The sequence below is a fragment of the Mangifera indica genome, chromosome 20 (assembly GCF_011075055.1).
Source record: "Mangifera indica cultivar Alphonso chromosome 20, CATAS_Mindica_2.1, whole genome shotgun sequence".
Taxonomy (NCBI): domain Eukaryota; kingdom Viridiplantae; phylum Streptophyta; class Magnoliopsida; order Sapindales; family Anacardiaceae; genus Mangifera; species Mangifera indica.
In genome coordinates, this window is record NC_058156.1 from 9,758,994 (window position 1) to 9,900,747 (window position 141,754).

Here is a 141,754-nt window from a genome sequence, read left to right on the forward strand (position 1 = left end):
CACTAAACTAGCTCGAATAAGCTCATGTGTTAAACGTTTTTTTGTGTATTTCTACAAATGTTCAAATCAATCAAGCATAAAGAGTAAATAAGATAATACACATATAAGTAATGTCATGTACAACCTCAAGGGTTAACAAAACTAATAAAGTATTATAACTTTCAAAGTGAAGACCTAGTTTGAACCTCTGTTATGTTTATAAAATCTTGACTTATCTCGTGTAATAGTTATAGATATGATCATTATATCCCGAGTTTACTTATCTAATAAATACAGACAAAGTTCTTGGTTATTAAAAAAAAAATAATGCCATAAATATTTAGTTTTGATTCAAATAATATATTATTGTATGATTAGAAATTATCAATCAACATATTATCTGAGTACTCAATTAAGTATTTAAAACTAAATTCATATAATTTTATGGTACATACATATGTTTCTTATTGTGACACTTATATTCGATAATATGCAAAATTAAGTGGGGTTATTTTCAATATATGGATATTTTGGTTTCATGTGGTAGTCAAAAGATCTAATAAGTGTTTTGAATAAAATCTAATGAATAAATAAATATTAATTTGATTGTTATGGGTAGGTAAAGAGGAATTTCACTTTATTCGTATCGTCTTTTTGAAATTAAACTAACTATGATTACTGAATCAAATAAATAAAAAACTTGCTCTTAATATATCGTAAAAGGAGACTTAAATTTATATTTTTTAATATAAAATCTCTATTTTTGATACTTAAATTATCCTTTAAAGATTTATTGGTAAGTTAAACCTCAATAATATACACTAAACTAGCTCGAATAAGCTCCCGTGATACATACTTTTGTGAATTTCTACATGTGTTTAAAATAATAAATCACATTGAGTCAAATCTTAAAAAAAAAAAGCTAGTGAATTGAACGTGGTAGTTAATATATAAAATCAACTTTTTCATGCTGTCAATTTTTGAATCATGATTACTTTTAACTTAACTTTTCCATTTTTCTATTACAAGTAGCTCATCAAATTCAATTTCCCTAGTAAAAAATTTATAATTACGGTTACTTTATTCCATTTCAACTCTTACATGTGCATGAACTTCTTTTACCCACGTTACTTCTTTCTGTATATTTACTTTTACGAAAGTTGATTACATGTGAACCCCAGGCCCTACATTCACGAATTCATTTTATTCATGTTACAAATGAAATAAAGTAAACGGGATGATCATTTCATTACTGAAAGGGATGTTCATATACTATTATACCAGTGCAATACACAAGGCAAATAAATATACCATTTTAAACTGATAATATGTATAAGGAAAAGATCAAGCTATTGAATCTCATGATTTATCTCAGGCTCGGAGATAATGTTACAATGAAAGAAAGTGAACTAAAGGAAAAAACATATTACATATTATATGAGTGTCATGTACAAAGAAAAAATTAAGCTATTGAATCTGATGATTTGTGCAAGAATCGGATATGATCATGCAGATCATGGAGACTATTGCCTATTAATTCAGTTTCATATTACTGTTAAAAGAGACTGAAGATCATGGAGAATATTGCCCATCAATTCAATTTCATATTACTGTTAAAAGAGATTGAAGATCATGGAGAATATTGCCCATTAATTCAATTTCATATTACTGTTAAAAGAGACTAAAAATCAAACACGTGTGGATTCTTTCTTATACAAGTTAAGGAGATCGATTTGATGCTAAATGGGTTGAAATCATTGATGAAGATCTGTTGAAGTCAAAGTGATTTGATTCGATTGTAAGTTGTGATGTGATGAGAGGGAGGGAGAGAGGAGGCTGAGGAATAAAGGGCAAAGCCAGCTGATCGGGAACAAAATCCACTATGATATGGAAGAGTCATTTTCAAAGAGAAAGGACATTGTTTTGTCGCCCATGGAGATGGAAACATGAAGTTTGGAACTTGCAACCTTGGAAAACAATTTTGGTCTAATTAATCTTGCACTGATTAACTTGTGATTGAACAGCAAGGCCATAAAAAACAAAACTTTGACATATTTAATACAATCCGATACAATATAATATAAAAAAAACAAGATTAAATTTTTTTGACACAAAATTTAACTCAAGATGTTAACATTAATATGAAAATAACTTGAACTAATTCAAACTTATCGAACATATAAATAAATGTTATTTTAGTAGAATTTGTTACGATCAATATGGTTATATCTCCATATAGTTTAATTACTTAGATTATTCTTAATTTTTATTTAAAATTTTTATTTTAATGAGATTTAATTACTAAAATTATTAAAGTATTTTAAAAGTCTGGATATGTAATTAATTTAACCAGTTTTAAATAAAATAAAATATTATGTTATATGTTTTGTTAATAATGAGTTGAAATAATTTGACAAAGAAATTAACACGTTAAAAAAAACTTAAACGAATTGAATACAATAGATAATTTCATATGAAATCAAATTATGTCAAATTAACCCAAATATAGTTTAAACTAAAAAGTGTTTGAAAATTTTAACAAAATTCTAATTCAAATTGGATTACAATTAAAAATCTCTTTGTCAAAATTTAAACTGATACAATACAAATACGATCGAGTAAACAATCGAGTCTAATTTGAAGGCTAGGCTGATTTTAATGCAAAGAAGTAGGAACGTGATTTGGGTGGGGTTTGTGTAGAATTGTCATAATCCTCTTAATGTCGGATGCGAGGCAATATGTCCCACAAATCCACCTTGTTTATCTGCTTTGCTATCACCATCCCTTATAGGTATATATATATATTTATATATTCCAAAATATATATACATAATATTATTTATAAAAAAAAAAATCAAAATATGTAATTTCTTAAAATTTCACTGACTCTTATGAAATTTTATTATTTTTTAATTAACTCTTATATTTTTTTTTTATTAAATTTTTACCTTTTTATATTATATCTCTTTGTCTGCCCTAGTTGATCTATTAGTATAACAATATTGATAATGAACAAAGAACAGAAACACAAAAACACACATGAATAAAGAAGTAATATTGTGGGCAATAAATTGGTGGGAGCATTTGATCATACAATGTAAAAGTAATATTTCTTAATTCATCGCAAGGTTAATAAAATTGGTGAAACATTAAAATTTTCAGAGGAAAAATTTGGGTTCAAGCCTGTGTCTTGAATGTGAGGATTGGGTCACTAATACATGCGGATACCGTGTTACCAAAGAAAAATTTCTTAATTGAGTTCACTCTTACTTTTGGGTGATTCCAAGGTATTATTTTTGATCAAGTACTGCATCCAGTTTCAGCCCCTCTACAAAGCTGAAAGGAAAAAGACCAGAAACGAGAGGGGAAAAGAAAACAAATGCTCTATTTTGTTTTGCCTATCCAGAAATTATTTGTCTTTACCTTGGAATCACTTTGACCAGAAGCTCTCTTAGAAGCAAGCTCTTTTTTCTCTTCATGATTTTTTCCCATTTGAGCCTCTTGTTTTTCCATTTGTCTTTGTCTTTTAGCTTTCTTGCTTGAGCCACCATCCTCCACTTTTTCAACATGCTTGAAATGGGAAGCACTCTCTCCATTTCCATATGGATAACTTGGGCCAGAAGCTGCATCAGAAGCCAGGGAATCATCACTGTCATCATCATCATCATCATCATCATCTGTTTCATCATTATCATCAGTAATATCAAGATAATCTTCAATATCCTCATGATCAGAGCCAATATACATGGTCCAACCAGATTCACAGCTGTTACATTCTTCACCTGATCCTCCAAACACGTTGGAATACTCCATTGGTATAACGGCCAAGAAGAAGAAAGAAAAGTTGAATAGGAGTGAACTAGTTATGAGGGTGAAAATAAAGCTAAGAAGGGACTAAATATAACTACTCACACAAACACAAAATTTATAGTGATTCACTCTCTGTATCGAGCTACATCCATTTTGTTATTTCAATTTTTCACATTGAAGAAGAAGCGAAATTACAAGTCTCTTTCAAGCCTCACAAATTGACTCTCTCTCTCTCTCTCCCCCCTAAGTCTCTTTTTAATGATAAGATGAAGAGTGATACAAATTAATTATGACCACAATATATACATACATATATATATATATATGTGAACACAATTAATTAAAGTATAACTAAAAATAGGCCACACGAAATATTAAAGCAAAAAAATTTCAAAAAATAAAAGGGTATGAAATTTTTACATGGTTCAGCTACAAATATAATCTACATCCATGAAATCTTGTCCAGTCATTTCGAATCCACTAAACTCAAGTAAACATCAAGCACAAATAGGAATTTAGGTTAAATATATGAAGAATGTGTTTTGTATTGAAGTTAACATAGTTTCTAACAATAGCTTACCAAGTTTGAATTGAAGCGAGAAGTCCAACTGAAGTTATATACAAGTTTAATTTCTCAATGGTAACCACTTTTGTAAGCATGTCATCAAGATTTTGACTCGTTTTAATCCTCCATAGAGCAATAACTCCCTCCAAAGCTCAGTGCATGAAATAGTTACAAATTTGTATTGGTTTTGTCCAAATTCTTTAATAGATGAATGACATTTTAATTATCATAATACAAAGTTCTCTTCTCATAATTGAAAAAAAAAAAAAATCTTCCAAGAATTATTGTAACCATATTAACTCTTGTACTTGTTCTTGATAGAGTAAATGAATCAAGAAGTGAAATAACTATTAAGAGATTATTAGTAAAGTCAGAAAAATGCAGGTATTCTATCTCTGCTAGCCTTAGTTATTGCAGTTGTGTATTTCTGTTTTGTATATGAAGTAACACTTGTAATCAATTTCAATTAATGAAAACAATAAAACAAATTTTCAATGTTCTTCTTCGACCTTACTCTTTTTTTCTCTCAAACTTTCTTCATTTTCTCTCGAATTCTCTCAGGTTCCTTTCCTATTCTTAATTATATTTCTTAAAAAAATAATTATACACAAACATATTGGAAAAAAACCTATATTATATTTAAAAGCTAATTTGGCTTCTAACTAAACTGTGCAATACTAATATTAAATGGGTAAGGGATAACTCTCATCAGATCACCTGAAAATAAATCTAAAGACCATTAATTCTCTGACTTCAATCAGCAGAAGACAGCTACAAGTTGTGAAAGAAAGCGAAATCCATCTTAAAAACAAAAGGCATAAATACCAGAGTTCTTTCAATTTGGAAGGACATGGGGTTGTCCACTTGATCATTGATTATTAATAAAAGAAATGCTTATAAATGTGAAGACAGATGGCTCAGTATATAAAAACTAGAGAGAATATAAGACCTATGTGGTTTAAATATAGGCAGGACAGGAAAGATTGTGAAAGACCTCCTTCACTAACCTTCATAATTTCCTTTTCCGTTTCATTTATAAGCGTGAAGTCTTTTTACCTGATAAATCATATAAACAACCCAAATAGAGCTTCAGGTTTCAGACTATCACTAATGGCAGCTATTTTTTTAACAATAAAATTATATATATAAATAATTAATATAAATTTAAATATAAATAATAACATTTCATCATATAATTGAATGAATTCAATTTAATAATGCATTTGTCTTCGTAATTTATCCTCAGAAAAGCATGTCTATGGCTGTTGTGTTATTAAGGAACTGAGCCCACTAAAATACTAAAACCCTAAGTTTGGTGACTGTCTCACAATTATTATATCAATTAGATCAAAAATTTGATTTTGATATAATATGAGTGGATCTCTGAATCATGCTCTCACACGTGGGAATTCCCTTCTTTTGTCAAATGCCCATTTGGGGCCATAGCTAGAAGTAAGTAATAATGGTAGATGGTTGCTGGGTACTGTGGGGACCGAAAGAGAGTGAAATAATAGTGATTAGACAGATTACTTCAGAAATTTACTTCTGTGTATCTTATTTGGATTCTGTATTGACCCTTTTTGTCACATATGATGTGAACTACAATTTGAATCGGAGTTGCTTTTGCTTCTTCTATCACAACTTCAACGTTTATTCCATGCTGAAAATCCAAGTTAGGTACGCCAGTTTGTCCTTGACAATTCACCAGTCCATTTACTGTGCTCCTTTGACTCTTCTTCTTGCTGATCATGCTCTCTAGGTGCTCCAGGCAAGAAACCAAAAAGAGTGTGCTCAGGGCAAACTCATCACTTTGCATTCACCTACTATATTTTTCACCTTCGATTTCACCATGCATTAACTTGTTAATATCCACAGATACTTACCTCATTTATTATGTGAGAGAATAGGATTGAATCCTTGCGTATGAAAAATCTCAGTTTTTAAAACTCGATTTAAAAATCTCAGTTTTTAAATCCAAGTTAGGTACGCCAGTTTGTCCTTGACAATTCACCAGTCCATTAACTGTGCTCCTTTGACTCTTCTTCTTGCTGATCATGCTCTCTAGGTGCTCCAGGCAAGAAACCAAAAAGAGTGTGGTCAGGGCAAACTCATCACTTTGTTTTCACCTACTATATTTTTCACCCTGGATTTCACCATGCATAAACTTATTAATATCCACAGATACTTACCTCATTTATTATGTGAGAGAAAAGGATTGAATCCTTGCCTATGAAAAATCTAAGTCTTTAAAACTGAAAAAACGATAAAAACCCTACTACCACTGAAAATGTCAAAAGGAGTTTTACTACCATAAAAAATTTATGAATTTAATAAATATTATTGATAAAATATTATACAATATATATAATATTAGAGTAATAATATATATAAAAATTATAATATATTATTATATGATTAGATATTATTTTATGTCTAATTCAAAATTACTTAATCATACAATGATATATTATTATTTGTATACAAATTTATTTTTTTTACATAGTTTTGTTGATCGCATTACAATTTAGTCTGAAATAGAATCATAATATTATAAAATAGAAAAAAATAATATACAAACAAATCAAAATTACATCGAAATGCATATTTTATTTAACAATGTAATCATGTCATGGTAACTAACAAGTATTCTAAATCATTCATTATATGATCTTCGGATACTTATTTTATCAATAAAAAGATAATGCATACGTTTTTAAATATATAATCAGATATATAAACGATGTTTCATTATATAAGTATTATATAATAATATTATTTACGTATTCAAAAGTGTATATACATAATATTTATCTTATCTTATTTTCCAAGGTATACATATGGGTGTCCAAACCGATGGATCAAATATTTAACCCTAGAAGTTCCCACACAGATGGTGATAGGATTGACGAGAACAAATTGAAGTCAAGGGGAAATTTTAAACTGAGTGGGTTTGAGGGGTGGTCATCTCCATGCAGGCTTCACTACAAAAAAAAATATACTATCTATAGCAAAATAAGCAATAAATAGAAAATAATATCTAATTATTATAATTTTTTTATAATTTTAACGATTAATTATTTATATTTTTATTAAACTTAAAAAAATTTATGATTTTTATGAAAATCTATTTTTTGTCATTAAAATAATAATAAAAAAATTTATCACCAACTGTTATCATAACTTTTGTTATAATTTCGCTCCCATGGCTTATTATACGGTACAATCAGGCATGTCAGGCCGATTGCAGTATTCTCGATCTGTCTTTTAGGAAGACAGCATTCAGATCTCCACCCACCCTTCTCCAGGGCTCCTCTTGACCATTTCAAGATATGGTTTAGTTCTCCCATGGCACAACGTTTCATAGCTGGAGTTGTAATTCTATTTGGCTTCCAAATTTCTCTGAAAAACTACTGTAATATAAGGTTGATGCACACCCATGACACTTTTAGTATATATTTACACATATTTTTGTATATGTTTAATTTAAAATTTCAGATTATTGGTGTTGAATGGGTCAGGGTTCTATATAACCATTCCAAGATATGATTTCTTTCTCTCATAAGACAACATTTCTGAAGTTGGACTTTCCAATCTTATAATACAATAAGACTATGTGCATTCAGTTCTAAGTATTTTATTTGATAAAAATAAAATAACGTTCAATCATACAACGAAACATTGATTGCTAGAATATTAAAATTTTTAAAGAAAATGTTTGAGTTCGAGTCCCCATCACACTCATAAAACATTGAGTTATGTGATACAATAATTCTGTGTCCAGTCACTGTGACGTAAATTTATTCATCTAATTAATATGATATTTAGAATTAGATACACGTAACATTATTCTAATATAATATTTGTCCATTATACAATACACAACTAATAACAATTTCTTTTTTTTTTTAAATTAATTTACAAATATTCAAAATATTGATATCAAAGATTAGACATTAAATGTTAAATGGAATATATCAATATATATTAGTGATATTATGTATATATATTTTTAATATATAATTAATTAGATATTTATATGATATATATTTATTATTATTATTTTTTTTTTTTAGCTTGGTACAATGCCATTTTTTATGTTGGGTGTGGTACAACTAATCAATTCGCAATTAATTTGTGTAAGTTGTGGTGGTACTTTTTTTACTCTGTCAATGCCCAAGTGAACAAGGCAAGTTCCTTGTCCATTTCATTTGTCTTTTGTCAATGGTGCTTTGTTGCCAACTTGCCATTGTAGTTTGTTGTCGTCATCACATTTTGTCATCATCCAGCGTGTTTTCCAAGTTTTTCAATCAAATTTTAGCAATAAAATGGGGGGCAAAATGTTAGCTTTCATATTCTATAGGAATTCTTTTATATTTTTATCTTATTAGGGTGTTTGTTTGGTTAGACTGATTTAAAAATTATTATGATAATTTACTTTTTATTATTTATACTATTTTATTTAGTTTATAAGTCATAAAAAAATTTGGTAATTTTTTATTATCAATAGTGATATGACACATTATATAAAAAATAATCTGATTATCATATTTACCTTAAGTATTAAAAGATTACTAGGATAATCTTGATTTTATTATAAATATATTCTTATTTATTAATTTTTTAAAATAAAAATAATTTCATTTTTAATTAATAAATAAATAACATAAAAAATATTTTATAATAATTAAACTTAAGGGCATTTAAGTAAAATAAGATACTAATATTTTTTTTATTACCTCTAACTAAACAAAATAATTATTTATATTACCTATTTTTATCAGATTCTATTAAATATAATAATAATTTTTATCAATAATTTTTAAGATAATATTTTAATTTTAATAATAAAATATTTTATACACCAAACGTTTCTTAAAAGTATTTCACGGATCTCTCATACACATCGAAAACATATATATTGTGTTCGGCTATAACAACTCCACAAATTAGCCTAATTGATATGATATTTAATAAGATCTTTATCATGAGCCATAACAACTCCACAATCTCGTCTCTTTTAAATATTCCAATACATAGTTAATTAATCAACTAATCCTCCTCTTATCCTCTTCTCATAACCTTAATTTGTTCATCTTTCTTTCTCATTCATCTTGTTTGTCAATAACTCCATTCACAAACAACGCCATGAGTGACCAAAAGCAAGCTCAAGGTAAGCTTCTCCAAATACGAAAGCATGAATTTTTTTTTTTAAATTTTAACATTTTATATAATCAAATAAATTAATTAATTTTTACGGGGTGGTAGCATATATTGTAGTTGATGCACATGCAGATCCACCACCACTACCACTACCGCCACCTTTTACAGATTATCCGATGAAGCATGATAAGCTTGCTCCTCCGCAACCTCCACCACCTAAAACCAGCCCTAGAGGAGATGGATTTTGGAAAGGATTGTATGTAATTCAATTAATAATCCTTCTTTATGATTTTAAAGGCTTTATTATTAGACATGCATAATTATATCTTCTATTTTTTGGCAGCTGTGCTGGGTGGTGTTGCTACTGTTGCTTGGATGCCTGCTTTTGATTCCAGGACATCTACTCTCGTACGTACATATTTACGTATGTAATAATATTATATATATTTATTTTAAATATATAAATAGATATATATTTATATGTATCATCATATAATTGGGTTTTATTATATTTTTAATTTAAAATCGTTCAATTATATAATGACACTTATAAGTGTATATCTATTTATTTATTTAAGATTGATACGTATAATTTTATTTTATTTTTTTTATGTGTGTATATATATAAATAAAATAAAGTATGTGGATAGATATGCTTATTTTGTAATTTCATATCTACCTGTATTTTTGTATTAAAAAAATAATAGAGCCCATCTTTTAAAGTTTCCACGTATCATTTTATTGTTATGCCGGGCTGGGTTGGACTGTGTCAAAATTAACGTAGGCTTTGGTGGGCTAGCATTCAAGGCCTAGGATATTAATTTCTAAGGGTTGTGTTGTACCAGCCCACGCGTCTCAGCATAAGACCGACCTTGGTACGACCTACTTCATCCGTGAGCCGTGACCAAAATTTGTGAGTTGTGCCAACTCATGCCGCCTCTGGTTGTCACTCTTATTTGCGTATTAACATAAATATAAAAGATGTTAAAGCAATTATTGCTTTGTTTATAATAAATTTGGTGTTTTTGTTAAAAGAAAATGAATCATGATAGACGGTACCAGAGATTCAACTCGTATGACTAAAGACTGTATAGTCGAATCAAGGCTTAAAAGAGCAGATGATGATCTTTTCGACTGTTTTGAGATAAATAAGTTTAAAATTGGCAAATCCAATCACATAGTCATGTTGTCATGTTCATTGTCTATGTGGACGAATAGTTCTTCGATAATATGTTTCTAATATCTTTGCCTCGACATGTCTCGTATCATAAACTATACAGTACAATTATTAAGTTTTCAAACAAGACGTAAATAAAATAAAATGGAACTATTTTCTGATTGTTACATCTTGATATAATAAAATCATGTCAAATCACATTATTTCATTAGTTTTGGACATGAAAGACCCATCAAAACAGAGTAATTTGCTTATTGCAACTTGGTTTCCAGTTCCATGAGACTTGGAGCAAAGTTTAAGCCATGGATTACATTGTCAGAACAGAAGATATTTTCTTCATCTGTAATTTACAGCAAAGGAAGTCGAACAACTCTCCACAGCCTTCAAGCCCCCAAGGGGTAGCTTGATTGGTAATAGAGGGAGTTTGATGTATAAGAATACATGGGTTCAAATCCCTTTCGATGATATTTGAAGAGTAAACTTTTACCTAGTTCTGTGGTTGTGAGTCTGGTGGCTCAGCGCGGGTGGGGTTTGAAATCCTGGAACCTGAAATTTGAAAAGAATTTACAACCATTCAAAAACGATTATTGGCCTCTACATAAAACTATTCTGATCTTTCTGTATCAAAAATGGATGGAGAGATGTCAAAATTCTTGAATACAGCTAGCACGTTGGAGCAGAAGGAGCAGAAGGCTTGGCTAAGTATGTGGGGTGGTCATCTCCAGCCATGATCACAACAATTTTCACCTCCATGGAAGCCGGATTCTCTGCAGTTTCCATAGACTTGTCTTCTTTTTCGCCTGGCGAATCGGCTGAGGACTTGTTGAGACAGCAAGCAAGAAAGATTAAAGCCACTGTCATGAGCCCAAACACAACCACCAAAGCTCCAAATAGGTATGGCAATGGAGAGTTCCATTGAAACAGCCCGGCGCTCGCTGTGGAATTGCCTCCAGGCCTCATTATAATATCTCTCTCTCTTCTTCTTATCAAAGCTTCTTAAATTCTTGCCTTATACATGGAATTCATAGCTTAATTCATACTTATAACTGAACCCTAGTCACATCCTACCAACGTATTATCCACTTTGGACACACAATTTATCATAATTTTGCTTTTGAGATTTACAATTGAAAACATGTCTTAATAGTTTAAGTAGTTCACAAATTATTTAATCAATTTTATTTTAACATTTCAAACGATATGTGATGTATATTTATACCTAACATCTCTTTTATGTTTTAACGATTTAAGATTTATTTAAAAGTATCAGAATCTAGATAATGGATTGTACATGGTATCCGAAAAATGAGCTTAGTTTAATAGTGATTAGGGGAGTTGCTTTTGTATTCATATTCTGCGTTACAGAATATGTATCATTTTCCAGAAGTTTGGGAAGGTTAATTTCCTCACAAGTAAAACAACGTGAAACACAAAAAGGGCACTGTTTCCTTTCATTGCTTTATCAAATGAACGACATTTTCCCGCCCAAGGTTTAGTCCCAAAAGAGTTTTCCACCCCTAATTGAAATAAATAATACTTTTTCACCCAAAATTAAAATTGTTTAATGAAACACTAATATTAAGGGGGTGAAATTACTGTTTTATCTATGCTATTTCATTTTTTCTTTTTCCAAAATTTTTATATAATTCTCAATTAGCAAAAATTAAAAATAATATTTTAAATATCCGAGTTATATAAAAAACTTTTTATTTTTTTTTTCACCCTCACTCCTTGTTTCTCTCTTCCTATAGATAAGAATATCTTTATTATATAATCGTATATTAAGGGACAATTGTAATTTTGTAAAATATTGTGGTTTTTATAAATTTTTAAGGGTTATTAGAAATTAGAAAAAAGTTTGGGGTCATCTGAAAATTTTTTAAAAACCAATTTATTCTCGAATAATTTAAAAAATGATAATTATACTCTCAAAGAATTGAACAGAATGCAATCAAATTTTATCACAAGTAAAATAATGTGAAACACAAAAGGGGCACTGATTCCTTTCATTGCTTTATCAGATGAATAACCTTTTCCCACCCAAGGTTTAGTCTTACAACATGTTCCACCCCTAATTGAAATAAATAATACTTTTTCACCCAAAATTAAAATTGGTTAATGCAACAGTAATATTAAGGGGGTGAAATTACTGTTTTATCCATGCTATTTCATATTTTCTTTTTCCAAAATTATTATATAATACTAAATTCACAAAAATTAAAAATAATATTTTAAATATTCGAGTTATACAAGAAACTTTTTATTCTTTTTTCTTTCACCCTCACTCCTTGTTTCTCTCTTCCTATAGATAAAAATATCTTTATTATATAATAGGATATTAAGGGATAATTGCAATTTTGTAAAATATTGTGGTTTTTGTGAATTTTTAAGGGTTATTAGATATTAGAAAAAGTTTGGGGTCATCTGAAATTTTTGAAAAATCATTTATTTTCTAATAGTTTTAAAAATTGTGGTTATACTCTCAAAGGATTAACCAGAATACAACCGAATTTTTTAAAGATTAAATTATAATATTTAAAACATTTTAATATGAAAAAAAAATTGTAATTTTTAAAATTAAAAATAATAAAATTATTATTTTACCTTTATATCATTAATCTTTCTTCTTAATAGAGGGAAAAGCGTCTGTCATACCAACTCTGGATGACAAGAGGATTCTAGGCCGAACCTTCATAGAAATATGTCATTTAAAGATAAGGTTTATTAGTATAATCCATAATTAATATGGATAGTACAAGTAGCAGAATAAGAATAATGATTTTGCTTAACGGGTCATTGCCAAATTAATATTCCTTTTAGCCGACTAATTATTCTCTTCCCACTAAGTATTTCTGTTCCCACCTTACTTGTTTCCGAGAATCCATTTTTGTTGCAGCGACTCCAACTTCCCAGAGGTTTCAGGAATTTTGCCTTTTTGAGATATTCTTAAAACCTTTTTCACAAGTGCTATGCTACACGGAATCGGAAACGTAGAAATATGAAAACACGGAAATATAAATGTTACAATAAGGTGTGCGCGTAACTAGTTGTATTTCTTTAAAAAAAAGTATAAAATAGTAATTTTTTAATTTTTTAATTATAAAAATATGTACGTTTAATTAACTTGGTCTATCAATCGATAATCAAATGAATTATGTAAATCAAATTTAATGAAATCAATTTTTTGAGCATTCATTAACAATTAAAGAAGCTAGAGATGGAGAAGAGCTGAGTTTTGATAAGCCAAAAGGGGGAGGAGAGGAGAGGAGAATAAATCAGAATTATGGTTTGAAATTGTAGAGGAGAGTGAAATAAGAAATCGATTTTTGATCGATTAATAAATAAAAAGAAACTTGTTTATATTTTTGAAACGTCTTTGAAACATTTTATACCTGTTTCAGAGTGTTTAAAAAATGGAAACGTTTCGGAAACGCAGAAACGCACCGTAGCAAATTTATAAATTTATAAAGAATGAGGAATCGGTTTCATAGAAAATTCCCAGAGGGATTTGGTTCACTGACTCTTAACTAAGCTGCTTACATCACTCAGCTAACATAATCAACCTCACCAACTCCACTAACGCTTTGGAAATTCAATGAATCAGATACTTATCGTGAGTAATAAGTAAGGAATTTTCATGGAGCTTCATGTAAAAGTTTTAATGTATAATTTATAAATAATGTCCTGCATTGAAGTGGACCAAGAACTGCAACATATGTACATCAATTGTTGGCTACAAACAAAAGAATAATCAGCAAAGTCTCTAAGATCAATATATCAAATTCAAGAGATGTCATACTTGTACTGAATTTGGAGTTGAAGGCGCCAGTTTGGCTATATAAGAAGGGCTCTGCTCTCCAGCCATTATCACAACAATTTCAGGCACATCATCTTCTGTCTGCTGGTTGAGCTGCTGAGGGGCTTCAATAGATTCACTTGATGGGGCTGGTGCTTCTGGTTTAGGCTGATAAAGTAAAAGCCTTATAATTAGTAAAGCGAAGAGAAAAAACAGAAGAATGAGGCCCCCAAAGATGAATTCAGTGGAGAAGTTCCATTTCACTCTCAGGCTGCTGTCATCTGAGTCACTGACTTTTGGCAACATCTTTTTCCTTCAGTCAATTTGTTTGAAGATAAAGCAGATGGGGTTGCAGGTATGAGGCTGTCTGTGAAGTTTATCAGCTTCATCAGCCTCTACTTATAGGAAGACAGTGAAAAAACAGTTGACTTGGAAACCATTACAGGCTGATTTATTCATCAATACACTTATTCTTGATTTGGTCTTTTTCTGATGATTTATTGGGTCAAAGCATTTTGTTCAGTTATTTGTTTTAGGTCTAAGTTTAAGGGATCTTACTTAAGTGGTGTTATGTAATCTCTCAAACACAAAAGGACATGCACAATTCCTTCAATAATTAGAATTGTTCAGCATAAAAAAATGGGTTCATATGAAGTTCAAGATTTTTTTGGTTTGAAGGCTAGACTCAAAGAAAGACAAAGCTTAGCATATCCCAAGTGTTAAATTAAAATAAGATCAGCAGCATATCCCAAGTGTTAAATTAAAATAAGATCATCATTTTACCAACTATTGCATAAAAATGAGAAAGAAATCTTATTGGACAGGGAAGAAGCCCATAAAAACTACAAATTTCTGCAATTTCTACGGTTAAATAAATTCTTCATTAGTTTTTCCACAAGGTCTCATGAAAAGGTAAAATGATATTTGTAAACTTTCTTTTGTCTTCAAATCACTCTCTTTTTATTCTTATTCCCTAATCTCCCACCTCTGAACTTGTCAACTGATCCAAATGGGTATTTTAAGTTGTTCTGGTTTGATATGAACCACCACACTCCGCACCTTTGGTGCCCACACAGGCTGGTTGTGGGTTACCTCCTTGTTAACCTTGGGTTAACACTGTAATACTAATACTAAATTATATAAATCTTGAGAGATCTATACTTCAAAAGCTAGCTATTGAAATTGAAGAGTTCATACTTTTCTAATGTGAGATCCAAGTCTTACACCTTGCATTTGGAATCCTAAATATGGTTCAGTCAACTGGGTGTTTGAGTCAGACCCAGCCACCAAAGACTTTCTGGTACTTCCCTTCTCTGCTTTCTTCTTCCCTGCAGTTAGGCTTTTTCTTGACACCGACGTCTTTGAGGTATCATTTACTATAATCACTATTTGAACTGCTATTTCTATTTATAGTGTTTTGAATGTAGAATTTTAGTCATGATCCTTAAATGATAGATGTCTAGTACAACTATAAAATTTAGTAATATTTGAATTTGGGTTAAATTCAAACCGAGTGGAGATTTGCATGGAACCAAGCTCGAGATCACTTCAAAAAAGCTTGAGCTTGACTCATTTTAAATGAGTAAAACCCAAGTTCAAGCTCGTCATAAGCTTTAAGCGCAGTTTATTACTAAAATGACGTCGTTTTGTATCAAATTTTTTCAGCTCGCGAGTTTGATGAGCCAAACAACTCTAAAACTCGAGCTCGAAAATATGAAACTTTCATACTCAAGCTCCAGCTCACTTAAGTTGAGCTCGTTTCGGGCTTCTTTGAGCTTTCGTTTTGTGTTTGTTCAAGTTGAACTGAAGCTTGAACAAGTTTAACTCAAATCCAGCCTTGATTTGAATTACAAAAGATAGTCCTAGTTGTTGATCTGCTGAAACAATGAAATGTTTGACCTATAATATGCAAAATTCTGGAGAAAAGAAGTTTTCTAGCGGTCTAAATCAGATTGAAGTGTTAACCAAATCCATAATACACATTTATATTATTAAAGATGCATATGTATTTGAATTGAATATAGATTTAAGAGAAACTCTATACTCCCTGTTAACTATTATAAGTGGCAGGATTTCTATGATGGCTAAGTTATATTGTCTGAACACACCAAGCTTTGATGGAAACATGACATATTCGAGAAGTTTATTTGTCATATGTTGCATCTAGGGTTGGATTCTAACCGAGTTTGTTCAAGCTTGAAAATGAGCTTGAAAGCAAATTTGACAACAAGCATGATATGAGCTTAGCTTAAGCGAACTCGACCTCAAGCTCGAGCATAGGACTTAAATATATTTCAGTTTGAGATTAAAGGGTATTCGACCCGTTAAGCTCATGAGCCTGAAAGAATTCAATACGAATTGACTAAATATCATTTTGACCATTATGTATCAAAACAACATCATTTTAATTATTTTTTTTTTCTCGGTGATAGTATTAAACCAAACTCAAAATGTAACTTAGCTTGAACTCAAGTTGAACCTGAGCTTAATAGCCAAGCTTGAACAACTTTGTGGAGAGCTTAGTAAGCTCAAGCTTACTTCCCCTCAAACCGAACCAAACTCAAGTTTGCCCAAGCTCGGACTTGGCTTGGTTCAAATTCAAGCTTACTTGCATCGCTTGCCAATAAGAATTTAGCCAAACTTGCAAGTCTTGAGTCCTGTCAATTAATCTTACAACAAAGTGTAATGGATAACTTCATGTAAAAGGCACTATGAAGAACTTTTCCTGAATGTTTAGTTCTGAAGTATAGTCTGTTACTCTTATTTGCACCGTTATGATGATTTCTTCCTGCACCAGGTTCACTCGCATCGGTTCAGTTGCCTTAGGCCTCCGTGATGCCACTGATGTTTTCCTAGAGATTACAAAGATGTCAAAATAAACTGGCTGCGAATGGATCGCTAACACATATTTCATTCTTGCTGTTCCCATAATGTGTCGTCTCAATGTTACTATGTGTTTTTATGAAAGCTATGAAGCTTTTATGACCTTGGACAAGAGACGGAATCACCATCTCCATCTCTCTTCATCGATGTCATCTCTCTCCGTCAACAGACGAAAAGACAAAGATGAAATTGTTTGTCTTTTTGTCAATGAAAACGAAGAAAACGTTTGTCGATGGAAAGAGCTGACAAAGTTTTAAGATGAAAAGAGGAGGTCGCGGAAGATAGAGATGGTAGTTAGAAAAGTGAAGAAAAAAAACCATAGGTTTTTTTTTGTTTGGAGGGGGGGGAATGTCACTTTTTAAAATTGAAAAAGTTAAAGTAAGAGTGAATTTGTCAGTTTTTAAAAGTTGAGGGGTAAAATAAGATAAAATTATATATTTTCTAATATTATTAATAAAATAACAATTTTACCCTTACATCTAACAGAATTTTAATGAAAGTTAATGACAAATGAGTTTTTAGGTTTTTGAAACTTCACACAGGTGGGAGTTTGAAAATATATTGGCCAATGCACTTCTATCCTGCTTGCTTGTTGTGAACATTTATTGGTGGAAGTTAATGGTTGGGATGGTTGCTAAGCAAGTCCAGGAAAGAGGACAGCTTGAAAACGATGTTGGGATGGTCCAAGGCTCAATTGGAGAAAAGAAGGCCCAAAAAAGGAAGATTCGTCATTATTTGTGGCCGAATAGTCTTGAGTTGGTCCCAGGTAAGTAGCAACTAACGGAGAGAAATGAACCCAAAATCATGTCTATGAAGTGAAATTCAAGGTTTTCTGTAGGATTATGTTGTGTAGAAGTTAGGCCCAACAACAGAATTACTCCTTATAATTTATAACTATTTGCCAAGATCAGCCACGAAATTTCAGATACAGAATGGTACCACCAAAAACCCAAATTCCAAGCAATTGATTTTCCTCCACCAAAGTAATGATGGAATCATCTATAGTTAGATTCAAATTTAGCTTATTCAAATTCAAAAATGAGTCTAACTTAAAAAAGCTTGGTTTAAACAAACTTAAAACTCGTGCTTGAACTCGAGCTTTAGGTTTGTTAGACTCACCAAACCCACAAAATTGGTATATTTTATCACGAATCTACTAAAATGATATCATTTTAATCAATACACATCAAAACGATGTCATTTTAGTCATTTTTTATTCAATTACAATACAAAACCCAACTCAAAGCACAACTCAAGCTTGACTCTCCTCAGGTGAGCTGAGCACAAACAACTTTGAAGCGAGCTCAAGCTCACCTGGGTTTGGCTCGAATCTAGCCCTATTTTCATCAATAACTATTTCAGTGGTGATCATCTAGAAATGCATGTGCATGCAAAGATCCAACCCAGATGATTAAATGCATGGTACATATATACTACACTAATGAGTCTGAGCGTGCAACAGGAGATCTGAACTTCAATAAATTACAGACGATGAATAAAATGGTTGCCACAAAAACAATACACTAACAATATTGTAACAATTCACAAGTGCCAAGCTTACTTGAAAATGTAACATATAATGTTGAGTTGGTATTGCTTTCACTTCTGTTTCTGCTTCTAACTACAATATATGTGCTGGATGACCTGCAGTTATAGCCCGATCTGCTGAAGATTACTCGGTCAACCTGCATGTCACTGATCAACCATCTTTTGCCACATTATCTCACTGAGAAAATTTTGCAATCAACTTGTCCACGTGAATTATAATATCATCGATGCAGGGGCGAACTGCAGCCTGAGGCTGAAGCATCCATGTAACAAACTTGTGGAGAGCGTCTGGATATGGAGGATTTGGTCCAGCTGGCCATTTTATTTGTGCATTTACAACAGCCAATTGCAGGCTTCCTCCAGATTCTCCTAGTGCATACTCAAATGGAGACACTCCATACCTGAAAAATCAGCCATAAGCAACAGGAAAATGGAAAATTGAAAGGCATGTTTATAGAAATCAAATAGATTAACTTCAATAAAACAGTCTATTTTCTGAATATCACCAATACCAGCAGGACACCAGAAAAAAAAAGTGACATTCTCTTTACTTTCAGCATATCTTAAATACAGAATCTAATCCTCAACTAGGTGTCAGCACAGTTTTTATAAAGTTAAAAGTAATATTGAGTTAAATGCGAGCTGAAACTACGAATTAATATCTTCTGAATTTGCCTGCTTAAATTGATTCCATATTGCACAAAAACTCATTTTGTCTTTAGACACTACCACAACAGAAAACTCCTAACATAAAAATGTAACATGTCATGACAGTATATTTGAAGTGATCAATTTGCTATTTGCTATATAACCTTTAATCAAAGATGTCTGAAAAATAAATGAATGTAGTAAGCATCTTGAACCAAACAAAAAATGGCAAGATAATCAATGTCTTCAAAAACCAGCATGATGACAAGACCAACAAAACAGTTTCTCTTTATCAAAACGTATGAAAGACAAGAATTAGTCCTCACATTATTGCATATAAAGTGCATCCTAGTGACCAAATATCAGTTCTCTCATCAATATTGGCATGACTTGGGCAGTCCCACAGCTCAGGAGCCCGGTAAGGTGCAGAACAATGTTCAGCTGCCCATTCCTATACAATAACCATCCAAAATCCAACCATTAGCATGGTACAGGATGATGGAACATTATGCTTATTTTCACTAGTTAATAAAGACACAAAAAAAAAAATTGACAGAAGAATTATTAGCGCTGTAACAATGGTTCAGAGTAAGAAACAGAATACTGGAAAGAAAACAACTAGCACCTGCAACTGCAAAGCTTCTGAACGACACTGAATTTGCCTCCTTGCAGGCTGGGCACTCCCAAAATCCATCAATATTGCAAAAGGTGGTTGGCCTTTTCTATTAGTAATAAGAACATTACCAGGTTTGACATCATTATGAGCATATGGAGGTTCAAAACTGTGCATGTGTTTGAGTCCTGCACAAAGCTGTCACAACAATGTTGCTTTATCAAAATACATTATAGCAATGCAAATCAATACTTTGGCACCATACATCGAAACTACTACCTGCCTATATTCAGGGAGAGCAAAGAAGATTCAAAGCTCCACAAGTGATGTGCACTGAATGAGCAATCACCACACAACCATACTCCAAACAAAACATCTACTTTAACAGAAAACTACTGAAGTTCTTAGTGGAAAAAAAAATAACCGATGCAATTCTCCAACTAAAGCAACATATAAATTCCAATGGTTGAAATTTAATATATATACATGTTTATACACAAGACAAGAGGGAAAAAGACATTTCTGATAAAACATATCAAATCAGGGGAGGATTTTTTTTATTCTCTTATCTGGTGGGACTGCAAAAATTCAACAAGAAAAAACTTTCTACTACAAACTTGCATCACAGAAGGAAAACTACTAAGAAATAAATGAGATTGCTATTCACCTGGCGGAAAATTTGGAGAACATCTGAGGTAGAAAAAAATTCCTTCTTAGCTTTCATAGCTTTGGCATTGTCCAGTAGGGTTCCATCCAAATGAACAGGAAATAACAGGTATGCTTCATGATTCCACGATCCTTCTTGATTACTCTAACCAACAAAAGTAAATCTTTCAGTTAACTCAGTCATTGGAAGATGTTAAAGGAAGCACAAGGATAACATATAAGCAGACCATACAACATAATTAATATTAATGTCAATTAGACTCCAAGATCACAAAGCATGCAAGTCTACCATGTAAGATGAGCCTAAACATTCCAAGCTTGTTTATTGAAGTTCCTAAATTAGTTGATTAGATATTTCTTCAATCCCATACACAATATAAGGCATAGGTTCCATAATCACAGTATTATACCAATTGAGAGAACATTTAATCACCTAATTTAGACTGCAATCGGTTTGCAGTTTCAATTGCAACATAACGGAAACATTAAGAAGATACCTTAGCAGCGATTATGGCGTGATCAAGAAGCGGAAGCAGATTTTGGTGACTAAATAAAGACGAAACACGAATCTCCTCTCTCACCAACTCCAGCTGTTCATTGTTTTGAATGAGAACTTTCTTCATTGCATAAGTTCCATCATCTGCATTATAATCAAATTCAAATGAATACCATAACTACCAAGTTTCACTTCAATTTCACTTTCACAATCCAAGATCTTCAATCAATTCGATAACCAGACAACAAATCTATCGTCAATCAATTAAGTTCACACAAATGACTAATCAAATAAAAAACAATCGCTTTGGATCCAATATTCAATAACAGTAACAGTCAATTAAAGAATTCGTATAGACGAACCGGAGAGATGAGATGGATCTTTGACTCTGTTGGCGAGACCGCCGGAAGTAACAGAAGAGGAGTTGGTGATGACTTCTTTGACCAAAAAGACATAGGCGAATCCACCCTCACCGAGCTGCCGCAAAATCCTGAACCTAGTTTCGTTGATCCAGACGTCTCCCCCGCCGTTAACGGCGTCGTACAGAGCGTTTAGACCTGAGAACGTACAACCCATGCCTCCCTCACTCTTAGGCGCTTGCCAAAGAATACGAAATGGTTCTTCAAATTCTCATTAACAGATCTCGATGTTTTTTTTTTCCCCTTATTTATTAGGCCAAACAAAATTTCCCACCCCAGTTTTACTGGGAAGACAAATGTTTACTGATTGATGATGAAAAATTTAAATATTTACATAAGTTTTATGTTAAAGTCATATATTTCAAAATTTTATATTGGAGATTATTATTTTATTAATAATATTAAAATAATTAAAATTATATTTTATTAATTTAAAAAATTAATAATTTTTTATGATTAAATTTTTTTTAAAAAAAATTTTTATGATATCAAACATAAAATTCGTTCATTTTTTTCAACGAACAACAATCATCTCTTGATAAAGATGAACGACAAACAAAATCATCATTATCATTTAACAAAGGACAACAAATGTCGTATAATAAAAGATAACAAATAACGTCTAGCAAAGTTTGTGATGAAGTTATTAGTGATTGTCAATGGCAAAAAAGAGAAAGAAAAAAACTTAAGAATTTAAAAAGTAAAAATCACTTTTTAAAGTTAAGGTTTTAAGTTAAAAATTTAATTCAAAAAACTTGAAAAGAAAATAAGATAATATTATATATTTTTTAATATTATTATTAGATGATAATTCATCTTTATATTAATAATAATTTTAATGAAAAATTAGATATTTATAAATATTTAAGTTTTTTATTTATTATAAATATATTTTTAAAATTAGATTAAAATTTAAATATAAAATGACTATATTCCACCCAAGGTTTGTTGAAAGCACCAGTTCATATCATTAAATTTCAAAAAAAATTATTTTTATCCGTCATCATCCAGGTCCTTTGGCCTTTTAAATTTTATTTTCATAAATATAATATGATAAGGTCAAATAATTGTAATTTTTTGTTCATTAATGTAAATTCAATTTAATATCTTAAAAGTTGCTAAATATTTATTGGCCAAAGGACTATGTCCCACCGAAAGTATGCTTTGTATCCAAATTCTTTCTATTAACTTTGAAAATTCCATTTACCCACTCATGGGTCGTTAAAATTAATTGAATTGGTTAATTATATCATTTTTCTCTCTAAACCCTAAAAATTAATAATTTCCTCCAAACCAAAGTTTTCAAAAATTACATTTTCCCCCTAGGGTTTTCAAACTTTCATATTTAATTTTTTTAACAATGACCAATGATCTTCAAGCACTTACTCTCCCTCTCTGATGGCTCCTCCTTTCAATAGTACATCTTTCGATACCGTGTGGCATCATCATCGACGAAGACGACTCATCTTGATCTCTAACGAAGACTCTTTATCGTCGACGAAGACGGTTCGTCCTCGTCTCAACGAAGAAGACACGTCATCTTCGTTGACGACGACGTTGAGGAGGGGGAGACACAATACGGTCGGAAAGAGGAAACACCGAAGAGGAAGAAACGTCCTCTAGAGATCGTCGATCGTTGTCAAAAAATTTAACCCAAAAGTTTGGAAATCTTAGAGGGAAAAATATTGTTTTTGAAAACTTGAGTTAGGAGAAATTGTTAGTTTTTAGGGTTTAAAGGGAAAAATAAAATTAAATTTAAGTTTATTTTTAATATTATAGATAAAATGATGATTTTATCTTTGAAACCCTTTTTTATAACTGTTTATGAGTGGGTAAATAGAATTTAAAGTTTGGGGGGTGGGGGTTGTTAAAAAAAAAACATACTTTGGGTGGGACACAGTCCTTTGGCCACATTTATTCTTTAAACTGTCTTGTGATATGATCAAATTATCAAAACATTTTTAGCCCTTGAGATTAAACGCTGTCCTCATATTGGCTGTCCACGCATACATTGAAGGCTGACAGAAGTTTCTTCGAAACGACATTACCGTAAGTTGACGTTTGACTAGTTTTATGACCATTGGCTGAAAGAGGTGTGGTCCATCCATCTAGAGCAACTTGTCTCGTGTGGTTTACACACTATTTTTTAAACTACATCAAATCCACCCGTTAAACTAATTTATATATAAATATTAATTAGTTTAAAATTTAATTAAATTCAATAAATTTATCAAATCTAAAAAATTATTTAAAATTAATAATTTATAATTTATTTTTTTACTATTTATTAGAGTATCAATTATTTAATTAACATATTTAAAATTATATTTTATATATATTATATTTTTAAAATATGATAAATATTTAATATTATTTAAAAAATATATAATAATTTATTAATAGATTAAACCGGTTGATTGTCTGGTCAAACTGTGACCCAATGGGATAACCAATATAATTTTAAAAACATTGGTTAAATGTAGTTTCATTTTTTAATTGATTAAATGATAGAGTAGTGTCACGTGTATAAATAATGTGTTATCATATGATTGAATAGTTTAAAATTAAAGATAAAATAACACTCAATTACATAATGATATATTATTATTTATGTAAAAAATTATGTATGTTATTTGTATATATAATTTTATTATGAGTAATATCCTTGCTCAGTGATTCTATATCTACAAATAAATTTTACGATTTACTCATGCAACATAATTTTGATATGTCATCAAGAAAGATTTAAATTCATACTCTTTTATATATGAAATCTCATCTTTTGCGACTTAAGCTACCTCTTGGAAATTAGTTTGAATTTTCTTTACAATAAAATTATATGTATATATTTTTGGATATACAGATAATATATCATTATGTAATTAGATAATTTGAAATAAAAGGTAAAATAATATCTAATCACATGAATATACATCATCTATATACTCAATTATGTACAAAAAAAAAAAAAAAATATGCACGCACAACATTGCTCTTTTCTTTAATCAAAGTTATTATCTCTTTATTCACTGAAGAGGAAGAAGAACAAGTGTGCATGTCCAACTGTCTGAGACATGGTTAAGCTTTTTCATAAAACCATCATTTATAGTTCATCAGCAGCAACTCAGGATTTCAATAGAGTTGGGCTATGGAGCAGCAGAAGGAATGGCCGGTTGTTGCTGAGTAATGCAATGGATGTTTCCCCCTCCCAGAACAATCTCCCTTGCACCTTCAACTGCTACGACCTGAGCCAAAATAACATTTAATAACTTCATCCATCAAGAAAACAGTAAGAGTGCGAGATCAAGATTCAACAAATGTAACATCAGTCTGTTTTCAGATTATGTCAGATGCGATATGCAAAGATTGTAGAAATGACATTTATTTGATTTGCTTACTTCATGATTTGGGAAGACCTGTGACAAAACACAAACAGCTTCATCATCCCATTTTTTGTCCCCAAACTGTGGCGTGATGATCCCTCCATTGGCAATGTAGAAATTTACGTATGATGCAGCAAGTCTTGTACCTGGAAGTCTTGGCTTAGCCTCACCATCCTGAAACCAAAATGTTAAAGAGCTGCTCTCTACTTTATGTTCATAAAATTCTTGAATGAAGTAACAAATAAAAAAGTTACAAATTCTATTTGCAGTGGTAAATTTGGAAATTTTCACCCAATTCAGATATTAAGTGAGCTTTGAGAGTATTTTGGGATAGATGCAGAGGCACGAAACACAAATTTAAGATGCTAGATGCTTGCCTGAATAACTCCAGCTGCTTCTTCATCTGTCATATAAAGTGGCCCGGGTACATGGAGCTTGATTATTTCTAATTTTCGACCTTTTGCATCAGTAGTGTTAGACAGAACAGAAAAGGCTTCCACAGATCGCTCATACTGAGGATCTGTTTCATCGTCAGTCCAAGACAACAAAACTACACCAGGTTTTGCAAAACAGCACATATTGTCAATATGGCCATTGGTATCATCATCACCTGTTAAATCAGCAAAGTAGATGTTTTCAGGTTAAATAAAGATAGAAAAGAAGATAATTTTGGGAAACGATGTATGTATCTCTGCTACACACTCCTCTGTGATATGAACCCAAGAGAAGACAAATTTGAAAATAAAGCCATATGACCAAAATGAGTAGACATCAAGAATTATACAGTATAATCCACGAGGTAACCACATAATCTTCTTCACACCCAGATATGCCTTAAGTTCATCCTCTATTTGTACTTTGCTCAAATGTGGGTTCCTGTTCTTATTCAGAAGACATTCTTCTGTAGTTAGGCATGTACCTGAAGCAGCAACACAAAATAATCAATAACAATGGTATAGCGATTGCATTAACTTTGTATAAACGAAGTCAACTTTCTTTGTGTAGTTGCAGCCTCTGCAACGGAAGAACATTAGGTCATGAATTTCCAGATGTGAAGCATACTGACAAATTGGATCATATGCCACAATCAAACACAGCCTTTAGCAACTTATTCAGAAATGAAGTCTCTCCCTCCAATGGGTGACTTAAAATCTCCAGGTAAAGTATCTACCAAGATCAAATGAAACAGCAAATAAATTACAACTGTTACCTTCGCCATCGACATGGATACTCCCACCTTCAAGAATTAGAGACTGAGGGAACCTGGGAAGCCTCTCAATTGCCAAAATCTAACAAAAAATGATTAAAAAAAAGATTAAATTTACAAGAAAATTTATAAAACGAATGTACTTGGGAAAAAAGAGAAGCATTCAACAGACTAAAATCCGTTTTACACACAAACCTTCTGTGCCACAAGAAGGTCAAGACTCCAATCTTTGTAACAACCGTCATCAACCCCTGAAAATTCCGAGAGTAAGATGACTGGCACCCTAGTGAGCAATATTATTCACATATCAAACAAAGGCCACAAAAACAACCACTATCACTTCAGTTCTATATGCAATCACAGTGGAAATTGCTGTCAATCCAAGAAAGACAGAGATGCAGGACATAAATTCTTAAATAATAAGAATAGTGATGCACCTATTATAGATGCTAAACTCTTCTTATTAGGAGTATAAAGCAACAAAACATCAATAGCTTACCTCCCCAACTGTTGAAATTCCAGTCAATTCCAGCAACCCTTGGTACTGTAGCATTTGAGGTTACTACAATCTAAATGAGGAAAACAAATAACAAAAAAACATCTTTCATTTGTTAAAATCAGAAACAAGGCCAGATTTATCAGAATTGCAATTGCAAACTCAGTAATATTATTATTAGAAAGAGGAAAGCTCACAGTTGGCCCAGTATCTCGAAACCATGAATCATTCATGCTCATCTCAGTAACCCTGATATTATGTGGTAGCTGACTTCGTGCATTTTCCCACTAATAATGCAACAAATTAAAATGATTGAACTTGTTAAGAAAAGTACTAAAGACATTTCCATCATTTTCTATTTTCACCAACCTGAGCAGCATTTGCACAGACAGTCACAGGCTCAAACTTTGAAATTGCTGTTGCTACCTCAGCAAATACTTTTTGAGCATGAACAGCATTGTTTCGCCAATTATCTGGGCGTTCCTGACAAAGTGGATATTAATGTCAAATACACCATGAATATATTAACAACTACATTCTTTTAATATCATATAAGAAAAATCATATGTTTGAACAAAGAAAAACAAAATGTAAACAAAGACTTGTTCAAGAAAGGAAGTCAAAGATTGCATTTTCTCTCCAGGAACCTCTCAGGAACATGAAGATAAAGCAATAAATTATATATATGAGATTCAAGACATGGACACGCCACAGAAAGGCAGGGAAAAAATACGAACATTATAGCATGATATGAACATGCCAGAAATCTTACCCCAAATTAGAACTAAAAACTTATCCTAGACTAATTTGACATGTCTAACACAATATTCATCAATTTAACATGTCATATAGCGCATTGAAGAAGTTCAAAATCATAATTATTGATTCGAGGCTTTTTCACCTCAAAAGGGAGTATATTTCTACGTTGGAAGTGGAAACAAGGTGGATCATTCAAGAACCACAATCCATAGGCTTTATAAAAAGAAGAAAGCGATGAACTGGGAAATGTTTCGGTCCAATTCTCATGACTCTGTGACATCATTGAAAATTGGTGTAGATGATATCAAAAGAGCTCTTGCAATTAAGTCTTGCATGGATTGAATCAATCATCTACCAGGTATCTTATTGATTATTTCCAGTTTGAAATAATCCAATCATCTGCCATGGTGTCTTACTGGTAAAGATACAAGTACAATAAACCAAAATGTTCCTTCTTTAATTCATCTCGTATCAATCGAGACATGAACAAAACAAAATCTAATTTGCACACAGAACCATCATCAAACACATGAAATAGCCAGAGAACTTCCACATGCAAATCAGATATAAGAAAGAATCAAAACCATTAATCATTCATCATTCCCAGATAACAAAAAAGAACTGAAATCCATTATAGATGAAAGAAGATCAGTCACTTACAAAACCCATCAAAACCATCGACATACAGATTCATCAGTAAATAAGCAATCAATAAAGAGGAAAAAAAAAAGAAAAAGAAAAAGAGAGAACTTACAGGCCAACCCATCCAGCACTGTGAATGGGGTTCCCACTCTGCTGGCATGCGGTATCCATGAGCAGCCGGAGTCCCTTTCATCTCCATTCTCAACCTTTCTTCTCTGCTCCTCTTTCACACAGACGGTAGTCTATTCTTTAAGCTTTCTCTCTCTCACGTGACGGCAGAGACTTAAAGCCACTTAAGAGAGACAAACCTTACGTCAAAAGTAGTCGATAGTGGATTTTGAAGTGGAGATAAAATTATATATAATCTTTGTGTAAAAACCATAAACATATAACAAAGGGTGCCTGAATTTTCGGCAGTCTTCAACAAAAGACGCATCACGTGTAATCACCTTGTCCGCTACTGCGTTATTTCTCTGCTTCTTTATCTCTACGGACCCTTTGTTTCCGATGAATTAACATAAATATATCTAACGCCACTAACGCTACCGCTGCCACCCAGTCCAACGGAGTGTTACAGTAAGCGGAAAAAAAAATCTTTTCAGTAAAATATATATAAATCTACTGTAAATTATACACAGAGACAGAGATAACATGGAGGATTGTTTCTTGACTCACTTTAGCCCAGAAAGTTACGGGAATTGCCTGCAAGGGGTGACTTGACTGCGAACAGAAGGGTTAGATATTATTAAAATTAAGGGAGAAGGACTATTTCCCACCCAACTTTTGATGCGTTTTCAAAATGTCACCCACGCCAGATGAAAATCCAGTTTTCCCACCCATGACCAAACTACCATCCATTTTTTCAGTTAGGAACAGGGGTAAAATCGTCATTTACTATTTAAAACATTAAAACTTTAAAATTTTACCGTTTTCCCCTCCAGGTTTTAAAAAGTAATAACTAACCCATCCTCAAAGTTTGAAAAGTTTAATTTCACCCCCTAGGGTTTGCTTCCTTCTCCGGCCACCACCGACGGCAGCTGCAATCGATCGATGGGAGATCTCCGACTACAAAGGACGACGAAGGACGACCCTTCGTCGCCCAGATCTGGACGACGAAGGGTCATCCAGATCTGGAAGAATAGACGAAGGACGACGCTTCGTCGTCGTAGCCTCTAGACGACGTGACGAGCGACGAAAGACGACGAAGAGTCGTCCTTCGTCGTCTGGGTGGAGCAACGAAGAGAGACCTCTTCGTCGCACCGTGCACCAGGAGAAGGAGATCTCCGTCTCTTCCTTTTTCGGCCACCACCGCCGTCGCACCAGGAGAAGGAGGAGGCAGGTGACTACGCCAGAGACGACGTCGAGAGATGAAGTTGAAGAATGGGGGTGAAACTGCTAGTTTTGAAAGTTATGGAGGACAGCTGTTTTTTGAAAAATTTGGAAACACTAGGTTTGGGGGTGAAAATGTTAGTTTTCAAAGTTTAAAAACTTTAGGTAAGATGAAATGTTAGTTTCTAAAACCTAAGGGGGGTGAAGGAAAACCCTCACATCAATTTTGGGATGAATTTTACAGAAGGGTATTTTTGTCATTTCATCTAACAAGGGTAAAATAGATATTTTACCCTTATGCAAACAAAAACCATCCACATTAACGGCTCGTGGGTGGAAAAACTGAATTTTTATCTAACGTGGGCGGCATTTTAAAAACGTATCAAAAGTTAGGTGAGAAATAGTCCTTCTCCCTACAATTAAACTCATAACTTATGTTAAGATATTAATTTTTAATCTCCAGATTTTATTACTTCTAAACTATTAGTTTGGTTTAATTCTGAAATTATGATTTGACTGATATAAAATATAAAAAAATATTTAATATAAATATTTTAATAATATTATTTATCTTACCGATAATATTATTTTTTCAGATCCAACTCAATCCAATCTAACCAACCGTATAAGGTTTTATAGCGAGTTAAATGCTGCAAGGTTAGATGTGGTGGTCGACCCATGTTAGAGCCTGGAAAAAAAGGCTTGTAAACCAATTTTATATGGCATGTACAAATTTTAAATTTATAAAAATTATAATTTAAAAAACAAAGCAATTCGGTCACTCATATTGATTAAACCATCAATTGATATGTAAACCAGTTTAGATTCATCGAAAATCATTTTATAATTAAACTAGACTAAATTGTTAACTGTTTAATTGGATGAATATAAAAATCAGATTTAACTAAATCAATATAAAAAATTAAATTTTTTCAAAAATTTATTATAAAAACTTAAACCCAAAACTTTTTTATCACATTTAAATATATATATATATATATATATATATATATATATATATCAAACTAAAATTATTTTAATATTAAATAAATTAAATTATATAATTAATAATAAATTATATAAAATATTTAAATATTATTTTTAAATAAATAAGAAAATTTTAATTTTTGACGGAACGGTGAGCCAAAAAACTTATAAAAACACGTACAGACTGTCTCTGGGGCCTTCGAATTTCACGAGCCGAAACGGCACAGCCCGTGACAGGACGTGCCTCCTCAATTTCGGCATCTTGATCTCTTGGATGCCAACCTACCACCATTAACGATAATGGGGCTTAAGTCTTAGCAAGTTGGAAACTTGAACCCAATTTGTTGGTTACTTGGTCGATGAAGGTGTTTAATATATTCTTTTTTAACAAATGAAAAAAGGGAAGAAAGAGACAAGACATTAAGTGCTCCATACTGGCCTTATCAATCTTCTGTCTTTTGCAGTGTATCCAAACTACTTTGTTATACCCCTTTTGCCTTTGTTTCCATCCAAAGCATCTCAACGTCTTGCTCTCTCCGTCTACAGAATCTTCAAAAGAATTCCAGACCGAGAATTCTCGCTGTTGATTAATCATACAGTAGCACCTTCAAATTATAAGCTTTGGTAAAACTTGATTTTGCATGTTTTATGGTGATCCTAGCTCTTTCATGTGCCTTTTTTAACTTCTGGGTAGTTTTTGTTCTGAATTTTGCCTTCTGGGTATTGGTTGTTTTCTTTTGTTCTTGATGATAAATTTGGTTGCTTGGGCGGGTAGTTTGGTGCATTCAAGTCCAAATGATTTGTTGATCAATGATTTTTCCTTACTGGTTTTATTAAATTCATATATCTTCTCTGTGCTTGTGCCTTTTTTTTTTTTTTTGTGGTTTTATAGTTATGTCTTCTAGATAATTACTTCTAAAATTGAGCCTTTTCGACATGACTGTGAAAATGCGTCTGTGCCTATGTGATTTTTCGCGTTTACTGGTTTCTCTTTATATGAATGTTGAATTTTGTGTTGTGAAAAATGTAATGAACATGATCTGACTAATTGTTTTATGTAACACGGATTCTTTTATTTTTGGAAATAGGAGCTTTTCTTTCTTAGTTCTGTATAGGGCTTTTTGCTTAATTATTTAGAAATGAATTGACTTTGTAGGAAAACCATCTAAATTTTCTATATGAAGCTAACCTGTAGTCTGTTGCCTTGAACTATTATTTTGTTTTATTTTTTGCTATGTTACTCGTTGATTCATAGCCCGTCTAGTTTTGCTCTGTGTATTCTGCGAAAGCTATGGTGGTTTCTATGTATATGTTGTTAAAAGCTTTCTGATTCAGCTACTTTGTGGGGAGAATAAAGTAAAAGCAATAAAAGAATGTTGGCTCAATGCAAAAGTATTAGGTAGGATGGTCTTTCCACGTTTGTTAAATGACTGGCCAGTATGTGTGCATCACTATGCCCTAGCATCTTACTCTACATGACAATCCAATGTGATAGGTACATGCTGCACATGATGAGGTCATTGTATGTTTTCTGATTGTGGTCGATGTGGTGAGATGGTCCTATCTATTAATTTCTCCTTTCCAATTGTGTAATCTTTTCTTTAATAGCTTGAGTGAGGGCGGGAAGAAAAATCATGGGTTGAATATACTTTATGTGATAAAATTGATTTTATTTGATGTTGCTTCATTTGTGTTTTGCCAAAATCATTTACTCAAAGTTTAAACTATTTTCAGTTTGCACTGCAGCAGGTTATATATTGTGGTTCTAAAATGGCTCAGGACACGTCTTCTGGTGCTAATTCACCTCGGAAACGTCCCGGTCTCTTGCGAGATCAGGTTCAATTGGTTAAGAAAAAGGACTCCAATCGCTATGAAATTGTTCCAATAGAAGAGCAGCTGTCGTTTGAGAAAGGTTTTTTCATAGTCATTCGTGCATGCCAATTGTTGTCTCAAAAGAATGATGGGATAATTTTAGTCGGGGTAGCTGGTCCTTCTGGAGCTGGAAAGACTGTATTTACTGAGAAGGTGCTCAATTTCATGCCCAGTATTGCTGTCATAACAATGGATAATTACAATGATGCTAGTCGTATCATTGATGGCAACTTTGATGGTAACTTTCATATTCTCTCATGTTGGCTGTTATTCATTAAAGTTCTGAATATTCATGTTTAAAATGGTTACTTCAGAAACCTTTTGAACTTTGAAAGTAATCAATCATGTTTAAACCCATATTCTTCAGCTTCTAAATTCATTCAAGATATTGTTTTTAATATTATATTCAGATGATACAATTACGACACTAAACTGGATGTTTGAAGCCCATATGTGTGACTCCTTCCTCCACCTTCTTTGATCCTGTAATACCAAGTAAACAAGGTATTATAGAAATTATAGGATTCATGCCTCCAACACTTTAAAGGGAAGATTTTGAAATCTCAGCTTCTATATTTTTTAATGGACAATTACTCCAACCCACCTTGGATTTGAGATCATCAAGGCTTTTTAAGTGTCAACAACATTATAAAATGAATTTGCTAGTTGTATTTACTCTTCAGATGTCTCAAATATGCTTAGTAATTTAAGGTATACCTAATATTGCAGTACCTCTCATGTACTCTATGTATTTAAGATCATAGGAGTAATGATACATTTCACTTTCTTATCATCTGTTGCTGATCTCATAAACATCTTCTGTTTGTTTTTCTCCTGAAAATTTCATTTAAGTGTGTTTAGCTCTGTATTTTCCAGATAGATTTTTGAGTATGATGATTGAAGATGAGGGAAGGATGCATGGTAGAGCTCTAATTGGTGTAGTGTTTTGAAACAGACCCACGCTTGACAGATTATGAGGCACTGCTTGAAAACATACATGGTTTAAAAGCAGGGAAAGCTGTTCAAGTCCCAATATATGACTTCAAGACTAGTTCTCGCATAGGTTACAGGTTGTTTATCTCTCTCTTTTCTATTGTGTAAGACTTAAAATCTCTTAAGGGTGTTTGTTTCAATCATTTTACAGCCTGATCATGATGGGACAAGGGAGTGAAATAACATAAAGAAGAAAAAACATATAGAATGGTTGATTAGGAAGACCACAAAAGCCACTATTTCACTTCATCTTGTAGTTTATGTGAACTTTAACTTATATGATAGCTCATACATTAATTTTGGTTCATACTTTACTATCGTTGGTTTGCTTCATGTGCTGTGCTTCTTTTCACATTTATTCTCTTTCTTTTACTTGAATAAAAAATTAAGTAGTTATCTACCATTTTACTCAAGATCCATGGTCACATTGATTCTAACAGGACAGTTGAAGTCCCTAGCTCTCGCATTGTGATTATTGAAGGCATATATGCTTTAAGTGAAAAACTGCGGCCTTTCCTAGATCTTCGTGTATCTGTCACTGGTGGAGTTCATTTTGACCTTGTTAAGCGAGTTTTACGTGACATTCAACGTGTTGGCCAGGAGCCAGAAGAAATAATCCATCAGATCTCTGAAACGGTACTTTCACTCATCACATGTTAAGATAATTTTCTCCAAGCCATTTGGATGAGTTTCCTCATTCAATGTGTTTATAATTGTAATTACTGTGGTAGTTCTCATCAGCTTCTTTTTTACAGGTGTATCCAATGTACAAGGCTTTTATTGAGCCAGATCTAAAAACTGCTCACATTAAAATTATCAACAAGTTCAATCCCTTCACGGGATTTCAGAATCCCACTTATATTTTAAAGGTTTCTATTCATAATCTTTTGCAAAGAAAAATTTTGTGGCTTGTAGTTAAAAAGTGGTTGTTGAGACTTTTTCTTCTTCTCATTCTAGTTCTGAGTTCTTTCTATTATTTTAGTCAGCCAAGCAAGTGACCGAGGATGAAATCAAGGCTGTTATCCCTGCAGAACACACAGAAACTACAGAGGAAACTTATGACATATATCTTCTGCCGCCTGGTGAAGATCCTGAAGCATGCCAATCATATCTGAGGATGAGGAACAGGGATGGGAAATACAATCTCATGTTCGAGGTTGGATGGTTGTAAATTTAAGCTGCTTCTTCAATTAATTAATGTGGTAGAAAATAAGTCTAGTCATCTTTTGATGAGAACTTTACGGCTATATAGCAAATCTATTCACATATCTTTTACCAGCAGTTCTGATTGTGGTATCTCAGTACTAGCACATTGAAGCCTTTTTTTATCTATAAAGTTTAGTCATTGATTCTCCAGGATTTTTTTTTATAGTTGGAGACAATTCAGTCTGATCTTTTCTTTAGTGCATTTATTGGATAATACACTTTGTCTCTGCGTCTACATGTGTGTGAAAAAAATATCATCCAATGGCTTGATTATAAATGTGACAAAGTAAACATTTTTGGCCATCGGCCATAGAAGTGCCTCGGCATATGCTTTCTGAAGGAATCTCTGAAAAATTCAAACTATGAACATTTGAAACAGCATTCTTCCGAGTAGCAGTGCGGTCCTTTCTGTGAAAGAATGTGATCTATCTTCATCATTAAGAGTTTATCTAAGTAGTATTTAGAGACTTGGAGTGCAGAATATTTTATGATTCTGACCAGTTTTTCTTTTTATCAGGAATGGGTTACAGATAGTCCATTCATAATATCGCCTAGAATAACATTTGAAGTTAGTGTGCGTCTTCTTGGAGGACTAATGGCTTTGGGATATACAATTGCAACTATACTGAAAAGAACCAGCCATATCTTCTCTAGTGATAGGGTGTGTGTGAAAACCGATTGGTTAGAACAACTTAATCGCAAGTATGTTCAGGTACTATTTTATCTGATGCCTCTATTTGTTGGACTTTCTTCCTATGTTATGGTGTCTGTTTATCATCTCTCATAGTTCATGATCATGCGGTAATCTGTCTTTATCTTAATTTGGGATTGTGTTCTAGTGCTAATATTATTTGATGTCTTTACCGTGCTAACACTAAACTTTTCTTTTAAACTTAGAACATATAGATTTTCCCACCAAATTCTGTAATTGTTATGTAATATGTTCAAAGCTTAAATAATATTCTCTATCAACTTTGTTTTTTTCTAGAGGAAAGTTGCCAAGGTTTGAACTAACTAATCCTTGTTGATCTTTCTATAAAGGTGCAAGGAAAAGATCGTTTATATGTAAAATACATTGCAGAGCAGCTGGGGTTGGAAGGTTCATATGTTCCTCGCACTTACATAGAACAAATTCAGCTGGAAAAACTTGTGAATGATGTTATGGTATGACCCTTACACCTGATTATGCATTTTCCGCAGCATCTGCATTCTGCTAACATGATTAATCTGCAGGCATTGCCAGACGATTTAAAAACGAAGCTCAGCATAGATGATGAAATGACAAGCCCTAAAGAAGCCCTGTCCCGGGCCTCTGCAGATCGGAGAAATAAGTATCTCAGCCGGTATTCTCAGTTTCTTGCAACAATCTGATATATCTGCTATATTGAATGTATAATCTCCCATATTTTGGGGGAAACATTTCCAATTTCTCTGTTACAAACACTTCAGAAGGGAACTAATAGAACAATCTTCAAATATTTTGGAAATTTATGGAACGGATTTGTTCCTTCCAAAATATTTGTGTGTAATGGCAGTGGTATGTCACAATCATTTTCAAGTCAACGAGACAAGAACATATCTAAGCTAGCTAGAGTTGCAGTCAATAATAGAAGGTTTGATGGAAGGACACTAGAATCACCAGCCTTGGTTGCAAACCAGGTCAGTAAAATTTGTATTGTGAAGGTTTCTGTGGCTACTCCATATTCTATCTTCGTAGATTCAAAATTTGACCCTTTCATCCTGACCTTCTACCTTGGTGTGAGTAGAATTAGATCCCACACTCTTGTAGACTACATGACCCTGCCAGCCGAACTAGCTCATATCTTCACCTCTGCCAGATTCCTTTGCGTCTGGCTTCCAAGAAAAAATCAAATGTGGTGAAACAAAATCAGGCAAAAGTATTTGTTAAAAAGTCCTACACATGAGAAGTTCTTTATTTTCCCCCATTGTTCAATTTGTTTTGTGCAAGACAGGTGCTATCAACATCAAGTCTAGGACTGTAAACGAGCTGAGTCAATCGCAAGCTATTCTTTGCTCTGCTCGGTTATTGTTGAGCCAAGTTCACAAACTTAGGTGAATTGTATAGTATCAATAAATCCCTAAAAGCTTGAAATGTTTCACTTAAACCCCTAAAATTTAATATTTACCCCCTAAAACTTACATTTACATCCCCTCTAAACTTTAACATCTTAGTATAAAAAATTTTTATGGCCTCCTTAGCTTTTAAAATTAGTACATACATCTCAACATTGAACTTTGAATATGAAGGGTAATTGATAATTATATAAGCTACGAGGTTTGATTGTAATTTCTTAAGGTGAGCTTGATTCAACAGTTCTTATCTTGAGCTCGAGCCCAATGATACTTGGCTCAGCTCGACTTGATTGCTTCTCTAATCAAATCCACCCAACTAGCTTGATGACAGCAAAATTTGTTGTAATTATTATTTTTATTTCTGTGTTCTGTTTTCCTTGTGGAAAATGGTTTGGTTTTCTTACATATTGGCTTTATACTCTGGCCTTCTTAGCAGAACATTAGTTTTAGTTTTCGTTTATTTCTGGATTGTTCAGGGAGTCATTAATCAACTTTCTGAACAAATTTCCACACTGAATGAGAGGATGGATGATTTTACATCTCGTATTGAAGAGCTGAATTCAAAGTTCGCAATCCAAAAAGCTTCAGCTAGCCAACAAAACTTAGCCCTGCCGGCTGAAACTTGCAATGGCTCTGGACCCACTTCTCTTTTCATGACTGGCTTGGCAAATGGTTCTTTAACTGGGTCTCTACTTCCCCATTCATCTTCTTCTTCCCAACTGGCTAGGGAGTCCCCACTTATGGAAGAGGTACCAGAATGAATCTTATCTGTATTTGCTTATGGTGGATATTTACAGTTCTAATAATTTGGCTAACAATTCCTTAAAAGTAAAAGGGAGAGACAGATTAGGAATATAGTGACTAATGAGAACATTGAAGAAAAATATGTTTCTACTAGGATGGTCTCATTGTATATGGGTTTTTTGCTTAATCTGCTTTGTTTACGATGAACTTGTACTTGTTTTCAGAATTTGAATATGCTATATTACATTAAGAAGGCTATAGGTTATCGGATATGGACATACAATCCTGTTTAAAGTAGCCAAAATAATGAACTTGAACATGTGAGACACAGTTTATTTAGACTTTCATGTTAAGGTAGCCCCTTTTTTGGTACTTCGAATCTCAAAGAATTGAGTAAAACAACTATCATTGCATCACCGTATTTATGTCAAAGAAAGACAGGATAATAGGATATAGAGTAGATATAATCTTCATGATCCTTCAGTTTTTCTTCGGCTACAAAAGTAAGGTAATGTTACTGGTACAATGAGCAATATGTTTTTATTACTATTCATCCTTTTCGCATCAGATTTCTTGATTGCAGATCCACCTGTTATGGCCAATTTATACAACAACAATGTCCAACATATATGAACACTGCTTTTCATTGTAGTATTGTTCTGTTGTACAACTTTGCTGGATAAGTAAAACTCAATCTTGTTGATTTTACAGACGCGGGTTTTCATCCATTGATACCATGATATATATTGTCTGATTACTTCCCTGTTTGCTGAACAGGTTCTACTAATTGCTAGAGGACAACGTCAAATAATGCATCAATTAGACAGTATAAGCAATATGATGCAAGAATACTGGAGAGAAAGAGCAGATTTGGCAAGCCGGACAATTGATATTGGCTCAATCAGTGTCCCTCTTATTCTAACTTTAGCAATCGGTGGTATCGGTATTTTTCTGTTTAAGGGTCTCGCATTTCAGAAATGATCAATTTGCCAATGTTCAACATATTATACCTGCGTAGATATTGTTGTTGTAACTGTTGTGATATTACCCTTTACTCACACAGCACTCAGCTTTCAAGGTTTCTTGATCTTCAACGTATTGGAACTTGGTGACACAGTCAAATCTGCTTATGGAGATTTTAAATAATGGTTGGCTTCCATGCAGCTTTGTTAAAATTATGCCCCACGAAGAACTAGGTCTATCAGTCGGGCCTGGCTTGTTCAAGCCCGGATCTGAAATTTTTTTCGAGCTTGGGCTTTGAACTTGCCTATTTGAGTCTCGGGTTTTTTTAGCTCAAACCCAATTTATTAATATTTCCTGCGCTATTAGCAATTAAGGAGACCATTTGATTGCCTATTTAGGCTTTTTAAGAGTGTTCGATTCGTCAAACTCAAAAATCTAAAAAGCTTTTAATATGAATAGATTAAGAGAACATCGTTTTAATCAATAAACATTAAAATAATATTTTTTTAATTATTTTTGCTCAGTTATAATATCAAAGCAAACTCTAAGCTCAATTTGAATTCAAATTCAAGTAGAACTCAAACTCAACTCCTCTCAAGCGAATTAAGGTCAAACACCTTTTCTATAAGCTTAAGTTTGACTTAGCTTGAATTCAATCTTGATTAACAACTGTAATTCCTTTGGATGGAGTTAAATCACAAGTTGAGAGTATTGGCACATCGAAAACCATCTGATTTCAATCGATTTTGATTTACTTGCATCGATAACAAGCATGCACAGACAGATTGTGCCCATATATAGATTAAGTCTGCTTAACCATCCAGTTTCAACTGATGAATAAACACAACTGAATATTATATTTGCTGAAAAAAAGTACATTGCTCAAGTCCAAAATTAAGCATTTAGTGAAAGAAATACAACATGATCTTGTTCAGAAAAGAGTGGATGTGAGTTCTTTCACATCATCTACAACATGGTTATAATCAGCCTTCAATTTTTCTTGTTCTTCTGATACCAATTCCCCCTTAACAGGCTTTGGTAGCACTAAGATGCAGCATGTTGGCCTCTTGGTGGCACCTGCATTTGCAAGATCCTGGAAGGGCAAATCAACCAGACGCAAGATGAGCCATACAGGCACAGAGTGATACAGATTGCACATATATAGGAGCAATATCTCCCCCAAACCCGCTTAGCAAACTCACTTTCAGAACTTCGGTTCCATTGAACCATGTAAGTTTTTGAGACACAGGAAGATGATGGCTTTTTACGACATAGGAGATCCTGGGTAATCAAACCCCAAGCATTGTGGGAATTAACTACAGGCCTAACCACAAATAAAGTCAAAAATAGGGTAAATTGGAAGAAAAACCTTTCCTACTGAAAGAGCCCACCAAATAACCCAAAACCCCTATTGTCACAAAGATACGGAGAAACAGCAAAAACAAGGCAACCAAATGAGAAGAAAACCTATGCAAACAAAATTAAATCATCCTCACAAGTAGAAACAAGACAGAATGTGACGCCACCACATAGTGAATGCCCCAAAAATGGCTGAAAAAATAAACAAACTAAAGTACCTCTTTTGAAGGAACATAGACGTAGGGAATATCTGATTCTTCACATAAGATTGGAACATGAGTTATAACATCAATTGGAGATATGTTCCCAGCTATAACACATAATCTGCACTCAGCAAAAAGGAGGAAGGATCATTAAAATTTTCGAGTAACTACAACAATAGCAAGGTCTACTTCTGATGCTAATTCTATTATAAGTGAGCTGAACAAGAGGAGTATTAGCAGAGCAACATGTGAAAGGAAACATGGTTTTCAGATAATATATTGGCAATAATGAAATCCTAATTGAAACAATTGGAACCCATATATTTAAGACTCAGTGGAAGCATCTTATTCCATGCAAAAGCAGTACAACTGATATGCTAGAGTAGTAAAGTAGCAAACAGTTGTGAAGTTAAATTGTGAGATCTTAACTTCTACAAAACTTTACTCATACAAAAGCAGTCATAAGATCTTCATAACCTCAGATGGACAATAAATTTACCCTTTATGACCACGACGAATGCTTTTAACCACTTCCTTCACTCCTCTCTTCAAGCATTTGTGTTCAGCAGCTACAACAATACCAGCAACATAAAATCTCAGCAAAAAAGGCCCAACAAAACCATTTGCTGCAATGAAGGCAGCTTGTCCTCATTCAATCAGCAACAAAATAAAATGAAAGACAACATTTTGAAATCAACCCACGTTTCCACGAGTAACAAAGCAAGAAAAAAATAACACAAACACATTTGCAAAATTTTACCTCGACGCACAAGCTTGAGGGTTCTCTTACAGAGCTTCTTGCCGGCAAGAGGTTTAGCGATGGGAGCGAGAGCGAGAATCTTCTTCTTCTCCTCCTTTTGTTGAGTTCTCTCTGCTTCGCTGTCGCTTCCCATCTCTCTGTGTACACTGTTTTAAGAAGTGACAGAGAAGGCGATTAGGGTTTTCCAGTTTTAGCTGTTGGCTTAAAAATATTTCTAGGGTTTAAGAGATGAATCTTAATGATCAGTGGGTGACCCGGCCCATTATCTCTATTTTGATCTGTTTGACCCAAAAATCACCCATTTAAAATGGGCCGATCCGGGCCCTATCAAATCCAATGACCCGGCCCGTTACTCTTTCCCCCTTAAGTTTATAAGGAAAAAAAAAATCCAAATAACTATTTTCCACTTGAATCTATTGTTTCACTTAGAAAAAAAAAAATCAATTTCCTAACCATTTTATTAAAAGGGTAATTTTGTCCATTTGTACAATATCTGATATAGTTTATATCAGGTACAACCTTAATAGTAGAGATAAATTATATTTTCTTTCTATTAATTTATATTTTATTTTTTTCTATCAATTTTTGTTTTCATTTTTTCTCTTTCTCATTCCTTAGTCACTAGAAAACAAAAATATAAATTTGTTTACAAAAGATGACATATTATATTATTAGATGCACAAATTTATGTTTTCTCTTTCACAAAACGTAAATTAATGGCATCAGTGACATCAAATATAGACACGTATCAAAAGTCACAAATAAACCATTAAGAATAGGTTAAAAGACTTATTTTTACCTAAGGTTTGGTCAAATTCCAAACTCTAATCCACGAAGTTTAAAAAATTTAAATATTTATTATTATGTTAAAATTTTCTATTATCGTTAAGGATAAAAATATTATTTAATTAAAAATATTTTCAAAAATTAAAATTTTATCACTTTTTTCCCTTTAGTTTAAAAAACTAACAATTTCTTTTTTCATTCAAAGTTTGAAAAGCGATCATTTCACCCGTAGAATTTAATTTTTTCAATCACCACTTTCTAATGCATCTCCAACCGTATTTTCTCTCTCTCCTTGTTTCCTTCTCTCTCAAGAGTCTCTCATTGGAGATGAAGATTTATTTAGACGAAGACACATTGTCTTTATTTGATTTCATGGATGTCTCCAATAAGAGAGACCAAAGACAAGATGAGAGAGCTCAGTAGGGAGAGAGAATGCAACAGAGACATCATTGGAAAGTGGTGACTAAAAAAATAAAACTCTAGGGGGAAATCATTTTTCAAATTTTGGATAGGGAGAAAATTATTATCTTTTTAAACTAAAGAGGAAGAAATGAGATAAAATTTTAGTTTTTTTAATATTTTTAGTTAAATAACAATTTTACCCTTAACCTTAATAGAGAATTTTAGTAGAAAGTTAGTATTTGAATTTTTGAAACTTCGTGCTAGAAGTTTAGAATTTGACCAAACCTTAGGTGGGAATAAGTCTTTTGGCCTTCAGAAAAAATATTTCACCCTTCAATTTGTTCTCAGTCTTCAAATTACTCGGAAGATGTATGTTTGCATTTGTTCTGGCATGTCCATGTTGTTTTCCATTTCTCTCTTTTTCCTTTTATCATTGCCCTCTGTCACTCTCTCTTTCAAATCTACTTTGCTGCCTCTTCCCTCAAACACATCAGCCCCTGAGGCCCTCGCTTTTGATCCTGCCGGCGCAGGCCCTTACACTGGCGTCTCCGATGGCCGAATTCTCAAATACCTCAATCCCCGTGTCGGTTTCGTAGATTTTGCCGTTTCTAATCCGACTAGGTAAACACCAAACCTTAATAGTATCATAAATTAAATAATACTGGTTCTTAATTTGATTGTTTTGCCCAGGTCGAAGCTGCTCTGTGATGGATCAAATAGCACTAAAGGGCCAGCTTGTGGCCGTCCATTAGGTCTTGAATTTAACGTCAAAACCGGTATTCTTTACGTCGCTGATGCTTATTTCGGCCTTGTATCGGTTGCCACCGGCGGAGGCGTTGCCACACAGCTTGCCACATCTGCAGAAAACGTTCCTTTCCGGTTTCTCAATGCTCTGGACATAGATCAGGACACTGGAATTGTTTACTTCGTTGACACCAGCACTAAATTTCCCCGAGGGTATTTATTTTTCCCCTTTCATTTCCTTAGTTTAAACTTTTATCACCAACTGATAATATACAAAGGAGAAACTGTCCATATATGTATTGAATTAATACGATGTATATAATATGATATATATTTTATAAAATAACATATATTATTTATATGAATAGATATTTTTTTTTAAATAAAAATATAATAGTAAAGTGAGATATGAGCCGAGTATGTTAGAGTTTGAATTCGAACTCTGCTCAAATAAATTTGAAACAAATTCGGTTTAACTAAACTCAAACTTAATGTTAAGAGTTGAATATTTTTGAGTTTGAATTCGAGTTTTAAGAATATTTGACTTATTAAACTTACGAACTTGAAAAATTTAGATACGAATAACTAATACAATGTTGTTTTAGTCATTTTTATTTGATTATAGTATCAAATTGGGTTTAAAATTTTATTTAAGTGTAACTTAAATCTACCCTTATATAATAAAAGTGTATATGGGAAATTTTAAATTTTTAAAAATATTTATAATATTTTTTAAAATTATATGTATTGACTGAAAATTTTTTATTACTTTATTATATTATTTTTTAAAAACATATCTTATATAAAAGACACAATACAGAAAACTTATTTTTCGAATAGAATAGGCGATTCAACTTGCACACTAACAAAAGTTCAATGGCAATTTTTATAGCAAATTCAACGAGGGTCTTCTCAGCAAAGACAAGACCGGAAGATTAATGAAATACGACCCTGAAACCAGAGAGGTGACAGTGTTGCAGAGGAAACTTGGAATGCCGACAGGCGTGGCGGTAAGCAAAGCCGGAAACTTTCTGCTCTACACAGAAGCAGTTTTCGGAAGAGCACAAAAGTTTTGGCTGACGGGCCCTAAAGCTAAGACTTCAGAGATTTTTGCGACGTTCGAAGGACGAGGAGATAACATCAAGAGGAACGGAAAAGGGGAATTCTGGATTCCAGATAATTCAAATACTACGTCGTTGGGGAAGAGATTCGGGGAAGATGGCAAGGTTTTGGAGACAGTGACTTTGAGTGAAGAACCGGCGATACGGCACAGTGAAGTGCAAGAGTTTGAAGGGAAGATATATCTGGTATCTGCAGGATTAAATGTGAACTATGTTAAAATTCTATGTGGATGAATAGTTTGACAAGCAAATAAGTGATTTCTTATTTTAGTAATGTTATCTATATATACTTTTGATATACAATTTAAAAATACAAATGATATAACATCCTATGATTGGATGTTATTTTATCTTTAATTTAAAATCATTTAATCATGTAATAATACATAATCTATATTTCTAAATCATATACTAAAAATGTATATATATAGTCTTATTATTTATTTTTCAGTGCGCTTAGATTGTTGTTTTTAGGAAGATTTCACACTAAAAACTTTTTGACGAAACTATAATTCCCTAAAAACAAAATCTGAAATACATTTTCAAATAAACCAAGAATACAACTATACTTACAGATAAACCATACAAAAACAAAATAAAGTTAAATATTTATTTTTACTGTTATTTTAAAATCATTCAATTAGATATTACAATATCAAATTATATAAATAATTATATTCAATTTATTTATATATATAGTATTATTTAATTAAAAAAAGGTTATGTCTTCCTATGGTGTTGGAGGGTGTAAATGTGGTTCATGTTTGTGTTGACAATATTATTGTTTCATTAATAAAACATGGCCAAAGGACATATTCCCACTCAAAAATTGTTGTTTTTTTAAGTTTTCACCTTTCAACTTTAAAAAACTTTTTTACTTACCTATAAACTATTAAATATGTTAATTTTAAGAGTTAAATCGTTATTTTATCTATAATATTAAAAATAAATTAAAATTTTATCTTATTTTCTTCTCATAAATCTAAAAAATAATAATTTTTCTTCAACTTAAACTTTAAAAAACAATATTTTCCCCCAGAGGGTTTACTCTTCAATCTTTAACGTTGTTGTCAATGGCCTCTCTCTCTTAATACCTTTTCTCCCTTCAACCAATGTCAATTCAAGCCAAAAAGACAGAATTTCATTGGAAAGACTAAGCCCTTTGTCTTTTTGGCTTGAAACGATGTTGGTCGAAGGGACAAAGAACTTCTGCACATTTTAAGATGCCCTTTTATTCGAAGTTTAGGAACATGCATTGACTTATCATGTAGCAACCCCAAAAATCATGACTAGAATTCCCTCCCTACCTTGTGTCATATCCAGAAAAGGATGCATGCATCTGTGGGATCTTTTCATGATTTTGGAACATGGAATTCCAAAGCCAGTAGCAGGCTGCTTTATTTTCAAAGGACCATTGGTGATCGTTTCACAATCAATTTTTTAAAAGAAAATTAAAGCATCATCCTCTAGTAGTAGATGTGGTTTTTTGGCCCTTCACCAAATGCTTCACATAAGAAAATTTCAAGTTTTCAGCTCTCTCACATAAGTTAGATTGATTTTAACTCACCTATTATAAATAAGTCTATTTTTCTTCCTTTTCACATCACACTACAACTTCTTTTTATCTTTTTTTTAATTAGAAAACATAATTATTTAAATTCATTAATTAATTAGTATAAAAGTTACAAAAAAATTATCAAAGCTACAATATTAAGCCAAGTTTGGCTTAAACTCAAGTTTAGCTCTTTTAAAACTTGTCGAGCTCGAATCCACCCCTATACAAAGGCATGACCCAATATACAAATGATTTAAAGCACTCTACTACATTATATATTATGAAAACATCAGTCAATTTTTTCTCTCTTTTAACTGATCTAGTTTAATAGACAATGCATAATGCATCAATAATATTATATCAGACAACATTCCAACCAAGAGAATTTTACATTAAATTATTAACAAGCCAACTCAAGTAAACAACATGATAGAAGACTTACTGGTAATCAGCAAGCACTACAGAACTCGCCAAATGCAAGCCAGATACAATTTACGAATTTCATATATTCTTTAGTTCCTCTACAAATTCTTGAAGATCTTGTAATTCAACATTGTAGAGGCCTGAAAAATAAAAATAAGAACATCATAAAATAGGGAAGTGACTCCACAAAGAATATTCAACTCAGTGGGACACTACAACCGCCTGAAGTTGATGTTAGTGTTACCTTTGCTGTGACTTATTTTACACAATTCTCCTTTTGGATTGAATGCTCTCTGTGTTCTAATGTGTTCTCTATCTTCTATTCTTCTGACCTTCAGTCTATCCATTTTCATACGAAGTTCCGATGCCATTTTCATCATCTCTGCAGGAAGAAATCGTTGAGAAAATATATTAGCACCTCAATAATAGTTATCATTTTGTGCATCAGGAAGCATTTTTAAATTTTATCAAGAGATGATCCATTAAGGCAAACCCAAACTCTGGCATCTCTAGAAGTATAATTCTGCTTAATATTCAGTGACTTTCATAGTTGTTTCAACATAAGAATTACACATTCACCAGCTTAAGGTACCTTTCTTGCGTACCAATTCTGCAACCAAAAGTATTATGATTGTCTCAGAACTAAAATCCCGAAGAAAGCACTGGGACATATTTATTTACCTTGAAGCATGTCCTGCATAGAATTTTCTTCATATAGTTGTAATGCCTCACTAGCAAGCCCAGCACAGCGATCACTTGAAGTAGACTGTCTTTCTAGTGCTTGGAGTTCTCGGTTCAGCTCAACAGACTCCTTCCCAGCCTAAACGGTGAATATGCATATCAGAAGAAATCAATTTGGGATATAAAGACAAAATCTCACTTGCAAATAAAGTTTAAGTTAATACACAAAATTCATATTACCAGATTGAGTTTATCCCTTAAGGAATTCAGCTGTCCATCCAGATCTGGATCACATAATGCATCTTCACTGATTGAACTTTCACCAGGCAATTCATTCTGGCAAGAAAACTTCCAGGTATTGTAAAATAAAACAAGAAAATTTGGTAGTTAGAAATGAACACTTCCTTCGCCATTACAAGCATTTAATTAAATAGGCACACTTAATGCTTGAAAACACCAACATCCCACCCACTGATATATTTGCAAGTAATTAGAGTTAGAAAATCAAATCAGACACAATAGCATGCCCCAGTATTTCACTGCATCTAGTTTCTTTGACATTACAAAACAATGATGATATAAAACATTTAAACTATAAACCACAACAAACATCAATATATCATTTTCAAAAAAATCATTGAAATATGTAGTCAGAGATATTATATAAGCATGACACAAGCTAAGACTTTATAAATGAGCCACTGACTAATCACATCCTATCAACAAAACTTACAGTTTTGGGTAAAGAAAATCCTTCAGGAACAGAAAAACAGTGATGAAGGCAATACTTCTCCCACATAGCCAGCCGCTTATCCAAAGATGATTGAATCATATTGCGAATGTAAGCCACACCCTAAAAGCATAATGAAAGAACCACAAAACACTGCATAGTCAGCAAGCAGAAGAACCCATTTCACCAAATTATGTTCACAAAGTCTATAAAAAATTTCTAGAGGATAATGTGATCCAAGCATTTGTACTTCCCTTTCAGCCAAATCATAAAAGAACAAAAAACCAAGGATTTCAAGTGATCAGGATTCCACCAGTTATACAAGTAAAATTTTGGAAAATATAATAAAAATATCAGTAAATTCACAACTTGAACTTCCAAAGCGAATAGAAAAACCATGTTTTATTAACAGTTACACAAGTAAAAATCTACTATTTTCAATAGTTTCCAGAATGATCCTTTAATATGCTCAATTGGGTAAGCAGAACGCCACCAAGCCAACCAGTTGCTATTAAATCTAAATCATTTTCAAGAAATTCATGAATGGAATAGCATAAAAACAATTCAGGAATTCTTCAACAATTTGAGCTCAGGATCTGACCTTGCTTAGATCTTGAGACCTATCCGTGCCCTCGATTTTCAAAAGAGTTGAAGCTTGCCTGCAAAACCAACAAAATAAAATTCACTAAATCTTTATTTTCATCTAATACATATATATATATATATATATATATATATATATATATATATATATAAAGAGAGAGAAATTACTGCTGGTAGAAATCGAAAGCGTCATCAACCAAATCGTCGACCGTGTTAAGAGCCTCGTTGATAAAAAGTTGCGGGTTCAGATTCAGAGAATTAAACACGGCCTCGCTCTCACTGCCTTTCATTCTCACCACTCAAAACCCTAACTTTTTGATTTCTAATTTACACTGATAAAAGAGAGTTCGATTCAAATGCCCTTTTTAGGGATTCAATTTTGCATACATTATTTCCCGCCAAAAACTGTGAAAGTGAAAAATAAAAGGCTTTAAAATAAAATAAGCTTATTTAGAATTCCTCTTTTATTCCTAACTTCTCTGGTTTTTTTTTTTTGTATTAAATGAATTATATTTTATTATTTTTTAAATGAAGGTGTGAAACTCATATTATTTTTTATTAAATTTATCAAAATATAACCAAATTTGAAACAAACCTAAATAAAAATGACGAGATATATTTTTTTTTATTAATAACATTAATACGATCATTTTATTATGTTAGTGTTAGGGTTAGATTCAAATTAAATTAAAGTTGAATAGGGTAAAGCTTATTTTCGACTTAAGCTCATCAAATATGGAGAAATACTAATTCATGTTCGACTTGTTTCATAATTTAAAAGTTTGTGATTGATTTGCATCTAACTTCGGTTTGTGTAAACAAGTCATATTTGGCTTGAGTTCGTACGAAATGTTTGGCTCAGCTTCCCTAAACGAAGTTGTTTTTTTAAATTTTTTTAATAATGCAAATCGAGCACAATCTCTGTTTGGATTCATTTTTTCTATTATTTCCTTACTCGTATTCAAGTTCGTATTTGTTTATATCATATTTGTATTCATACTCATTTGAACAATTGTTTCAAACTTGCTTAAATCTAACCTTAGTTAGGGTATATAAGTGAAAAAATACCATTAATATTAAATCATACAAAAATAATATTCATTGATAAATGACAATAAAAAACAAATTCAAAATTGTCTGGTAAATAGAAACAAAAATTCATTTTTAACTTAGTTAATAGTAATTAAAGCAAAAAATTATAAAATATTATGTGTATAAATAATAATATATTATTATATAATTGTGTTTTAGAATATATTATTTTTAATAATAATAAATAAAATAAATTATTTTATAATATTATATGTATATAATAATATATTATTTTATTTTTAATTTAAAATTATTTAATTATATAATAATATATTATTATTTATATATAAAATTATACATATCATTTGTATCGTCCAATATATAAAGGGAACGTTTGGTTCCAGTTTTTTAATATTATCTTAGTAATCAATCTTTTATTCTCTTGTTTAGTTTGTCAGTAATAAAATATTACAGTAATCTTCTATTACCAATGCTAACGTGACAGGTAATATAAATGGTAATCTGATTACCACATTCACTTTAGGTATTTAAAGATTACCGAGGTAATATTGATTTTATTATAATTATATTATATTATTATTTATTAATTTTTTGAGACAAAAAAATTATTTTTAATTAATATGACAAATAATATAAAAAATATTTAAAAATAATTATATTCAAACACATTTAAGTAAAATAATTTACTAGTAATCTTTTATTACTTTTAACTAAACACAATAATTATTTATATCTATCAAATTTTATCAAATATAGTAATCATTTATAATCAGTAATCTTCTAAGTAATCCATCTTCAATGTAATCTTTCTATTTTGATAATAAAACATTATCCGAATCAAACGCCTCTAAAGGGTTTTATGGTTTCGTGAAAATTATTACAAAAAAAAATGGATTTAAAAACTTTCCATGAGGGGAATTTATTTATTTATTTTTAAATAATAATAAATAAAATAAACTTTTTTTTTGAGGTAAATATATATAGAGAAATTGCCAGTCAAAGTTTCGTTGACCTCAAGCGAAGGTGCTGTCCCCTGCTGCACGCAACAGAAAGAACTGAAATTTGTGGCTAAATTTTTGTTTTATATTTGGAGTCAGCTCCGAAATGCTTTCAAATTTCCAAAAAGCATCAGGTAAGGCGAGAATATTTCTGCAAAACAAGACTCTTGTTTTCACAACATGTTTGCGGAAGCAATTACATATGGCAAAGAAGACTTCTTCTTCTTCTAAAATTCAGACGCTCTACGATCTTTGTAGGAAGAACTTTACGCCCTCGGGGTCACCTCCTCCCTCCTCTCAAGCCATCCACGGTCTCTGTTCTTTTCTGGGTATTTCTCCATTTCCCTCAATTAAGAAGCTTTCTTGTTGTCATTTGCTTCAAATGTGTATTTTTTTTGGGGTATATGTTATGTTTTAGCTTAATTCTGCATGAGGGTTTGTTTGTTAATGGAAAGTTTGATGTGGGTTTTCATTGTTTGGGTTCAGTGTAGTTTTGGCTTACTGAAATATGGTTGTAAGATGTAAAGATATCTTTTTTATGTTATGAGGTCTGAAAATAAGGGATATGCATTGAATAAACACACGCACCGATTAGAATTCATAAAGTACCTGGAATTTATAATTAATTAATAGAAGTAAAACATGGTTTATTCTTTCATGTTCTTGATCTCAGAATAAAACCTGGGAATGTTCTGGTTCCGAAATGTTAGCAATTACTGGAAATTTGATCACAACTCCTGTTTATCCATATAACAGATGAGATCATTACCAAGCTGAAGGAACTTTACTTGCACTTTAGACGTTATATGGTGTAGTTATTTTCGTACTAATTTTTGCACAACATGCAATTGTCTCGTGATGTGTCTACTGCAAGAAAGAACAAAAAGGACACAGAATTCCCCCTAATAAAAGATATGCCAAGAAAGAAAAGGTGCCTCATAAGCCAGAAGTTTTTAGAGTACTACCATGTGCAATTTGCACTAAACTCAAATTGATTGTCTTTTAACACCTATAATAGATTGTCTGTTAAATTCAATTATACAGAGGTAAAGGAAGAGCTGATTGGAACATAATTTTTGGATAACTAATCTCTGTTAAACTCATAACAGATTAGGCTTAGTGGCTGTAATATCCAATGTGCTAAGAAGCTTATGATGAAGGTTGGAATGCTATATGGACATTTGTGATCTAGTTTTCAGTGTCACTATTAGTTGTGGTGCCACCTCTGAGTAATAATAACATTAATGAATATCACGTGTAACTGTCATTTTATTCTGCATTTTCTTCATGTAGATCAATTTTCTCTTTAAGCATTGTCTTTCTAATTGTTCAGAAGCTTGGAACAAGAAACAATATTTTGCACATTATTATTGAATGTCAATCATTGTGATGCTTCTATAGTTATGATACACGATTAATGCTTAGCATTTTGCAGACACGGTTGGCCCTGTTGATGTGGGGCTTAAAGAGGAAAGTCAAGATGATGATCGAGGACTCGGAATATTTGGACTCACCAGATTGAATGGGGCAGCTCAATGGGCTCAACCAATTACATATTTGGATATATATGAATGTGACAGTTTCACGGTATGAGAAATGCCATCTATGAGGGACAAATTTTACAAAGTATAATACCATGTAGAAAACTTGATAACATTTTAGTGCAAATAATTTTGTCCCTGAACTTTTAGGTTATTGTTTTTTCGATTATGCATATTCACTAAATTGAAAACATTATGTTTTGGTTGGTTCTAATAGTATATTCATCAGTAAATTTATTAATGACCAAATTTAATATGCATGTTAGCAGCTGTACATATGAACAATATAATTGAAAATCAGCAATGCAGTTCAGTTGATTTTGGCCTAAGCTGATTAAATGAAATTGTTCTAGGATTGAGTTATTGATTTTATATGCAGATGTGCATTTTCTGCTTTCCAACTTCCTCAGTTATTCCACTCCATGACCATCCTGGGATGACTGTTTTTAGCAAAGTTCTCTATGGATCCGTGCATGTCAAAGCTTATGACTGGACAGAACCTGCCTGTTTCCCAGAAGTCAACAGACCAGGCTCTCGTCCAGGTTTGACTTTTAAAGTTGATTTTCAACTTGAAAGATAATAGTTACTTGCACTATGATAAAGGAAACTCTAGTGTTGACTCTTATTCATAGATGGTCCGTTAAAAATATTGTGAGATTTTGATGAACCTCTAGGAACTGAAAATAAATATCATTTGATGCACTTTAAAATTGTTGGTTGGTAGCACTACCATCTATGTGACTGTTGGTTGTGCGCTTTAATTTACCTGAGTTATGCAATTTAATTGTTGTTTCTGAATTTTATTTTTCATTGTTGAGTGTCAATAACCTGTGTCTAAAGTTTTTAGTACATCATGTATGAAATTTCTAGCTGAAATTTTGTATGGACCAGATGTTATAGCCTTTAATATGTCACTAGGATTACCACTTAATATTTCCAGCTTTCTTTTACCTATTGAAATCCAAAACTGCCTAAACTGGATCAATAATCTGTTTATTAACCATCTTCATGCTATTGACTGCCTTTGGCCTGCTGGATAACAGTTACACTGGCCACTTTTCTTGTTTTTATGTTTATATTTATGCACTTTCTAATTCTATCTTAAAGTGGGAGTTTAGCACCTCTGACTCCCTATGGTTTTAATCAATTGCCAAATTATTGCCCTTTATCTTGATGTGATCAGTCTGATATTAGGTGGAAATTATAAAGGATCCAAGCTTTGTGTTTAGGATTCACAATTGGTTACTCCTTGGACACGGGAGATATTGGACATTCATTGGCTTGCAAATGTCTCATGCTTGCTTCCAGTTACAAGTACTGAGGGTCAATAGCTATGCAACTTATGATGAAGCTTTCTCTTTTGTAGTGAGATTGGCAAAGTTAGCAGTCGATAGAGTTTTAACAGCAGAATGTGAAACAGCAATTCTGTATCCAAAGAGTGGAGGGAATTTGCATTGTTTCACTGCAGTTACACCGTGTGCTGTCCTTGACATTCTCACACCTCCTTACAAAGAAGATGCTAGCAGAAAGTGTACTTACTACATTGATTACCCTTATTCAAACTTTGGTAATTAACTTTTTCCTTTTTGTTTTTCAGGGAGTTCTACATTATAGATTGAATATCCTTCATTCATTCCTTTTTAACTAACTAAAAAACCTGGATTTTTTTGTATTTTTACGTCTCAGCTGCCGAAAATGGAGCAGTGATAATTGACAGAAAGGAAGACTATGCATGGCTAGCTGAGACAGGTACACCAGATGACCTTTACATGCGCTCTGGAGTATATGCTGGCCCAACTATTCAGGTTTAGCTTGTATGGCAAAGATCAATATTTGAGCCCATGCTTCTCATGGCCTATGAGCTGCCGATACCAGAGAAAATCTTTGCCATGTTTAGCTGGAATGATCAAATGGTAAATGCCTGAGACACTGATGGGTAATTCTGCTGCTTTAACTAATGTAAATTAATTGGCTGTACTTACCGAGAATGTGCCCAAGCTTTTGGTTGCAGTAGTTCAGATATTATACAATCTCCCTTTGTTCTGTTTTAATTATCAGTTAGAATATTCTGGTTTTGAAAGAATATGGTTTATCTTTGAGTAATAGTCTAATACTATATTTATAAACAAATTGTACAAACTTATTTATATAAGTTAATGTGATAGCATTTAATTGAGTGACTTTAAAGTGAGATAAAAAGTAAACAATTATATCATCTACTCACAAGTTGTCACCTTAATTTGTACAAATAAATTGTATAGTTTTAATCTTTATCTTTCTGTACACATACAAAGAACATTTTTGTGTGATATCCTTTCTACCAATATCAAAATTGTCACTGTCTTTTTTTTTTAAACAGGAACCCACTTGAGTTGAACTTTTTTTTCAGAGTTGAATTATTCACACCAAATAGGTAAAACCTCAAGTCTAATGATCGGTTTTACAACTATTGAATTAAGTTAGTTAAGATTATAATTTTGACATGTCGTCAGAAAACTCAAATCTCCACCTTAAAGTCATCTTATTTTATCACTTAAACCACCTTTTGAGGACAAAATTGCCATTGTTGCTCATAAACTTTGGAGTTAAAAAGTTAAGAATGTTACTTTGGGGGCTAGAAAAGCATGACAATGATGCCCTTCTTCCATGACTGATTAGAAATTTAGCCCTGTAGATAGCAACAAATGCATTGTTTTTAAACAGACCAATCTTTCCTCACAAGTACACTGTAAATTACAAAATATTGTGTTCAGGCCTTGAACTAATTGGCATGCAGTATACAATCAAGATCTATATTCACTCTGGATACTGCAAATCAAAACTTATTCAGAAACAATGTTCATTTCAAATAAAACTGGAAACACATTATTCTAACAAATGAACTGGGTATGGTGCTTTTGAATGGCATCTTCGCTTTCTGGATTTGGTAGGTTTAACAGATCCGTAGCTCAACTACTACTATGTATTTTGATGCTGAATTTGACCTGGTACTTATTCCATTAGAAGAAACTGAATTCTGTATGTTTAAAACTAAGGTAATCTGAAAGCTTCACCAGCATAGCGCACATTTCCAAGTTCCTCTTCAATGCGAAGAAGCTGCAACCAAACCAAGACCGGCAAAACATTAGAAGATTCAATGGTCATAGAATTTGCATACAAAGTAGAATAAAATGGATCTGGAATATGCTAACGAAATAGACAATTCAGAACTGTGTTATAAGCAACCAGTAGCATTCTTTTGAGGTCCATATATAAAATTACATTGGTTTCTCTGTGCTTTATATAGATAAACGCCAAAAACTGGACTTCTTGTTTATCTTCTGAAGCAAGATGAACAAACTCCGGATAATAGAATCCGTATCAAACCCAACAGTTTTGACTAAACTCTAAACCTTAAACCCAAATTTTTAAAGTTAAGAGATAGGATTAACTTTTCGGAACATTGATTATACCTGATTATACTTGGCCAAGCGCTCACTTCGGCAAGGAGCTCCTGTCTTGATCTATAAAAGACATGTAACAGTAAATTTTACAAAGCCTTAGAATTTACAGACAAGCAGTACAGATAACATAATTCAGGAAAACAGTTGCTAAACCTGTCCACTTGCCAAACCAACAGAAAGATCGGCAATAAAATTATCCTCCGTTTCGCCACTACGGTGGCTGACCATAATACCCCAACCTGCGGCTTTTGCGTCAAGTGCTGCCTGGATGGATTCAGTCACTGTACCAATCTGGTTAACCTGCAAATATAAATAAATAAATGAGCTAAATGAGACCTAAGCACAGCTAAGCCCTCATCTATCGATTGGGAGGAATTTTTATTAGAGCAAAAGGAACCATCTGAAAGGCTTTCAGTGGTCAGTTAATTACAGAACTAGAGGGGATGAAGAAGAAAAGAAAGAATGCAATTACAAATTCTCTAGTTGATATCGTATAAGTAAACTCAACAAAAGGGTACTCAAGAATTTGGGAAATTCAAACAGGGTAATCTAAGAACAATGGAAGAATTTAGAATTTGACTTAAACAGAAATATACTAAATAAAATACTCTACATTTTTTTTTCTCAAACAAATTGGTAGATTCCGTAAAAGCTGTCAATCTGAACAAGATGCCATATATCTTAAGTTTCATACGAATTGATAGATTATTTGATAAGCTGGCAATATATAATAATATCATCTATGGTACCATCTTACATGAACGCTGACCTATGGGCTACAACCCATATGAACATCAAACTGATTAGAATGTTGGAAATGCAGAGCTAAAAAAGATACCATTTAGACAACAAATGTAAAAGAAAATTAAAAATGAAACAAAATTAGCACCCAACATCAAGTTGATAAAGAAAAGAATTAATGCAGGGCCAAAAAGAAAAAGGCAAAACGCAGTAAGTATATGAAGGCTCAAAAAACCAAAAGTTAAAAAAAAAAACAATGGACTAGATTCATGCCTTTAGAAGTAAACCGTTGCAAGCCTTTTTCTGAATGGCTTCAGCTATTCTCTTTGGATTTGTGACCAACAGGTCATCTCCTACTAGTTGAATATCAACTGATGACTGCAATGAAGTCCATGAACTCCAATCATCTTGGTCAAAGGGGTCTTCAATAGATACGATAGGGAAATCTTTGACAAACTCCTTGTAAAGGTCACCAAGGCTCTGTGCTGACAGCACATGAGCTCCATCATTTGGTTGCTTCTTAAAATTTAGATCATACTTCCCATCTTTAGTGAGAAACTCTGAAGCCGCAACATCCATTCCAATTTTGATCTGCAGAAATGATTTAAGTCCGTGGGCATCATAATTCATAAGCAAAAAACTTTAGTTGAAACAGAGAAGAGTAAAGAAATCAGCGCCTCCTACCTTGCCAGTGTAACCAGCCTTTTCAATTGCATCCATAAGCAAAACAAGTCCCTCCCTGTTATCCTGAACATTGGGAGCAAAACCTCCTTCATCTCCAACATTGCAAGCATCTTGTCCATATTTTGCCTTGATAATCCCCTTTAATGTATGATACACTGTAAGCCCAAGACATGAAACAGTTATTTATCAACAACTTGTATCACTGGAATACATTAGAATTGAAGTACTAAGCTAATGAACATCTACACGGCCATAGAAAAATAAGAATGCAATCAACTATGCCATGGACACACTGCAATCAACAGAAGTTAATAAAATGTTACAAACTTGAAGTTCATAGTCACCTTGAGAAGCTATGGCAGAAATGTCTACAGTCTTTTTATAGGAATGAGAAAAATGAGTGGTCAATAGAAATTCATATGGCAACTGTCACAGTTTCAACAGATAGACAAGGCTTGTGCATGGTCTTCGAATGAGCATGAATCAAAGTAGTTCCCAAAAAAAAAAAAAAACAAAAGAATAGTGAAGATAAGTTACCAACCTTCACTCCCCATTTGAAGAGCTTCAGCAAATGAGTTTGCACCTACTGGCAATATCATAAATTCTTGCATGGCCAAATTATTTCCAGCATGACTACCTCCATTTATTACATTAAAAGCAGGAACTGGCATAACTAGCTCTTTAGTTCCAGACAATTCCTGGATATGTTTGTACAAGGGCAAGCCTTTTGCTCCTGCACCAGCTCTGCAGACACTCAAAGATACTCCTAATATTGCATTTGCCCCAAGTTTCGACTTATGTTGAGTTCCATCAATTTCCACCATTATAGCATCCACTTCAGTTTGATTTCTGGCTCAAACCAATATGAAGAATATCAGAACCATACAACCAACAGCAACAAAATAAACTACTCACTCTCAAAAGCATCGAAGCTTACAATAAAGAACACATACAAAGTAACAAAGACAAATCTCGAAAAGGGTAAAAAAAGGAATATATTGTTCTAATCATATGATCACTCAATTAAATATCATACATTTCAAGGCTACACCAGCAAGGCAATGATTTTGGTACCCACTTCGTTATTTTAGAAGCACACAAAGTCATCCTAGCACATTTAACATATATTTAGCAACGTCCAATTTGTAAGTCATCAGAGTCAATACTATGACTATTTCTGCATTAAAAATTACCTGTAACAATACCGGGCCAGCACCATAGTTCAATTCCTAAATATTTCAACCATTCATAAAAATCCAAACTTTATATCATCAACTTTCTTTAACTAAAAAGACCATGAAAACCCAATTTACCTGACATCAACACCAACAAGCTTAGGACCCAAAACGTCGTTAATATTCTTAACAGCATTGAGGACACCTTTACCGCCGTACACACTCTTGTCTCCGTCTCTGAGCTCCAAGGCCTCGTAGATCCCAGTAGAGGCCCCACTAGGCACAGCCGATCGAAAAATATCATCAGTAATGAGGTCAACCTCGACGGTGGGATTCCCTCTGCTGTCAATGATCTGCCTGGCCTTCAGGGACTTGACCTTGGACGACGCCGTAGCCGCCACCGAGCACTTGACGCTGCAGTTGCGGAACTTACGAGGAGCAGGGGCCGAGCGTTGGAGTTTGGTTGAGAAGAAGGGGTTGGCTTGGGTAGTTAAAGAAGCCATGCGAGATTGCTGTAGGAAAAGAGAAAGCAGATGGGTCTGTTAATGGGATGGGATGGGATGGGAGTGTTCTGAAAGAGGGAAAGTCAGAGAGAAAATATAAGTAGAGGGAAAGTTGGTGTGGGAAAGTCCGCTGTGAGGCGATGAAAGCAGTGAAATGGAAAGGTGAGCTTTCAAATATAAAATTTGTTATTTCGGATGTTGGTGGTTGTTGGAAAGACGCTATGCAGAGAGGCTGGTTAGGTGTGTTTGTTTCCCTTTGACTCCCTGTCTTTCGCCATCATGAGCGCGCCTTGTCAACTAGTGTTACAAATATAATTTTTATATGAAATTTTATATATAAATAATAATATTTTACTCAAATGAAAAAATAATTAAAAATAAAATATTATTTATTTATTTAATAATATATAATTATTTGTGTATATAATATTATTGATATTTACCTACGAAACTCTTCTCTTTAACAGTTTTAAATTGAATTTGTGCGATTCATCATGCTAAAAAACGGTGTCATGTTATGACTTGTTAATTAACGATTCTTACAGGATGTGCTGCTCGCGAGACTTAATTCTTATCATACAACAGCAAAAAAATATTAGGTTAGCTCACAAACCGAATCTTAAGACCTCCAACACAACCCATAAACTTAAAGTCGGATCTTAAGATCTCTGACATAACTCACAAACCCAACCCCTTTGACATGTCCAAATACGTGTATATAACTAGGGTTGCAATGAGAATTACTTGGCTCAAACACAACCCAATTATATTTAAATAAAAGTTGAGTTTGAGTATGAAGTTGTCAAATTCGAAAATTCTTGACTCAAGCTTGAGCTAAAGATAGCAATGACTGAATTGAACTTAGTTTGATACATTACAGTTAAATGTTATAACTTATTCATCTATCAAATACCCCAATATCGAAAGTTGGAGAATAAGATTTTAAACTTTTAAGAGTTTATCATGATTATACTTGAGTTGAGTCATAAACTCACGAACTCAACAAGCCAAACAATAGCAAGTTTAAACTCGATTCGATTCGTTTACAATTCTAATGGACAAGTAACATATTTGCACCACAAGAAACCTATACATATTTCTTTGAGGTTAATTTTTTCCAGGAATAAAATTATAACAAACTGATATGATAATTTATGATCAGGTGATAAGATTTTTTAATTTTTTATTATTTTAAAATCATATAATCAAATACTAATACGTTGTGTTGTATAAATAAATTTTAACCATTTACTCAATTAATTGTTCAAACATATTTTTTCCCTTTAATTCTTATCATACCAAAGAACAAAATAAAAATCAACATAAAGAAATTTATTGGTCATAAGAAATTGACATTTTAGATTCTTTAATATTAGGAAAACTAATAAAGTATTAGAATTTTAAAAAAAATATTTGAATTCAGGTATATGTCATGCATATAAAATCTTAACTTACTGATACAGTGATTACAGTTATTATAAATTTAATTATTCAATCTCCACTATCCAACAGATTCGAATGAGATTCCCATTAAAAAAAAAAATTGACATTTTAAACAAATATTTTTGACATCTGTAATTGGATCTTAATTTATCAAATATTGACATATAAAACTGAAATATTATTTAGAAAAATTGACAAGAAATCTCATAGAATGTAATCTCTTAACCAAATATATCCCCAAAAGCGGTAAAAAAATCCAGAAGAAAAATGGAAGGTTAAATACTTTCTTGGTTTATTTTAATTTAATTTAAACAGAAAAAACAAATATTCTTCATTTTTTAACCTTTAATTCACTTCCAGAAAAACAACAATGGCTTGCTTAATAAGCTTTGTGTTCATAGCCTTAAACTGCCTTTCTCTTCTATCAGGCTTCATCGCCATCTCTTGTGCAGCTTATGTTCAATTCAATGGCGGCACAATTTGCCAGAAAGCCCTAGAGGCCCCGCTACTGGTCACCGGTCTCATCTTACTGCTTGTCTCGTTGCTGGGGTTGATTGGTTCATGTTGCAGGGCCAATGGTGTGTTGTTTTTGTATTTGTTCTTGATGTTCTTCTTAATCATAGGGCTTCTCGTCTTCACCATTTTTATACTGGCTGTTACAAACAAGGCCGTGGGCAAGAGAATATCCGTAAACCCACTTCAGGATTACTCCCAATGGCTGCAAAATCACGCTCATGGAAGAAAATGGCAACAGATAAAGGGCTGTTTGATCGATGCAAAAGTGTGCAGTGATCTCAATGATGTAAATATTAAGGATTGGTCTTTAATACAGGTACTTTTTTTTTAATCGTGGGGACTTTGTTTAAACAGTTTAAGCTCGAGACACAATGATTAAACTTACAATCAATATATGCAATAATTCAGAGTTTTACTCATCTATATCCTTACGGAGGCTCGAATCTAAACCCTCACCTGGGAGTTCTAATTCTCCACCATTCTCGCTAATTTTTTTTCTTATCTTCTTCTTTGTTTATAGGATCTTTTGATAAATAATTTCTTCTATCCGATAATTTCAGTCCGGCTGCTGCAAGCCACCGATGTATTGTGGGTTAAAACTTAAAAACTCGACGATCTGGGTGGTGCCAGAAGGAGGTCCAGCAGTGGCGGACAGCGACTGCACCACCTTCAGCAACCACCGGCAGACGCTTTGCTACGACTGCAAGTCATGCAAGGGAGGAGTTCTTGACGAAGTTAGGCAAGAGTGGAGGCTTTTGGGTGCATTCATTGCCTGTATGATGGCCATTTTGATGATGATGTTCTCTCTTGGTTGTTGCATTTGGACGAAGTATAAGGATGATGATAAGTGGGTTAGATATAGTCCCTACTATTAAATTTAAGTTATATGTATACATTTTAAATATACAATAAAATTATATGTACATATTTTGAATGCGTAATTTGAATATATAGATTATTTGTCATCACATGATCAATTGTTACTTTATCTTTAATTCAATATCATCTAATCATATGATAACAAATTATTTATATATTTAAATTAGGTAAAAAAATTAAAAGGATAAATATTCTCTTGTAACTCTCAGTTTAAATATTAATTAATTCACTTCTGAAACTAAGGTTTCTCCTTGCAGTCATCTCCTTACACCTTATAAACTTTACAGTTTCATCCCCATGAGAAAGCAACACTCACTTCCGAATGCTCACTCCCATTTGGATGTTCTCCTCTCTCTTCTTCGAGCATGAACGCGTGAGAGAGTGTTTACTCCTATAGTTATTTCTTTGTTAGTGACTTTCTCCTAGTCAATTGTTGCCCCTCATCAAGTCATTTTCTTTTGTGACTAGTCATTTTCCACTGTCTTTGTTACCCTCAACAATGAACATTGAAAGGTATTTTTCTTCTCTCATGGTACATGATACATATCATGTGTGGAAATCTCAATTTCTTGATGTTCTCACCTTTCATGATCTATAACATTTAATTATCAATGATGTCTGACCTCCAGTGTCATCCTTTTCTAATGTTACTCCCTAATCTAGCTCACTTTCATTGGTTATTGAATTGGATCAAATCTATAGTTTCACCTACCATTATTCAGTCTTTATTGTTACTTTGTGCCATTGTTATTTAAGTATGGTCCATCCTTGACTAATGTTTGAATCTGATATTCAAGATTCATGATAAGTTATGCAATATCGAAAAAATCTTCGATTAAACGATAGTTGATTATCTTATCAATGTCAAATATGTATTTGACTCTATTGATGTAGTTGTAGAGTATGTTGTGAATGGTTTAGGCCTAAAATGTTAGATATTCATCACCTTCTACATCTTCGAGCCTTTACCACCTTTGATGGGCTTTTTAATCTCCTCCTTCAAGGGGAACACCTCCAACACAAGCATTCTCATTTGTCCATTTAGGTTGTTGCCATGGTTGCCACTCACTCCTAACCACAATTGTCTTGTTCATCAGGCTAATTTGGCAAACATAATTCACATTCTTATGGTCAAAATAACCAGAGGCAGATTTGTGGTCGTCAGCTCTTCGAGCCCGATACGAGCCGAGCTCTGCTCCTCATCAAGCTCCTGTGCTTGGCAGCTATATTTTATCTTCCTCTTTTGATCTACACAATCGATGATTGTTTAATTATAAATTATTTATGATTTGATCACTACAAATATGATAGAGATGTGACAAGTTATACACAATAGTAGGTTAATTGTTCAAAATAACCAGAGGCATGATTGTGGTAGTCAACCTACATCTAGAATGAATCATACAAGGTTTTATCCATTTATAATAATTCTTATCTCTATTAATGAGTTATTTGAGATCAATCTATATCGATTGGACTCAAAACTTATTACTTATATATCAATGTTATATATATATATATATATATATATATATATATATATATATATATATATATATAGAGAATTAAATACTTCAACTCCACCTTCATAAGTTTTATGTGAGAAGATGCAAGGTTAGGATTTAGATTTCAAAATGTGGGCTATAATTGATCTCTATGTTGTTATTTAATTTATTATTATAATTGTACCATTTTGTAAATACAAATAAATTATATTTATCGTTAATTTAAAATTGTTTAATTATATATAATATATTATTAATATATATACATAATTTTATTATTTAAAATTTTTTAAATGAATTTAACAACCATCATAAATAATAATAAAGAGGTTTTGGTTCACAACATATAAAGAGTACCCTGGTTATCTACTTTTTAATTATTAAGATTGTTTTGTCTGATTTGTTAATAATAAAATATTTTAGTAATCTTTTATTATTAATGGTGATGTGATAGGTAATCTTATTATTACACCCACTTTTTACCATTGATTTTATTATTATTATGTTTTTACTTTTTAGAATATATAAATAAAATAATATATTAATATTCTTTTATTATCTATAATCAAACACAATAATTATTTATACTCAATTATTTTTATCAAATTTACTAATAATTTATACTTAATAATCTTTTAGGTAAAAACAATATTACACATATCCATTTTTTAGTGCACAAATATATACACATATAATATATCATCATATAATTACGTGTTATTTTATTTTTAATTCAAAATCACTCAATCATTTAATGATAATCTATCTTCCAAATAGATTTCGAATAGATTTCAAATTTTAGTAATAAAATATTACTCAAACATTAAGTAAATTTACAAAATTAAAAAGAAATAGATTACCTCCCTTATATTTCTAGATTCTTTTCTTACTCCCGTCTCTTTCTCTCGTAACAAATCCAAAAGTTGTCTCTTCAACAAAATCCGTCTCATCCACACTTCAGTAAACCCTAATATTCTCCTCTTCCATTTTCAACACAAGATTTTGAAATTATGTTTCGTGTAAGCAACTTCATTGTGGGGTTCTTGAACTGCCTATCTCTTCTCTTAGGCCTCGGGGCCATCGCCATGTCGCTTTATTTCTACGTGCATGGCCATTCACAATGCGAGAAAGCCCTGCAGAATCCGTTGCTCATAACGGGCACCATTCTACTCGTCGTTTCATTGCTGGGGCTGAATCGGCTCTTGCTGCAGGCTTAACACTTTGCTGTTTGTTTACCTGATGATTATGTTCTGTTTGATTATTGGGCTTCTGGGATTCACTGTTTTCACGTTCTTGGTGACGAATGATGGTGTGGGGAAGACGGTTTCGAATAAAGGAGTCAGCAAAATAAGGACTTGGGACTTTGCTAATTGGCTGGAACTTCATTTTGTTAATGGGAAGAACTGGGATAATATAAAGAGCTGTTTGAGAAAATCTGAGATTTGTCGAACTTCCGATTTTTATCAGAAGAATTTTTCTCCCATTCAGGTAATTTAACTTCTTTCTTTCTTTTTCGTTTTCTCTTTTCATATTTGAAATTAGGGAATGAAATAGTAATCTGAGATTTATGAATCTTATTATAAAATGGATCATAGATTGCACTAGCTGATTGAATCTATACAATTGATATTCATGTCTTAGTGTAGACTTGAATGACAGAAGTCGTGTGTAACACCCTTAAGCGAATTTCATATCAGTTTTTACGGACATCCCACATCGATAAGATTAGTTTAATAGCACTGGTTTTAAGAATGAGTGATTGTTCTCTGTTCTCTGCTAGTTTAAATACTTAATTGTCCTCATTGGATCCTCAATTGCCCAACCTGTCTGCTTACTGAGCAGGGTCCTATGGTCAATCCGTGGCTCTTTGAATCAAAGGCCTCCTTGGGTGATCCCATGGTTCTCTACAGGACAGAGACAATAGAGTTGGTCTATGGATTTTCCTTCGTTTTGTCGCATTTTGCTCAAAGGGTTAAAGGAAGATAATGCATCAACGTGTTCGCAAGGGCTAACTTGAACCTCTTCCCCAAGAATCCTTGTAAAGCCCAAATGCAATTCAAAATCACGATGAATTGTTAACCATGATGTTACACTTTCGTGACAAAATTATGACCTATTTCAATATATAAAAAGCATTATAAAAGGTGATCATTGTGTACCTAAAGATTAAAAAAAAGGCTAAAATAGCGCAATCAATTGATCATTTAAGACTCATCATTGAATAGGTTTTCAGAGAAAATCAGGCATTAGAATATGATTTATATACTTAGAACACTGGAAACCTGATTTCGGATTAATACAATAAAATAGGTCTAATGTTTCTGTTTGTGTCAAGTAACTGATATGAATTTGGTGTATCTTCATGAAACTAAAATCAATAATATTTTAATCTGCATTGTTTTGTATCAGACTGGTTGCTGCAAGCCACCTTCCGAATGTGGGTTCGAGCAGAAAGGTGCGGAAACGTGGGCAGCTCCCAAAGGAGGCCAAGCCATGAATAACAGCGACTGCAATACTTGGAACAATGAACAAAATAAATTATGTTTCGACTGCAATGCCTGCAAAGAGGGATTTCTTATGAACATCAAGAAGAAGTGGAAATTTTTTACTATATTCAACCTTTGTGCTCTTGTTCTTGTCATTCTCAGCTACATGGTCGGTTGCTGCGCCAAGAAGAACAATTGGAAAGATAACAAGATGATCTGAAAATACAGTCCTGAACATATAGTGTCATTCGGGTGTAGTGTTTTCTCTGGCTAGTTATTTAGAAGTCAGTTAAAATGTGAAGTTCTTAGGAGTTCTTAATTTCTTGTCCCAATTCTAAATATTCGAATTATATATCATTATATGATTAAATATTATTTTATTTTTAATTTTAACATCAACGTACAGTGGGGAAAATGTTTGTTGTGACAAATAATTTCAATGTAAATTAATTTTTCTTCTTTAGTTAATTTTTCCCATCTTTCATTTCCTCTCTTACTCTTGAGGTATGGTAAGTAAAATATCCGCACCAAAAAGTAATATTACATATACAAATAAATTGTATAAACTTATTTGTATAAAAATATCTGATTAGATGATTTTGAATTGAGAGAAAAAATAAATAATCACAAACCCTAATCACAAGCTGCCAGCTCAGTTTGTTCAATTTATTTATACAGAAGATGTACAAGCTTGGATGTGCTTAATAGTATGTTATCAAGTTTAAATAAGAAGAGTTGTGAAATTTAGATAGGGAGACAGATACAAAAGGATATATGTGACAGAAATGGAGTATCTCAACTTTATATATCAACCCAATACAAAAGGATATAAGAAAATGAAATATCGAGGATTAACCAGGAACATGAAATAGGCTTTAATCATTCCAGCTAATAAAGTTTACAAAAAAAGAACCCAAAACTATCAAATGGTGAATAATGATTGTAACTTAAAAATCTTCATAAAAATGCAGACACAATTGTTCAGCCACAAGAAATTTCCAATATACAAATGCTTGTTTAGCAAAACTGTTCATTAGGGTAAAAGCTGTGGTATGCGTTGCCAAAATTCACTATACTCTCAAGGGGAAAAGCCAAAAATATGGGATGATTTATAGTTGAGTGACAATGGGATCTCATAGGTTGGGTTCAGTTCTTTAGAGTAAACATTACAGTTGCAACTTCTTTATTTGAGAAAAGTACAACCAAGAAATAAGAAAACATACGCTACTAGTGATGTTAGAAGCTCCAGTGTCCAAGTAGGATGAATGAGAACTGTGGGAATCATTGGGACAAAGATGGAACCACAAATCCACCCACTTGCAAGAGCTCCAAATCTGTGCATTAAAAATGTTTGAAGTTACTCAAAATACCTAGATAATAGTTCAAACATAGTGTAGAGTTTCCAGTTCTTTTCACTACAAATCTTACCCAATAATTGATGCTCGGGCCAAGCTCTTTGTCTTCTCATTAAGGAAGTATATGCAAGCAGCCAAAGAGACAGCTACCTGCACAGAAAATTAATAGACTTCATGTTTTACGTATAAGCTATAGGTTATATACTAATATGTTTGAGAATGACATAGTGAAGGACATTCTAAATTATGCAAGACAGGAATGAATATACAACAAATTCAATCAAAGGAGCAATTCACATGAAGGGCTACTGGAAATTCTTACACAAAATCAAGGACAAATGAGAGCAATCAGCAAGGTAGAAACCAACACCAATTTGATAATATTCATACCAACTGAGCAATAGACAAACATTTCGAAGTTCAAGAAAATGAAATCCCCTATTTGCTCAATGTTTGAGTATCAGAACAACATAAACTAACCAATCCCAGCAAGATATGATAATAATCAACAAACGAATTTGAGTACATAGTATTGCATGATATGATAAAATCCAACTTAAAATTAGATTATGTAACTTGCAAGATAAAGCAAACTCTAGATAACATAGATGCAATCAGAATATATACGACCATAATGCTTGTTCTAATCCAAACAAAAATCTGTCAAGAGAGGAAAAAAAACAACACTTGCGTATAAGACATTAACCAGCAAACCTGAAACAAATTTAACAAGGCACAACATATTTGGGCAAATCATGATAAAGAGATTGTTGAGAAACCATAAGATCTCCCTAATGCATTAAACTAACACAACTTATGAATAATATTATTGGCTCTGATATGAGTGGGAACAAGAACAAATACTTCTAGTCATAATCTAATTACAACAAGAACAAACCTGGAAAGCAGGTCCACCTTCAGCAGAATTCATGATACTCCAGCCACCCATAAATGCAAAGAGGAATAATCTTCTGAAAATAACCTCCATAGGAGGAAGCTCCACAAAATTGAGTAAGTTCTTAACCCAGGGTGGAGACTCCTCAACTTGCTTCTTTAGCTTGCTCTTCAAATTAATTTTGCTTTTCTTCCTTTTCCTGAAGCTGGTCATCAGTAATTTCTCAAAAGCAGCTTCTATTGATTCTTCACTTCTCTCATGTCCAGCATATTGTTGCAATAGAAAATTCCGCGATCCCCAAATTTCTTCCTCAGATGCATAAGGGCTTATACCAAGGCGTTTATAAGGATCCCAAACATTCTTTCGAGGAAAAGTTGGGACATTACCTAAAGAAAAATGGAACCATATCTTTTATACAGTTCATAAACTGTATAACAGAAGAACCAGAAAACCACAAGAACATATGGAATTCACCAAGAAAAAAATGACACAGTGAATTATCACAACCTCAATCAATTTGATCAATCTGAAATTGTAAAAAATTTCAACTTTCCATGCACCAAATGACATATTTACTTGGTTCATCACAAATATCCAGCTATTATAAGACATCATATGTTTCTCACCCACAAGAAAGAAAAAAAATACTTGTATAAACAACTGACAACGGACAAATCCAATTTAAATTAAGATTTAAATAGTTAATGCAGGGCCAAACATCCTGAAGATAACTCATTGCATTGGTATTACTCCAAAATACCAAGGCGAGGGGAAAAAAGAAGCAAAACTAATGCTCAACATGAAAAAGTGACTCCATTAACAAAAGCGAGCAGAGAACAAAAACAACAATAAACAGAGCACTCATACAGGAACCGCCGGAAAAAAAAAAGAAAGAAAAAAAACCTTGCATATACATAAGACTTGAAGTAGAATAGTCTCTATGGCTCCAGTAAAGCACAAACTAAACAGAATAAATTAATCAAGAGGCGTGAAAGCTTATAAGCTTCTATAAAAACTAGGCAGTCCCAGTTTTCCTCATTGTGAGTCGCTAAATTCTTCAACAACTAGAGTGCCGATAATATGTATACTTTCAACACAGATTGGCTCACATAACAAGCTTCTCTACGAATACACCGCACTCCAATCACACAGACGAAAATATTCACTAAGAAACATTAACAAAAAAAAAAAAAAATACCTCCATAGGGAGTATCTACAGAGCAACGAGGGGCTTTAGGGCTTCTAGAAATGGTGCAGAACCGGGTCGTTTTAATATCACGTTGATGACCAGAACTGCACAAAACCCACAAACCAAAACCCTTAAGAACAGACAAATTCCATAAATTCGCAACAAAAAATTAAAAAAAAAAAACAATAACTGAATTGGGTTAGTTCGTAAAAACTTACAGTTTAGAAGGGAGGAAGGGAGTGGATAAATTAGGGTTTTGGAACAAAAGAGAAGACATAATTGGTTTGCTGGATTGGGAAGAATTCGGAAACTTAAAATCCGCCAACAAACAAAGGTGCAAGGTAGCTGGCGGTCAGAGAGGCCATTATTCTCAAGGATTTTGGGTTTATATAGAGAAGATGAAGATTATATTTGGCAGGCTGGGCCGGATATAAGAGCTGAAGGCCCAGCCCGAATTCTTTTTTATATAAATAAATGTGAAAGCGTTTCGTTTATAATATCTTTTGAAACGTTTGTTTAATGATATTACAAAATTGTCTTGTATGGGTATTTGACTAGGAATAGATTCAAACCGATCTGGTTTGAGTACATTTGTCAGTTTAACTAAAACAAACTAAATTTAGGTAAATTTGTACTTGCACTAGATCTTAAGAGTTTTATATTGTCATACTTAAGCTCAAATTTAAAAAAGAGTAATGTTATGTGTACCCATTTTGTATATATAATTCATGTATATAATGACGTGTCATCACATAATTAGTTGATTTTAAGATATGTGTCATCATATGATAAAAAAACATCTAATTATATGATAACACCTCATCTGTGTATATAAATTGTGTATCAAAAATGGGTATACATAGTTTTATTGTTTAAAAAATGTTTGATTCATCCAATTTGGAATCTATAAAAATTTGATTTAAATATGCTAAATTTTGTCATTTAATACCGTAACTAAATTCAAACTCAACTACTCTCAAGGGTGGATACAAACCAGGGCAAGTTCAAACACCTCTTTAATAGCTCACATTTAGTTTGAATAGAAAATGGTCTAATGTGAGCTTGTAGAACCAAAATTAAGTCAAACTTAGACGAAAAATGACTCAGTTCAATTCAATTCGAGTTTGGCTTGATTTAGTAACTCAAATTAATGATTCGAACTCATAATTCAAGTCTATTCAAATTAATAATTCGAATTGATTATTCAAATGTATGACTTGGATTCATGATTCGAATTCGTGATTTATTGATAAGACGACATCATTTTATCCAAATAATATTCAAAATTTATTATTTGAACCAAATTGAACCACAAATTTGAACTATGAATTTAAACTAATTCAAATTGAATCAAACCAAGAATTCAACTACTTATTCAAGCTAGGAATTCCAACCGAGCACCACTTAACTCGAATTCGATTCTATTTAAAAAATAAATCAAATCTTTTATTCGAATTTAAACCAAACAAATTTAAATCGAGTTAAATTAAACTAAATTGGCTTGAATCATATCAGGCCTACTTTTAAGTCAAATCAATCTTAAACACTTTCTAGCGTAGCCAAACACACGTTAATCTAGGTTTAAGCTCAATTCGATTTGAATTCACATCTTAACCCATATGATGCATTTTTTGGTCAATTCATTGCTGTCCAAAAGTGGAATTGTATTTAAATAACGAGGATTTAGCGTTTTAAAGCATTGTATCTTTCCTTCAACACAACAATGGCTGACACAAAAATTACTGCACCTTATGGATCAAAACATCAATTTCTCAAACATACCAAAGCATCTGCAAACTGATACATGAATGTGTGTATGGGAGTGGACAAAACTATGGTTTCGATTTTGACATGTCGATCAGTGGAGAGCTTCAAATTTTCAGCTCATGCTTGCTGCTGCTTCTTTTTGCAAGGATCCATTCATCACAGTAGAATTTTTGTCGGCAAGTTGCTTCCTCAGGACCCTTCTCATAACCTTATTTGTCGCGGTCCTCGGAAGAGACGGAAAGGGAACTACATCAGAGACCTGTGCATGTAAAATTTAGCAGCCAGTTAAACGTTTGATTCTGCAACACTTAATCCTTAGCAGATGAGAATGGCAGTAGAGCTGAACTCGTTACCTTGAACAACGGATTTAGTTTCTTCTGCACTGCCGCATTGAAAGACGCCCTCAATTGATTCAAGTCCGATGGTGCGTTACTTGAATCTTTGAAAACAACGGCAATTATGAGTTGCTCAGGACCTCCGGTTGGTGGTGGTACCCCAATGGCAGCTGTTTCAAGGATGTCACCATCAGCTGTATTACAGATCCGCTCGATCTCAACTGAGCTAACCTGTCAAATGGAACAATACATGTTTGAGCAGACGTACGCATACTTCTACTAACCTTGATCATAAAAGTATTTCTATAAAGTCAACTCTGATAAACCAGAGTTCGAGAACTAATTGCTGAGATTTGAGAGTCCAAACCATATAAACCTCACACCATAAGCTCATCCGATATGAGATCCAAATCTCATATCTTGTACTTAAAATTCTAATATATTACTATACTCCATAGCCCCAACGCCCAAACGAATTGGCTCCCTAGGCAATGCCGATATCACCACACACCATAAAGCCATCCAATGTGAGATCTAAATGTTATATCTTGCACTTATAATCCTAACATATCACCATGTTTTGCAAGTCCCGTGCCCAAGTAAGTTGACTCCCTAGGCAATGCCGTTATCACCACTCGATGACTTTAATATCAAATGATATGAGCTTTAAGAGAATCACACCTCGAAAACTACTATTAAGATTGGAATACCCAATGTCATATAAATCCTACATTGAAAAATTTTACTTTCTGATGTGGGATCAAAGTCATATAACTTGTATTTGGGACCCTAACACATAGCATGGTTTTAGCATATCACAAAATTAGTCACGCAGAATTAGAACACATTCACACCCTCAAAGAGATTTAAAGGTGGTTCAAGCTCAAGTACTTGTTTACATATTTCTTTTCCTTTTAGTTATCCACTGTTATACTGGAGAGTAGTTGATAGGGTATGACATGGAGTAACTATGTTGGCTTCCTGGGCACAAATTACACTCTTATATTTGTGAGCTATAATTTCAATGTCATTACCTTTATGCCCCCAAGATTCATGGTATCATCTGCACGGCCATGAGCACGATAATATCCTCTAGGAGTGCGCTCAAAAACATCCCCGTGCCTTCTGAGAATCTATACAATTCAAATCAAGTATAGAAATTTGGGTTGACAACCCCAACAATACACAAGAATGAAGGTGGAAAGGAAGTTTTGTAATAACCTGTCCATTCCAAGAAGGCATTCCATTAAAGTACACATCATAGTGATCAGAGTTCAGCAGTTTACTTGAAGCACCAAACATGAGCGGACCAAGCGCCAACTCACCCATCCCTGGTAAATTTTGAGGCTGGATTTGAAAAATTAAGAAATTAATCTGAATGCTGTATATATTTAAAGAAACGGAAAATATTTACCAGAGGAGAAAAAAAACTGATATCCAATAAAAAGATTTTTGCTCACTTATAGATAATGATTAGATAAATCTATCAATAATAGAAAGATTCGGTCGATAAAGAAGGGGTTTGAATTACAACTCTTGCTTCAATGCAATGATCATCAATTTTGTCTAGTATGTTAAAATAAAGTTCACTGGTGCTTACAATAGGAAAACCGTCATCCCCAAGAATAAACAACTTGCAGCCCATAGCCGGAGTACTAAAAGCAGCCAGTGATTGAGCCTGCAGAAATGATCCAGAAACAAATCCACCACCAATCTCTGTACCACCACAATACTCAATGACAGGTTTGTAATAAGCTCTCCCCATCAGCCATAAGTACTCATCTACATTTGAAGCTTCTCCGGTGGAGGCAAAGCACCTACCAGTTTCCAAATAATCAATAGAGCAAGAAAAAATCAATTACAGAAGCATCAACAACGGTACCTACACAACTGACTTTTAATAAACAAATCACATGCATGATAAATACATACAGCAAGGATAATATATATATATATATATATATATATATATATATATATATATATATATATATATATATATATATATTGAATAATAAACAAGATCATAAGTATGATCCAGGACTTACCTAATGGCAGACCAATCATAGCCAGCTACAGAATCTGCACTTTTCCATGCCCGAACAATACTTGGGATAACACCAAGCATTGTTACTTTAGCATCCTAGAGAAATTGCAGAAATTAAACTTTAATTTATAAAATTGCAAATGTCTACATATAAAATATTGAGTAATGTTATATGTACACATTTTTGGTACATAACTTGGGTACACAAATGATGTATCATCATGTAATTGAATGTTATTTTATCTTTAATTCAAAATTATCCAATCACACGATGACACATCATCTGTGTACTCAAATTATGTACTAATGCATAGTTTTATTGTAAAATATTTGACACAATATAGAAAGGTTACTGTGGTAGCCATTTCATTTCTAAAAGGTTCACTTCAAAATAATTATTCAAAGAAACTCAAAAACAGGACAGAAACAGCATTCTAATGTGAACACGGTACCCTACCTGTACAAACTTAGCAAAGCCAGACCCAAGTGGGGATCCATTATATAAAGCTATTGAAGCTCCATTTAACAATGCCGCATATACCAACCAAGGACCCATCATCCAACCCAAGTTAGTTGGCCAAGCCACAATATCCCCTTTACGGATATCCATGTGGCACCATGCATCTGCTGCAGCTTTCAAAGGAGTTGCATTGGTCCATGGAATTGCTTTTGGTTCCCCTATAACAGAAAACAAGCTCAGACTCAGTCAGACCTTAACTAGTTTTAAATGCAACTTCAGTTAATAAGATTTAAAATTAATCCAATACAATTCTCAAACTTGTGAAGTTAATTGTACAGTTATCCAAGCAATAGTATTCAATTGTATAGCATTCATTCTTATAGGCATTTAGTCACTTATGGTTACAACAGTAATGTATTTACCACTTTTTTTTTTTTCATTTACAAAGCCTCTAGATTTTCGTGACATGTCCAAAGTATTAATTATTATAATGTTACAGCACAACAAAAACTAGTAGTTTTGGGAGGGAAAAAACTACAGGAATCCAGTACACTTTAAGCAGGATGATGTCGGAAACCATATATATAACTAAAAATTGACTAGTTTGTACTCCAGAAGGAAGTACCACTTTTCTACGTGATGAAATCATTCAAGAAAGCTCTATGATGTTTATTTTTTTAGATACCTGTGGTTCCAGATGAGAACAGGATGTTTGTGAATGCGTCTACCGGTAATTCAACAGCTGCAAATTCACATTCTCTGCAGGTTTGATGTAAAAGATGGACAGATAAAACACCAGCTTCAGAGTTTCACCAATATTTATTATTTTTCGGACATGAAAAGATATTTAATCAAGTAACTTTGAGAACAACAAATGGGTCAATGAAGAAATTTCAAGCATAAGGTGTTAGGATGTAATATTTTAACAATAATCAATTCATCCATGAATCAGAATGGGGACAGGAACTACGCATGGTTGCCTCGTATATTATATTTCTATGTGTGATTTTCCTGCATGACTTATTCCATTTTACCCTTTTTTTTTAATTTTCCTATCAATCTCCAGATCCCATAAATCCTAAGGTTTCAAACTAGATTGTTCTCTTTATTCCTGTAGTTTACATCTCAGTAAATTTAGCTGAAATAGATCTGTAAGATGTTAAGCAAGGATGGTAAAAGCTATCAACAGTAGAATGCAAAGCTTCAAAACATGGTAAAATCATTCCCATGTAGCCTTTATGAAAATAAGCAGAAATGGCAAGAAAAGACCATAGATAAACAGGCACAGAAATAAAAAAGGTAGCGTAGATAAATGAAAAGGAAGCTCCATACTTAAAATTTCTGACTTTTCCCAGAAAATCAGGCCAAGAAATGTCACCATCACGCAATTTCACGCTGAGATCAAGGCCTCTGGCAGGAATAACAATAGCCATTGGTGCTTGGGCATCCACAATTCTACTGCAGAACCAAAGCTAAACTATGAGAGCAAGTAGAATAAGAAACATAAGGGGGAAAAAGACAATTCAATAATATGGGCTAGAGAGTTCAAAAACTTTACCTAAACAATGGTATACTTTTGTCACCGCGAAGGATTACATCCTGGCAAGAAAAGATAATATAAAACAAATGATTTCAGATAAATGAAGATCAGATTTGCCTGTAAAAACTCGATGTGTGCCCTCTATCCCATAAAAATAAATGTCAAACTATATTTGATGACCTACATGTTAAACCACAAAAAGATGCTTTTTTTTTACATTTAAAACCTTCTTGGTCTATATTAAAAAAAAAAAAAATTCCTACGTCCCTCACTATCTCTTACAGGCCTCTGTTCCCTGATAGAAGAACAAGAAAACAATTACTCTATAAGTTAAAGCCTCAGTAATTGGTCCCCTTACCCAATTCAGTATAACAGATTACTTCAGCATTCAAAACTACTCACTTCAACATTGAGGTACAAGTTTTGAGCGTAGTTCCAATGTTTCAGTTTAACTCTTCTTTTATTTTAATTTTTGAAAAAAAATACATAATCATGATAATCACTGCACTAAAAGAAATGCTGACTTTATGTCAAAGAGAGTTTTAACTTATAAGTGACAGATGGTAAAATTATGATTTATTCCCTGTGTATCTATCAGACCATTATACACTAAAGCATAAATAAATAAAATTTATAGCTTAGAGATCATTAAAATAAGAAAACCAGGTGAAAGTGGAAAGCAAGCATTAAAACTTTATAAGATACAGCCTTCACCAAAAGAAAGATATAAATACCAACAAGCTCAGAGACATCTATGAAACAATCCAAGGTAGAGATTCTATGGCCCTTCAACAGGAAAAGCATTATAACCTGAGTAAATATGGCTTTTGCCTCAGATATTTTAAGTCTTGTTGATATTTCAAGTGCGGCAAAACTATCAGCAATGGATACAACAATGTATCCTGCCAGAACAATAGCTAGGTAGATAACCACAGCATTGACATTCATTGGCATATCAATTGCAATTCCAGATCCCCTCTTCAAGCCCAGGGCACTAAGTGCATATGCAACTAACCTACAACATAGAGTGGCAACAAATTTGGGGTTATATAAGAGGTGTTAAAACTTTGATTGTAAAAAATATTTAAAACATCATGTAACCTCATCTTGCTACTTAAATTCAATAGTTTCCATTAGAACACAATACACTATGCTTATGCAGCTTTTATAAAGCACAATCACTGCAAGAAATGGAAAAAAACTACATTATCTTCTTTGGCCAACCGAAATTCAAATTGTAACCTAATATAGGCAACTCTGGGAGGTACCAAGTCCTCTGTGGACCAACTATTTATTTGACAAAAGTGACCAATAGCTTGCTACTTGAAGGGCAGCAGCAAAGATAACTACTGTTCAACCTGCTGATTGCACCAAAAATCATTTATTCATGTATGTATCATGACAGCCAGGAAAAAAACCCTCAGATACATTTTCTTTAAATTTCCACAATCTACCCAGCAATTAATAATTTTATCATGAAATATATATAAATTTAATACACAGACAAAACTTCTTACTGAGGTTATAGAGGAAAAGTAGCATACCAAACTTCTGCACGTAATTCCTTGAGTGACATGCTCTTTACAGGCAAATTGTCATCTCCTTCATCACGCCATCTTATCACAATGTCATCCAAACTTCTATCATTTTTTAAACTAAGGCAATTTTCTGCAGGATTCAAATATGCTCCAGGAAGCCATTGCCCACCTGGGTTTGACACCCCATTTGCATTCTCACATAAAATACACTGTGGAGGTACTGAAAATGAAATATTCATTTCATCCAGAACAGTTTTCCAATACACCTAAAAAGTAAAGAGACAAGAAACCATAGTTGCATGAAAAAAATCACAGTACAAACAAAGCACAAGGCATAAAAACAATAAAAATGCCGCCTATAAAGTTATAGCAATATACCTCCGGGTTTGAGACTGAAAATTCCAGAAAATCAGAAAAACTCGATATGGGATCCTTGTATCTTGACCCCAAAAATTCTTTTCCACGCCTCTCTAATAACTGCCCAACATTTGTTAAATTTGCAGCTTCCCTACCCATACAACAAGCAATAAATTGAATACTTATATCCAACCATGTCTTTACATTACATTTCAGAGAAGATTCTACCCTCCAAGATTCTCAAAAACACAAGAATGACGCTACATTAATGCAATTGTTTATACATTATAGATTGTATAAGTCTATCAAAAAAGTTATATTGATGCATCGAATTTTGCAATGGCATGTAGAAAAAATGCATCAAGACATCTTTTGTAAGTACTACAGCAAAAGACTTCAAAAAGAAAATGGCCTTTAATTGAAAGTAGAAAGGAAAAAAAAAACACTAAATAGCATTTAGTAAATTTACCGGTACACAGTTAGTAAAAAGAGCAACGACTGACAGAAATTAAACCGAAAATAAAAATCATCGCAATATTTTATCAGCGTACAACTAAAGTTAAAGCTAAGAGAATGGAGTATAATTACGGATGGGGCAGCCAAGCAGGTGGGTCAGGTCCGAAGTCCTTGAAGCAACCATAGTAGAGCATCTGATGAAAAGCGAAAGGAAGGTCAGGATTAAGGACGTCCGTGCATATGTTCCGCCACGTGTCGGGCGTAGCAGCGCCGTGATTAACGACGATCTGGGTGAGCTTCTGGTAGAGTTGGTCAGCAAGTTCAGAAGGAATTCCCAGGGCTTCGATATCGCTGGTGTAGATGCCGTCAAGTGACTTGTAAGTGTGAGCCATTGCTGAAACTTGCTGTGTTCCTTTGTGTTTATCGTAAATTATGGAGAAGCTTTTATATCATCATCTGAGATTGAGCTGGAAAACTCAATCCTTCAATCAAGCAACTTTTTCACTGCCCTTGGCTTCCCCAATTTTGTATAGACTTTGATTCAATATTTTATTAATTTACTAGTTCTATTTTCCATAAATTCGGTCCTCCGTCTTAGTCTGTAAAACAGTAAAAGCCATGATGTTCCACAACATCCCCGTCAAGCTGATAAAGGCCAAAAGCAAAGGCCTTACTCCCTTACACCCTCCCAAAGTTTACATTTCTTATCCCAGATACCTTAGGTTTTTTAAAATTTAAATACTTGATTTAATATTATTTTTAAATTTGATTTTTAAAAAAAAAATATTATTATATTTTTTCCATTAATTAAAAATTAATAATTTTTTCTCTAACTTATTTTTAAAAAAATTTTATATTTTATCGTTAATAATAATTCATTTAAAGTTTAAAATATTGTACTTATATTTTCAAAAATTTATTCCTCTTTTTTTAATGACTCCCTTTAATACGTCATCAACTCAACCACTAATAAACTCTCTCCCTCTCCGGTGATTTTTGTCAAAACACGGAAATATGAAATTAGAAATATTTAAATGTCTTTTCTTAAAAATATACAAAACGGAAACGTGAAAAAATGTATAAATATCTAAGGGGCTCAAAAAGTAAGAAAGGAAAAGAACAATACTTTTGTTGACTGCACGACAACTGGCCAACTAATAAGCATATAATCACCATTGAAACATCTCCATCTTCAATTTTATTGATTCTGAAGCATGGCACTTGACTTGATTCTAAAGCTTCTTTGACAGGGAACCTGTACCTTGAAGATAAAAGTGAGACCATAAAAGAGGCTGAAAAATAAACCTTGTTATGAGCCCATTGTGTTATCTTTAGATGCAAATTTTAGTGTCTTTTAGGCCCACTGAAAGGGGCCCATTTGCATCTAATATCCTAAGTATATAAATAATGTTATGTGTATCTATTTTTGATATATAATTTTTATATATATATGATATATTATTATATGATTTAGTATTATTTTATTTCTAATTTAAAATCACTCAATTATATAATGATATATTATCTGTATATATAAACTGTGTATCAAAAGTGAGTACACATATTATCAATAAAACTATATATACGCATTTTTAAATATACAATTAATGTGTCATGATATAATTAGATGATTTTAAATTAAAAATAAAATAATATTTAATCACATGATTTTACGTCATCTATGTATCCAATTGTATACTAAAAATATATACACATAGCATTGTTCATATATTAGTGGATAGATGTTAAGTTCTAAACAAAAATTTTGATTATTTTTTAGATTATATAGCTCTTAGGAGAAGGATATTTACTATTAGAGTTAGGGCTGGATCCGAGCCGAGCCAGCTCGGCTCGGTCGAGCCCAAAACGAGCTTGGCTTAGCCGAGCTCGAGTTGGTTCGATAGAATTTTTTTAAAAATTTTTTATATAAAACGGCGTCGTTTTGATTAATATATATTAAAAACGACGTCATTTTGATAAGGGAAAACGAGCCGAGTCAAACGCGAACCCTAAACGAGTCGAGCTCAAGCAAAATTCGAGCCGCTCATATGTGAACCGAGCCGAGCTCGAGCTGGCTGCGAGCTCAGCTCGGCTCGAATCTAACCCTAGTTAGAGTGGATTTGATCTACGTTTAGTCAAACCTAAGGCCCGTTTTTACTCAAATAATGTTTAACTCAAACTCATTCGAACTGGTAAATAGTGTTAGGTTGTCAATAGAGGGTCGTTGATAGTATAAAGAATGTTATTGAAAAATGAACAATATCACCAATGAAATGAATATCGCTATTGAATGAATAAATAAATAAATCTTACGCTAAAGCTCTAACTTTGAACCACATTCTAAATTTGATTCGAGCCAACTTGAATTGGGATTAATAATTCTATTTTTGGTAAATTTAATCTCTCATTTTATATCCACCAGATTTTTTTTGTATTTATTTCATGAAACAAATCCTAAAAGAAGATGATCTTAAGAAGAATACTGTGAATGGTTTATGCATTTTTGTATTATCTCTTTTGAAAACAACGTAAAGTAATCCAAAACGTGCTTTTGTCTTTCTCCCACACACTAATCTTGGATTAAGTTAATTAATCACAACTTCTAATCACCAAAAGGCAAAGGCATTAATCCATAAATAGACAACAAAGACAGTGTTTAATTATTAAAACTTATCACAAATCGTCATCATCTCTATCTTGATAAAGAGATAAGATGACTTCATCTCGTCTTCATCAATGAAGACGAAATTATTTGTCTCTGTTGATATCATTTGTTGAAGAGGGAAACGGTTAGACTAAGGTAGAAATAATAACCATTGTTATCATCGTCATCAGAAATAAAAGAAAATCTCAAGGATTTAATTAGAAAAATTTACTTTTCAAAGTTGAGGGTATGAGTTGAAATGTGAGTTTTCAAAACCACAAGAAAAAATGAGATAAAATTATATATCTTTTAATATCATTGATAAAATAATGATTTTATCTTCAACCCTAATAGAAAATTTTAACAGCAGTTGATTTATAGATTGGTGTTTGAATTTTTGAAATATTATAAATATGTATTTATCTTTATACTAAAATTTGGACAGGAAATAATCCTTTAGCCTTTTTGAAAACTATATAAAGTAATCCAAAACGTGGTTTTGTCTTACTCCCATACACTAATCTTGGATTAAGTTAATTAATCATAACTTCGAATCATTAAAAGGCAAAGGCATTAACCCATAAACAGACAACAAAGACAAAAGAATTCCATTAAACAATAATTTCGAAAAGGATGTGATTTAGAAATGTTCTAAAAGTCCTAACAAAGACATCCATTAAGTGACAAATTCTTCTTAACATTAGGCAGAGAAGCAAAGCAATTGCGCCCAGTTGAAAAGAATAGTGGGGACCTGCTGTGTTCGCCATTATTATCAACCTTGAGCTGTGTTTTTTGTTCTTAGGCTCTCGGATTTATGCCAATCTCTGAGTATTAATTAGAAAAATAACACATGATTAAAGATGCTAATCGTCATCAGATGGTTGAAAAATTGTGCAATTGAATTTAAATGCTTTGTGATCTTCTAAAGATTCTCTGATTTGTGCAAGTGATTTAAGTATCAGCAATGGCTAGAACAAAACAAAACCAAAATTATATTGAAGAGTAATATTATTTGTTTTGATTTTGGATATATATATATATATATATATATATATATATATATATATATATATATATATATATATATATATATATATGAGAATTATTTTATTTTTAATTTAAAATTATTTAATTATATAATAATATATATAAATATTTATATATTTACATTTTTAAAATAAATACATATAATTTTATTAAATATTTATATGATAATGCTTTAATATTCATTTACAACCGATTTTGGATATTCATTTAGGCAAGTTACATCAATAATAAGACAAAACAAAAGCTAAATGTAATATTATGTGTATTTATTTTAAATACATAAATACATATACAATCATATATCTAAAATAGGAATATATAGTATTATTCTATTTAATATTACTAGTCACTTGATGAGATACATCAAATATGTATGTAAATTCAAAGTGAGTACGTATAATTTTATTGATAATAATAATATGACACTCAATAAAAGATAATAATATGTGTACACATTATCAAGTATATAATTCGATATCATCATGTGATTGAGTATTATTTTATCTTTAATTCAAAATTATTCGATCATATTATAACACATCATCAGTATTTTCAATTGTAAATTCAAAAATATATACACATTATTTTATTAATTTAATAAAATTATGTACACCCAATATTAGATATCTAATTAAATTTTTAATAATTTTATATTATATGATTTGAGAATCTTAAATTAAAGTTAAAATAATTTTCAATTATATAATAACGTTTCATTTATATATCTATCAACTCCTTTATCACTCAAATAGCTCTACCCTCTCCTGGTATTTATTTGCTCATAATTATTCAATATTGACTCAAGTACTGTGCTTCTCTCATCTTCTCTCTACACCGAAACCTTAACATTTCAGTCTCTCATGGACGCCTTAAAACTCTCATCTCAGTCTCAAAACCCTACTGAAAATGGAGAAAATAGAACCAGTACTACAAACAAAAGAAACACTAACAATGGAAGAAGATTCCTGGGGGTGAGACAAAGGCCCTCGGGGAGATGGGTTGCAGAAATCACGGACTCTTCACAGAAGCTGCGGCTATGGCTGGGGACTTTCGACAGGGCGGAAGACGCCGCCGTGGCCTACGACAGCGCCGCCAGAATCTTAAGAGGAAGAAACGCCAAAACTAATTTCGCATATCATCAAGGATTTTTTAATCATAATCATGAAGAAAATTGCAGAGTTTTGGGTAAAAATCCCAGGCTTTTTCAACTTCTTCAACATTCAGTCACAAAGAAGAATCATGCAAATTTGAAAAGCATATGTATAGATCAAAATATCTGCAACAAAGCTGAATCCTCCATGAATATCAACTTTGATGCCCTTGTTGAAGAAACCATATTTTGTTCTTCAACTCCATCAGATTATCATCATCATCATCATCATCAGGATGATAGAAATAAGATTTGTGGGTTGTCGTTTGGAAGCTCTAAAGTTCATTCTTCTGTAATCGTTGCTCCTTCGTTTAGTTCTAAATCTGCGTGTCAATCAAGAGAGGAAGAAAACTAAGATTAGTTGTTTCTCTACCTGTGATCTTCAATCAAATCCAGCAACATTTGATTGAAATAAAACTATATGTATAAATAAATTTTATTAATTTTTTTCGTATGAACTTATCATATAGTAGTTTTTGATTCAATAAAATTATATACATAAATTTATATACAAACAATAATATATTTTTATATAATTAGATATTATTTTATCTATTATTTAAACTCGATAAAATTATACACATAATTTTTGTATACAAACAACTATATATCCTCATATAATTGAATGATATTTTATTTTTAATTTTTAACTATCCAATTATATGATAACACATTATTATTTATATATAAAATTATGTACATAATACTACTCATTTAAATCTCTCTAATTACAATGATATATCATTATTTATACACAAAATTATGCATATAACACTACTTTTTATGATTAGATGATGTAATTATTTATTTTTTTCTTATTTTAAAATTACCCAATCAGATAATGTCACATCAAATAATATGAATAAATTTATATTTCTACACGTAGAATCACTCTAAATTTGGATTTGCCTTTAATTCAAAATTATTATGGTATAACCTTGTTAGCGACATATAATGTGAAGTTAATTGTCCTTATAATTAATTTTTTAATAAAATTATATATACATATCTTTAATATATAATTTAGGTTTATAAATAATATATTATTATATAAATAAATAATTTTAAATTAAAAATAGAATAGTATTTAATTATATAATAATATATTATAAATTATATAACAAAAATATATATAGCCATTATTTTTTATATATGCTAGCTATAATATACAATACATTGATTTTCAAGGAAAGAAAAATGGTAATTATAAGAGATATATTCAGCCCCCATCATATCTAGTTCAATTTTTGACACAATTCATGAATCTGACACGACAAACAAAATAAAGATATGATTAAGGGCTTTTTTTTTTTTATCAAATAATAGTAGGAGGGAAAATAATAATTTTATTATTTATTTATTTTGAAAAAAAAATTTACTTTTTAACATATTAGATTTAAATATTTTTTTAACCCATAAAGAATCTAAAACTTCAATGAACCCCCAAAATTTTTTGAAAACTCCATTTTACCGTTACCTTGCTCTTACTGTTGTTACGAGCTGTTGACCTCACCACCCTCTTTTTTTTATTGGAATTTTGTGTTGTCATTGCGACAGAGAGATGGTGGGAAGGGCTAACAAATCGTGTGACAAAATGGAGTGAAGATAGTTGTACAAGGGATAAGATGGATTGAATGATTGGTTGTGTGAAAAGGGTTTTTGTTCGTAATATTGTTATTTAATTTTTTAATTTTTAAAAATATTAATTTATTTAATAATTTTAAAAAATAAAATAGTGATTTTACTTTATAAGACTATGAGAGTAATTTTTTTATTAACAAAGTTTAATTTTAAATAGAAATTTTGTCATTTAAAGATAAAAAAAGTATTTTAGGTGGAATTTTTGTCATCTAAAAATAAAAATATATATTATCATTTTTTTTGTAAATATCGATCTATATCAGAATATATATCATATTATAAAATATATATTATATTATATAATACATTTATAATATCGTATTAATTTGATATATCTTTTTTATAAGTACCCAAATTTTTATAAGATATGTATATGTAGATTTTAATCATTAACAATTTTATATGTACCCAATTTTATTTTCAAATTGGATATCTAATAATTTTATTTAGGGTTAGATTCGAACCGAGCCAAACTCAAGCTCACTTGAGCTCGAGCTCAGCTCGGTTTACATATAGAGCTCAACTCAAGCTCGTGAAAATCAAACTCGAATTCGGTTTGATTCATTTTTCGTTATTAAAAGGACGTCATTTTAATACATATTAGTTAAAATAACATCTTTTTGTATCAAAATTTTTAATTAAAAAATTTGACGAGTAGCTCAAACTCGAACTCGTATAAGATTAACTCGTTTCGAGCTTATTCGAATCAAACTCAAATTCGAACAGACTCGATTCGAATCTACCCTTACTTTTATTGTTAACATTCTCTCTCTACACACTTGTTTTTATCATTAAATCAATCAGCCATTGCCACATGTGGCCTATTCCATCATATTATTATATTAATGAAGATTTTTATCAAAATTATCATATCTCTTTGGGGTCATCAAATGAGCTACCAGACAATTAATTGCTTATATTATTTCTTATTATTTGCTGCATTATTGAATCCATCCGAAAATGCCTCCACAATTTCAAGATAAAGCCAACCCAAGGATAAGCTCAAGATCAACAACCAATCAAATTATCTAATATGAAACGCATTTTTTATTATCCTTTTCGAATAGAATAATATTATATATATAATTTTATATATAAATAATATTATATAATCATCTAATTAAATAATTAAAAATTAAAAATAAATTAATATTCAACACAAAAAGACATATCATAGTTTATATATAAAATTATACACATAATTTTATTGTTTCGAAAATATTATAATTCCAAAGTACACCCTTTATTATATAAGATCTTAACCAAAAAATTAAAAGAATAATATTATACATATAAACAAATTATATAAATTTATTTATATAAATTGAGATAAAAACTTCTGTTTACATGATATGAGTATTTATATTTTTCTCGTTTCAAAATCACTTAACTAAATTTACCATATTTATATATATAAATTTATACAATTTGTTTATACATATAATATTACTTAAATTAAAAAAAATACAATACTACTTGAAACTATCAAACTAGCCCCTTTTTTATATGAAAAAATCGAATTTTGTTTTTTTGATTGTGCACCCTCTCAATTTTCTAGTAAAATACCCAAACTCTTAAATTTTCTTATTATAAAAATTAAACTTCCACCTCTTAAAGGGAGTAAACTTTTTGTGTTTTCTATAAAGATATCGAAGAAAAACAATTAAAATTATTTATTTTATTTTAAAAGTAATTTGATAAATTCGATAAAAAATAATAAAAATTTAATCAATTCAATTAGAAAATTTTGAAAGTTTAACTCCTACGATAACAAAAATTAAAAATTTACACTCTTCAATAAAAAGACAAAATTATGGTACAAATTTTAACCCAAACAAAACTATTTACACAAGTTTTGAGGCCCCAATTGAGAAGTGTTAATTTATTTTTAATTAAAAATCATTCATTTACATACTCACATATCATCTAAATACCAAACTGCGTACTCAAAAATTACACCCCAAAAAAAATGAAAGACTAAAATGAACAATTTACAAACAAAAACAAAAGAAAGAATATCCTCGAGATTATTAGCTCAGCAAAGGATTCTTTCTTTCCTTTTCCTTTGGAACAAACACTTTATTTGATTTGGTTTCTTTCTAAAATATTGGTACAAGGAATTTGATACCAGATTCCCACTACTACCACAAATCCAAATCAACCCATTGCAGCCCAGATTCTCAATACCAAAACAACTTACTCTGTAACTGTTATTTTCACCGTTATTTTGATGAAGTAATGACATGGACATGTTTCCCACTTGGAAACTATTTTCCCAGCTTTTTTTTTTTTTCTACTCCCATACAAAATTACAGCACTTTTGACCGGCTTCTTCTTCAAAGAAAATGACTTGTTAACGGCAGAGAATTTATTCCCCCATCATCCAAGCCTATGTGTAAATATGTCAGCAGCACAAAAAACTCTTTTCCAGTACAAAATGGGAAAATTCCCTTCTCCCCATTTTGTTTTTCTGCTTTAAAATACTAAAACCAGAGTTTATGTGATTGCAGGCATACACATATTGATGCAATCAATCATCTGTGTTTTGCTTGTGACAAAATGTGATTGGATATAAAAAGCACTAGAGTGCTTTTTTTCTCGAGAAGCATTTAATACCTACTGTTTCAGAATATGCTTTTTACAGCATAAAAGGTGCTTTTTTGGGAAAGCAATTAATAGGTAGAAAAACACAAATAAAAGCATTTTCATAGACTGTAAAACAACTAGTTAAAATGAAAAACATATAATTTGCAGTCAAATAGGAGGATAACATTGAAAATCAGATGGAAACTCCGGCAAGAATCAAGTATTAAAAGGATCGGTAAGCAATGGAGGAAAAACAGTGCAATAAGGTCTCATAAAAATTGAATTATCCAAACTTTAGTGCACAAAATTTAGGCCAATAAAAGAAGAGTCAAAAGTTACAGACTTGACTGAAAAGCAGAAACTTTGGCTGCAGCATAAAGCAAATCAATTCAAAACTTGAAACATTAAGGTTTTTTCTGTCAAAATATGACTGATGAAAAGTTTCATCACCATCTCTCTTTGTTCCTTTTGCAATTAACAAGAAAAATTGTGTCACATCAAATTTACATGACGAAATAACAAAATCTCTAATCACAACATTGATCAATAAATTTTGCAATAACATAAGCATTCATATATTTGTCATCAAAACTCATCAACATATACAAAATCACCACACAAGCTTAAACAAACCCCATCATTCATCTCTCATATTAGGTCCAGATTTCAACAAATCCTCAATAAAACATACAAATCTTGCTCCAACACGCAAAAGGATGTGAAGTTAAGAACTATTTCCAAATGCCAAGCCTCCTTTATTATAATTAGGTAAGAGGTAGTAGCTACAAAGTGTAAAAACATAAAAAAGGAAATCCTTAGACTTAGGGGATTTTAAAATAATATCGTGGATCTAAAGTGCACATTTAATGGAAAATGATGATAAGATAAAGATCAATGAACAGAAACAGTCCAAAAATTAGCTGCTGGTCCCCTACCACTGGTCAATAATAAGAGGCGCATTAGCCTCTAAGGTCTGCCCAACCACCATCAGCTCAATAATTAGCCTTAAAAAAGAATAAAGAAATCAAACAAATATCGTTCTTATTTACTTAGCCCTTGTCAATCAAACCCAAATCAAACAATATTTGTCTTTTTGCATAACATATCCTTCAAACGAATCAAACCCTCTTCCTACACTCAATTTCAGAACTAAATTTCATGCCAAACCCTTCAATCTATCATATTAATAAGATGAAATAACCCTCAATTAAACATCAAAATGAACAAGATATTCAGAACATGCAGTTTCTTGTACATAGTTTCTCAGCAAAAATTTACTCAAAATAGAACATGAAAGAAAACCAGATTAAAAAGAGAGAGAGAGAGAGAAGTAAATATGAAACAAAACAAGAACTTGAAAAGAGAAAACAAAAAACCAAGAAGAGTAAGCGCTGGATGCAGAGGTTTATCGATCGATTCATGAGTTATTTTCACAAGAAAATAACCAGGAAGAGATCGATGAACCGCTGCCTCCAGTGACTTCACCCTTGATAATCCGAATCTAAAAACACCAAATATGATACAAATAACTCAGATCTAAAGCCTCCAAACATTAACAAAAAAGAGATTAATACAACGGTTAGAAACAAATATAAAATGAAAAAAGAACATGCAAAAGTGAAGGGTATATCGAGAAATTTATATGGTTAGAAAGAGAAAGAAATGGTGAAAAAGAAATGGGTTTGAACCAGGCAAGGAGATGAGTCACCATTGCCATGCGTCCCTCTCTCTACCTCCACTTGACGGAGATAACTGATGATGAAGGAGAGAGAGAGAGTGCGACTTTTTTTTGGCTACAAAATAATTTTAACATTTACAAATTGATTCTGTGCATCATCACGTGATTTTTGAGTTTACAGTTTTAACCCCAATTGTAAACTTTAAGAAGTCCAATATTTTTAAAAAATTACAGAGTAATCCAAACGGTTTTTTCGAGTACGTGAAATATAGTTTTATAATTAATTTTTTTAATATTATTTGCTGTTTCGAAACACCAAAACTAGACATGTCAACCGAGTCTGGGATGATCGAGGTCCCCTTTTTTATTGGCATGGCCCTCGGGGCACAACTCACAAAATTGTCGATTGTGTCAAGAATCTTTAGATACAACTCATGGATCAACCTAATAAAAATTTATAATAATTAAAATAAAAATTTATGAGTAATATTGTGTATATATAGATGATATATTATTATGTGATTGAGTATTATTGTATCTTTAATTCAAAATCGTTCAATCATATAATTATACATAATTTATATATTCAAGTTATATATAAAAAAATATGTATATATAATTTTATTATTATCTTTTTCTTTTGATTTTTTGAAGAAAGAAAAATATTAAACACTAATTAAAGAAAATTAAACAACTAAAAGAAATTAAGGTGTTAGGTATCTGATTTGATGAAATTGATATATAGTTATTTTATAAGAGTTTATTAATTATTTATCCTTAGTTTCAAATTAAGTTAAATATTAATATATTTAATTATAATTATAATTTAATATACGAATTAGATTTCCCGATTAAGATTTTTTAAAATAAGAATTTTTATTATAAATACACGTAATTTTATTATATCATGTCTAAAGATGTCAATAGTCATATTGATTCGGTTTTGATGTGGCCCATTAGGCCTAAGGCCTGCACAGAACGGACTTTTAGACCAATCCCACCCACAAAATTATATAAGGCCACGATCCGACTCAATATATATATAGGACTAACCTATCAATTTTAATAAAAAATAATTTTTTATATTATAATTATTAATTAATTATGTAAACAGTAGCGGTTTGACCCATCCCGTAGGCTTTGTGTCTATGCCTAAGACCCGATTCGAAAAGTCTATGAGACATACTATAGTTTTGCATAAGACTTTATCATGTAAGACATTTTTACTAGACTTTGAGTCAATTCAACCTATTTGACACCTCCCATGTCATAAAAGGCACACTTATTAAGAGTTCCTTGATTCTCTTCAAGAAATGCCAAGATTTATTGCATTCCTATTTAGAAACCCTAACATTTTTTTACATAGGGTTGTATTTACATTTTTCAAAACGTTTAGGGAAACATGTAATTATCCACTTTTTAAGAAAAGGACAAAATTTTGGCTCAAAAACTGGTGGGCTTAAATAAAACAAAACTTGGCATCAAGCCAAAATAAATAATAATGTTTAGTCTAATCTAGATTAAGGTTTAAACCTAATGCAAATGATTAACTTTTAAATATATTAAATTTAATAAATAATAATTAAATTTTAATTTATAAAATAAATAATATTATATGTATTTATTTTGAGTATATAAATATATATATATTTTTTTATTCATATCATCGTATGATTAGATATTAGTTTATCTTTAATTCAAAACTATTTAATCATATAATGATATATATGAATGTATATATATTTATATACCCAAAATAGATATTCATAATTTTATTGTTATAAAATATATATAACCAATGTTTAAAAAAATTAATAAAATAAACATGAAAAACAAACTATACACATAAATGCTTATTCATGAAAATTTTTATCAAATATGGTTTTATATATATATATTCTAAAAAAATATAATTTAGGATTAAGTTTGATTTAAAATTTTTCTAAAAAATCCTCAAACATAAATCAATTTTTTAAAATTTATCGATTCAAACAAAATTGTAGGGGTGTTAAAAAATATCGAGGACTCAAACGAATCGAAAAAAAAAAAGATTTTTAAAAGGGGTTTGGATACTACAAAAATATAGAAAATTTGATTTAAGGTTTAGTTATCGGTTTTTCAATTTTTTAAAATCAATTAACTAAATCGAACTGATTTTATGAAAATTAAATAAGAAATTAATAAAATATTAAACTTATTTTTAAAAAAATTGAAAAATAAAATAAGATAATTCTTTGAAATTTGGTTTAACACAATTAACTGAAAATTTAGTTGGGTAAATTGATACTTTTAATTTGGTTTAAAATCAGTTAATCTTTAAATTAATTCGATTTTAGTTTATAATTTTCTCCTAATTGAAAATTTGGTTTAATTTAAAAAATTATCAAACTAATTCGGTTAACTAATTTTAAATACTTATACCAAATTATCTTAAAAACTAAATTAAATTATAATTTTTAAATTATTTAATTTAATTTTAAAATTTAACTGAATTATATATACCCATATTCAAGCCGTCATGATTTTTTTAACTTATTTTAAATTTAAGAATTATCTTTTTTTTTAAATATGACAAATTTTTTTTGAAATTAACCTAAAGACAAAAATACAAGTTTATGAAAAAGGGTTTTCATATAAAAGGTTTTTGGCTTTTTATATGATTGTTTGAATTTCTTGTCAATTAATTAATTAGCCTTTTCCTTTTTCCAATTTTTGTGAAAAAATTTAAACAAGCTTACAAGGATACGATGGACAAAATAAATTGTACACGTGTACGGTTAGTTTGGTATCATAATGATAGGCCAAAAGACTTGTTTCCACCCAAGTTTTCATACCCACCCTTGTATAAAAATTTTCTATTATAATTCAGAATAAAAATATTAAAAAAACTAAAAATTTATCATATTTTCTCTTCTTAGTTTAAAAATATAATAATTTTTACTTGACTTTTAGAATGAAAATAGAATAAATCAAATTAAAAAGAAAACACATACAAATCAATTTTTACTTGACTTTTCGAACGAAAATAGATGCAAAACCGTAAACTCGGAAAGCTAAATTACATCCTTTTAATAGTCGTTGTGTCACTATGATAGCCAAACTTAATATATCGCAATATATTTCTAAGGAAAACTCTTACAAATTTATAATTAAACGATGTGGGAAAAAAAAAAGTAAATTGAGACAAGAATCACAATAAAATCACACTATTAATAGTATTCGAGACAAAGATAACACCTTTATTACTATTAATTTTATGAGTAATATTATGTGTATACATATGATATATTATTATATGATATAGTGTTATTTTATTTTTTATTTAAAATCGTTTAATCATATAATTATATATTATCTATGTATTCAAACTATGTATCAAAAATATATATGCATAGTTTTATTGTTTTCTTTTCCTTTTGATTTTCGAAGAAAGAAAAATATTAAACACTAATCAAAGTAAATTAAACAACTAAAAGCAAATTAAAGTCTTACTTATCTGATTTGATGATCAGTGATTGGAAAAATTGATATATAGTTCTTTTATAAGAGTTTATTAATTATTTATCCAATTAGATATTAGTATATTTAATTACAATTATAATTCAATATATGAATAAGATTTCTCGATTAAAATTTTTTGAAATAAGAAATTTTATTATAAATACATGTAATTTTATTATATCATGTCTAGAGGTGTTGATAGTTACGTTGGTTCGGTTTCGATGTAGCCATCGAGTCTAAGGCCTACACAGAGTAAGCTTTCGAATCAGGTAGACCCACAAAATTTTATAAGGCTTACAACCTGACCCTATATATATATATATATATATATATATATATATATATATATGGGCCAACATATTAATTTTAATAAAAAATAATTTTTTATATTATAATTATTAATTAATTATTTTTTATTAATTATATAAACAGTAATAGGTCGAGTCATTTCACAGGTTTTGTGTCTAGGCCTAAAACCCAATTTGAAAAGTCTATGAGCTAGATTTGACATATTATAGTATTAGACCAAACTTTATCATGTTAAACTTTTTTATTAAGCTTTGAGTTAATCCAACTCATTTGACGCCTCTAATCATGTCATAAAGGGCGCACATATTAAGAGTTCCTTGATTCTCTTAAAGAAATGCCGAGGTTTATTGCATTCCTATTTAGAAACCCTAACATTTTTAGATAGGGGTGTATTTACATTTTTCAAAACGTTTTGGGGAACATGAAATTAACCACATAATCTTAAGTCCTGATTTTCTAACACAAGGGCTAAATTTAAGCTCAAACACTGGTGGGCCCAAATAAAAACAAAACTTGGCATCAACCCAAATTAAATAATAATGTTTAGTTTAATTTAGATTAAGGTTTTAACCTAATGCAAATAACTAACTTCTAAATCTATTGGATTTAATAAATAATAATTAAATTTTAATTTATAAAATGAGTAATATTATACATATTTATTTTAAATACATAAATATATATATTTATATATATATATGATTGAGTATTGTTTTATCTTTAATTCAAAATTATCTAATTATATAATGATATATATAAATATGTATACATTTATATACCTAAAATAGGTACTCATAGTTTTGTTATTATAAAATATATATAACCAATAATTAGAAAAATTAATAAAATAAATATAAAAAACAAAATGTACACATAAATGCTTATTCATGAAAATTTCTATCAAATATGGTTATATATATATATATATATATATATATATATATATATATATATATATATATATATATATATATATATATATATATATATATATGTACTCTAAAGAAATATAGTTTACGATTGAGTTCAATTTAGAAATTGTCTAAAAAAACAATCCATTACATAAATAATTTTTCTAAAATTTATCGATGCAAACTAAATTGCAGGGGTGTTAAAAAATCTCTAATAATCAAATCGAACTGAAAAAACTATTATTTAAAAGACTAGTTAGGATATCGCTTCAAAAATATAAAAAATTGGATTTTTTGGTTTAGTTACTGGTTTATCAATTTTTTAAAATTGGTACCAAACCCAACCGGTTTTAAGAAAATTAAATAAGAAATTAATTAAATATTAAACCTATTTTGAAAAAAATTGAAAAAAAATACAATAAGATAATTTTTTGAAATTTGGTTTAAAACTGATTAATTAAAAATTTGGTTCAGTTAATTAATATTTTTAATTCTATTCAAAATCAGTTAATATTTAAATTAATTCAATTTTAATTTATGATTTTCTCTTAATAAAAAATTTAGTTCAATTTAAAAAATTATCAAATTAGTTCATTTTAATTTTAGGATTTAATCGAATAATACACACTCTCATTCAAGCTGTCATTATATTTTTTAACTTTTATTTTAAATTTAAGAATTATCTTTTTTGAAAAAATAAGACAAATTTTTTTTTAAAATTAACCTAGAAAGACAAAAAAAAAAAAAGTTTACGAGAAAGGGCTGATGTTTGGTAAAAGGTTTTTGGCTTTTTATATGACATGGCTTTCTATGATTGTTTGAATTTCTGGTCAATTAATTAATTAATTAGTCTTTTTCTTTTTTCCAATTTTTGTAAAAAAATATATATATTTAAACAAGCTTACAGGGACACGATGGTCAAAATAAATTGTACGGTTAGTTTGGTATCATAATAATAGGTCAAATGACTTTTTTCACCCAAGGTTTAGAGTATTCTTATTTGCTACCGGTAAAGTTTTAAAAAATTAAATATCTATCGTTTTATAAAAATATTATATTATGATTAATAATAAAAATATTATTTAGTTAAAAATATTAAAAAAACTAAAAATTTAATATATTTTTCTTGTTTAGTTTAAAAATATAATAATTTTTTAATCTAAAATTTAAAAAGTGAGTATTTTTCCCTCATAGTATCTTCTCCTTCTCTTTGACAACTATCTCATTTCCAACCATCAGCTAACCTTCCCAAATCTCTTCTCCTTTCACCAATGGTCTCTTTTTCATCATCTTCGTTCCTTTGCTATTGCTAAGTCTTTGTATGAGACAAATACCATTCTTTTTCATCTAACACAAAGATGAACATTTTTGTCTTAGACGAAAATGGTAAGAAAGGGAGAAGAGAGAAACTGAAAGGGAGAGAAAACACGACTGGAGATGACAAGATTCGTCAGAAAGTGGTGATAGAAAAATTCAAACCCTAGGGGAGGAATATAATTTTTTAAAACTATTAGTGGAGAGAGAATTGTTAGATTTTTAAATTAAAAGAGAAAAATGTGATAACTTTTTTTAAAAAATATTTGTAACTAAATAATATTTTTACTCTTAACCCTAACAAAAAATTTTAACTGATTAATAGATATTTAAATTTTTAAACTTTTACAAATAAAAATTTAAAATACATTAAATTTTGGGCCAGAATAAATCTTTTGGCCCATAATAATATTCCAAATTAGATTATATATATAATATGCACAAAATTGGCATAGCATTGAAACATAATAAAATCTCAATAATAATAACCATAAAATAGAATATTTCTACTAAATAAATTTAATTTAATATATTTTTTTCTTTGATCAGTTTCAACTATTAATTTATTCAAACTTAATATTAATTTATATATATTAACTTTTTATAGTATTTTTTCAGTTTTGATAATAAAAATTTTTTCAAATCAAACATATTTTATAGGGTATATTTGACTGAAACATATTTATATCAATAAAATTATATGTATTAATTATGAGTTTTCATTTGTATATTAAGAATAATGTGTTATTATATAATTAAAAATTAAAAATTAAAAATAAAATAATATATAATCATATAACATATTATTGTTATTATAAAAATTAATATTTATTATTAGTATATATAATTTTGCTCAGTAAAAAAAAATCTTACATGTACAAATAATGATTATTAATCAATATAAATAGTATTTGGTTGATAGTTTTTATTTATTTTTAATTAAAAATATTTAATTACAATTTATTAGTATTTAATTAAAATATAATTGTTATATTGTATATTTTACCATATATTATATATTGTATATCGTATCATAATATATATATTCTTTATAAATAGGGTTGAATACAAATTGAGTTGAGCTCGAGCTCGAGTTTTAACTAACTTGTTGTTAAAACGATGTCGTTTTATCACATATTGATTAAAACGACGTTGTTTTAACAACAAGTTAGTTAAAGCTCGAGCTCGAGCTCAAGCTCAACTCAATTTAAATCCAACCCTATTTATAAAGAATATATATATGGTTGGATTCAAATTGAGTTGAACTCGAGCTTGAGCTTTAACTAACTTGTTATTAAAACAATGTCGTTTTATTACATATTGATTAAAACGACATTATTTTGTATCAAAATTTTTAATTTGTAAGTCTGACAAGCAGCTTGAGCTCAAGCTCAAAGTTGCAAGTTGGAGCTCAAGCTTGTTTGGGGTTAGCTCATTTCAGACTTGTTTGAACCAAGCTTGAGCTCGATTCGAATCTAACCATATTTACAAATAATAATAAAAATTAATTAAAACATCATAATTCTATAAAATATTACAAACCTCTTAAAATTTTATAATTTCTTGAATATACTCTTGTCACATAATCACTTTGTAAAAAATTATTAATTTACATTGATAATATACGTCGTATCATACTAATTTTAATATACCTTAAGTTATATAGTATTTTTCACTTATATCATAAGATAGTATAATTTATTATAAGATACTAATAATTATGTTCTACAATGTTTCATACCAAGGTATATGTTATGACAACCATAATGCTGAATTCTTGGTTGCTCTATAGTATTTTAGCGATGAATTTTGATATTATACTCTAAACCTTTTAAAAAAAAAAAAAACTCTTATATCAGCAATACCATTATCTCAAGATGGAATTGACTATTTTAGTGAAATTTCAGATTCAATGATCAGACCTATAACTGTTACCTAAAACTATTATAGCAAATTAATCAAAAATTTATTTTGATATATCATTAATAAGTTTTAAACTCATATTCTCTTATACATCTTATTTTTGTATACCGAGCTACCCTTAAAGGCTAGTCTAAGCTTATTTTAAATAACGTCTACACTAGATTTTAGGTTTATAAATCTTAAAAAGCAGAAAAAAAAGATGAACCAGAGGCTCTGGATCACATGGAGAGTTACTTTACACAGGAATCTCTTCCTTCTTTATAATAGAAAGCCATTCTTTTTATGTATCGTATTGTATATTAAAAATTTAATTTTATATATTGTATCATATGATATAATTTTTAAGAAATAAAATAATAAAAGATATAATTGACATATTATTATTTTAAAAAATATCATGAATACTCGTAAAAATTTAAAAATTTTTATATATACTCTTATTATATCATATTTAAAAAAAATAAATTAATTTGTATCAGTTATATATATTATATTATATAATATATATTGTATTGTACGATATATATATTATATTATATTAATTACGATATATTTCATAATATGTATTATTTTTTATTTATATATTATATAATATATTATAAAGTATTGATAATTATATTATATATTTTGTCCTTATACTAAAATTTTATTTATTTGGGGTGCTCGGTTACCCTAACATAAATGGGCTCCTCAGGTTAAAAAAAAATCCAATCCAAATTTAAGAACGCAGGCATGCAAAACATACATTTTTTTTTTAAATTAAAGCTCAAAATCAACCCCCCACTCATCTTGGTCGGATCCTTTCTAGCTAGCTATATCTTCACCAAACACATTGATAATCTTCATCAGATCAATGCCTTCAGTACTGTTGCCCCAGCAGCAGCCGTAGCCGGTTGTGGCTAATTCCGGGGCTTCTTCTTCGAGCAATGTTGCCGGTAATTCTTCCGGGTATATCGGGCCGTTCTTTGCAGTAATTTCTGTGATTACCCTTCGTGCGATTATTTCACGCGTGTTAGGGAGGCTTTGCACGCGTGAGCGCGATGCAGTGGGGAGTAGTTGGACGTCAAGTAGTAGTCCGTTGGAGATATTCAAGAATAGAGAGTGCTTTGGGTGGCTGAAGAGAAGGAGTGCTCGGCGGCGGCGCCGGAGTATTCTAACCTCCGGCAAGTTGAGGTGGGAGATAAGGTTATGTATTTAGGCGAAGATAAAACGATGTTAAAAAGGCTAAAGATGAACATCCTGGCAAGGTTGAAGATCCTCCCCGGCTGGTTTGGTGGAGCATTTAGGCTGTTAATTTAAGGCCAAACGACTATTTCCCACCCAAGGTTTGATGTTTTCTCAAAAGTCCCCCCTTTAACTATGGAAACACCAAACACCCACCCATGGCCGGTTAGATTTAACAAAACTCTAACGGTGGTAAGGGTAAAATCGTCATTTTTTCTATAATATTAAAAATAAACTAAAATAGAATCTGATTTTGCCACCCTAAACTTTAAAAACTAAAATTTTTCCCCGGCCTAAGTTTTAAAAAATGGCAGTTTCACCCTAGGGTTTGGTTTTGAAATCTCCGACGACCGTTCCAGCTCTATTACCGACGGCCTCTCCCTCCTGAAGCAGCCTCTCCTTCCGACGAATGCTTTCCTCCCATTTGCAGGCTCGATCGGCGTCGAAAATACCTTGGGAGACGAAGTCTTGTTAAATTTTTAGGCGTTAGAGTTTTGTTAAATCTAACCGGCTATGGGTGGGTATTTGGTGTTTTCATAGTTAAAGAGGGGACTTTTGAGAAAACATCAAACCTTAGGTGGGAAATAGTCGTTTGGCCTTAATTTAATTAAAAGTAGTGTCATGTGTATAATTTTATGTACAAATAATGATGTATCACTATATGATTAAATATTATTTTATCCATAATTTTTTATTATTTAATTACATGATAATACGATATTATTTATGTACAAAAGTTATGACCATTATATTTGCAAGGGCCAAAGGACTATTTCCTACCCAAGTTTCAGTGCATTCTCAAAGTCACATCCTTAAGGTTTAAAAAGTTAAAAGCCCACATATCTATTTAAAATCTCAGTTAGAGTTAAAAGTAAAATCAACATTTAATAAAAAATTTCAAAAACTAAAGTTTTATTAACTTTACCCCCTCAGTTTGAAAACTGAAAATCCCCCCTACCCCAAGTTTGAAAAATCAATGTTTCCTCCCTAGGGTTTGTAAATCGTCTTCAGCAGCGTTGGCTCTCCCTCATGACTTAACTTTACTTGTTAATCACATCCCAATCACTGACAAAACCTATTTCCTCCCATGAAAATGAAACATCAAAGTGTCTTTGTCTTAAACGAAGACGACCATCAGAGATCTTAGACGACCACATACATCGTCTTAGTCTGAGACCTCTAACGGTCATCTTTATAAGAAATAGGTTTCATCAGTAGTTAGAATGTGATTGATAAAGAGAGTTAAGCAAAGAGAAAGAGCCAATGAGGCTAGAGACGACCGTCTCCGTCGTCGATTTGTAAATCCTATAAAGGAAATATTGATTTTTCAAACTTTGGATGGAGGAATTATAAGATTTTCAAATTGAGGGGTGAAAATGTAATAAAATTTTAGTTTTTAAAATTTTTTATTAAATGATAATTTTACCTCTAATTTTAACTGAGATGTTAAACAGATAAATAAGATTTTCAATTTTTTAAATCTTATGAATATGACTTTGAGAATGTAATTAAACTTGAGCGGAAAGTGGTGCTTTGACCCATTTGAAAGTTATGCCCAAAAGAGTTGATGTGTTAGCCATGCTCGGGCACGATCTGTAAGCCCAACAGGCCGTGGCAAATAAGGCGAGGCACAGCTCGCCCACTGACACCTGGAGGTACATTACAGCAGCTGAATTTGCTCATTTACAAACAGCTTGCAGAAATGATCAAATGGTGATGGTGTCATCTGCTTCAACGAATATGCCGCTGTTATGGCAAAATCTACTTCAAGCTTTGTTCAACAATTTCAAGACGAAGTGTCTCTAGTTGTAGCCACTATGAAGTAGTCTTTCATCTGTCTCAATTTTGCGGCAGAAAAAATGAAAATAATAAAAGTGAAGGTGTTGCCAATAAAAAAACATTCGGCAAAAATTCCAAGTAAGATTCTTTGTTTAACCCAAAAAACTATCATGTTATATCCATTCACTTGAGAGCATCGTCTACAAAATGTTCTTCGATGTTTAGCATCGAAAGATGAACTCTGCATCAATTATGTACAAGAAGAAGGAAAGTCTTGTTAAATACCAACGATTCTTGACAGAATCTATAAAGTTTGTCCTCCAGTCATCTTTTCAAGGTCTGCTCTCAAGTTTCTTGAACTTGCTTCAAACCGAGCAGTGAAACCGACTGTTGTTGGTCGCAACGATCTTTGTCGCACCATATAAACATACTCAGGGTCATCTGTCTGCCCATCAAATCGAATCCATTGTATCATCTGATGATACAAGGGGAAGAATCTCATCTGAATGGAAGAGTATGTGAAATACGGAAGAAGGGAGGAGATCAGAATCAAGACTGTAATGAGCCAGAAAAAAGGTGCCGGGGCACAGGCTTCGATGAAGACCTTATAGGCAGTTGTCGATATGTTGGGATCCATGGCCCCATATGCTAATAGGAATATATACCAGAATATAATCCCACCCCAGATGAAGATATGCTGTATATATGTAAAATAGCTTATTGACAGCGCCATTTGACAGTTTACTACCCAAACGACGCATGTATACATGGTGGCGCCTAGGATTTCCAAACCGGCAACTTCCCCACCTTTACGGAAGGCTTGTTGCTCCATCCCCTGGATGCAAAAGAAGAAGATGATGATAGCACTCAAAACCCCATTGAATGCCCATCCAAGTATTCGAGTCCAGCTAAAGAGGACATTTTGTATACCTTCTTGGTATAATAGAGGGAACTGTAAACACAGAAGAGAAAAACCATCACATTTTCATAAACTCTTTCTGGGGCAACAAAAAACTGACAACTTATTTGAGAATATTTAGTAATTCAACTTCTACCAAGCTTTTCATGTCAGAAAAAAAAAATTATTTACTGTGGCACATACCCTGAGACAGAAACGGGCAGCAACGTCTTGGTCAAAAACTCCTAGAGCAATCACAGGGAGTGACGTGAAGAAGACATTATAAAGTGATAGGAACCAATCATTGTATACTGTTTGCCCGGAAAATGATGCATACATCTGAAAGAAGAAGAGAGTGAAGCCAAATGCAATGTTCTTGTAGAAGAAATAGCATATCTGCCAAAAAAATAAAAGAAATATGTCAGTTTTTGAATTCAATCAATCTCACAAGGCGTTGGCCACAGTGTTAGTCAGTTTCAAGAAAAAGGGAAAAAAAAATGCTGCCGAATTCCTACCATCGATGAAATCCTCCGATAACACCAATGTCCATGCACAAGTAGCAAGCGCTCCAAGAATCTGAACTGTGCAATCGCAATGTCACTTGACATGACTGCCTGATATTTTAGAAGAAGCACCATGGAGAAAAGACAAGAATCCCATCAGATCAATATATGTAATGGATTCGTGATACGATGAAAAACTAACCATCAATCTGTTTGGCATTTTTACCTGCATTCCTTCTGCACCACTGATACCAACTCCAATGTCTGCTTCTTGAAGCATTCCAACATCATTTGCCCCATCACCAATTGCTAAAGTTGTGCTACCAGTTTTAACTTTGACCAGCCTCGTAACCTTAAAAAATTAAAACAAATTAAACAATAATAAATGACCCAGTAATAAGTAAATAGCTGATGAGACATACAAGTGCTTTCTGTTTAGGAGATGATCGACAGCAAATTACTGAAGCACAGCCAATGGCGAGCTCTAGAAATACGTCCTTAACGTCATCTTCTAGAGCGTAAGTGAGTGACTTCCCATCGATTATCAGTGCCAATGCCTCTGAGGTTTCATTTGAAGCTCTAAGCAACGCCCTTCCATCAAGTATCTGACGGATAACACTTTCCTTCAATGCCTGAAGAATCAACAAGATCTCATCAAGCTCAAAAGTCATAGCCAAATGAACATTGGCCAAAATGTGCTATTATTTACTGGTATTCAAGAATTACCAAGTATGCTACCAGAACCATCCTACTTTTCGACAGTTTGGATATTTAAAAACAAGTTTTTCAAATGCCAGACACCAGTTCCTGACAACAAAAGCTTTTATATCCTTTTATTTTTGGTTAAAATAGCTCCTTGGATGTCTACCATACACTATTATAGTCATGTTTAAAGTTATCTAACAAGCAAAAATAATGATTTCAAGTTCGAATAGCTTGGAATGGGAATCAATCTGTTTTAACACATGGCAAGTGGAACAATCTATGTTTCGATATGTCTATATAATCAATTCCACTAGAATTTCAACATAAAAGATATCTAGTTCTACTTAACGGTATAAGGAATTAAATTGATGCTTTAATGTGCATCCTCCACAAATCATTTAGAACATAAACTGCAAGTTTGTACTTGTATTACATCATCTGTTGATACCTAATAATGGAACCCCATTGACAATACAAGTTTCACAACAAGAATGAAGAGACAATGTGGAAACCAGAAGAATAAACAATCAAGAAAACATAGTGCCGAGGGAACATCTTGGGTGCACTTGCAAATCCTAGCAACAGATAAGGAGAAGGAAGCTCATGAAGTGAACAAATTTATACTGTTATTAAAGGTTTTTCTATTTCCTTCCATATTTTATCAGCCATCAAGAGTCAGGCTGTAAAAAATTAAACCCTAATTTTCAAACTGTAGAGAAATTATATCCCAGTTGTTCCTAAAGATTACAAGAAACAATCATATCTGAGGTTCAAACATATAGAGAATTCTTTGGTTGAATCAGATCTCTCAAATTCCTGGAAAAATTTTGGATGCCATGTTTAAAACAACTGACCCATCTAGAAAAGCGAAACATAGTTCACGCCCTCTCTTTTAAACAAAAAAAATATAACATTATGTTGTAAACTCTAAATATGATCCTAAATTATGTGGTTAAGCCATGCTTCTTCAAATCCCACCCAATGAAGAAATTGAAACAATGAAGTCAGGATTACCGCAGCAACAGCAGATTTATCTTCTGATTTCTCAAGAGCTTTAGTTTCTGGTGTGTCTGAGTTGATTATTATCTGTTGCATTCCTTGTCTAAGCAAACTACAGGCAAAGCTGAGAAGTTTAACACAAAAAACAAGAAAGGTTAGAAAATCAGACTTTATAATGTTCATTGGGAAAAAACAAAAAAGAACACATTAACTAATCATACCCAATATTGATTGCAGTCTCCATCTTATCTCCAGTCAAAACCCATAGTTTAATTCCTGCTTGTGCAAGTTTGTCAATGCATTCAGGAACCTGTCCCACACAACAGAAATAGGAGTCTCAATTTTCATGCCCCGTCTCTGAGAAACTCACTCTATTCACTGGCACTTGGACTGGACATAAATTAACAATTCTAGTAAAAGAAATTTAATTATTCCATGATTTCTTTTTTCAAAATGAATGCTATTATAAGCTCCTAGTATTCATTTTGATGATATATGATGCTATTATAAGCTCACTCTATTTTTGTTCAAGTCTGAAACCTACCCCATTTTGAAGTTTGTCTTCAACAGCTGTAGCACCAAGAAGAATCAAATCCTTTTCAATTTTTTCTGCCACTTCCTCAACAAATTCGTCCCGATCTGCACTCACTGTATTCTTGGCCACAGTAAATTCCTCATTAAACCTGTTGTATTCCTCCTCATCCAGTTCACGGTAGGCAAGTATTAAAGTCCTCAAACCAGCATCAGCATACTCATTGATGTGTGCTTTGGTCTGCTCTTCAAACTCTCTTCCGTTTTCTGCAAGTCTTTCAAACATGACACTGCTTGAAGGTAAAGAAGATTAAATTAACATCAAGAAATCTGTAGTTAACAACATAAAACCAAAACTAATTACCGTTCCTGCAATAATGATGAAACAAGCTCCCCTACTTCAGAGAACAAATAGTGTGAGGCCTCAGTTTTCACTCATTGGCTGTTGGTTGTTATTGGTCATAAGAGGAACATTAACAGCTATTTCGTTTACCAATAATTTATGGAGTAAAGGATTCACCATATCCTTGTGATGTTAATAAATTGAACCAATGTTATAAGAGCCAAATCCTAAAACTATATCCAATCTACTACCATGTTTCAAATCACAAACCTGTCTGCACCTTTGGAAAGTAGCAGCAAAGTACCCTCCTCATTTCTTACAACCACAGACATCCGCTTTCTAGAGCTACTGAACTCCAGGACATTCAAAAGTTTGTAAGACCTGAAAGAATGTAAATGAAAATAAAATGTTTGCCCTCTATTTGAGAATGGAATAAAATGATCCCATATTTTGTGATTAACCACTAATAAGCAATAGGTAGAAACAAATGCATGCAAGAAATGACCTTTCAACCCTCCTGCATGAGCTTGGATCTAACTCATGCAGTGAGATGCTTGTTTGAGTCCTTTCGTAGAATTCAAATCCAAGTTCTCTTGCTGCAATGACAAAAGCTGCTTCATCTGGTGATTCAGCTTCATATGTAACCCTTCCACTTTCTTCATCAATTTCAGGTAGTGCAGTGTGGCAGATGGCCAGCAGTCGCAAGAACTTCTGGATTACATCAGCCCGAGGCTCTTTAACCCAATTACCATTTATGATTCTTTCATCCACAAAATTATAACCTTTAACAAACACCTTTTCTTCAGCAGACTCCACAACAATAGCCTCTTCCTCAGTTTCCTCTTGGGGTAAAGGTGACCCCTTTCTCCTGGCCATAGCTCTCTCAACTTCAGTTACTCCACGGCCATAGGAGGTCCCAGCAATTGAACATTTGATAAATTCCATGGAGTTGCAAGTTAAAGTCCCTGTTTTATCAGAAAGTATAGTATCAACTTGACCAAGTTCTTCATTTAAATTTGAGGTACGAGCCAGTGCCGGCTTGTCAGCTTCCTCATAGTACATGTGAATATCTTGGTTGATAAACCTGCTCTGAAGGATTTTGACAATTTCTATTGACACATACAAGGAAATGGGTATCAAATATCCATAGAGCAAAATAGCAGTCCAAAACTGCAGAATTGCAGCGGCAGCTGCTCTCTTAGGGTCATAGTAAATAGTAGTATCATCTGGTCTAAGGTACCATCTCTTCATCCTTCCATCTTCTATGTCATCGCTAGTTGTAATCCCAAAGATTATCGATCCAATGATAGACATTAAAACTAAAATGCCAAACAAGAAGTAAATTATCTTATCCATCCTTCTCTCAATTTTGCTTCTCTTAGAAGGAGGTGGTGTTGAATTTTGAATAACCTTCGTATCATGACCTGTAAAGATAGCGACCCCATAGATATAATCAGTATTCCGGAGCTTTGAGTCCCTAAGCAGAAGCTGCTGAGGGCTGAGAGGGTACTGTTGCTCTTCAAGATGCATGCTGCCAACAAAGGAGTACAAACTTGCATTGGGATCTTCACATCTAATGATAGCCTTGAAATTTTGGAAGCTAGAGTCCTCAATCAGATTTGAAGTGGCATCAAGTGCTTGTTTCAGTTTCAAATTGGTTTCTCCATCCAAGTTTGTGGTTTCAACATAGCAAATTGCTTCCTCATAACTTGAGGAAAGTAAGATGAGATCAGCAGGAAAAAACTCATCCTTTTCTACCCTCACAATGTCCCCCACTTTCAGATCCTTCCATTTACTAGAATTAAAAACCCCATCACCAGAATGCACTTTCACCTTTCTGTTATTCACCTCAATATCCTGTAGCCACATAAAAGATAAATTATACCACAGTAAAATAAATATACGAATTTATAACAGCATAAAAAAATGACACAGAAAATTTCTGCACCTAATAAACTAATAGTACTGAGGTAAATTTTAATTCCAGAGGAACCAGTTTTGCTGTAAATGCAATAACTTGACCAAACAAAAGAACCCGTATGAAACTATTTTCCAAAGAATCCGGCCTTCATTGTTCCCGAATTTTTGGAACCGGAACTTCACTAATCTTTTATACTTTATAATATCTCTCGAATATAGTTCAGGGAAGTCAGTTGTAAATAGGCCTATTCCACAAGTGAAAGCAGAACTCTAATAAAGTAAACAATAAATTTCATAAAGCTGCATTAGAATTCACACCAATATAGCAAAGTTACCTGCTTTTTCCGCCGCCAATCTTCAAGAATCTCTTTTCCCATGGTAGCTCCAATCACAACAACAAGAGGAACAACATTGCTTTCAGGAGAGTAAGGAGAGAGAGACGTGAAGGAAAGTATTGCACAGAGAAGAAAATAAAGATTGGCAACTCTCCTAAACTGCTCAAACAATGATCTGGGAATAAATGTTGCAAGCGTATACTTTGTGGTTCTAACATAATTGTCACTGTAATTGAGGACACTGGCCTCTACGCATTCAGGGTCATTGCAATACACTACTCTTGAGAATCCAGGTCCCCCAATCAGAGAATGATCACCTTTAAAAGAATTTTTACCACAAGCATGAATTTGGCTGCCGAAATGATGCCTCTTTCTTCTATTACCCGCCATCTATTGCAACAAAAATTGTTCTTTTGAATGGTTTAAAGCATAAAAACCCCAGTCAGTAGAACAAATTCTTCTTCAGAGAAATTCTTGCTTCTTAGAACAATCTTCAACCAATGATTTCCAAGTAACAGAAAACCATCCCATCTGGAAATCGGTTGCCTCTAATACTTTTAGATCTAAAGATAAACTCAACTAGATTAACACAGAACTTTTAACTCCAAAAGAAAAAGAACTTTAAAGAAGTATGAGAAAATTTTGAGCCTAGTTTAATCCAAACGATCCCAACTTCCAAGTCCTTTACAACACTGAAAAAAGTTCATCAAAAGCACAAAGCTAAAAAGGTAGAAGGAGCCAAAAAACCAACCAAACACACTGTGGGTAGATTGAAAGAGTGTAGCCTATGGGCTTGAGCTGAGTTTCCACCGCCTATTTGACTAGCAGATACAAACTTTAAAGTAGCAGACACATGATGACATAAACGTGGAGACGAGATGAGCTTGTTTTTCAAGACTACAATTTGACACACATTCAACGACTTAACAATGACTCATTTAAAACCAAAACAGTAGAAAAAATAAAATAAAATAAAAATGAAAATCTGAAACCAACCCAGTAACTCAAACTCAAACTCAAACCCCTAAACGAAATATGATTTAAAACTTTAATAGCCATTTCCAACTATAAGCAAAAGGGTTACAATTTACAAAATAATATAAAAACCAAAAAAGGAAAGAAAAAAAATCTAGAAATGGGAATTATTTGGAGTGGCGAGCAAGACTTATAGAATGTCAAACAAAGAGCTAGCTGTACAAGAAGCAATGGGAAAACATTTAATGGCGATTAGCTCATTGATTACATAGAGTTAAACTTCAAGGAAGAATAACAAGTGAGAATTTTTTGAGAGCGAAACTATTGGGAAAGATTTTACACATGTGCTAGGATTTAGGGGATTAAAATCTATAAGGTTGTCAGGTAAAGACAGTGAAAGGGAAGAGTTTTGACAGACAGTTAAAAAGACAGAAAGACAGTGACACTCTATTTTTTATTTTTTTTGTAATAAAAAAATAAAAATACAATATTCTTAAAAAAAATATTTGATTTGAAATTAGATTACGTAACTATGAGATCAGTCATTAAATTTAAAATTTATTTATAATTACAATTGATTTAATTTTAAAATAATAATTCGATTTGAATAAGATTTATTATCAACAAAAAGAAAAAAATATTATATTATATATTTTACATTCAAAATTTCAATTATCACCCTAAATTAACAAAATTTGAAAATGGTTCTCGACATATCAAATTTGTCATCAACATCTTATCCTATTGCTTCATCTTTTTCGTCCTCGCAATTTATTATTTATTTTAACGATGTTTTTGGATTTTAAAGATTGTTAGATGAATATTGTATGTGAATTTAAGGAGTTAGGTATGAAAATTTCACATTTCTTATACATTTTTGAGTCATGGAATCAATGTGTTGTGTCATTTATATCGCATATGAAATATGTAAGTCATGTTAACTATAGAATAATTTGTAAATTAATAACATAAAATTATTTTAAGTATATAAATATATATATATATTTTCTTTTATAACTTTATAACCTAAAACGTATAAATTATTTTATTAATTTTATCTTAATATTTATAAACGATATAAAATATTTATACATATTCAATATTTCTTATGTTTTGTCAATGAGAGATTTTTCTAAGATATGACATTTACCCCTTATGAGATTCATTGTTTTCGCTAAGGTTTATCCTATTAATATTCAATAGGATATGTAGAATAACTCTGATATTATTTGTAGCATCTTAATACACATAGTTCGATCAACTGTCAATATATTACTTACTTTGAATATACAAAATAATCCTAAACCCTATCAAAGGTAGAAAAACCCTTAATACACTATTATTGTTCATCCAATTATAACTATGATGTATATTGAATTATCCTTATTAATCACATTAATCTCATTCATAAACTTTTTATTAAATTATTCAATTACCGAGTTTTTCTAAAAAAAATAATATTATATATACTTATTTTAAATATACAAATTAATACATACTTATATATATATTATCACGTAATTAAATATTATTTTATTTTTAATATAAAATCACTAAATCTATAATAATATATATAAATATATATATATTTATATACTTAAAATAAATATATATAATTTTATTACCCACATAATAAAATCTGATGATGAAATCGATTTTTATTTTTTGATTTAAATTTTGATTTTTTATATGGGCTTTGAGGGAATTGTGTACAAATTGTATGAAATCTTAATCATTCCAAATGTTTAAATTTACAAAATTAAAATTAATTTAAAAATTTTGAGTTCTAGGGTTGGTAATTACTATGCAGTAAACTTCGAATTCATGAAACATCTTCTATGAAAATAACTAATTAAGGGGTGTTGGATTTGGATAATGTTTTATTACCAAAATAGAAAAATTACCTTGAAGATAAGTTACTTAAAAGATTACTGGGTATAAATGATTACTATGTTTGATAAAATTTAGTAGGTATAAATAATTATTGTGTTTGGTTAAAGATAATAAAATATTATTAGTAAATTATTTTACTTAAATACCCTTGAATATAATTATTTTTAAATATTTTTTATATTATTTGTCATATTAATTAAAAATAAATTTATTTTTGTCTCAAAAAATTAATAAATAATAATATAATTATAGTAAAATCAAGATTACCTTGATAATCTTTAAATACCTAAGGTGAATGTAATAATCAGATTATCACCTATATTACCTGTCACGTCAGTATTGGTAATAGAAAATTACTATAATTTTTTATTATTGGCAAACTAAACAAAAGAATAAAAAATATATTACCAAGGTAATCTTAAAAAACTAGAACCAAACAACCCCTTTTAGTAACAACAATTAAATACATTTTATATTCGTCAATCATTCATAATAAATTTTCTACTTGAAGATTGAACGAAGAACTTTATCATATTATTTTTCTATTCTCTTTTGTGTGTACAAAAGAAAGTTATCATTCTTTTAAGATTATGATTAAACCATTAATATAATTACAATAAGACTATTCGTACATATTTTTAGTATACAATTTAGGTATTTGAATTATATATCATCATATGATTAGATAATTTTGAATTAAAAATAAAGTTGTATCAAATCATATAATGACATATCATCTGTATATTTAAATTGTATATAAAAAATGTATACACATAATATTATTCATTTGCGTATTTATGCATAACTTCATATCCAGGTACTATAGATACGAAGATTCAATGCAAGATGAAGGACAAGTCACAAATGACAAATTATAAACACACAACACAAGTCATGAGAAAACAACAAATAAGTTGTAAGCCATATCCTTACGATATACAATCCTCTTATTAGTTTCTCACTCTCATTAAAACCCTTGTCGAAAATTGAATCTTTCTTAAGATATATTTTATTGTATCGATATTAATTAATAACATTTTATAAAAATAGGTTTTCGATTATTTGAACAAACCATATTAAAAATCTTCTGTATCGTGTTTTCTTTATATTTTATTTAATTTTAATTGATCTTTGCTCTTGCGTGTCAACACATACACACATTATATATATATATATATATATATATATATATATATATATATATAAGAAAAAAAAACAAATTCTTTTTCTATTATAAAATTGACAATCAACACTTTCTTCATTCACATGGCTTAATTTTTAATTGAACATCCATTTAATTTTAAATGAATTTTAATGATTAATAAAAAGGAACAATAAATTATTTTATATGAATTTTAAATTATTGAATCATTCCATATGACTTTTTGGTCAAAACAATTTCTAGTAATTAAAAAAATTAAAATTATTAATAAAATTTTAATGATAATAATAATTATAATTATCAAACCGATAAGAAAAAAATGAAGACTACGCTGTTTTATCCAAAAAAAAAAAATTATTATCTTCAAAACTTTGGAAGAAAAATCATCAAATTGGTAAAATGTTAAAAACATTTTCTGTTTTTCTAGATAAAATGAAAAAAATAACATTATTTCTTTTTAATTCTTAAAATCATTTTTCAAAAATTTTAACATGAATTCAATACCCCTTTCAAGTATTCCATAAAATGTATTTCTTACTATTCTCGTTTTCAAAAAATCATTGTTAGCAAAATATTCTTCGATCATATTCGTATAGTATCAAAATTTCTTATTTCTTGAGGAAATCTTTTTTCGAAGAAGTAAATGTGAAAAACACCACCAAACGTTCTTCCCTTAATTATCATGTAGAAAGTAGCAAAGGATAGAATTGTAATAGCCTAGCCTGGTTGGACTAATTATTTTTTTTGAAGAAAGTTTAGGATTAAGTTTCCATTTACTTCCTGAGCTACTATTACGGGTGAACTTCCCCCATTAAGTATTTGAAATAACAAATTCACCCCTTTTGATTATTGACTTGTTATTATTATTATTATTATTTACAATTGAAGACCTCATCAGTATTTATTAGAAGGATAAACCAATGGTACAGTGATCAGACTTATAATCACTATATTAGGTTAGTCAAAATTTCACAAATGTGACAAAAATTTAAACTTAAATTTTTATTTTATGAGGCATTTGGTTTCAATTTTTGAAGATTACTTTAGTAATCTATCTTTTATTTTTTTGTTTGGTTTGTCAATAATAAAATATTACAGTAATATTTTATTACTAATACTGACGTGACAGGTAATATAGGTGGTAATCTAATTACCACATTCACCTTAGATATTTAAAAATTTCCAAGGTAATATTGATTTTATTATAATTATATTATTATTTATTAATTTTTTAAGATAAAAATAAATTTATTTTTAATTAATAAGAAAAATAATATAAAAAATATTTAAAAATAATTATATCAAAAGACATTTAAGTAAAATAATTTACTAGTAATCTTTTATTACTTTTAACCAAACACAATAATTATTTACATCTACTAAATTTTATCAAACATAGTAATCATTTATACTTAGTAATCTTCTAGGTAATTTATCTTCTAGGTAATTTATCTTCAAGGTAATTTTTCTATTTTAGTAATACAATATTACTCAAACCAAACGTCTTCTAGAAGTTTTAATGTTCTACTAATTTTGATAACTCCTAAGGTAGTCTTGTTAGTATTTTTATAATCCGACTAGAGAAAGATTATGTGCACTAATAATAAATACTAATATATATACAAATAATAATATGTTATTAAATAATTGTATATTATTTTATTTTTAATTTAAAATTATAATTATACAATGTACACTACCAATGACAATTCACACTTATTGCTAAAACACATAATTTTACTCTACCTAACAAATACGTCATATGTTTTATCTCTAAAATTAAGGAGTAAAATTCTAAGGAATATTAATAATTTTTGGTAAATTTTTTTGTTAAGATAAAATAGTTATTCACTAATACCTCGGGAAAAAAAAAACTCTATAACAATAAAACTATATGCACTTATAATGAATATCAACCTAAGTATCAATAATGAATTGTCATTATATGATTATATAATTTTGAATTAATAGTAAAATAACATTCAATTATATAGTGACACATTATCATTGTACCTTTTTTTTTTGTTTTTTTAAATTGGAGACTTTACTCATATTTGTTAAACGGATAAACCTATGATACAATGATTATACTGACAATCATGGTTGTCAGTGTTTTACAAATATGATAGTGGTTTGAATTTAAATTTTTACCTTGAAAGTTTTAATATTTTATCAATTTTGCTAACCGTTGAGTCTATTATACCCATTACAAGTGCACATAACATTACTCTTTTTATTTGAATTCACCAATTTGTTTACCCTTGAGTTCTCACAATAGAACAATTTACCCCTCAAAGTATCTTAAATAATATTTAACTTCTATTATCACTAGTCCCTTAATTTTCCGATAACTACCACATTTTACACTTGTTCCATTAAATTAAACACCAAACCCTAATGAAATATAACAATAGGGGGTAAATTGATAATTCAAGGGTGTAAGATCATGTAGAGATATTTGGGGGGGCCCTTGTAATTTTGTATTCAATCTAATCAATGTGGCAAAGTTGCCAACTAACTAAAGGTGGAAAGTTGGTTTGAAAAGATAAGGCAGGATTTGAAAATGTGTTAGTAATGTGGAAATGTGTGTTGGCTCATGAAAGGAAAAGAATGCCTCTTTCAACTTTTATACTTGCTCAATTGTCATGTTCTAGAAAATTGATAAATTATATATGATAATAAATACAATAAAATTATATATATAAATAATATGTATAATTTTATACATAAATAATAATATATCATTATATAATTGAGTATTAATTTATCTTTAATTTAAAACTATTTAATCATACAGTAACATATTATTATTTATGTATAAAGTTATATATATTATTTACATATATAATACTACTATGGTAAATAATAATATCGACCTAAAAAATTAACAAAACTGATAAAGTATTAGAATTTTCAAAAAAAAAAATTTGAATTTGACCTTTTCTCACATTTATAAAATTTTAATTTATTTAGTATAAAAATTATAAATTTAATTATTATATTTTAAATTTATCTATTCAATTATTATAGTTAGAATAGTTAATTAAAAAAATAAATAAATAAATAATGATGTGACACCCACTTTCTTTATTGCATTTTAAATTACTATTGTTTGTTTGCAATTATTTTCAGAATCAGACAAGAAAATCTTGTCGTGTTTATTGTTTTATAGATTAAGATTTGAAATTTCTAGACTTTATTTTTCCAATTTTAAGAGAAAAATCTCACACCGATTGGATTTCCTTTTTAATGCAAAAAATAATTGTCAGTTTTCAGGAAATATTGCTTTGAAATAAAAAATCAGTTTGGGTTATCGTTTTCATATAATATAATATAAATATAAAGTAATTAATATTTATATAATATAACATGTATTATAAGGTATAATATATATTATCAATATATTTTTATAAAAAATAATAATATATTAAATTTTTTAAAATTTCATAAAATGTTTGTAATTTTTTTTAAAGATTATGATGTAATAATTATAATTTTTATTATTTTTTAAAAAAATTATATATTTTTACTTGATTTTAAATACATAAAATTATATTTTTAATTAAAAATATGATATACGATACCATCAATATAGAATATACTAACTCCAAATTCAACTTTTCGACTACAAGCCATTGAATCCACGCCCAAAGATCCACGAAAAGGCCCTCAGGCAGAAGCAATTGAGATTAGAATAAGCACCAAAGATTAAAAAGACTAGAAAATATAAGAGATCTTGAGATTTCGGTACTATTAAAGCTATTTGAAAACGATCTCAATTTTTCTTAATATAGGGCCAAAAGACTTGTTCCCGCGTAAGGTTTACTGCAAACCCAAATTTAAATTCATTAATTTTTAAAAATTTAAAAATTTATCTATTTATTAATTTTGATTATTATTATTAGAGGTAAAATTATTATTTAAATATTTTATTTAAAGAATATGAAAATTATCTCGTTTTTCTTATTTTAATTTTGAAAACCTAACAATTTTTTTTCTTTCCTAGTTTAGTTTCAAAAGTTATTTTTTGTAGGTTTATAAAATTCACATTTACTCTCGGTCTTTTAGGTTTTATATTTATAATTTTGAAACGTTTCAACTAAACCACCCATATCTTTTTCTCTTATAGTCATCATCCATACTTTGAAACCTTCACTTCCCATTCTTTTCTCTGGTTGCCCTTCACTTTTTGGCACTGTTCTTCATTTTGTCAGCTCTCTTTCATTCCTGAATCAATGGATGGACGACAAAGGCCAAACACAGAGTTGTCATTAACTGAATCGACACAAAAGAGATGACTTAGGGTTTCATTCATCTTGGATTTGTTGGTAAATTTGGTGCCATTGTCAACCTCTCCTTCAGTGATCGATGATGGTGCGACATCTTCTTCCCCTGATTCATCGAATTGAAGTGAGATAGAGCATTGATTTGACCTTGAAGCATAAGTGGTCAAAATTGAGCAAGTCGGATTTTATGTCAAATAGGAGATAAATGAGAAAAAGGTGAAAGGGATGCCACGACAACTGGGTCTCAAATGTCGAAGAAGGAGGAAGAAGGATGTTGATGGTGCTCTGGAAGTTGAAGCTGAAAAGAGCACGAAAATGGAATTTTTTAGAAGGTTGGAGGGTGATTTAAATAGGAAAAATATTAAAGACTGAAACCCTAATTTGAGGGAAAAAATTACTTTTAAACCTAAAAAAAAATTAGAAGATAATTATTAGTTTTCAAAATTATAAAAAGAAAAAATAATAATTTTTATATTATTTAAATAAATTTTTTAAATAATAATTTTATCTTTAGTATAAATAATTAAAATTAATAAATAAATAAGCATTTAAATTTTTAAAAATTAAGAAACTCTTTTGGCGGTTAATATATTTATGAAAGCTTTAATGAGAATCATGCGTGCGTGTGCCTGAGCGTTATTCCGTCAATTCCGCAAATCCCCTTTTCAGCTGAATACCAACACCCCCACCGACACAATATCGAAAGAAATTCAAACAAAATTTTATTACTGAGAAATGAGTAAAATTACATTTTCAACCAATGTTTTAATAACTGGACTGGGACAAGGGCCCGGCCCAGATTAGACTCACAATATTTGAAAAAAAAATTAAATCAATTAAACCATCAACTACTAATCAAATCAATTTTAATTTATTCTAAAATCGTTTTTTTAATTAAACCAGATTGAATCAGACTAAATCATTCAAACCGTTTGATTAGATCGAGTATAAAATTAAGTTTCACTTTGTCAAAATAAAAAAATATTTTAATGTGTCAAATTATATAAATAATGGTAAATTATATAAAAAAATTTTAAATATTATTTTCGAATAATTAACTAGTTTAACCACTGGTCAACAAATCTAACTACCGATAGAATTAAACCATCATCTTCATTGGATTGATATCTTGTCCGATTTTAAAAACATTAGTCAAAATCACTTTGAATCATGATTCAAGACGATCCAATAACTAAGACAGTCAGATTGTGCACTCATATTGGACTAGGTACTAAGTTTAAGTTGGTTCACTTGAGTAAAACTCGCTCAAATTGGTATATTATATTATTAGAGTATCGACAAAATAAATAGTATTATTAAAAAGATACAAAATTATCGATAAAGTAAAAAATTAATCGAAGATCCTGTTTATATTAATTAAACAGATTAACTAATAATATAATAACCAAACTCACAACTATTATATCAAATAAGTCAGGATTTCATAAGTATAATAAAATTTTAAATTTACTTTTTTTTTAATTCTAATATACTATCAATTTTATTAATTCGTCAGATTTCTTGTTGATAAATTTTTATTCATCGATACTGATTAAATTATGTTATATATATATATATATGTATGTATGTATGTATGTATATAGATTTATTTGTTTATTTTATAGCATGGCAGTGTACAAGAAATTTTACATGTATTTAGTACTATTCTTGCGTTTTTGGTTCAAAGTTTTGGGCGCATAAACCGATCCAAATATGGTCAGATCCATCTATCCATCATGGGTCCAATAAGATCCGAATGAATATGATGTTCTCGGTCAACTTGAAGCCCATTAAACTTTTTAAAGCCCAATTAAACGTGGTATCAATAACAACAGTAGATTTGCTTTTAAGGGATAGCTTGGGTGCCTAAGAGGTGGAAATTTTGGGTTTAAATCCCTCAGATAATAAACTAAAATAAGACTCTTGACTTGATTTAATATAATCTATTTGATTATAATTTTTTTTTACCCTTTTTAGTAACCTCCTTTCCATCTAGAAATAACCTTTCTTTATGGAGCTTTTCGATTATTTTTTCACTAATTTTATTATTAATTAAACGAGTTAATCTTGATTTTAAATTAATTATTTAGATTCAAATTAAATTAAAACTAACACTTTGTATTAGATTCGATTCGAACTACTTATAAAGTTAACAATGCAAATTTGAATACAACATTTGGAAAGGGATACTTTCTTCCTCTCTCTTTCCAATATTAATAAAATAAAAAAATAATTAAATAATTAAAAAAATAAAATAATGCTCATTCAAAAACAACCTAAGCCCGGCCATCGCAATGCGCCCTTTCCCCCACACGTTTGACACGCTCCAACAACCTTATCCTCTCACACGGGTCCCAGATATAATCCGTCCATGTCGACGCGCGAAAACGAGCGCGTGGCAAGCAGATGAATCACTGGTTGTTTGTTTTCGTTTTGCCCTAATCGCATGCGAGCAAGAACTCTCTCTCTTATCGTGAAGAACAACAGTAACCATCACAAGTCATGGCTTCTGTTCGATAAATAAAATATATATTATGTATCAACCATGTCCTTCCCTTCGATTTCTCCCTCAACTTGGATGCCCACTCGTCGCTTGACTCGTTTTTTGCAAACGTAGAATAGAAGCTTTTTTTTTTTTTTTACCTTTTTCTTCCTTCTGGCTCACTCACTCGGCTCGCTGACTCGGTAATTTCAAGTTTCAATCTCTCCGTCGGTGTTTATCTCCTCAGATCTGTTTTTAGCTTGTTTGATGATCAGGCTTGTTTCGTTTTTGATCGATTCGATTTTGTTTGTATTTAGATGTTAATAATTTGTTTATTAACTGTTTATTTTTGAAATGATTGAAGATTAGGTATGGAGCCGATGGATATTGTTGGCAAGTCAAAAGAAGATGCGTCGCTTCCAAAAGGTTAGTTTTTTTAATTGTATTTTTTTATTTTATATTGGTTAATTTCGATACTTTTCTGTTTTTTCTTATTTTTTTTGTTTGAATGTATTTTGTGGTTAATTTTAGGTCCTTTATGTGCAAAACAAGGGGAAATCTAAGTTACTTAATTGATTTCAGAGAATACAGTTGATTTGTTTGTGAGCTTACAATCCTATACTTAGTGTAGAATGAATATTAATCATTAGTTTAATCGAACCATGTTTGATGGTGTTTGCCTAGCGATTATGTTGCAGGACATGTTTGTTTGTTGTGAGCCTTGTGTTTTGATCTATGGGTACAAGTAAAATATGAAGAGCAGGTTCTAATCATACAGTACTTTGCAAGCAGAGAGGGAGATGGGGCTATGACTAGAAGAGGTTTTAGTAGCTACTTCAAGGAAGTTTGATTTTTTTCAATGAGGAATTATGTTTTTATTTGGTTGCTTTTAATGGAAAAGGGAGAAAAAAGGTTTGAGGTGCAAAGGTACTATCAGGGGTTGTGGGCTGGAAAATCTAAATTATTGAATAAATTATTTATAAAGCTCATGGGAGGGAGAGAGTGTTGGGAGTAGTCATTTTGACTGGAAGATTTTAGCTGGATTGTTATGTAGGATTGGTGGCAGTAACAAAGAAATGGCATATAAATGAAGTTCTGAGGAAACTGAGCTTGAATCTTTGTGATTTAGGAGAGTAAGATGGAGATCGTTGAAACGAGGGTATTGGCTGCTGACAGTATCCAAGATTCTAAGTTAGTAGGGAATTTTACCCTTGCTAAGTGTAAATCATGATGTTTCATAGTGTCTTTGAATGTTAAGACTGTATAAGTTTTTGAATTTGTGCCCTGAGATTTAACTCAATGTCCTTGAAACTATGCTGTTCTGAGCTTATGTCCATAAACAGACTAAAATTATTGGTACTTTCTTTAAGATGTTAAAATAATGTTGATGTCCTTGCTAGTGAAGTTGCATGTATTTGAACACTTCTAACAATACTTATGCCCACCACTCTAACGGGACCTCATGTTCCCGCCAGATGCATGCACCAAAAGAATAGCCATGCACACCCTGACTAAATGAAGTGGGACCTCTCAGGACCCGTCTAGCTCGAATACATGATGATATATGCTAAAGAACTCAATCGTGGATGGCATTTATTTTTTCGTACTAATATATATATGATCCTGAGAATTTTTTTTTTTTCAACATTAATAGTTTACTACTTGACATAATCTACTTAATTGCAACTAAAATATGAATTTTGAATAAAAACTATTCATGGATCATATAGAGTTTTTGTATAGAAATGATAATTTTTGTCCAAAAATATCTGTTTTGTGATACTTCTTATGGTTCCTTACGGACATGGAAGTCCATCATGTACTGCCCATCCCTTCCCCTTATTGTCTCAAGCTCCTAACTACATTTTCTATCCTTTAATAGCCACTTTGCTTGTGGTTTTTACACCTACAAAGAATTTCTTACACCGCCTTTAGTTTCATATTAATTAATCTTGAAAGTTTCTTAGTTGTGGACTTACTCTTGTACTGGAGTGGATTTCAATTGGGAGAAGCAATCTCTCTTTTATTTGAGGATTGGCTGCTACTTATAGAAGCTTTGGAGGCAAAAACAGAAGAATTATTTTGAACTTTGACTTGGGAATTTTATTGTACCTTATCAAATCAATACTGCACTTGGCTATGAGTTGTTTATTTACTTTTTCCACCAAGCTTATCTTAATGATTTCCAGATGTGAATAGTTCTTAGAATGGTAATTTACGATGAAACAAGGAGAAGGGCTGTATTGATTTCTTTTTTGGATTTTAAAGACCAGCATTATAGCTGAACATAAAACTTGTATGTAGTGTTTAAATTTATTGTAAAGATTGTAAATATGTTGAAATGGCTACAAAATCTGTTTTCCATGGTTTCATTTTCAATTATACCTTGTATTGTACATTTATCAGTCGTTTGCAGAATAATCTATCTTGCAAGTTGGTTATGGTATTTGTGATCTATAACTTTTAGTCGTGCACAATTAGTAGACTGTAATAGGACTTTTCTTTTTTCATAATTTGGAAACTTTTTGTATGCTCATATCTGAATGGCTACAGTTTATATACACTTCATAGCTGTGGTGGAACTGGAAACATTTTGGGGAAGTGTTCTATGAGTTTGGCATGCTGTTTAGTTGGTGCATAATTGTTGGTTGTATGCTGGGTATGTGTCAGCATCAGGCTTTTTTTGTGGTTGTGAGATGGTTTGTTTCTTCTTGACAGTAAGGTGTAGTTGTTGTTAGGACTGTACCCTAGCCACTTATCCATTTACTTATGTAGGTATTGGTTCAATCACCTGTCTGAGAAACAACTTATGTAATGTCCAGTTCTAGTGGTCCTAAACTAATACCCTAGCTATCTAATAGACAGAGACGACCCCTTTGATTTCTTTGTTTAAATCTATTGCAATTTAAGTTGCTTCTGCACCATTCATAATCAATGAATTCAATAGATGCTGGCATTTGTAAGGTCTTGCTTGTATTTTTCAATCTCTAAGTTCATTATATCAATCATCTGTGAGAAACAAGACATACATATACAGTCACACAGATCAAAGAAAAAGATACACCTTTTATCTTATGTTGCAAGTCTGTACAAGCACTTGATTATTGTCAGAGTCTTACCCATTGGCGTGGCGTCTACTGGATATTTTTCTTAATGTTGCTAACTATAATTTTTCTTTTCAGCGACAATGACCAAAATTATAAAGGAGATGTTACCCCCAGATGTTCGTGTAGCAAGAGATGCTCAAGATCTTTTGATTGAGTGCTGTGTAGGTGAGATAACCACAGGACCTTTCAGTTTTATATATTTCAGTTTTTTATATATATATATATTTTTTGTGCTCCCCTAACATATCTAGTTGCTGTAGCACTTTGTACTGTAGCTTTGAACAGATTAGCTTGAAAGTTTTTGGTTCTTTATGATATCTCTATATACATGCATTTTTGCTTTTGCAATTTTTTAAATATAGTTCTTTGCAAAATATTTTTGCATTCACCTTTTACTGTTCTCTATCACTGAACTTTTCTGCTCTTGATTACTAAATGGTAAGCATTACCATGAATGTTCAAACGTGTTTTTTAAGAACGAGGAGCTTCATTTCTTTTCTTTTTGCAGAGTTTATTAATCTTGTTTCCTCCGAGTCCAATGAAGTTTGTAGCAAAGAGGATAGGCGAACAATTGCACCTGAGCATGTATTGAAGGCTTTAGAGGTTTTTATTTATTTATTTTTCCCCCAACATACTATTTCATGTCCAAATTTGGTTTAGCTATGCTTGTCATTTTTTATATTTGCTTTTCTTTATTTTATCAGTCTTCCATCATTAATGTTTTCTGCATAACATGGAGTTATATCTTAAGTCTTAATGATCTATTTGTTTGGATTTAACTGTCTGGCTCATGCTTATTACCTCTGATGCTGTTGTGCAGAAAATAAATGATAACTTATGATGGTCCATGTTATTATTATCGGTTTATTTATTGTATGAAGAATAATGTATCTTTTAGACTGCTATTGTCCTGGCTAGTTTAATCAGCGGATCCTGGGTCAGTAATTTTCTGTATCAGAGCAATAAAATAGTGATTCGGTGATCTTCAAATATTGTTTGATCTCAATGGTGTTAAGAACTAAAAAAAAAAAAGTTAATGCTGCTATCTTTCTTTCATTCAGTTCTCATATTAAGGTTAAATCTGGAAAGAGCACAGCCAGAGTTCAAATCATGATGAAATTATAACTTTCCTTTCAGCCTATTAGATTGTTGCTGTAGTGCCTGCTTTAACTCTTAAGCAAATGCAGACTGATATTTCAAGCTATTAGTCAAAATTGAGGGAGTTTTTCAAAGACAGCTAATTGCACCATAGCAGACACAAAATTTACTTGATTCTTTCCTGCTCATTATTTACATGATGCTTTCAAACCCATCTTGCTGGAGATTTTTAATCCAAACAAGCCAAGCTCACATGATATATTATTATTTAGCAATGTGTAATTTACTGCCTTTGCTTACGACCATGCAGCTGATTTGCACTCTGAATTGTGATAATGTATAAATATTATGGTTTGCATGATTTATATGTGGAAAATAATCTTATTTGTTCATGTGGTATATTAGGTTCTCGGATTTGGTGAGTATATTGAAGAGGTCTACGCAGCTTATGAACAACACAAGCTTGAGACTATGGTAATTGTCTACCTTTTTTGGTGCTCCTTGTGTGCCTCTGAATTTACCAAGATTTGCTTTGAAACTGGGTCATAGCTTTCAAATACTTGAAACCTTGTCAGGCAAGCCACTTGTTTAACCTCAGTTTTATTTTCCTCCCAGTGCTATAAATACTGAAAAAACACATTTTCTTCTTTTATTCTGACACAAAAAGAAGAAAAGAAAGATGCAATAATTAAAAAAACCTCTGTTAAATTATATTTTGACACTGCTAGATCATCACATTTTTCTTAAAGCCTTTTCCTTGTGTTTTTATTTCCATGCATTCTGTGGTACCACTTAATTACTTCAATTGGGCAACTGCAGCATTGAGTCAGAAATAAGCGGAATTATGTTGGTTCACTTTATTGAACACAGTGCAAAGTATGTACCCTAATGTTTTTAGAACTGCCTTCCAGCAGGACTCTTTGAAAAGTGGCAAGTGGAGCAACGGGGCAGAGATGACGGAGGAAGAAGCCGTGGTTGAGCAGCAGAGAATGTTTGCCGAGGCACGTGCAAGAATGAATGGTGGTACCACCGCCCCTCCCAAACAACCAGACCTTAACCCAAGTTTAGAGAGCTAACCATAGGACTAATTTTCTTTAACCATAGGCAAGCAATCCTTAACTCTTCCTTTGTGCTTTTAGTCCCTTATATTATGTAGAAAGGAAAAAAAAAATGCCTTTGTGAGTGCAGTGGCCTACGTGGATATGCACTTCAATTTGTACCTTATCTATGGATTGTGTCTATAAGTTAATGTAATTAGCAAGAGTTTGTCCAAGTTCTGCCCCTTTGAACTACATATTAAACTTAATTAATAGCTACATTCTGTTTCTGGGATGACAACATTCAAACCATTCATATGAAAGCAAAATGTTTTTTTCTTTAACAAGGAAACTTTATTTGATCGGATTATTTCTTCGAGACTAAATAAATTACATCAAATAAAGGAATCTCTAGATCGAATAATTGATTTTACAATTTTATATAAAGTAAATCATAATCCAAATTTATTATTGGTAGAATTTAAATTCATACTCTCATGTTTGACCCTCTTCTTTTTTTTCTTCTTTTTCATTTAAACTAACCTTACTAGAAAGAATAATGTTTTTCTTGCTAATGGAAATGATATTTGCTAAATAAATCTACTCAGTGGTGTGGCAACCGCACTTTGAAAGGTTGATTGAGCAACATAGGATGGAAGTCTCTTGGCATGAGTGGGACCACTGTGATGGTACATATTGAAATTGATTCAAAAGAGAGAATTTGAAAGGTCCCACAGACAATGAGGTGTCAGCTCGCAGGTAGCTGAAATGTAGATGAATCAGGTAACATTATTGAATGAGATAGATGAATGGTTTTTTTTTTTTTTTTTGTAATTGTGTTGATTTAAGAGCCTCCTTTGGACAAAACAACATTGGTACAGTCAAGGATTTATGAACATTGTGACTGATTGTGGGCATGCTGAATGTGAATAGAGATGGGTTTTGGTTTTGGTTTTTGTGTGGTTTGTTTGCAGTAGAAATGCTTTTAACTCTTTTGGGCTTTAGGTCAAAAGAGTCAGTCAAGCCAAATACAAAGAAAGTGAAATAGCACACACATTGTCCCCTTAGATTCCTTTCTTTTCCAATTGAAAGACACTCTCTTTCTCTGTCTTTGTCTCTCCCTCTCTACTCTTACTTCCTAAATCAGCTGGTGGGTCAGTCTATGTTTCTTTTGTCAGGATTCTCTGCCACTATATCAAAGAACTACATACAAAGAATTTAATGGTAATAGCCCCACAAGCAATAAAAGAGAAAGATACATTGGTCTCTTTTTTTTCTCTCTTTCTCTCAGTCCCACTCTTACTCTTCTTGCCTTCTAAGTTCTTCCCAATTTTCATCTCCTCATAGATCAATGAAACCCAATATGGCTAGACCCTCTCAAGATTTCTCCTCCAAGAGACACTTTCATTGGACAAAAAAGGTTGGAAGTGATCATGAAGATGATGAAGCTCCAACCTTTAAGTCCTCTGAAGAAGAGAAAAAAGAAAATACAAAGAATTATCCTTCTGCAGGTGCCATCCCTTCTCCAAAGAGGAAACTTCCGGCAGTTGCAGTTGCCAGGCTTAGAACTGTCCTTAGTGCATTCGGCAAGAGCCGACCAGGCTTGCCACTCGGCCTTGGCTCCCGAGTTGTGGGAACCCTTTTCGGCTCCCGGCGAGGCCATGTACATTTTTCATTCCAGAAGGATCCCAATTCCCCACCTGCCTTTCTTGTTGAACTTGCCACACCGATTAGTGGGTTGGTCAGGGAGATGGCTTCAGGGCTAGTTAGAATTGCACTAGAGTGTGATAAAGAGAAGGAAGAAGAAAAGAAAGCTGTGAGATTGCTGGAAGAGCCCATGTGGAGGACTTATTGTAACGGGAAAAAATGTGGCTTTGCAACAAAGAAGGAATATGGGGATAAGGAGCAGAAGATATTGAAGGCTGTGGAGCCAATTTCAACGGGTGCAGGAGTGTTGCCTGGGATTAATGGAGATGAAAATGGAAGTGGAGGTGATGGTGAACTCATGTACATGAGGGCTAAATTTGAGAGAATCGTGGGTTCAAGAGACTCTGAGGCTTTCTATATGATGAATCCTGATAGCCATGGAACTCCTGAACTTAGTATCTATTTACTTAGAATCTAATTTCACAGAAGTTCAAGGTTGAAGGTCCAAAAAACTCAATTTTCATGTTAAGCTAAGAGAGCTCTTCATCCATGGAAATGGAGGTCTAGCATCCTGCAAATTTCTGGTTTTTTTTTTTTTAATCTTTTTTTTTTCTTATTTTTCTTTTTGAGAAAATGGGAAGTGAGTTTATTGTACTATGTTAGATTTAGCTGGAGGGGGGGCAATACGTTATAACCTTATGGTAGATGGGGGGTTCATGAAGGTGTGCATATGTATAGCTTTGTATTTATTATTATTATCATTAATGGTTTAATCAAGTTTAAGAGCCATTGAGTCTTGTGCAAATCATGATTAGTCTCTTCATTTGGGTTTCAATTTTCCATTATTTGCGGCTAGTGCCCAAGTTATTATTAAGACTAACCCACTATTACATCGTAAAGTACTTGCAAAATGTCAGTATATTTTTTGCCCAAATGATAGATTTGGTAGCAAAAGTTGGATTTCCAAACAAGAGAGTATGAATTCGAAACCCATTAATGACATTCAAATTAAACTTTTGATTTATCTGATATTATGGTTGTGAGACTGATCATTGGACTCGAGATTAAATCAATCCCGAAAAGAGAGTGGTTCAACTTAAGTAAAAATTTTCGTTAATAGAAAAAATCATTTTCTCTTAGAAGTCAAACACAATATTAAATCATATCAATATTAAATAATATAACATGAGTTTGAAACCCACTAGCGATATAATAAAATTAAATTCTTGGTTTACTTGATATAGTGATTATGAAATCAATCATTGAACTCAAGATTAAATTGACTCTAAAAAGAGAGAATAATCTGACTTAAATAAGAATTCTTTATTAAGAAAAAAAAAGTCATTTTCTCTCGGGTATTGAACACAATACTAAATCCCATCAATATTAAACATTATATTGTAATTTAGAAGCATCATTACAAATGAATTGGTATGAATGAACAATAATAATGTGCTTATGTAGCTAAAAAATTCAAAAGTTTCATACATGAAAACGTATTTGGATTTACTTTAATATATGAAATGAAGTAATTTTTTTGTGGGATAAAAAATGATTGAAGCAAATGATGTGTGGTTTTTGTGGGTTCTTCAAATGATTGTTCATGATTTTTAGCATAGGAGTCTCTCATGTTAAGTCCAAAATTCTTTAGGGTCTTACAAATTGTTGGTTCCCTTGATGAGTTTGGATACCGGGTTAGTTTGGATTTTTATTTTTTTCATATAAAGTTTCAACATTTGGTCTTAAAGAGCCAGATGTCCTATCATTGCTTTTGGTGCATAATTCTGTGTGGACTGATCCCAAGAAATTTTTATTAAAGCCTAATCATAGAAGCCATATGATGTATGTATGTGTATATATATAAAATTTAGATATTAAAATAATATATTATTATATGAGTAAATATTATTTTATTTTTAATTTAAAATTAATTATTAATATGATGATATGTCACCTGAATATTTAATAAAACTAAGAATATATATATATATATAAAATCGAAACAAAATTACATGTATCTATATACTAGAAATGTTATACGGACACATAAATTATATTAAACTTATGGCCAAATGACTATTTCCCACCTAAACTATACTGAAATCTCAAAGTTTCCTCCATTAACTATGAAAATATCATTTACCCACCTATGAGCAGTTAAAATTAATGGTGGTAAAGGTAAAATCGTTATTTTTTCTATAATATTAAAAATAAACTAAAATATAATCTATTTTGCCCCCCTAAACTTTAACAACTAAAATTTTCCCCCAGCTTAAGTTTTAAAAAATGACAGTTTCACCCTAGGATTTAGTTTTGAAATCTCCGGTGACATTGCCGACGACCTCTCTCTCCGAAACATCCTCTCCTTTCGATGATCTCTTTTCTCCCATTTAGATACCCGATCGACATCAGAGAAGCCTTGAGAGACGAAGATGAAGCTGTCGTCTTCATCTGGGAAGACGACCAGATTCTTAAGAATTCAACATAGTTTGGGTGGGAAATAATCCTTTGCCTTAAACTTATTCATATAAATTAATATAATATTATATGATCGAGTCATTTTTATAGTGAAAAAAATAAATAATTATATCAATTAATCAAATGTTGTCATGACAGTTTGTATATATAAATTCATGTGATTTGTTTATACATATAGTTTTATTGTAATATGTCCAAATCATGAGAAAGATTTGGACTGTGTCCAATTTTTCGATTAACTTTTTTCAATTTTGACATTTGATTCTCTCATAGATTTTAAAACGAAATGATATTATATATAATTATAATAAATACTAATTTAGATATAAAAATAATGTGTCATTATGTGATTGAATATTATTTTATCTTTTATTAAAAATTATTTAATCATATGATGATATATATAAATATATATATATTTATATACTTAAAATAGATATATATAGTTTTATTGATCCGGTAACTCCCACCGAGTGCAAAAGTTAATGAGTTTATCCCTAAATGACATTTCTAACCTTTGGAAAAGTTTACAGTCATACTCTTACAAGGGTATTTTTGTCATCTTACTAAAAGTTTATTGTTGTTCCCTGTAGGAGGCTGCATATATATATTTATATATATGTTTTTTTTTTTTTTTTTGCCCTTTTCCAGACCCAAAATTGAACTAAAATATTAGCAATCTTGAACTCTGAATAACAAGGAAGCTCCTTTATAGAAAATTGAACCCTAAACCTCTATGTTGGAATCTAAACCATTAAATTAAGCTTAAAGCTTGAAATTCTAAATTTGTAACAATATACTAAATTACTATTGCCCACCTAAGGTTTGACGAAACTACAAGATAACCCATTGAATTTTTTAAATTTAAATGCCCATTAAAAAAAACTAATGATATTAAAAAAATTGAAAACAATTATCCATGTCTAAGTAAATTAAAAGTTTAATATTAAAATATTTTGAAAAGAGACTCAAATATATGTGTTTTTATACATAAAATTTACTCTTTTATCACTTAAACTATTATTTAAGACTAATCAAACGAAATTGTGGTCTAATAATATCTAATGTGTATTTCTTATCCAAATTATATTTAATCAAAATTGAAATAATCGGTTATCATGCATAACCGTTGATATAAACAAGTTCATATTTCAACAAATATAATATTTTATAAAAAAATATTTTAATTTACGTTAATATAAAATTTGACTAGATTGATTTGATAGTAGACCATCAGCAGGTCTTAGTCAAATTCGACCCGCCCATCCGGGTTTTAAAATCCTGTCTATAAGAAAAGAGGAAACAAAAGAAATTCATGAAAAGGAGAAGGGGGAAGTGGTTAAGTAGCTAAAATGATATGGATTACAGGTGGGATGAAACCAAATCCGTTAAGATTACCATGCACAGAACTCGAGGCAGTGTTTTGATCATCTAGTAGTCATCCTCCTTCAAAAGATTCAAAAGTTGGATGCCATTGCCATACAGCCGTGTAAGTAGCAATATGCTTTATTTATTATATTCTCTACACAAATCCCTTAATGGGTGGATTCGGATCGAATTAAACTTTGAATATCTTTTGATTTGAGTTTGGTTTAAGTTAATATGCCAAAATTAAACGTAGTTCAAATTTGACTTAACTAAAAAATGATTCAACTCAAGTTTTAATTCAAGTTCATGACTCAAATTTATAATTCGAATTCATTTATTAAATTCAAGACTCATTTATTAATAATTATCAAAATAATATCGTTTTGATAATTGTTTGATATAATTTAAATTAAATCACAAACCAAATTTGAATCGAATTAGATCATTTCTCAATTTACGGGCTAGATAGATTCAGATTATCTCTAGTTTGAAAATTTGTTAAATACTCTAGGACCTCCTAAACTTTCCAGACATATTTTAAGAATCAATAAAACTTTGTATTTACTTTTGGTGTATAATTTATGTACTCGTATGATGTATCATCATATGATTGAATAATTTTAAATTAAAATTGAAATAATATCTAATTATATAATGATATATTATCTGTATATATAATTATATATAAAATAAATAAATACACATAATATTACTCTTTTAATTATTATAAAATTTCCATTTATAATAATTTTGATTTGTTTTTGGAAAACATATCATTGTGTCGCAGGAGCCTGAGTTCCAAAACCGGTTGATGGGGTGTACTTCAAGCCTAATTCTGCCCCATCCCACATGCTTAGAAACAGTACGTAATTGTTTAGACTAATTGAGATCATTATTATAATAATCCCAACACTTGATCAAATGATTCACTTGCAAGATTAAAGTTAGAGCATAATATGCAAAACAAACAAACTATATCTATCAGGTTTTCGTATCTGATTAATTACTCAAATAATATATCATTATATAAATTAGATAATTTTAAATTGAATATATCATCTGAAGGTATTCTAATTCCATAGAATCTACGTATATGTTATATAATCCACAAGATGTATGCAAAGATTATAAGAATATATGAAACATCATGCGCTCTGAATCCGTAAAATTCCCAAAATTACTTGCTCTTGAAACCTTTCTTAATAACATTTTTCAATGGATAAAGTTATACTATATGTGTTTTGAAAAGAGACTTAGACAATATTTAGTAGGTTATTAAACCCACATCGAAGGTTTAATAAGCCTTAAAAGTCACACTAATATTATCTATCCAGATCATAACTTTTATGTGTATTGAACTTATCTTTATTGATTACTTAAATTTATATATTGATTGTTATTCGATTATCCGATTTTATTAAACTAAAATTATAATTATTGTTAACCCATATGAGAAAATATTTTAACATTTAATATTCAATCAAATACTCAAAACTGAATATACGTAATATTGTTCCATACTAAAAGAATAATGATGCAACCATACACTCACGGACTTGCAAGTTTGCATTTCTTGAATTTCATCATCAAACATTAATCATTCATCCCAATTAAGATGGAATTTTATAAATTATCCCAACTTCATCTTTTGTTTTTTAATATATATATATATATATATATATATATATATATAGATGGATTGCTTTAGATAGCTTAATTAAACAAAATCACGACACAACTAAAAGCCCAAATGCAGGCCTAATATTGAGACTTGGAGCCCATATTGAGAGTGCTTTTAGCAATTTATTTTTGCATTTCCTAATATTCATCCCGAGCAATACTTCCATGAGTCTTACTTAGGGGTGGCAAAGAGTCAGAACAGAACAGTTCGAGACCCAACTCGAACCCTCTCTTTCTAGCCTTGTAAAGGTATGACCCAAATTGTAATGGGTTAATTTAGACTCACAGGATGCCCAAATCATGTCACAGGCTTGGACTTCAAGCTTGTGGATCAATCTGACATATTTAAAAAATAAATAAATAAATAAATAAATAAAATAATGATAAAAATATAAATTTTTATTAGAAAAAGAACATTTTATATTTATAAAAACGAGTTATATCCTTTGGATTAATCTTGCACATGTGAGACAACTAAAATTTAAATTTGGTTGGAATTTGATACTTGAATTTTTATCTATAATAAACGAAAAAAGCTATTAGAATGTATTTTTTAAACGTGGGACATTTTTATAAAAGTACAAAGTGCAAAAGTGTTCTACAAATAAATAATATAATTCACTAACTTCCTTCACCCTCTATATATAACAATTATGCAAAATATAAGTTTTAACCAAATTCAATTATTGGTTGTCTCACATAAGGGAGATTAATTATGGGAACTTAACTCACCTACTATAAATAAATTTGTTTTCTTTATAATCGTAATTTAATTTTTCAACATCTTTAATCTGATCATTTTATTCAAGGATAAATTTGAATCGAATTGAGTCTAAATAAGAATCAATTAAAGTTTAATTCAAACTTAGAACTTTGAATTTGAATTAATTAAAATATGAATAATGATGTCAGATAAGGTGACAGAGTTATCAAATTGGTAATCTTCGATCTTGGATTCATAAAGCTCTTGAAATTTATTTGGATTCATCTTCTTAAACCTTTTTTAAATGAAGACCTTCAATGAATAAAACCATTGTATTGGATTGGAAAGGGGTCTATAGCCAATATATAGAGGATTATTAAAACCTTTTATCAATAACCTTACTATACTGGTGTATAAAGTATACTGGACAATTATGAATGATCCCATAAAACTTATCGATAAACTTTTATTAGAGTATTTAATTACTTAATTTTATTAATTAGAATAGTGTTATATACAATTTTGTATATGATTTTATACACAAACAATGATATGTCTTTATATAATCGGATAGTTAAAAAATTAAAGATAACACCCACTCACATGATGATATATTATTATTTATATATAAAAATTGTACATATAATTTTATTGTATTAATTACTGCTAGTGATTTCTAACATTAATAATCAGAAATTTTTCTATCATTTCAATCAATTTATCAAATCAAATCCCAGGAGAAAATGTGCCTTATTCACATAATATTTAATAATACTATATATGCTTATTTTAAATACAAAAATAGATATATTTATGTGTGTTATTATATAATTGAATATTATTTTATTTTTAATATAAAATGATCTAATCACATGGCAACGAACGAAATTAAATTCTAAAATCAGAAAAATAAATACAAACATATACAATGATCTGTTAAAAAAATCAGAAACTAAGCTAATATAGAAAAGAATAACAGAGACAGTTCTTTTTCCTGGTTTCCAGTTAAACAGATAACAAGAAGTCAATCTTCTTTCTTCTGTCTTGAACTGCCATCTCAAGCTGAAAGAATATCTCGGGAAGAATATATATGGATGGCCAGCATTGTCTTCTCAGCTTTTACTCAACTGCAGCCTGCTACTTCTTTCCTCTTAGTAAGGTTTTTGACGAGCAAAACCCAGCTGAATGATGAATTGACAAAGACCGGAAACATGAGGAGGCAAACTTTATCAGTCACAGAATAAAGATTATATATGTACAAAAAATAAAGATGCCTTTTCATTTTTGATTTCTTACCTATTAAAGAGGGAAAGAAAAGGGATGTCAATGAATCAGTGTACCTGAAGCAGCATTGAGGGGGCTGCAGCAGGTTTGGAAGTAATATGACTCCTTGTTTTTCTGCCATTCAATGTAGCAACTGATGGGCTGTTTGCTGTTGTTATGTCCCAAAAGCTTCGTTTTTTAGCTGTTGGCACTGGTGAACAAAATCGATGACTAGGGCTCTTTAAGTCCCCTGTCCTTGTTTCCTTAGGCTGCAAGCTAGCCTTTGTTACTGCCACTGTCCTCTTTGCCACTTCTGTTTTTCTTTGTTCTGATGGTTTTTCGTTCTTCCGTAAAAGCACACAGATAAGATCATCCTTATGCTTTATCTGCAAAGCATGATCTTTCTTCATCCTCTCAATTTCTGCTTCTGTGCCTTAACATTCAGCTGAAGCTCTCTAACTGCTGCTGTGCTCCTTTCCTCTTAAATTCTAGTGTAAAGCAACTCCCATTTAAGAAAGATGATCTGGGTTTTCTTTTTTCATTTTGTTGGGCTGTAGATGGAGTTAAGAGAGAGGAGACGGATTAAGGGGCTGGAGAAGTATTTGCAGCTAAGGATTGTGCTTGAAGGGTTAGCAACTTTTGCTGCTGGCGTGCTGTTTGAACTCGCAATTCTCGATTCTCCTTCTGCAGTTCAAGCAGTAGCTTGGCTTGATCAATTTCGGATTCAGGTACTTGAAGTAGTTCTTCATTTGCCTCAGCTGCCTGAAATTGTGGTTGATAGGTTAAGACTGAAGTAAATTTTGAGGAAGATGGCATGCCAAGGTTGTTGAATGAAAAGTTCAAGATGAGCATTTGGCATTAATAAGAAGTAACAAGATGAAATTTGTCACAGTGATTACAATAAAATTGAACAATGAAAGTTTTAGAGATGAACCTTGTTTCGGATTTCCTTGGCTCGATCAGCCCAATTCAGGGTGTTTTGAGTTTCACCGAATGAAAGATTGCATGGACTAATGTTAGCAATCATTACAGTGTTACAAGCTCCCCCTAATGAATCCTTGAGTAGTTGAGTAAGCTTCGAATTCCGATATGGTATGTGTTTCTTACCCTCAACAAGAGCATTGAAGCAGCTGGTCAGTGCAAGGAGTGATCGATTTATGTTGGCACCCTCAATTGATCTGACTGTTCTCGGATCAGTTGCAAGCGCTCTTTCTGACCCAGCAAGATCAATTAGTGAAAGCTTTCCAACTCTTTTGACAATGTTCATAGAAGCATCTTTAACTCTGTATTCAACTACAACCTAATGGAAAACAGCACAAAATCTTAAAATAAAAGATGAAATAGGAAAATGAATAATTAATTACAGTTTACAAGTTTATATACCAAATAGGGAGACAAGATCCATCAGCACCTGCAGAATGGCGTGCGAGCGCGAAGAGGTCTCATCGGCACGAGTTGGTTCAGTTGTTCGGTTTTGGTTTCCATGCTGAAGCAATTGCATAACCTGCCACAGCCATGATAAATATGAAATTGTTCTATCTTCCCCATTCAAGCATCTCCTTAACCTGTGACTTAAAATAGGAATATAAAACACAAAAATATTAGCTCATCTGTAGAGTAAGCTCTGTATTGTGTAAGGCCCGCTGCTACAATCCTCTAAAATGCATTAGAAGACCAATTTTCAATCAGATATTACTCATACAATTTAAACTCTACAAGGAAGGATGAAAGCAAGCATAACTGACTTGTTCATCTTCTCTAAGGACCAGAGGTCTTCCAGGGGAGAGCAAATCCCTGACAGTTTCATTGTAGGCCTCCAGATACAAGAGGCGAACTACATAATTTCCATCGCAGCTCTGCTGTCTAATCTTTGCAAACAGATCCTTAATTGCCAAAGCCATCACTCCTGGATTCTCCACAGTACCTAGCATTGCCTACAGAGGGAGTTCGAGCTCTCAATAGTTAACGGATACCGATTTAGGAATGCAACAATCTTTGGGCGGGAATAAGTCCTTTGGCCTTGATAATAAGCCAAGTTCAAAACTGTGATTCATTTGTACCCTGTATAACCATGCAAATAATGAGCAACACTTTGTCTCTAAGGGTAATTTGAGTGACAAATTATGTATTATTCTTGATATAAACAGTATCATTATGCCGTATCAAGATTGGAAAGTTCATCCCTGCACGGAAAGTTCATCCCGGGATACATGCAGTACCCTACATAATCATGCAAATAATTAACCTTCCATGCAGAATTCAACAATGTCTGCAGATTCTGATGACTCAAGATTTTGCGAGGCCCATATACACACTTTCTTAGTTTGTATTTTTGAGAATGGAGTTTTTTTTCATAAATAGCACAGGCAAAGACAAAAGTGTCAAGGGATTTTCTCTTATATACTGTCTGTCGTCTTAGCCAGCTGGCTGCAATATCTTATTTTGGCCTTGTTACAGACTGAAGTCTGGAATACTTTGAAGACAGGCTTTCAATCTATCTTATTTGGGCCAGAGTCGAGCTTGTTTCAGGTTTATTCAAGTTAAACTTGTTTTTAAGTTTGAATAAGTTCTGTTTGAATTCCGTTCAACCTTAAAAGTCTTGTACCTCATGCATGTTAAACGTTGCAAAATTTTCTGGAGGTGGTAAAACCTGAACGAAAATTCAGTTGTTTTGATAGAGAAGATAAGGTGATGCAAGTGCGTGATTTGTCTTCGGGTTTTATAGTGCCTTCTAGCCATATTGAGCAATTAAACTCATGGCTTGGCCTTCCATTGATGTCTTGGATGGAAGTGTTGAAGAGGGTATAAGAGCAAAGTGATTCGGAGAGTTCAATTTCACATATAATGCATAGGTTCAAGATACCTTAACTTCATTTTTTAACGCTACTAATTCTATAGATAGCAACAGGTCAGTAATACCCTGATCCCCATTTTCATCCCTAATGGGAAAATCTTGCCCTTCCATGCAGGAAAAATCTTTCCAACCCCGTAGAAAACCCCCAAATATTAGGGAATTTAAAGCTTTTAAGAGTATTTCAATATTTAATTAAATGTTTAAAAGATATGTAAGAAACAAACTTAAAAGATATATAGGAATAAAGTTACGAAAGGGATGAGTTAAAGTTATATTTAATTATAAAGATTTTATTTATTCTTATTCTTATTTCTATCTAAAAATTTTCTTTTTGTTCGAAAAAGGAGAAATTAGAGATCTGGCTCCAATGACCAAATTGATATCTCAATGTGATCTTTATTGGGATGTAGTTAACAAATGTCATTTTAATGTAATCTATATTACTATTGGATTTACAAGAATGAATGGTTCTCATTCAGTAAATCGGTCAAAAATTTAAGCCGCAATTATAACAAAGACTCAACATCAAAACCGATCTTATTTTTGTTGATTTACTTATTTTACATGTAATCAATCCATACATATAAATAATTTATTCTGAGAATTGTCATTAAAATTCTATCTGTAATCACACTGATCTAATAGAACCCCAAATTATGAAAACACCAAAGTTGAAAACAGGAACCCTAAATAGGATTTAATTAAATAACCCTAGTAAAAAAGCAACCCTAAAAAAGAGCAACATAATATTTATTGGAGAAGCAATGGAAGAAGGCCTTTGAACTGAGCCATTGTTCTTTCCAATGGTGCTGTTTTGGTTCTGGGTTTGATCAGGAGGGCTTGCAGGAGGCTCCAAAACTTTGATGATCATCTTCATCCCTCGTTCACAATGCCCAGAAACTCCACTGATGAAGTAGAACAAGCCTGGATTCTCCAGCTTGAAGTCGGTGTCGCCATTGTTGGAGTAGAAAAGTGGATGAGATGATCGACACTTCTGGTACTCCTCCTCCGTCACAACCATCACCGAGTCTTTCTCGTACTTGAAATCTGAATTCATCATCAACGAAACATGTAAAACAAAGAAAATTTTTCTAGACTTGTTAACTATGTAACACAAAAATGGAAACGTGAAAAGTTAATTTTTTGAAAACATAGGAAACGAAAAGTGGGTAAGTGTTTCTTTAAAAAAAAATACAACTTTTTAGCAACAACAAGATGTAAACTCAATCTACTGGGTCTATTATATTTAGTGTATATCAAATTTGACAAAATCAATTTTTCAAGTGTTTAGTGATATTTGGAGAAGCCGAGATAGAGAGGAGATGGTTGAGAGAAAATGTTAGAGAGAAGAGGAGATAAAATTAAAATTAGAATTAATTGAAATTGTGAAAAAGAGTGAAACATAAAATTAATATTTAATCGACTGAAAAAATGCATTTCGTTTCCATGTTTTGAATTTTTTTTATATTTCAGAAACACTTTAAACGTTTCGTGTTTGTTTCAAAGAGTTTCAGAAATAGAAATGTTTCGAAAACACAGAAACGCACTGTGCTTCCTAGCTTGTTAGCAAACTGTCCAGCAGAATTTACTACTTACGAACAGTATCTCCAGGCTTAAACCTGTTTCCGGAAGCCCACTGGTTGTACATTTCGTCAGTGTTGTTTCCCTTAGGAAGAACCCAACCATGGTCGCCGCCCACTTCGTATTGAGCAGAGGTTACAGTGTGGACTTGGAGGAACGAGAAGAGAACCAGAAAGAGAGAAACTTTGAAGGAGATGATAAGGAGAGAAGCCATAGTTTTTGGACTCAAGGGAGCTCTAGTTTATTTTGGTTTACTTCAATGGAGTAATAAAAGGAGATTATCTGTAATTAGTGCTTGAAGAAATATGGAGTTGAAATTGAAGTCTGTTAATGGGAGAATAATTAGGAGAGAGATCTGGAGATAGTGGATTGTTGGAGGTAACCGTTGAGAGAGAGGCCTATCTTTGACTTGGTACAAAATTTTCTTTCACAAGAGATCAGACTGTTGAGCGAAATGAGGTAAAAAGGGCTAAAGCACTACTTCCCAACCAAGGTTTGATAAAATAACGATTCCCATTCTATAAGTTTGAAAAAGTTATTTTCAGCTATATGTCAAAGTCAATTGTTAGTTCAAGTTTGGGTTAGATTTGAATCGAGTTCATTTCAACTTAGTTGGAACAAACCCGAAACTAGCTTAGCTTAAGCAAGCTTGAGTTTAAATGTTATATATTTTTTAGTTTGAGTTTTATGAGTGTTTGACTCATCAAGCTTACGAACATAAAAAATTTGATACAAAACAATATCTTTTTAACTAATATATATTAAAACAATGTGGTTTTAGTAACAAGTTAAACTCAAAGCTCAATTCGAGTTTAACTCTTTTTAAACGAGTCAAGTTTAAGTTCCTTTGAAACAAGCTCGAGCTTGATTTCATGCAAATTGAGTCGAACTCGAGCTTAGACGAGTTTAAGTTTAGCTCAATTTAAATCCAACTTTAGTTCTAGTCAACTAGAGTAAAACATGCCCAAAATGAGTTTAGCTTTAATGAGTCCAAACCTAAAAGTTTATATTATCAAGTTTAAACTTAAGGGTGTTTGACTAGTCAAATTTGTGAGTCTAATAAAGTTGAATTTGAATCAACTAAAATGATATTACTTTGACTGATACACATTAAAATAATATTATTTTACTAAATTTTCGTTCAATTATAGTATTAAATCGAGTTCAACTTGATATTATGATCAAACTCAAATCGAATATGAATTTGATTTTCTGAAACCAAACCAAACCAAAATCAAATATTTAATTAATGTCATTATGACATTTAAGAAGGTGTTGAAATGGCTGACAATTAATGGAGATTAACGAGCTAATTAATATGATTTTCTGCTCTTTTTAGAGTGGTTGTATAGTTTAAACACTTAGGGCTAGATTCAAACCGAACTGAGCTTAAGCTTGGCTCAATCTATATGAAACTGAGTTGGAGCTGGAGTTTGGCTAGTTTCAAAAAAGTTGAGCTCGAGCTTGAATTAAACTTTTAATTAGTTTGTTATTAAAACAACGTCGTTCTAATGTATATTGATCAAAATAATGTTGTTTTATATCAAAATTTTAAAGTTTGTGAGCTTGACCAGTTGAATACCTTAAAACTCGAGCTAAAAAATGTTAAACTTTTAAGCTCAAGCTCAAACTCAAGCTCAAGCTCAAGCTCAAACCCGAACAAACTTGATTCGAATCCTACTCTACTAACCACTTTATTTCAACTTACAAGGCTTTGAAATATATTAATGTCATATTATTTTTTCAAGTCAAATCTGTAATCTTTTGAGTCGAATTTACAAATGAGTTTAATTTAATTTGATTCAAATCTAACTTTGTACCGAGACAAATTTTATATTAATTTGAAAAAAGTCAAACTAGTTAATTTGCTTTCTTCCCAGGTAAATATAATATATATTACAATATAAAACCCTAAATTACATCTCTTGGGCTACAAGATTTCTCTAGTCCGAGCTGAGACCATTCAAATTAATTAAACAAATCTTGAAAATCTCGAAGAATTTCTGCATGCCCTCGATCGTCTTGTCGATTTTTGTCTGCATGAAAATGAAATAATCTCTCCTCCCAAGTATTTAACAAGGCTTCACCCCATAAGGAACATGAACTGTGGAAGCCATTTCCGCTTTGAAGCACAGATTTGGATTGTTCCAGGCTCCGAAACGCCGACCCATTTTCTTGTAAAACCAGACTGAGGCTTCAACTTTCCCTGTCAAATTGTTCCCATTAAGATACAGACCATTGATGCTCGCCATTGTTACAAGCCTTGAAGGAAAATTCCCAGAGAGTTTATTATCGTTAAGCCCCAAAAATCTGAGTCTTTTCAATTTCGCCATCGATGAATCTGGTATTTCGCCTGTCAAGTTCGTATTTGAGAGGTCCAAAACCTCCAAGTTTTGGAGATTTTCCCACTGGATTTCGCTGAGTTCACCGCCGAGTGGATTGCCAGCCATTGCCATCTCTTTCAGAGAAGCCAGTTCTGAAAGTGATTGAACAAGCCCACCTGAAAATCTGTTACTTCTTATGTCGAATAAAGTTACATTCTTTAAACTCCCAATTTCTTCTGGCAATTTTCCTTCGAGCTTGTTGTTGCTCAAGTCGAGTTTCAACAGTGAAATCAAACCACTGAAAGTCAACGGCATTGACCCTGAGAGATTATTTCTGCTTAAGTCAATTATCAATGCATCAGTCAACCCCCCGAGACTCGCCGGGATCTTGCCATTGAACCGGTTTCCGGCGAGAACAAGACGCTTCAAACTGACCAAATTTCCCAACTCCGGTGGTATCTTTCCGGTCAAACCATTTTCTAGCAGGACTAAAGATTGAAGCTTTTTGAGACTGCCAAAAGTTGCCGGAATAGTTCCAGTGAGAGCAGGGTTTGATCGGAATTCTAAAGATTCCAATGAATTAGCGAGATTTTCCCAGTTTGATGAGGGTAGTTGAGTAGGGGTTTGAGCTGGTGAGGCGAAGCAACTGAAGAACGAGAGAGACCTGAGGTGAGTGAGTTGGAAGAGATGATGTGGGAACTTTGCGTTGTGGGTGCACCGGAGAGAGTTGTCGTAAATCGGACCGATGTTTAATCCGGTGACATACCAGAAGTCGTTTAATAAATCGCAGGAAACTCCCTGAAAATGTTTTACAAAACCAAATATTTTAACATATTATAAGTTATAGGTGTGTATGATTTAATTTGATTCAGTTTAGAAACTTTTTGAAATTAAATTGAAAAAAAAAAGGTTTAAAAAAATTCCAAAACAAATAAAATAATTTTAGATTTCAAATTAAACAAAATTAAATTAAAAAAATACTGTTTAATTTAGTTTAAATTATAATTAAACATATTAAATTATTCATTTTTAAATATGTTATATTTCATAAATAAAAATTGAATTATAATTTTTTAAACATGAAATATATATATATATATATAATAAACATGTAAAAAAAATAATATAATATAGATGGAAAAAAAGTGATATACAATATTGTTTATTAAAAAACTTTAGCAAATATGGTTGTATATATACATATTTTAAAAAAATACGATTTATAATTTGATTCGATTTAGAAACTATCCAAACCACAACCCAAATCATAAAGAGTTTTTTTTTTTAAATTTATTAATCCAAATTAAATCGTAATTTTTGAACTATTTAGTCTCATTTCGTAGTTTGAATTGAATTATGTTCAACTCTAAATTATATGTACTTTTTTGGGTTTCCAAATTTCACTTTGTTTGGGTTACATAAAATAATTTCATTAAATTTCGAAACAAAAGCATTGTTTTTAATAGAATTATGAGATAATTGAATAATTTTAAATTGTAGATAGAGTAATTTTGATAACCATATATAAATTAATGTAACATAAATATTCAAGGTAAAACTACTAACTAAATACTAGCTTGAATTTATTAGATTTCAATAGTGCAAGAAAGATGATAGTTCGAGGAAAACAACTGAAAATATATTATAAAATAATATTTTTGATTATTTAATTAAATATATAAATAATATGTTATTATATGATTGAATGATTTTAAATTAAAAATAAAAATATTAATATATTTAATAATAGTTTTAAATTAAATATACATATGATATGTCATCATATTTGATATGATATATCATTTATATAGTCAATGCTATACTAAAAAAATTAAATTCAATTTGATACTTTACACGAAGAACTAGGGTAAATTAACCTAAGTGGTGATCGATTTGAACCTGAATTGGCGTCCATCCACAGGGATCTGGATAGAGATCAGAGCCATTCCACTGAGTCCCCATGAATCCTTGGATTGCCAAATAAAGAGCTTCTCGCTCATTTTTCTCCATTGCTGCTACATCTTGAGCATCTTGCCCTCCACATAAATTTACAGGCCACCCAACAAAAAGGAACACAAGAAATATTGCTAGAAATGAGTTCTTCATAATGGTTTTTCTCAACTGACAAACTGAAAATCTCCTAGAGGAAGAAAAGAAGATCTTGTTCAGAATCTCCAGCCAATGGAAACACAGAAGAGAGAGAGAAAATGAACTAGATAGTCTTTAGAGAATCGGATTCTTAATAAGAGCAGCCATATATAAAGAGAAGAAAGATACACAAGCACAGTTAAATTTTCTGCTGAATCAACTACCAGAAAAGTGAAACTGTAAAAGTTTCTGAGCATGCTAACACCGAAAGAGGGCAACAAAATCTAAGAAGCGCTTAAAGAGAAGCACTGACACTTATCGAGGCGAAAAAGGCAAGCAATAATTGCAGCGACAACAACAATAATAATATGGATATAAATATTCAGAGATCCTGCTGCATGGAAGTGAAAAGCAGCCGATCGAAGAACAGAAGCTTTTAAATTAACGGCGTCTCTATCGCCCTTATCTATTTGCAGTAGCTCTGCGTGGAGCAGATGCCTTGAAAGCTATAACTAGGTGCATGTGCTCCGGTTGTTTGTGAAGGATTTGTTAAGTGTCATAGTTAAGATTTAATCCAGTAGCCTAGAGCTCCAATTTAAGTGGCAAAAGTCGCAAAATATGTGAAATTCCAAAAGAAATGGTTTGAGTTCGAAATTCAGTGGTGTTATATATCAAAATGAAACATTTGATTTATCTTATGCAGTGGTTGTCAGATTAGTCACATGACATGACTCAAGGTTTGTTTGCCTAACATGGTTAGCTCAACTTTGAAGAGATGGTTTGGTTCGAATAGGATTCTTTGTCAAAAAAAAAACAAAATTAAATCAGTATATTGAGTGACAAAAATGGGGCTGTCCAAACAATTAAAACTCATTGATGATATATTAAGATCATTTTTAAACTTATCTAATACAATAATTTTAGGACTGATTAGACTCGATGATTCATCTGTTTGATATGATCAGTTCAATTTGAAGAAACAGTCTAACCTAAATAAGAGTTCTTCATAAAAAAACAAAAAGAAGATTTTGTCTACCAATATTATTCAACCTAGGGTTCAATTTTGGTTGGGGTTAGGGTTTTGAAAGATTATATTTACTGAAATTACTACAAGACTTTTTAATTATATGACAGAATTCTAATTATAAATTTCTCGCTTCAAGACTTTTTCCCTATCAGAAAAATTTTATATGAGATAATCTTATGATTTCACTTAATTAATGTTGTGGGATCATCTAGTAAAAAAGATATATATTATTTTTCAGAACTACTTATGGTGGTGGTTATTAAGGGATGATTATTATAGATAAATTATTCAGAAATCATAATAATGATTAAATGAAAGAGAAATTTTGACATACATAGAGTAACACATGTCACTATATCATGAATACAGTCTCACTTTTTCAATAAAGATGTAGAGATTGTCATAGAAATAGGTAACCATCTAATTTTAAATATTTAGTTGCTTATTCAGATAATACGTCATTATATGATCAAATATTATTTTATTTTAATTTAAAATTATTTTATTATATAATATTATATTATTTGGGTATTCTATTGGGAGTGGACAGTATACTTAGGTGGTCCTAGGAACGCATCAGATATTAAGAGATTCTTTTAACTATTAGCTTTAATGGTACTATATACACTTAGATACTCAAACGATATGTCATCAAATAATTAAGTATTATTTTATTATTAATTTAAGATCACTCAATTATATGATAATATATCATTTGAAAATCTAACTAAGTATTGAAACTGAATGTACATAGTTTTATCGATTAATTAAATATTCATAGTTAGGGATGGTGTTGGGGACCAATATTTACTTTAGCACCCATATGCATTTCCTTTTCCTCTTCCTTTGTGGATGCTGCATTGCCGGGACATGTATAGAAGTTTATGTACACTGTGCAAGCTTCTGTTTCTGTTGTCTTTCTTCTTGTATTTTCATAAATCCATATCTGGTCCCTATAAAAAATGAGTTTGGTTTCAAATCATCCAAATTTTCTTGAAGATTTGGTTAAATTGGTTAGCCATAAATGTGGCAAATACTTTGGTGCATTTATATCGAAACAGCAAGCGGCCGGCCAGCCAGCCAGCAGTAACCCATCATCCTATAGAGCATTGCAGCAGCTTCAGTAAGTACAGGCTACTACTGAATTAAGAAGCAGCAGAAGCAAAAAGCAGAAAGCCATTTAAAACTCACATGCAAATCTTTGTGCCATGCAGTAATAATTAGAAATTAATTAATTATACTGAATAAAGGCTTAATCACGTGGATAAAGAAGCTTAGAGAAAACGACTTGCCAAGCTATTATGGCTTAGCTTGGGCCATGCATTGATTGATTACTGCTTCTTCTTTTAGTCTCGACAAGTTCACCTTTCAAGGTTTAAATTGCTTCCAATATTTCTATGCTATGTGTATTATTCAATGGCCAAACGACTATTTCCCACCCAAGGTTTAGCGTTTTCTCAAAAGTCACCCCTTTAACTATGGAAACATCAAACACCCACCCATGGCCGGTTAGATTTAACCAAACCCTAACGCCTGAAAATTTTATCTCCTTTTGCCCCCCTAAACTTTAAAAACTAAAATTTTCCCTCACCCTAAGTTTTAAAAAATGGCAGTTTCACCCTAGGGTTTGGTTTTGAAATCTCCGGCGACCTCTCCGGCTCCGTTGCCGACGGCCGCTCCCTCCCGAAGCAACCTCTCGTTCCGGCGATCTCTTTCCTCCCGTTTGGAGGTCCGATCGACGCCCGGAGATGTCGTGGGAGACGAAGACGACGGCGTCGTCTTCCCACTCTGGGAAGACGAAGAACTTCGTCTTCCTGACGAAGTTCTTCGTCTCCCACGGCGTCTCCGAACGTCGATCGGACCTCCAAACGGGAGGAAAGAGATTGCCAGAACGAGAGGTTGCTTCGGGAGGGAGCGGCCGTCGACAACGGAGTCGGAGAGGTCGCCGGAGATTTCAAAACCAAACCCTAGGGTGAAACTGCCATTTTTTAAAACTTAGGGTGGGGGAAAATTTTAGTTTTTAAAGTTTAGGGGGGCAAAATTAGATTCTAT

General features: G+C 31.5%; 18 protein-coding genes, 1 long non-coding RNA gene and 2 pseudogenes across 28 annotated transcripts; 9 read left to right on the forward strand and 12 right to left on the reverse strand.

Annotated features, from left to right (window-relative positions):
- Window positions 1-3,249: 3,249 nt before the first annotated feature.
- Window positions 3,250-4,039, reverse strand: LOC123204833 (protein SUPPRESSOR OF PHYTOCHROME B 5-like). The gene has a single exon (XM_044621636.1). It carries the CDS (start codon window positions 3,790-3,792, stop codon window positions 3,364-3,366), a length of 429 nt encoding a protein of 142 aa, XP_044477571.1. The 5' UTR covers window positions 3,793-4,039; the 3' UTR covers window positions 3,250-3,363.
- Window positions 4,040-11,354: 7,315 nt separating this feature from the next.
- On the reverse strand, window positions 11,355-11,651 carry LOC123204313 (protein GLUTAMINE DUMPER 4-like). The gene has a single exon (XM_044620922.1). The coding sequence runs from the start codon at window positions 11,649-11,651 to the stop codon at window positions 11,355-11,357; it is 297 nt and encodes a 98-aa protein (XP_044476857.1).
- A 7,127-nt stretch (window positions 11,652-18,778) lies between these two features.
- LOC123203830 (serine/threonine-protein kinase 16-like) lies at window positions 18,779-22,002 on the reverse strand. The gene is made up of 6 exons (XM_044620275.1): window positions 21,704-22,002; window positions 21,343-21,485; window positions 20,847-20,990; window positions 20,192-20,377; window positions 19,893-20,017; window positions 18,779-19,319 (listed from the first exon to the last, which is right to left on the reverse strand). The coding sequence occupies exons 1-6, from the start codon at window positions 21,915-21,917 to the stop codon at window positions 19,094-19,096; spliced, it is 1,038 nt and encodes a 345-aa protein (XP_044476210.1). The 5' UTR covers window positions 21,918-22,002; the 3' UTR covers window positions 18,779-19,093.
- A 2,753-nt stretch (window positions 22,003-24,755) lies between these two features.
- LOC123203889 (agmatine deiminase) lies at window positions 24,756-28,894 on the reverse strand. Its single transcript, XM_044620358.1, has 11 exons — window positions 28,697-28,894; window positions 28,360-28,539; window positions 27,216-27,329; window positions 27,044-27,133; window positions 26,850-26,919; window positions 26,546-26,601; window positions 26,354-26,432; window positions 25,928-26,062; window positions 25,521-25,753; window positions 25,159-25,317; window positions 24,756-25,005 (listed from the first exon to the last, which is right to left on the reverse strand). The coding sequence occupies exons 2-11, from the start codon at window positions 28,444-28,446 to the stop codon at window positions 24,907-24,909; spliced, it is 1,122 nt and encodes a 373-aa protein (XP_044476293.1). The 5' UTR covers window positions 28,447-28,539; window positions 28,697-28,894; the 3' UTR covers window positions 24,756-24,906.
- A 1,883-nt stretch (window positions 28,895-30,777) lies between these two features.
- Window positions 30,778-38,647, forward strand: LOC123204592 (inorganic pyrophosphatase TTM1-like). 4 transcript variants are annotated; one of them, XM_044621336.1, is made up of 13 exons: window positions 30,781-30,928; window positions 31,028-31,187; window positions 32,310-32,673; window positions 33,391-33,505; window positions 33,869-34,064; window positions 34,184-34,297; window positions 34,411-34,584; window positions 35,152-35,346; window positions 35,676-35,798; window positions 35,868-35,977; window positions 36,170-36,293; window positions 37,205-37,477; window positions 38,250-38,647. In XM_044621336.1, exons 3-13 carry the CDS (start codon window positions 32,334-32,336, stop codon window positions 38,451-38,453), a joined length of 1,968 nt encoding a protein of 655 aa, XP_044477271.1. In that variant the 5' UTR covers window positions 30,781-30,928; window positions 31,028-31,187; window positions 32,310-32,333; the 3' UTR covers window positions 38,454-38,647. The 4 variants fall into 4 exon arrangements, with proteins under 4 accessions (XP_044477272.1, XP_044477270.1, XP_044477269.1 ...); XM_044621337.1 differs by having other exon boundaries at window positions 30,778-31,187; window positions 32,298-32,673; XM_044621335.1 differs by having other exon boundaries at window positions 30,778-31,187; window positions 32,313-32,673.
- Window positions 38,648-39,266: 619 nt separating this feature from the next.
- On the reverse strand, window positions 39,267-40,971 carry LOC123204106 (H/ACA ribonucleoprotein complex subunit 2-like protein). Its single transcript, XM_044620664.1, has 4 exons — window positions 40,758-40,971; window positions 40,497-40,566; window positions 40,013-40,118; window positions 39,267-39,528 (listed from the first exon to the last, which is right to left on the reverse strand). Exons 1-4 carry the CDS (start codon window positions 40,888-40,890, stop codon window positions 39,367-39,369), a joined length of 471 nt encoding a protein of 156 aa, XP_044476599.1. The 5' UTR covers window positions 40,891-40,971; the 3' UTR covers window positions 39,267-39,366.
- A 1,322-nt stretch (window positions 40,972-42,293) lies between these two features.
- LOC123204181 (protein STRICTOSIDINE SYNTHASE-LIKE 12-like) lies at window positions 42,294-44,080 on the forward strand. The gene is made up of 3 exons (XM_044620763.1): window positions 42,294-42,566; window positions 42,636-42,902; window positions 43,582-44,080. The coding sequence occupies exons 1-3, from the start codon at window positions 42,313-42,315 to the stop codon at window positions 44,042-44,044; spliced, it is 984 nt and encodes a 327-aa protein (XP_044476698.1). The 5' UTR covers window positions 42,294-42,312; the 3' UTR covers window positions 44,045-44,080.
- A 1,534-nt stretch (window positions 44,081-45,614) lies between these two features.
- LOC123204112 (protein MIS12 homolog) lies at window positions 45,615-48,208 on the reverse strand. Of its 2 annotated transcripts, none has more exons than XM_044620671.1 (7): window positions 47,971-48,208; window positions 47,801-47,858; window positions 47,203-47,322; window positions 46,710-46,817; window positions 46,470-46,608; window positions 46,033-46,170; window positions 45,615-45,928 (listed from the first exon to the last, which is right to left on the reverse strand). In XM_044620671.1, exons 1-7 carry the CDS (start codon window positions 48,090-48,092, stop codon window positions 45,867-45,869), a joined length of 747 nt encoding a protein of 248 aa, XP_044476606.1. In that variant the 5' UTR covers window positions 48,093-48,208; the 3' UTR covers window positions 45,615-45,866. The 2 variants fall into 2 exon arrangements, with proteins under 2 accessions (XP_044476606.1, XP_044476607.1); XM_044620672.1 differs by having other exon boundaries at window positions 46,710-46,805; window positions 47,971-48,207.
- A 1,671-nt stretch (window positions 48,209-49,879) lies between these two features.
- On the forward strand, window positions 49,880-53,574 carry LOC123204052 (plant cysteine oxidase 3-like). The gene is made up of 5 exons (XM_044620595.1): window positions 49,880-50,182; window positions 51,289-51,440; window positions 51,774-51,936; window positions 52,761-52,961; window positions 53,081-53,574. Exons 1-5 carry the CDS (start codon window positions 49,960-49,962, stop codon window positions 53,203-53,205), a joined length of 864 nt encoding a protein of 287 aa, XP_044476530.1. The 5' UTR covers window positions 49,880-49,959; the 3' UTR covers window positions 53,206-53,574.
- Window positions 53,575-54,083: 509 nt separating this feature from the next.
- Window positions 54,084-58,150, reverse strand: LOC123203890 (enolase 1, chloroplastic). The gene is made up of 7 exons (XM_044620359.1): window positions 57,576-58,150; window positions 56,804-57,111; window positions 56,263-56,417; window positions 55,852-56,169; window positions 54,991-55,137; window positions 54,847-54,897; window positions 54,084-54,490 (listed from the first exon to the last, which is right to left on the reverse strand). The coding sequence occupies exons 1-7, from the start codon at window positions 57,938-57,940 to the stop codon at window positions 54,425-54,427; spliced, it is 1,410 nt and encodes a 469-aa protein (XP_044476294.1). The 5' UTR covers window positions 57,941-58,150; the 3' UTR covers window positions 54,084-54,424.
- Window positions 58,151-59,753: 1,603 nt separating this feature from the next.
- Window positions 59,754-63,523, forward strand: LOC123204314 (tetraspanin-11-like). The gene is made up of 4 exons (XM_044620923.1): window positions 59,754-59,961; window positions 60,007-60,215; window positions 60,460-60,746; window positions 63,352-63,523. Exons 1-4 carry the CDS (start codon window positions 59,754-59,756, stop codon window positions 63,521-63,523), a joined length of 876 nt encoding a protein of 291 aa, XP_044476858.1.
- On the forward strand, window positions 63,215-65,176 carry LOC123203842 (tetraspanin-11-like). The gene is made up of 2 exons (XM_044620289.1): window positions 63,215-63,771; window positions 64,693-65,176. The coding sequence occupies exons 1-2, from the start codon at window positions 63,523-63,525 to the stop codon at window positions 64,987-64,989; spliced, it is 546 nt and encodes a 181-aa protein (XP_044476224.1). The 5' UTR covers window positions 63,215-63,522; the 3' UTR covers window positions 64,990-65,176.
- Window positions 65,177-65,696: 520 nt separating this feature from the next.
- LOC123203841 (protein CHAPERONE-LIKE PROTEIN OF POR1, chloroplastic-like) lies at window positions 65,697-68,587 on the reverse strand. The gene is made up of 5 exons (XM_044620288.1): window positions 68,427-68,587; window positions 68,218-68,312; window positions 67,023-67,405; window positions 66,198-66,274; window positions 65,697-66,103 (listed from the first exon to the last, which is right to left on the reverse strand). Exons 1-5 carry the CDS (start codon window positions 68,483-68,485, stop codon window positions 65,953-65,955), a joined length of 765 nt encoding a protein of 254 aa, XP_044476223.1. The 5' UTR covers window positions 68,486-68,587; the 3' UTR covers window positions 65,697-65,952.
- A 1,264-nt stretch (window positions 68,588-69,851) lies between these two features.
- LOC123204624 (probable acyl-activating enzyme 17, peroxisomal) lies at window positions 69,852-77,368 on the reverse strand. Of its 2 annotated transcripts, XM_044621389.1 has the most exons (14): window positions 76,841-77,355; window positions 76,274-76,403; window positions 75,902-76,161; window positions 75,168-75,372; window positions 74,376-74,416; window positions 74,150-74,275; window positions 73,503-73,576; window positions 72,815-73,035; window positions 72,359-72,453; window positions 71,911-72,127; window positions 71,532-71,657; window positions 71,345-71,443; window positions 70,329-70,541; window positions 69,852-70,234 (listed from the first exon to the last, which is right to left on the reverse strand). In XM_044621389.1, the coding sequence occupies exons 1-14, from the start codon at window positions 77,098-77,100 to the stop codon at window positions 70,088-70,090; spliced, it is 2,214 nt and encodes a 737-aa protein (XP_044477324.1). In that variant the 5' UTR covers window positions 77,101-77,355; the 3' UTR covers window positions 69,852-70,087. The 2 variants fall into 2 exon arrangements, 1 of the variants encoding a protein (XP_044477324.1); XR_006499592.1 differs by lacking the exon at window positions 69,852-70,234 and having other exon boundaries at window positions 70,351-70,541; window positions 71,345-71,435; window positions 76,841-77,368.
- Window positions 77,369-81,148: 3,780 nt separating this feature from the next.
- On the forward strand, window positions 81,149-82,000 carry LOC123204867 (ethylene-responsive transcription factor RAP2-2-like). Its single transcript, XM_044621671.1, has one exon. It carries the CDS (start codon window positions 81,260-81,262, stop codon window positions 81,902-81,904), a length of 645 nt encoding a protein of 214 aa, XP_044477606.1. The 5' UTR covers window positions 81,149-81,259; the 3' UTR covers window positions 81,905-82,000.
- A 16,566-nt stretch (window positions 82,001-98,566) lies between these two features.
- On the reverse strand, window positions 98,567-105,671 carry LOC123204571 (putative phospholipid-transporting ATPase 9). Its single transcript, XM_044621302.1, has 11 exons — window positions 104,650-105,671; window positions 102,900-104,251; window positions 102,665-102,775; window positions 102,065-102,341; window positions 101,742-101,830; window positions 101,536-101,644; window positions 100,239-100,448; window positions 100,043-100,168; window positions 99,829-99,927; window positions 99,518-99,709; window positions 98,567-99,367 (listed from the first exon to the last, which is right to left on the reverse strand). The coding sequence occupies exons 1-11, from the start codon at window positions 105,037-105,039 to the stop codon at window positions 98,720-98,722; spliced, it is 3,603 nt and encodes a 1,200-aa protein (XP_044477237.1). The 5' UTR covers window positions 105,040-105,671; the 3' UTR covers window positions 98,567-98,719.
- Window positions 105,672-115,350: 9,679 nt separating this feature from the next.
- LOC123204626 (protein Dr1 homolog) lies at window positions 115,351-120,984 on the forward strand. 5 transcript variants are annotated; one of them, XM_044621394.1, is made up of 6 exons: window positions 115,351-115,650; window positions 115,812-115,873; window positions 118,630-118,719; window positions 119,063-119,157; window positions 120,058-120,126; window positions 120,567-120,984. In XM_044621394.1, the coding sequence occupies exons 2-6, from the start codon at window positions 115,819-115,821 to the stop codon at window positions 120,726-120,728; spliced, it is 471 nt and encodes a 156-aa protein (XP_044477329.1). In that variant the 5' UTR covers window positions 115,351-115,650; window positions 115,812-115,818; the 3' UTR covers window positions 120,729-120,984. The 5 variants fall into 5 exon arrangements, with proteins under 5 accessions (XP_044477329.1, XP_044477326.1, XP_044477325.1 ...); XM_044621391.1 differs by having other exon boundaries at window positions 115,353-115,650; window positions 120,564-120,984; XM_044621390.1 differs by having other exon boundaries at window positions 115,353-115,650; window positions 115,817-115,873; window positions 120,564-120,984.
- LOC123204627 lies at window positions 115,903-116,759 on the forward strand. Its single transcript, XR_006499593.1, has 2 exons — window positions 115,903-116,049; window positions 116,146-116,759. It is a non-coding gene; the product is annotated as an uncharacterized LOC123204627 (long non-coding RNA).
- Window positions 120,985-121,907: 923 nt separating the features above from the next.
- On the forward strand, window positions 121,908-123,125 carry LOC123204133 (protein MIZU-KUSSEI 1-like). Its single transcript, XM_044620701.1, has one exon. It carries the CDS (start codon window positions 122,041-122,043, stop codon window positions 122,812-122,814), a length of 774 nt encoding a protein of 257 aa, XP_044476636.1. The 5' UTR covers window positions 121,908-122,040; the 3' UTR covers window positions 122,815-123,125.
- Window positions 123,126-129,441: 6,316 nt separating this feature from the next.
- Window positions 129,442-131,759, reverse strand: LOC123204317 (annotated as a pseudogene).
- A 1,441-nt stretch (window positions 131,760-133,200) lies between these two features.
- On the reverse strand, window positions 133,201-138,972 carry LOC123204189 (annotated as a pseudogene).
- Between the last annotated feature and the right edge of the window lie 2,782 nt (window positions 138,973-141,754).

Excerpts from the sequence above, each read along its gene's own strand:
- LOC123204833 (XM_044621636.1), bottom strand. The coding sequence starts at position 3,792 with ATGGAGTATTCCAACGTGTTTGGAGGATCAGGTGAAGAATGTAACAGC.
- LOC123204313 (XM_044620922.1), bottom strand. The coding sequence starts at position 11,651 with ATGAGGCCTGGAGGCAATTCCACAGCGAGCGCCGGGCTGTTTCAATGG.
- LOC123203830 (XM_044620275.1), bottom strand. The coding sequence starts at position 21,917 with ATGGGTTGTACGTTCTCAGGTCTAAACGCTCTGTACGACGCCGTTAAC. Across the intron at positions 20,991-21,342 it reads ACGCCATAATCGCTGCTAAG|AGTAATCAAGAAGGATCGTG; the intron begins GTATCTTCTTAA and ends TTTGTTGGTTAG. Across the intron at positions 20,018-20,191 it reads CAGAAGCTTTGCAGTTGCAG|GAATGGGCAGCTGAACATTG; the intron begins GTGCTAGTTGTT and ends GTTATTGTATAG.
- LOC123203889 (XM_044620358.1), bottom strand. The coding sequence starts at position 28,446 with ATGGAGATGAAAGGGACTCCGGCTGCTCATGGATACCGCATGCCAGCA. Across the intron at positions 26,920-27,043 it reads TTCGAGATACTGGGCCAACT|ATTGTAGTAACCTCAAATGC; the intron begins GTGAGCTTTCCT and ends TTCCTCATTTAG. Across the intron at positions 26,602-26,849 it reads GAATTTCAACAGTTGGGGAG|GGGTTGATGACGGTTGTTAC; the intron begins GTAAGCTATTGA and ends CGGAATTTTCAG.
- LOC123204592 (XM_044621337.1), top strand. The coding sequence starts at position 32,334 with ATGGCTCAGGACACGTCTTCTGGTGCTAATTCACCTCGGAAACGTCCC. Across the intron at positions 33,506-33,868 it reads AGTTCTCGCATAGGTTACAG|GACAGTTGAAGTCCCTAGCT; the intron begins GTTGTTTATCTC and ends TGATTCTAACAG. Across the intron at positions 34,585-35,151 it reads AATACAATCTCATGTTCGAG|GAATGGGTTACAGATAGTCC; the intron begins GTTGGATGGTTG and ends TCTTTTTATCAG.
- LOC123204106 (XM_044620664.1), bottom strand. The coding sequence starts at position 40,890 with ATGGGAAGCGACAGCGAAGCAGAGAGAACTCAACAAAAGGAGGAGAAG. Across the intron at positions 40,567-40,757 it reads CCTCAAGCTTGTGCGTCGAG|CTGCTGAACACAAATGCTTG; the intron begins GTAAAATTTTGC and ends GTATTGTTGTAG. Across the intron at positions 40,119-40,496 it reads ATTCGTCGTGGTCATAAAGG|ATTATGTGTTATAGCTGGGA; the intron begins GTAAATTTATTG and ends TGCTGAGTGCAG.
- LOC123204181 (XM_044620763.1), top strand. The coding sequence starts at position 42,313 with ATGTATGTTTGCATTTGTTCTGGCATGTCCATGTTGTTTTCCATTTCT. Across the intron at positions 42,567-42,635 it reads GCCGTTTCTAATCCGACTAG|GTCGAAGCTGCTCTGTGATG; the intron begins GTAAACACCAAA and ends TGTTTTGCCCAG. Across the intron at positions 42,903-43,581 it reads AGCACTAAATTTCCCCGAGG|CAAATTCAACGAGGGTCTTC; the intron begins GTATTTATTTTT and ends CAATTTTTATAG.
- LOC123204112 (XM_044620671.1), bottom strand. The coding sequence starts at position 48,092 with ATGAAAGGCAGTGAGAGCGAGGCCGTGTTTAATTCTCTGAATCTGAAC. Across the intron at positions 47,323-47,800 it reads GGTCTCAAGATCTAAGCAAG|GGTGTGGCTTACATTCGCAA; the intron begins GTCAGATCCTGA and ends TTATGCTTTTAG. Across the intron at positions 46,609-46,709 it reads TAAGGGATAAACTCAATCTG|GCTGGGAAGGAGTCTGTTGA; the intron begins GTAATATGAATT and ends TTCACCGTTTAG.
- LOC123204052 (XM_044620595.1), top strand. The coding sequence starts at position 49,960 with ATGCTTTCAAATTTCCAAAAAGCATCAGGTAAGGCGAGAATATTTCTG. Across the intron at positions 50,183-51,288 it reads CGGTCTCTGTTCTTTTCTGG|ACACGGTTGGCCCTGTTGAT; the intron begins GTATTTCTCCAT and ends AGCATTTTGCAG. Across the intron at positions 52,962-53,080 it reads TTACCCTTATTCAAACTTTG|CTGCCGAAAATGGAGCAGTG; the intron begins GTAATTAACTTT and ends TTTACGTCTCAG.
- LOC123203890 (XM_044620359.1), bottom strand. The coding sequence starts at position 57,940 with ATGGCTTCTTTAACTACCCAAGCCAACCCCTTCTTCTCAACCAAACTC. Across the intron at positions 56,418-56,803 it reads TCTTCAAATGGGGAGTGAAG|TGTATCATACATTAAAGGGG; the intron begins GTTGGTAACTTA and ends TTGGGCTTACAG. Across the intron at positions 54,491-54,846 it reads GCTTGGCCAAGTATAATCAG|CTTCTTCGCATTGAAGAGGA; the intron begins GTATAATCAATG and ends GTTTGGTTGCAG.
- LOC123204314 (XM_044620923.1), top strand. The coding sequence starts at position 59,754 with ATGGCTTGCTTAATAAGCTTTGTGTTCATAGCCTTAAACTGCCTTTCT. Across the intron at positions 59,962-60,006 it reads TTCATGTTGCAGGGCCAATG|GGCTTCTCGTCTTCACCATT; the intron begins GTGTGTTGTTTT and ends TCTTAATCATAG. Across the intron at positions 60,216-60,459 it reads AGGATTGGTCTTTAATACAG|TCCGGCTGCTGCAAGCCACC; the intron begins GTACTTTTTTTT and ends CGATAATTTCAG.
- LOC123203842 (XM_044620289.1), top strand. The coding sequence starts at position 63,523 with ATGATTATGTTCTGTTTGATTATTGGGCTTCTGGGATTCACTGTTTTC. Across the intron at positions 63,772-64,692 it reads AGAATTTTTCTCCCATTCAG|ACTGGTTGCTGCAAGCCACC; the intron begins GTAATTTAACTT and ends GTTTTGTATCAG.
- LOC123203841 (XM_044620288.1), bottom strand. The coding sequence starts at position 68,485 with ATGTCTTCTCTTTTGTTCCAAAACCCTAATTTATCCACTCCCTTCCTC. Across the intron at positions 66,275-67,022 it reads AAGGTGGACCTGCTTTCCAG|GTAGCTGTCTCTTTGGCTGC; the intron begins GTTTGTTCTTGT and ends TTTTCTGTGCAG. Across the intron at positions 66,104-66,197 it reads GCCCGAGCATCAATTATTGG|ATTTGGAGCTCTTGCAAGTG; the intron begins GTAAGATTTGTA and ends TTTAATGCACAG.
- LOC123204624 (XM_044621389.1), bottom strand. The coding sequence starts at position 77,100 with ATGGCTCACACTTACAAGTCACTTGACGGCATCTACACCAGCGATATC. Across the intron at positions 74,276-74,375 it reads AAAAGTATACCATTGTTTAG|TAGAATTGTGGATGCCCAAG; the intron begins GTAAAGTTTTTG and ends TTGGTTCTGCAG. Across the intron at positions 72,128-72,358 it reads TATGATTGGTCTGCCATTAG|GTGCTTTGCCTCCACCGGAG; the intron begins GTAAGTCCTGGA and ends GGAAACTGGTAG.
- LOC123204867 (XM_044621671.1), top strand. The coding sequence starts at position 81,260 with ATGGACGCCTTAAAACTCTCATCTCAGTCTCAAAACCCTACTGAAAAT.
- LOC123204571 (XM_044621302.1), bottom strand. The coding sequence starts at position 105,039 with ATGGCGGGTAATAGAAGAAAGAGGCATCATTTCGGCAGCCAAATTCAT. Across the intron at positions 104,252-104,649 it reads ATTGGCGGCGGAAAAAGCAG|GATATTGAGGTGAATAACAG; the intron begins GTAACTTTGCTA and ends ATGTGGCTACAG. Across the intron at positions 100,169-100,238 it reads CTCCTAAACAGAAAGCACTT|GTTACGAGGCTGGTCAAAGT; the intron begins GTATGTCTCATC and ends TAATTTTTTAAG.
- LOC123204626 (XM_044621391.1), top strand. The coding sequence starts at position 115,819 with ATGGAGCCGATGGATATTGTTGGCAAGTCAAAAGAAGATGCGTCGCTT. Across the intron at positions 118,720-119,062 it reads TTTGATTGAGTGCTGTGTAG|AGTTTATTAATCTTGTTTCC; the intron begins GTGAGATAACCA and ends TTCTTTTTGCAG. Across the intron at positions 120,127-120,563 it reads AACACAAGCTTGAGACTATG|CAGGACTCTTTGAAAAGTGG; the intron begins GTAATTGTCTAC and ends ACTGCCTTCCAG.
- LOC123204133 (XM_044620701.1), top strand. The coding sequence starts at position 122,041 with ATGAAACCCAATATGGCTAGACCCTCTCAAGATTTCTCCTCCAAGAGA.